Here is a 102462-nt window from a genome sequence, read left to right on the forward strand (position 1 = left end):
GGGCCAGGGAGGGGATTCTCCCCCTCTGCTCCACTCTGCTGAGACCACTCCTGGAGCTCTGTGTCCAGTTCTGGAGCCTCTGTTACAAGAAAGATCTGGAGGTGCTGGAAGGTGTCCACAAAAGGGCCATGAGGATGAGCAGAGGGCTGGAGCTGCTCTGCTCTGGAGACAGACTGAGAGAGTTGGGGTTCAGTCTGGAGAAGAGAAAGCTCTGAGGAGACCTTCTTGTGGCCTTCCAGGATCTGAAGGGGACTACAAGAAAGCTGGGGAGGAACTTTTTAGGGAGTGATAGGACTAGGGGGGAATCTAGAAGTGGGGAGATTGAGATTGGCTGTTAGGAAGAAGTTCTTCCCCATGAGGGTGATGAGAGACTGGCACAGGTTGCCCAGGGAGGTGGTGGAAACCTCATCCCTGGAGGTTTTTGCAGCCAGGCTGGATGTGGCTGTGAGCAACCTGCTGTGGTGTGAGGTGTCCCTGCCCATGGCAGGGGGGTTGGGACTGGATGATCCTTGCAGTCCCTTCAAACTCTGTCAATCCTGTGATTCTCATGCTTCCAGAGTACTGCTACACAATCTGATGTATAGAAGCTGCCAGGGATTTGTGCTGCAGCTTTAACTTTATTAGAGGATTTCTCAGATCAGACTTCAATCTGATTTAAGTACCACTACCAGTAGTTCTTAAAATGATTGTATTTCTGCTAGTGGTAGTTTAGTGTGAGGAATTACCACCAGACTCCTGGCTGTCCTCAGGTACAGCAGTCAAGGATGCACTAATAGGACCCAAAATGCTAGGGACACGAGGAGCAATCGCCACTGAACTGGACAGCTGCAATACATCAGTTGTGATAAGAATCATAGAATTATAGAATCATAGAACTGTTTGGGTTGGAAAAGACCTCTGAGATCATTCAGTCCAATCATGGAGCTAACACCACCACTGCCACTAAACTGTGTCCCTAAGTGTCCTGTCCACATGTCTCTTGAACACCTCCACTGATGAGGACTCCACTTGGGCAACCTATTCCAGTGCCTGACCTGGGTAAACCTTCTCTTTAAGCTCAGAGATGTTACTTGCAGGTTCTGGAAGTGACACATGAAGGAGGAAGTCTCTTCACAACACCTTTAATCCAGCTGAGCCCCTCTCAACTGCATTTCCAGAAGGTGCTTGTATCATTACTTCTACTTTTCCTCCTTTATCTCCCCCAACTCCCATGAGAGGGACACACCAAAAGTCTCTTCATGCCTGCTGGGGCACATTTTGTGGCAGCAATTCCATCAAGGGCAGTTTTATTCTTTGTGGTTATTGGAACAAAGAGAGAAAGCAATGCAGAGGAGATCGTTATCTGGAGCTGTTTTCTTCAGTGCTGTCACACCATTTCTGGCCCATCTTGAACAGGCACATGTCAAGCAGGCTGCCAACAGCAGCATTGTTTCAGCATTTCACCAAGCTGGGTGTTCACACCGTGGGACGTGGCTGGGAGATTTCAGAGCCTTGTTTTCAGGGCACGGCAAGGGGAAGAGTGATGGAGGTCCTGCATCTAGAGTCCTGCCCAGCATCCTGTGGGCATTTCAAAAATCAGTCAGTGAGTGCCACAGCTCTGGCCTCCACCCTTTCTCAGCACTTAGCTTGCCATGCTGGGTTATGAAATCCTGAGCTGTGTCACACACTGCCCTAGACAGTGGCTGGGCTGGTTGTGTATTTAAGATTTTAATGGGATTTGTCCTGGCTAATCTTCTATCTTGTAACTGTACAGTGGAAACCAGTCATTGCTCTTTACACAGGGAAAGTGTCCTCAGACCCATGTATTTACCCATTCATTTACAATTCTGCCTCTGAGCAGGTTTCTCAGGCATTTCTACCCTATCCCTTTATTTACCAAGGTGGGAACCAGCACAAATCACAATCCCTTCAGTGCCTCTGATTTGTAAACTCATAAGCCAGAAGCCAACCCTGCATATTTGTTTTTATTTACCATGCAAACAAAACCCCAGCCTTTGCAGTTTAGAAGGTAAAAAGACACCAATTCCAAGCCCATGGAATTTTCTCCTAGCTACTCTAGTGGAGAAGTAGATTGTCAAAGCAGATTGTTTATCACAATGGACCATAAGAAAAAAACTTATGGGCCAGCGGTGCCCAGGGGCAGGACAAGGAGCAATGGGCACAAACTGGAAGTTCCATCTGAACATGGGGAGAAACTTGTTTGGTCTGAAGGTGCTGAAGCCCTGGAGCAGGCAGTCCAAAGAGGTTGTGGAATCTCCTGCTCTAGAGAGATACCAAACCTGCCTGGACACTGTAATCCTGGGCAAGCTGATCTAGGCAAACCTGCTTTAGCAGTGGTGTTGGACTGGATGATCTCCAGAGGTCAGAGATAAAAGATAAAATAATTTAAGCTTTTTGATAAAGCAGCACTTACAGCAAAGTTGAAATATCCCACAAAGCCTAAAAGATTAAGTTGAGGTGACCATTGTACAGCTCCAACGTGGTCAAAACACTCAGCCCAAACAATTCCTAACACAGTGAATGGCTCCTTTTACTTTTTTTTCACCTGGAGGCAGTATTTTGTTATGATCTGTCCCACCTTCACTTGGTGTGGGATAAAACTGGACTGGGTTTCCTGGAAGCTGAAACTCTTCATGACAAACAACTCTCACCTTGTGTCAGCCAAATTATAGCATCAATCTTTTAGCAAACTGACTCAGTGCTTCAGATGCTGAGGTCTGGATGCTTCCTTCTCTCAACTCCTCCCTCAGAAAACTAAGTCTGTCATTTAGCAATGCTGAGTGTACAACCACTAGAACAGCTCATCAATGGCAGACAATTCTTTCTGCCATTACGAATTGCTGAGCTAAGGCTGGATGTTTGCCTAAATGATTTGCCTTAAGTCGAATGAAAATTGGGAAGTTACATGAAAAAGAAAAAAAAGTACATGATAAAAAGTGTATGAGAGTGTAATCTGGGTTATAGAGGAGGGATGAACACAGAAGGTTTCACTTCAACATGAGAAGGAAATTCTTTACAGTGAAGGTGATGGAGCACTGGAACAGGCTGCCCAGAGAGGTTGTGGAGTCTCCTTCTCTGGAGATATTCAAAACCCACCTGGATGCATTCCTGTGCAAACTACCCTTGGTGATCCTGCTTTTGGCAGGGGGGGTTGGACCTGATGATCTCTGGAGGTCTCTTCCAACATTCTGTGATTCTGTCTGGACTGACAAAAATTATCACAATGGTCTCTGGTGGCTTTAAATCTTTGAATCTAGAGATGTGTTACAAGTTGTTTGGAAGACAGAATCATAGAATTGTCAGGGTTGGAAGGGACCTCAGAGATCATCCAGTTCTAACCTCCCTGCCATGGGCAGGGACACCTCACACTAGAGCAGGTTGCCCAGAGCCATATCCAGCCTGGCTGCAAACACCTCCAGGGATGAGGCTTCCACCACCTCCCTGGGCAACCTATTCCAGTGTCTCACCAACCTCATGGGGAACAACTTCTTCCTAACATCCAATCTGAGTCTATCCATTTCCAGTTTTACTCCATTCCCCCCAGCCCTATCACTCCCTGACACCCTCAAAAGTCCCTCCCCAGCTTTCTTGGAGCCCCTTCAGATCCTGGAAGGCCACAAGAAGGTCTCCTTGGAGCCTTCTCTTCTCCAGACTGCACAACCCCAACTCTCTCAGTCTGTCTCCAGAGCAGAGCAGCTCCAGCCCTCTGCTCATCCTCATGGCCCTTCTCTGGAACCTTCCAGCACCTCCAGATCCTTCTCTAACAGGAGCTCCAGCTCATTGAAAGAGCATGGTGCTCATATGCAGATTTACTTCTGTGCAGCTCAAATGAGTTCTGCTGAGCTGCTTTCAGAGTACCCCAGCATGGCAGATTGGAGTTTCCTGCAGCCTTGAATCCAGTCCAAAACCTGTAAGAAAAGAAAGCGCTCCCCACCTGTTTGCAAGAATGATTCAGAGAGAACAAATGAGCATACAAAGGAGTTCCAAAACTACAGAATCCACACCATAAAAGCAAACTTACCTTTCCCTGCTTCCTTTCTTGTGGGAGAGAAGCAGAAAATGGAGATGGCCAATCTTCTGGATTGTGCTTGTTGCAGAAATCTAAAGAGCTCTCTGCTGCGAAGTCAGAGATGCCAGATCTTTCTGTTGCTTTCTGAGAGGCTGTAGTACTAATTTATTTGCTCCTTCTTGTAGACAAAAAATTTCCACATGTTCCACCACTCCACAATGGCCACTCTATCAAGAGACAGATAAGATAGAAGAGATCAAGTGTTTGAAAACCTAGAGACGCAAACAACAAGGCAAATCTAGAAATGAAGCAGTTGAACACCATTTTTATTATGAAAACTAGGTGGGTTACAGAAATAGAATGAGTTTGATTTCTAGGGCAAATATAAATGGTTTATAAATGATTTAGTCTTGCCTTCCTAAGCAGCAGCTCACCAAAATCTACTTCAGATCTGAAGTCTGTGTGGGATTGTCTCTGTTCACTTTATGACTAATGATGCAGACTCTGCCTTCATTCAGTTGGAATTGTTGTCAGCACTCCAAGGAGCTGCAGAGTTAGAAGGAATCTGTCAAAATTCAGTGGTGGGTACAGCAGCCACCACCAGCTTACAACATCCTGCTCCTCCTGAGGGCTGACACTCAAACTGCCATTGGTAAAGTTTGCCTGATTCTGACAAGAGAAAGGAGCAGAATAATCTTCTACTTTTCCACAACTCTGGCAATCATTTTCAGGTCAAGAGAAGACATTTCAGTCAGGAGGAAAAAGTATCAGTCAATACTAGTTCCTCTGTACAAAACATGAAGGTGAAACACCAATTTCCAGTCCCTTGCAGCAGCAGATGAAAGCAGATAAGGACTTTCATAGTTTTTCAGATCAATAAAGCTGAATGCTGGCTATAAAAGAGGTCAGGAGACAATTCCTCCACTGACATATCGACTGTTCAATACAGCACAAGTCTAGCTGCTCAAGTTTGACAGCATTCTTCTTGTATATCACACTTTGGCATTCCAAAATGATAAGGAGGCTGACAGCTGAGCTTAGCAAACCAGGCAGCCCAACTGGTCACCTCCGTGACGCACATGCAGAGAGTGTATCTGAACCCCATGCTCTGTGATAACTTACAACACAGAGCCCAGGGAAAGGAAAATTTCTCATCAGAAGTTCTCCTCTGCCCTCCCAGACCCGAGGAGGAAGGGTTACTTACATGAGCAAGGAGCACAGGCTAGCTGAAGAGGTGCTCTGCCATCTTTGTGCATGTGCAGTATTGCTCAATCCCCAAGGCTATGACTGGATCCTGCTGCACATCCAGCACCTGCTGTAGGGAGGGTGAACCCGGATTCTAGGCTGAATGAGAGCATGTTGTGAGTGTGGTGGTTGTCCACAGTCCACTCTCTCACTGTCTGGAGGATCTGGCTGTTGTGGTGTAAACGTGCCAAACAGATGTCACTGTGTGGAAATTGATTCAGTTCCTCCCTCAGCTGGAGCAGTTCTTTTCCAATGCTGCAGAGATCTGCTTAACCTGCAGTTTTCACAGTCAGGGATTTGTTTTCTTCTAAAGCCATGCTGGAGACTGCAGTGTCTCAGCTGCAGAACTATGGGGCAGTTCTGCTTGTGGAGATGACCCCACACTCTAACCATGCACACTACCAAAATAAAGCTCAGTGAAAAATCAATCCTAGGAGTGTTAGACTGGATTCCTGGATACCCTTAACTCTCCTGTGCCTCATCTAGCAGCATGTAAACCAAAGATAATACTAAGCCCAAGCGTTTCCAGGCAAACTTTCCAAAGCAATATGTGGCTGTTGATGGACTTCTCAGGTTCTGCAGCAATGGGCACCACAGAAAAGCAGTTGAGGAAGTGGATGAGTCTGTAGTCAGAGTAAGGTTTCAAGAATGAGGACACACAGTTAAAAATAATTGAGCAAATGACTGCAGAGACACTCATCTAAGTTCTGTCTAAAGATAAGTAAAAATTCTCTAAGAAACACAATACTTATGCAGTTAGAAACTACCTTATGAAACTACACTGGTGGTCTTAACACAAATACCTCCCAGTGTCCTGACCTTGCAAACTCTGCATTTAATGAAAATCAGGAGAAGCTTTACATAACATGGACTAAACTAAAAACAAAACAGTGGATTAAAACACTGTTAACACAAAGCATCACATCAATAAGCCCCAGTGAACAGCAGGGTTGGCTTCCAAGTACTTCTTCCAAAGTACTTATGCTCCTGATCCCTGCTGCTTCTACGGGGAAGGTCTTGCAGAACTGGTGGCAAATATTTGGCACTTACAAACCTTATCCAAATTTCCAAGTGAAATTAATTTGTGGTCAGTTTGTACCTGCCTGCATTTTGTTCAACATATTCCATTAGTTTAAGTCTTTCTGACGTACTATTATCCAAGCTTGGGAACAGCAGGTTGAGAGAGGAGATTCTTCCCTCTGCTAGGCTCTGGTGAGACCTCACCTGGAGTACTGTGTCCAGCTCTAGGGCTCCCAGCAAGAGAGACACATGGACCTGCTGGAGGGGGGTTCAGGGGAGAGCCACAAAGATCATCAGAGGGCTGGAGCACTTCTCACAGTATCACAGTACACTAGAGGTTGGAAGGGACCTCCAGAGATCATCAGGTCCAACCTCTCCTATAACAACAGGCTGAGGGAATTGGGAGTGTTTAGCCTGGAAACAAAAAGGCTCCAGAGAGACCTTAGAGCTGCTTTTCAGTATCTGAAGAGGACCTACCGGAAGGCTGGGGAGGGACTCTTTAGAAAGGCCTGGGGAGGATAGGATGAGAGACAATGGTTTGAAACTGGAATAGGGCAGATTTAGGGTGGACATAAAGAAGGAAGTTCTGAACAATGAGAATGGCAAAAATACTGGAATGAGTTGCCCAGGGATGTGTTTGAGGCACCATTCTTGGAGACATACAAGATCAGACTTGATGTGGCCCTGAACAGTCTGATCTAGTTGGAGGTGTCCCTGCTGACTGCAGGGGGGTTGGACAAGATGACCTTTGAGGGTGCCTTCCAACATGATGTGAACCTGTGAACCTGTGAAACTGAAGAGCTAGACATAGAAAAGGAACTTACTCAAGTTATTTTACAATAGAGATTTGACACCTACATAAAGCCCCACACAAAAAGTTCTCCCCTCAAGCACAATAGAAATGTAATTATTGAAATGAATGGCAATATTAGATTTGCAATACTGAAGAGGTCTCTGCTGACTCTTATACCAGAGTTATAACTTCAATTCATTTCTCAGACTCTTGAATCCTACATGGACTAAAGGAATTTCTTCCCTTCTCTATGCTTGTCTCCATTTCCATGCATTTGATTAGATCTTCCATGCACTTTTTGGATAAAGAGAATCTGATACATATTTAAACTAAGGATGCACTTGCATGGGGCCAGTGGAGGAAGAACCATACAGCTTGCATTAACACAGAACCTCTGATAAAATTCACTAGCAGTAATTTATCTGTCTATTATCTATATACCTGTCTATGTATCTATCTATCCATCTATATATCTCTCTACCTTCCTTTCTTTCTATCTATCTATCCATCATCTATCTATATGTCTTTCTATCATCTATCAATGTCTGTCTATCTATCATCTATATGTCTGTCTATTGATCTCTCTATCCAGCTATCTATCAGCCTATCTGCCTATCTGTCTATATGCCTATCTATTTATCTGCCTATCTATCTGCCTGCCTATCTATCTATCTCCCTATCTATCTATCTCCCTATCTATCTATCTATCTATCTATCTATCTATCTATCTATCTATCTATCTATCTGCCTATCTAGCTATCCAGCTATCTATCTCTCTATCTGTCTATCTGCCTGTCTGTCTATCTATCTATCTAGCTAGCTATCTGCCTATCTAGCTATCCAGCTATCTATCTGCCTGTCTGTTTGTCTATCTATCCAGCTATCTCTCTATCTCTCTATCTATCTATCTGTCTCTCTATCTCTCTCTCTATCTATCTATCTATCCAGATCTCTATCTATCTATCTAGCTATCTCTCTCTCTCTATCTCTCTATCTATCCCTCTATCCATCCATCTATCCAGCTATCTCTCTATCTATCTCTCTATCTATCCATCTATCTATCTATCCAGCTATCTCTCTATCTATCTCTCTATCTATCCATCTATCTATCTACCTATCCATCTATCTATCTATCTATCTATCTATCTATCCAGCTATCTCTCTATCTGTCCAGCTATCTTTCTGTCTATCTGTCCAGCTATCTCTGTCTATCTGCCTATCTGTCCATCTATTTATCTATCTGCCTATCTATCTGTCCAGCTATCTCTCTATCTGTCTATCTGCCTATCTATCTATTTGTCCAACTATCTCTGTCTATCTATCTATCTATCCATCTATCTATCATATATCTATCTAGCACCTCCACTTCTTCCACAGTCTGTTGTTTATATGGTTACAAACGAGTCTAAGTCTCACTCAGCAGAATGATGTCCACCAAAGTATTCTAACATGGAGACTCCCCTGAGGTTGTGCCTCAGCAATAGGTCCCTTTGCAGGTTTAGATTTGTGCTCCCCTCAGCACTCTCTTGCTTCCCCTTTTTCGCTGGTACCATTGGTTTCTCCAAGCCTGCACACACCTGCCAATTGCTTCTAAAGACTGATTCTGAATTTGGGGGCACTATGCAACAGAGTCCAGCTTTCAGCTGGCTTTAGTCAGTGTTGTCATGCCCATATGGCACAGCATAGCCCTGGGTAGAGATATCAATCAGCTCGGCTCCCAAACCAGCGCTGCAGTGGCAGTGCCCGAGAGCAAAGCCACTTCTCCCAGCTGCAACTCCCTACCCATGTAGTGATATTTCCTCTTACAAATTTACCTTGGCTGCTGCTGGCAGAGGGATCTCTGCAACATGCATGACTGCACAGTGCAAATATATCCTCAAGCACGTGTGTGTACATGGGTTTTTTTAGCCCATAAGACCAATTGCAAATATTGGTGTGCACAGTTGTGGTGTCTGTGTTTACAAGCTATAAAGAGGCTTAAGTGTTTTTATCCCCTTTATACACAGACATATCCTGGATGTGTTCAGACAACATGGATACCTCACTCTGGTCCCTATGCAGATACTCCTCATGGCACAGGATGAACAAGATTTTTCTTCAGAACCTTCTCTTACTCAGGGCATTGCAGTGATCTTTCAGGTCAAATTGTCTTTAAGACAATTTTGTTCTTAGAGCTGCTCTGAATATCTGCAGGGGACCTACAGGAAGGCTGGGGAGGGGCTGTTGAGAAGAGCTTGTGGTGACAGGATGAGGGACAATGGTTTGAAACTGGAGCAGGGGAGATTTAGGTTGGACATCAGCAGGAAGTTCTGTACAGTGAGGGTGGTGAGACACTGGAACAGGTTACCCAGAGAAGTGGTGGAGGCCCCATCCCTGCAAACTTCCAAGGTCAAACTTGATGGGGCCCTGAGCAGCCTGACCTAGCTGAAGATGTCTCTGAACCCTGCAGGGAAGTTGGACATGATGGCTTTTGAGGACCCCATCCAACCCGATGCATTCTGTGTGTCTGTGATTTCCTTTGTTTGTTGCAGAACTTACATCTGAGGTGACCAAATGGGGGAAATACTGAAGAGCGTGAGGACAGTATCATTGAGCTGCCAGTTAAAAGGTTTCTATCACATTATAATCATGTTTTTTTAACTCTACAATCTTAATCAGGTTGAAATGGGAGGTGACCATTGTCACCAGGTGCCAATGGGAGCCATACTCCCAACACAGCATTGCATGGAGCATCAAATACTCTGAAAACAACCCCAGATCCCAAGTTGCCTTCAACTGGCTATGTCAAGAAGATAAATTACACTGGAAGAAAAGGAAGTGAAGACTGCAGGGCAGCACAGATTGCAGGTAGATCATAGGATGTTAGGGGTTGGAAGGGACTGCTAGAGTCCAACCTGCCAGAGCAGGACCATAGAATCCAGCACAGGTCACACAGGAGCACATCCAGACAGGGCTGGAAAGTCTCCAGAGAAGGAGACTCCACAACCTCTCTGAGGAGCCTGTTCCTGTGCTTCGTGACCCTCACAATGAAGAAGTTCCTCCTCATGCTGAGGTGGAACCTCCTGTGCTGTAGTTTCTATCCATTGCCCCTTGTCCTATCACAAGGCACAAGTGAGCAGAGCCTGTCCCTGTCCCTGATTCCCAGCCCTCAGATGTTTACAGACATTTATTAGATGCCCTCTCAGTCTTCTCCTCTCCTGACTAGAAAGCCCCAGGTCTCAGCCTCTCCTCATCAGGCAGTGCTTCAGTCTCTTCAGCATCCTTGAAGCCTCTGTTGGACTCTCTCCAGCAGATCCCTGTCTCTCTTGAACTGGAGAGCCCAGAACTGGATGCAAGATTCCAGGTGGGGCCTCACTAGATGTGAAGCAAAGAAACAGTCATGCAGGCAGTCATGGTGCAGCCAGTCCTGAGAAAGGTTATTTGGTATGCAAAAATCCTAGGAATGACAGCTTGAAGTTTGGCACTGGAGCTGTGGAAAAGGTGTGAAGGAAGGCAGGGGCTAAAACAATGCTGCTCAAACTGTGAATGTTTTATTACAGGGAAAACCCTCCAGAGCAGTGCAGGGTTACTCTGGGAACTTGTGGTAGTCTCAGGTTATTGTGCTAATCCGAATACAATTGGACACTTGACCCAGCACACCACAGGCCTGCCAGTTCAGATCCTTCTCAGGGAAAGGAACTTGGTTAACGCAGCACCATGGGCAGTATTCTTGAAATGAGGTCTCTTTCCTAACTTTGCTTGGGTCTTAATACACGACTCTAAGATTTCATGTGACTGAATTTGTTCCCAAGGGAATACTGTGAAATAAGGTGAGAGATACCATACTCAACACCATGCATTTTCTAGTCATAATGGTCTAAAGAGCCTCTTAAATGACAGCCAAACAGCTTCCAGTGCCTGATTTAACTTGTTAGGCATTGCTTGAGTTCTCCTAAATGATCTTGCAAGCATTTAAGTGAACGGATAACAGAAATCAAACAAGAAATAGATCACAGAATCACACAGAATCACAGAATTGTCAGGGTTGGAAGGGACTTCAAGGATCATCTTGTTCCAACCCCCACCTCTCCCCCCCCCCCCCCCCCCCGCCATGGGCAGGGCAACTTTCCACTGGATCCTAACCATCCTAAACATTACCTGTTCTGCAGTAAAGTTCTTCAATCTCCATTGCAGCCTCTACACTTGGTACTTGCTTCTCTCCAACGTACACACACTACAAGACAGCAGAAGAATTACTCATGGTAATGAAAGAGAGTCTTGAATTGCAGGTATTGATGTGATCTGATTGCCAATCCATGAGTTTTATCTCTGTGTTTGGAACTAAAGGAATGGATCAATGGGACCAGGTTTGAGTAAGATCTAGTAAAGGACCTACTTTAGTCTTCTACTATAACTTTACTTTAGATAGACTATATTGTATCATGTTATAAAATATCTCCTGGAACTGTCTGAAATGCAGTTAATCTTCACATAATGAAGAGAACACCTATAATGTGTTAATGAACAGCCTTTCAGTAGAAAATGATCAGTTGCCTCACTTCTCCAAGGAAGATTTTAGATAAAAGACAAGGATTTGAACTGCACAGAGCAAAAATTAGGAGCGACCTGAACATTACTTCAGCTGAATGCAAAACCTAATGTCCCAGCACTGATTCTGCAGCTAAAACTCAGCCTCAGAAGTGAGCAAATGACCAGACAAAGAAAAGCCCAACAGACAGATCCTTGTTAGCTTGTAATTTAGTGCTGGCACAGAGGAAGGGCCATGGTTTCTATAATTGCAAATGTTTTGGCTCTTCCCTTAAAGTGAAGCTGGCTCCAATACAGAACTAGATGGGCTAGGCACCTTCTGCATGTCTGTATGAGTCCATCATTCTGTCTTGTAGAAATATAGGTGGAGACACTGACTTCAGTCATTACTGCACCCAAAAGTTAACCAAATTTGCTGTGACATTGGCATTCTACAGAGAGGACATATGAGAATAAGAGATGAGGCCCCCCCTGGAATATTGCATCCAGCTCTGGGCTCCCCAGCTCAAGAGGGACAGGGATCTACTTGAGAGAGTCCAACGGAGAGCTGCAAGGATGATGAAGGGACTGGAGCACTGCCTGATGAGGAAAGGCTGAGAGCCCTGGGGCTGTTTAGTCTGGAGAGGAGTTCCCTTCCTACCCCTAACATCCTGTGCCCTGTGACAGCCTCATTTTCTTCTATAAGGACTCAATCTGAGAAATCACAAGTAAGGTGAAGGAATAACATCATAACCATGGGGTATGTAACTGTGTAGGATTAAAAATAATGGACGTGAAAATGTTAACAACTCCTTTACTGAAATGCTTCATTCAGTTTAATATTGCAGCTGCAGACAGATGCTGTGAAAGAGAAGCTAAAGAAAGAAGTTCCAGGGGCTTCAAGTCAAATCACAGTCTCACAGTATATCAGAGGTTGGAAGGAACCTCAAGAGATCATCAGATCCAACCCCCCTGCCAGAGCAGCATCACTTAGGGCAGTCTGCACAGGAATGCATCCAGGTGGGTTTTGACAGTCTCCAGAGAAGGAGACTCCACAACCCCCTGGGCAGCCTGTTCCAGGGCTCTGTCACCCTCACTGTAAAGAAGTTTCTCCTCATGTTGAAGTAAAATGTTCTATGTTCTAGTTTGAACCCATTGTTCCTTGTCTTATCACTGTGAACCACCCAAAAGAGCCTGGCCCCCTCCTCCTGACACCCACCCCTCAGCTATTGACCCACATTGATCAGATCCCCTCTCAGTCTTCTCTTCTCCAGACTAAATAGCCCCAGGGCTCTCAGTCTCTCAGATTATGTCAGAATCTTTTTTCTGTTAAAAATAAGTAAGTATGCACATTAATAATTTTTGTTCCTAATATATGAATACTTCTGCCTTTGTAGGCAGCTGCACATTGATTTGATCATAAACAGTGACCCAAATCTGGACACCTTACTCCAAACCCGATTTTTGAAAAGTACTCTCCCACTGTCACCCACCTAGGTCTATTGAGTGAAAGGAGGTGAAACACAATGTGAAGAGGAATTATTTCTATGAATAATTAGTACTACTACTAAATTAAGGTATCATGGATATTTGGAAATTATTTTGACTGAGGAAAGAGATGGGGCTTCTGAATGAGGAAATGTTTCTGTACTGTGAGGGTGACTGAACACTGCAGCAGGCTGCCCAGAGAGGTTGTAGAGTCTCCTTCTCTAGTGATATTCCAAACTCACCTGGATGTGTTCCTGTGTGACCTGCCCTGGGTGATTCTGCTTTGGCAGGAGGGTTGCACTAGATGATCTCTGGAGGTCTCGTCCAACCTCTGATATTTTGTGGTTCTGACTCTGTGAAACAAATCAGCACAAGACAACAAAAGCTATCATGACAAGCTTGAATATAGAAGATTTCAGCTCAACATGAGGAGAAATGTCTTTAAAGTGAGGATGACAGAGCTCTGGAGCAGGCTGCTCAGAGAGGTTGTACAGTCTCCTCTGGAGACATTCAAAACCCACCTGGATGCATTCCTGTGCAGACTGCCCTGGGTGATCCTGCTTTGGCAGGGGGGTTGGACTTGATCTCTGAAGGTCCCTTCCAACCTCTAATGTACTGTGACACTGTGATAGTGTAATGACAAGAGGATTAATGACTGAAGTGACGTAGGAGGATTAGGATAATGTAGCTGGTCTCTTCTCCCAGGCAACCAGCAACAGAACAAGAGGACACCGTCTCAAGCCGTGCAGGGGGAAGTTTAGGCTTAATCCTAGAAAAGAGTTCTTCACAGACAAAGAGATTGCCCTTTGGAATGGGCTGCCCAGGGAGGTGGTGGGGTCAACATTCCTGGAGGTGTTTAAGAAAAGGCTGAATGAGACACTTAGTACCATGGTCTGGTTGATTAGTTAGGGTTGGGTGATGGGTTGGACTTGATCTTGGAGGTCTCTTCCAACCTGGCTGATTCTGTGTGATTCTGTGATCCATGCCATAAGAGATTGGGGACTTCCAGCCAAAAGTACAGATATAGGGAACCACTTTTGATGATGCCTTAAAGCCCAAAAGGGTTAAATTTAACTGCAAAGCAGTTTGAGCTCAGTTTGTGATGGCCACAGAAGGGGCAATCATCAGGAGTGACCAAACTGGGATCTCTGAGCAGTCACTACTTCCCTGAGCATGCAGGAAATGGTAACCTGTGTGTATTAAAACCACAGCATAGCAACTGCTGATATGAATTGACTGTTTAGTGGTAAGCAATGTAATGATTCATAAAGCATATTTTTCTTCTCCCCAACAGAATCACTTACTAAAGCTTGTGTCTTACCCACCTGAATGTGTCACACTATTTTAGAATGCCTTCCATTACGCACCACTTGCGGCTGTCAAAATTCTTCTTCTGAGATCTTCATCCTGGAACTTTGGTGATGACTTTTGAGGTGATAACTTTTTACCTTCAGTTTCCATGGGATGAATTTCTGTACATACAGGTATCTTGTAATCATCCTCTTCTCCTCATTAAATAATGCTAAGGTTAAATCTATAGACTCACACAATCAGTGAAGCTGTTAGAGTTGTAACTCACCACTGAAATCCACCAATTCTTGCCCTCAGCACTTCCAATTTCATTCAGTTGTGTTGCTTTGATTTAAATATTAATAACCAGTCGTACTTCTAAAATGTTCAGGAAGGACAGAAGCTTTTCTTGCTTCTGCTAGGGGAATAAAATAGGTGGTGTTTTTACTTTTAATGTTGAAGTTACTTCCTCAAATGTAATTGCACCAACAGAGAGATATTAGGTTTTTAGGAAAATAAATAGAAAATCTAGTTTGAAGGGATCTCAAATGGCCTTTTAGTCTGTTCCTCTGCCCCAGGGCACCATTAACCACACTGAGACCATTTCCAGGTAGGTTTTTTCTCTAACCTGTTCAACAACCATCAGTGATGGAAATTCAACAGGCAACATAGATGAGACCTTCCCCATCCTTACAAGGCGTTCACCTCACCTAAACATCATCCCCAGTTTTAAACCTAACTGTGTCTTGTCCTCTTACTGAGGCCATCCTAGCACCACTGCTCTTTGCAGAAATGCTTTGATCCTGTGTGGGATTATGGGATATGTCCTCCTACTGAAAAACTGTGGTTTTCTACACCCCAGGGTAAAGCACTACCAGAAGTTAATTCACCAAAGTAATATAGCTGTAAATAAATATGTTCACATATTCACACAACATTGTTCACCCTCTCGTTGCTCCTAAGAAAAGGAACGTTCCAAAGGACATTCTTGCAGATCAGTCTTTTTGTGTCTGTAGGAACAGCACTCACCAAGAAAATATTTTTTTTCTTTTTTTTTAATTTTGTTTTTGTTGTAGGGAGACTCAATCTGCTTTGTTATGGTGAAAACATGTTTGCTCAGAAGAGAAAGAGCTGCACTGGCATTGATCTGACCATGTGGGAAGAAGAGACCCTCAAAGAAGAGTCCATGGTACTGACTGTCCAATGCTGAAGGCCTTCACTGTATGGTCCTATGTTGTGTCTGGCCAGTGGTTAAATGCTGGCCTTAGATGGAGTTTGAGTTCTCCATTTTCACAGGCAAATGGAGCCACACAAACAGGTGCAAATTCATTAAACATCTGCCAGAGGGAGCTTCCTTGTTTGTTTGTTGGGGTTTGGGGTTTTTTTTGAGAACGTAAAGTGCCATCATTTACCATAAGCAGGAAACATTTCTAAAAGTGAAGTCATTCCTTCCAAGCTGCTGCTCAAAAGTCACTCAGAAGTCCCTTAAATAGCATTTATCCCATGATATGTAACAAATTGGGAAGACTAAGCCTCAGTAAAAATGTTTCCTGCTCAATTCTTGACGTTTCGTCAGAGACCTGTAGATAGAAGACTCCTCCTAGAGAGCAAACACCCGAAGGAAAGTCAGAGCATCTTCTGTTTACCTGAGCACCTGCAAAGGAAAACTAAAATGTCTCAAGCCCCACCTTTTCAGAACCTTGTGAAACAATCTGGGAACTGAGCCAAAAACCTCCTCTCTGACTATATAAGACTCAGGAGCAGACAGGTGTTCCCTCAGAGGCAGGTTGTTCGGTAGTTTTTACCGGACTTCCAGAAGATGGGCACAGGTGGTGGGACACGAATACCACTATGGATATCAATACTAGCAATTGCCTTCATACAGATCAAAGGTAGGAAGATTTGCTTGCTTGGCATTTTTACTGTTTTAAAGAATTTAGAACTTGCTTGGGAGTTTGAAACTTTTTTTTTTCTTCTTTTTTTTTCCCCTCTTGGCTTTGTGAAGCTCATGAACCTGATACCTTTATGCAGGGCTTTCTTTTGTGTTATAAATACTTTCCTTCCTAAGAAGAGGAAAATAACTGCCTTGAACACTTACATTGTAGTCCATGCCCTCATCCTAGTTTCTCCAGTCAAAATCTGGAACAGCTCCACTGAATTCAGTGGAACTCAGTGAGTGGAACTCACTTGGAATTCACACTTCTACCAAAATGCCTCGAGGTTTGCATTTAGCTTTTGATGTCTACTTCAAGGTGGTGCAGCATTTCTAAATGCACAACCCTAGAAGTGCAGAAATGGCTCTAGGAAGGAATCAATCAGTGGAGTCTCTGCATGCATTGCTAGAGATGATGAAACAGTATTGGCAAAAGGAGGGATTTACCTGAAAACTGTTGGACAACAGACTTTAAAAGTTCATCTCTTCCTGCACACGAGGTTGCAGAAAAGCTAAGAGCTGAGGGTTGGCTTTTGATGGGGTGAACAGAAATGGAGCTGCCTCAAGCACTCAAAGAGAGCACCTTTGTAGTCATAGATGAGTGCAAATATTTTTTTTCCTTATGCTTCACTTGTTAGTTTCCCTTGAAGTTCAAGGTGACAGCACTGTTAGTTTGAAGTGTGCTTTGTTCTCAGATATAGATCCTATTGTATTATTTTACTTTTTTCCTACTTCCAGGTAATTCCACACTAGCTTAGGTTAAGCAGTGGTAGTGTCGTAGGACAGCTGTAGCACTGCCACACCGTGCCATGGAAATGGGCATCTGCCACATACGTGGCATGAGGCAGTGCTGGAGTCATGCAGTGCACAGAGAGAGAAACAAGAAGCTCCCTGAGGCTAGGCAGTGGACAAGAACAGCCCAGAAGCAGTGAATGGCTCATAGCTTAAAAATGGGCTTCTAACCCAAGCTGGTGCAAAATGAAAGGGCTTTAGGGAGCTCTTTGCAGCTCTGATTTCATCTTTAACACCTCCAGAGCTGCTTCCACAGGCTGACATTTTTGGGGGGGTTCAGCAGAGGATGAACTTGCCTTTTGGCCAGCACAGCCTCCCCTGCAACCTGCTGTCTCACTAAGTGATGCATTACAAACCTCTCTGGCCCATGTAAGATTTTGTCTGGATTCCTGTTCTGATGTTGCAGTGGAAGGGAATGAAAAATGGTTTCTTTGCTGGAAACAAAAAAAATTTGCTTTGGGGCAAAATATATCTACTGGAGAGAGCTCCTTCTTTCTGCCTGACTTACTGCAAATAGTGCTTGAAAATGTAAAATAGAGAGCAACTTTGGCTTTCAGTAAGAGAGAGCAAAGATCAGTCCTCTAACTCTAAAATTAATTCCTCCTGTACAAAAGGGACCTATTTTTAAAGCCCACTGGCTAGACAAAAGATTTTACTGATGCTTTAAGCACAGAGTGACCATAAAAACTAAGAAAATGAAGTCCTTTATCTGGGAAGTTTAGAAGGGTATCCAGGGGTACTGTGACAATAAGAGAATCCAGATCTGCTCCAACTATCACAGGCATGCTTTGGGTGACTTCCTTGCAGTAATTTATTGGCTGAAGGAGCAGTACATGGCCACGGTGGGTGCACATAGCACAGGTCCTGATGCAAATCTGACTTCCTGCAGACAAATGTAGCCTTGCTGATCTCTGATATACTGAGTGCTGCATGTTTAAACAGACAGAAATGATGAAAGAACTCGAGAAAATGAGACATTAACATTTTCCTCCTCCCTTTCCCTTGCTGCAGTTGAAGCCCAGAATGATGAAGCACCAACAAAATCGAAGTCTATTTCTCCATCGATCCTGCAGGGACAAAAACGTAAGTAATTTTGTGCTGATCTAGCTCTAATATCTTGTCCCAAATTAAACTGATAGACAAGAAAATGAAACTGATAGACAGCAAAACGAAACTGATAGACAGCAAAACGAAACTGATAGACAATAAAATGAAACTGATAGACAATAATATCAAATTGATAGGTAATAAAATTAAGATGATAGATATTAAAATTGAAATTGAGATAATAAAATTAAATTGATAGATAATAAAATTAAGTTGATAGATAATAAATTTAAGTTGATAGATAATAAATTTAAGTTGATAGATAATAAAATTAAGTTGATAAATAATACAATTACTAGAATCTTCTTATCCCTGGCTAGAATGTACCTTAGTTTCCCTCACCTTCCTCCCCCTGCCAAAAAAAGGAAAAAGAAGGGAGAGAGAAATCCTCTGCACCATATATCCACTTCCCAGCCAATCTCTGACTGGTCTAAACAGGAGAACTTCCTCTGAGATCTTGCCTAGTGGGTCTGGCCTACTGATATGATAGAGTTATCTAATCTTTACCTTCATGAAAGGTACACAGCTTCGATCTGAAAGTGTTTTCAGAAGAGGTGTGTGTGCACACACACATATCACCAAGGTGCTTGATAGCAGGCAATAAAAGATGCCTTTTTTTACCCATTGTCAAGGTGACTGCATCACTCAGGAGAGAAGAAAAACTCTGTGCCTACCTAACTGTAACTGCCTTAAACATTAGAGTAATTAAACACTCCAAGATCATAACTGTAGAGAGCAAACACCTTAACTACTCAGGGAAAATGAGGGTGGATCAACACAAGGCTGAGTGGTGTATTAGTGATGACAGGCTGAAACAATTAATCATTAAGCCTGCCCTGCAATCTGCAATTTGTGAGGTCACTAGCAGGCAATTACAATAGTGATAAGCCCAACCTGGAAGTGTACCACAAATTAGTAACAGTGAGTGCCTTTATGGATTGGAACAGATTGGCAAGGAAGGCAGTATGTGTGCTTAGCCTTCAGATCCTTACATGAAGACTAAATGAGCTTGGCTTTCTAAAGCACTTAGAGAATGGTTTGTGTTGGAAGGGACCTCCAAAGATCATCTAGTCCAACCCTCTCTGCAGTAAGCAGAGGCATCCTCCATTAGATCAGGTTGCCCAGAGCCCTGTCAAGCCTGACCTTGAATATCTCCAGGGATGGGGCCTCAGCTATCTCCCTGGGCAACCCATTCCAGTATTCCACTACCCTCATGGTAAAGAACTTCCTCCTAATGTCCAACCTAAATCTCCTCTTCAAGAATCAAGAATCAAGAAGGTTGGAAGAGACCTCAAGGATCATCGAGTCCAACCTGTCACCCTACACCTCATGCCTATCTAAACCATGGCACCAAGTGCCACGTCCAATCCCCTCTTGAACACCTCCAGGGATGGTGACTCCACCACCTCCCTGGGCAGCCCATTCCAATGGCCAACCACTCTCTCTGTGAAAAACTTTCTCCTCACCTCCAGCCTAAACCTCCCCTGGCGCAGCTTGAGACTGTGTCCTCTTGTTCTGGTGCTGGTTGCCTGGGAGAAGAGACCAAACCCCTCCTGGCTACAACCTCCCTTCAGGTAGTTGTAGACAGCAATGAGGTCTCCCCTGAGCCTCCTCTTCTCCAGGCTAAACACCCCCAGCTCCCTCAGCCTCTCCTCATAGGGCTTGTGCTCAAGGCCTCTCCCCAGCCTCGTTGCCCTTCTCTGGACATGCTCCAGCAATTCAACATCTTTCCTAAACTGAGGGGCCCAGAACTGGACACAGTACTCAAGGTGTGGCCTAACCAGTGCTGTGTACAGGGGTACAATGACCTCCCTGCTCCTGCTGGCCACACTATGCCTGATGCAGGCCAGGATGCCATTGGCTCTCTTGGCCACCTGGGCACACTGCTGGCTCATGTTCAGCTGCTGTCAACCAGTACCCCTAGGTCCCTTTCTGCCTGGCTGCTCTCCAGCCACTCTGACCCCAGCCTGTAGCTCTGCATGGGGTTGTTGTGGCCAAAGTGCAGCACCTGGCACTTGGATTTGTTGAATGTCATCCTGTTGGACTCTGCCCATCTGTCCAGCCTGGCAAGGTCCCTCTGCAGAGCCCTTCTACCTTCTAACAGATCAACCCCTGCTCCCAGCTTGGTGTCATCTGCAAATTTACTGATGATGGACTCAATCCCCTCATCCAGATCATCAATAAAGATATTGAACAGGATGGGGCCCAGCACTGATCCCTGGGGGACACCACTAGTGACAGGCTGCCAGCTGGATGTGGCACCATTCACCACCACTCTCTGGGCTCGGCCCTCCAGCCAGTTCCTAACCCAGCACAGAGTGCTGCTGTCCAAGCCACAGGCTGACAGCTTGGCCAGGAGTTTGCTGTGGGGGACAGTGTCAAAGGCCTTGCTGAAGTCCAGGTAGACTACATCCACAGCCTTTCCCACGTCCACCAGGCTGGTCACCTGAGCATAGAAGGAGATCAGGTTGGTGAGGCAGGACCTGCCCTTCCTAAATCCATGCTGGCTGGGCCTGATTCCTTGGCCATCCTTCAGGTGCGCAGTGATCGCCCCCAAGACAATCTGCTCCATGATTTTCCCTGGCACTGAGGTCAGGCTGACAGGCCTGTAGTTCCCAGGTTCTTCTGTCCGTCCCTTCTTGTGGATGGGCATCACATTGGCCAGTTTCCAGTCTTCTGGGACCTCTCCAGTGAGCCAGGACTGGTGGAAAATGATGGAGAGAGGCTTGGCCAGCTCATCTGCCAGCTCTTTCAGCACCCTAGGATGAATCCCATCAGGTCCCATGGACTTGTGAATATCCAAGTGACTCAACAAGTCTCGAACTAATTCCACATGGATTTCAGGAGTACAACACTGCGCCTTGACCCCATCGACCAGCTCAGGAGGCCAGTTATCCTGAAGTCCTCCTGCCTTGCTGTTGAAAATGGAGGCAAAGAAGGTATTTAGAATCTCAGCCTTCTCCTCATCCTTAGTTACAATGTTACCCTCCACGTCCAATAAAGAGTGGAGGCTCCTCTTGCCCCTCTTTTTAGCATTAATATATTTATAAAAATGCTTTTTGTTGTCTTTCACAGAAGCGGCCAGTTTAATTTCTAACTGTGCTTTTGCCTCTCTAATTTTTCTTCTACATGATCTAACAACATCCTTAAACATATCACTAGTTGCCTCCCCCCCTTTCCAAAGGCGATAAACCCTCTTTATTTCCCTTAAATCCTTCAGGAACTGCTTGCTCATCCAGGCCGGTCGTCTTCCCCGCCGGCTCGTCTTACGGCATGTGGGAACTGCCAGTTCCTGTGCCTTTAGGAGCTCCTGTTTGAAGTAGGTCCAACCATCCTGGACCCCTTTCTTCTTAAGGGCTGTTACCCAGGGAACTTTCTGAATAAGTTGCCTGAACAACCTGAAGTTTGCCCTCCGAAAGTCCAAAGTGAGGGTTCTGTTACTGCTCCTCCCTATCTCCCTGCATATTGAAAACTCCACTATCTCATGGTCGCTGCACCCTAGATAGCCTCCGACCATCACATCTCCCACCAGCCCTTCTCTATTTGAGAACAGCAGATCAAGCAGAGCCTTACCCCTGGTAGGTTCACCTAAGAGCTGCATCAGGAAGTTGTCATCCATGCACTCTAGGAACCTTCTGCACTGTCTCCTCTCTGCTGAATTAAGTTCCCAGCAGATGTCTGGTAGGTTAAAGTCCCCCACAAGGACAAGGTCTGATGATCTTGAGACAGCTTCCAGCTGCTTATAGAATATCTCATCGGCCTCCTCATCCTGGTTGGGTGGTCTATAACAGACTCCCACCAGGATGTCAGTTTTGTGTGGCCTCCCTCTGATTTTAACCCATAAGCATTCAACCCTTTCTTCTGCAACCTCAAGTTCTGAGGCATCAAAGGATTCCCTAATATACAGGGCCACCCCTCCTCCTCTTCTCCCTTGCCTGTCTCTCCTAAAGAGCTTATAACCCCCCAGTGCGGTACTCCAATTGTGAGAATCGTCCCACCACATTTCTGTAATGGCAACTACATCATAGTTCTCCTGGTGAACCAAGAGTTCCAGTTCCTCTTGTTTGTTGCCCATACTGTGTGCATTGGTGTACATGCACTTCAGTTGGGCTGCTGATTTCACCAGTTTGTGTGGCCCTCCCTCCTTTCCAGGGAGACTGGTTTCCACACCCACCCCCTTCAGACCTAGTTTAAAGCCCTCCCAATGAGTCCTGCCAACCCCAGTGCCAGCACCCTCTTACCCTTTCTAGATAAATTCTTCTCTAGTTTCAAACCATTGCCCCTCATCCTGTCACTGCAGGCCTTTGGAAACAGTCCCTCTGCAGCCTTCTTGTTGCCACCTTCAGGTACTGGAAGGCTGCACCGAGGTCTCCCTGGAGCCTTCTGTCCTCCAGGATGAACACCTGCAGGTTCCTCAGCCTGTCCTCACAGCAGAGGTGCTCCAGCCCTCTGATCATTTTTGTGGCCCTCCTCTGGACCCTCTTCATCAGGTCCATGTCTTTACTGCATTGAGGGCTCCAGAATTAGATGCAGTACTCCAGGTGAGGTCTTACCAGAGAGGAGCAAAGTGGCAGAATCACCTCTCTGGATCTGCTGGCCATGGTGCTTTTGATGCAGCCCAGGATGTGATTGGCCTTCTGGGCTGCAAGCTCACACTGTCTGCTCATGTCCAGCTGCTCATCCCCCAGCACTTCCAAGTCCTCTTCTGCAGGGCTGCTTTCTGTCATCTCACCCCCCAGCCTGTATCGATAAAATATTGACATATTTGGCTTGGTGATTTTTGGTCTAAACACAGAAGTCAGTGGATGATTTTTGCATAATCTATAGTTTGGAAGTCATCAAGTTCTACAGTGTTGACACTTTCAAGGGAAAAACTGCATCAGTTTTTCAGACTCTCATGATAAGAAGGTCACACTGCAGGTTCTCTAAGCATTCTATAGGTTTCATTGTTGGATCCAAAGAGAAAACACTGGATTTGTGATTCTGTGATTTGCAAATCAAAAATACAAGGCTGGATCTTACCAGTAGAAATCATTGCATGAAAAGCATATTGTTGAAGTTTCACAGAATTTAAACTGGGGTTTAGAAAAATCTCCTTAGCATTGTTTGGCTACTAGTGAAATACACAGGAAGAACACAAAGCACTGTGTGGAAACTTCCCACTCGAGGGCAACCAGCAGTAGGAGCTACTACAGAGACCAGGCAATCTCTGCCCATCTTTTTTTAGGACTCCTAATAAGATTAAACTTGATTTTTTTTCCCTCCCTCCTAGCTTTTCCACCATCCAAAGGAGTGCAAATCATTCCACCTTTACCAAACACGCTGAAAGTCAAGGGTAAGTTAAACCAATGGCATGGCTCAGAAATCTGTGGTCTTGTTGGTCACACATGGAGCAGCCAAGGCATTAATAAATTCTGTAAGAGCCCCTAGCCTCACAGAATAAAAAAGAAATAGGAAAAATAGTCAGCTCATCAGGTAAGCTAAATGTGACTTCTGCCTGCATTTTGTTAATATGAGGCAGCTGTAAGAAAAGAGTTTTTTTAAGTTATATTTATATTTTTTAATATTTATTTCTATTTTATATATATTTTATATAAATAAATATATATAAATATATGTTTACATATATGTATATATATATAATTAGTGTATATATAAATAATGCTAGGATAAATCATGCACAATATTTCCAGGGAAACATAATGTGTGCAAAGAACTGGTGAGACACCTTATCTAGGGTCTAGGGTACAATTCTGACCAGTTGTGTTCAAGCTGCACAGGTGTAAATCTAGAAAATGGATACAGAGAAGGAGTAAGAGGATTACCAGGGAGAGAGGAGAACCTGTTGGTTAGGAAATGAAGACTGGAAAGAGAGAAATGATTTCTATACTGGATGTAGGGAGGAGCAGAGAGGTGGAACCCCTTCAAGGTGAAGTATAAACACTGTCACAAGACCAACCTGGAATACATGAGATGGGAAAACATTTTGGAAGATGCTGGTGAAAATTTTCCAGCCATTCAAAGGGTCCAGCTCTGAGTGGCCTTCCCTAGCAGGAGTACCAGCTAGTTTTAAACTGGTTTTATGGTGAAACTTTAAAATTTCATACATTTGGGAAAGGATTTATAGAACCTGTCTGTCAGCAGAAGCAGAGCATTGGAGATAGTGACCCAGGAGGTCTCTTCCAGTCTTGGGGTCTACATCCTTAGGCAAAACACATTAAGCACAAACAATAACTGAACTAACAGATTGATAAATAAATAGCTTGACAAGAAGGAAAACAGCAGATGAGCTTATTTCTGTTTGGACAGAGGCTAGTGAAAGAAATAAAAAGGGGGAAGTACCTAAAGGGAAAATACTTAAAGAAAATGACAGAAAACTCTTACTGCTTGTTCTGAACCCACAGCTGGAAACCCCTCTCACAATGGCCGTGTGTGCAGCACGTGGGGTAACTTCCACTACAAGACCTTTGATGGGGACATCTTTTACTTCCCTGGGGTCTGCAATTACATCTTTACCTCCAACTGCAAATCTCCCTACGAGGATTTCAACATCCAGATCAGGCGTACGATGGCGCAAAATGCCACAGTGATCACTCACGTCATCATGAAGGTGGAAGGAGCAGTGATTGACCTGACTCGTGGCTCTGTCCATCTTGATGGCAAACTGTGAGTTCATAACTTGAAACTCTCTGCACTGCTCTTGCTCCCACTGGGCTCCCTGAGTGAGCATCCCTTTCCCTCACCAGATCTCACATTGCTCCTAAGCATCTGGAGGGCTCAGCTCCCTCCTGAAGAGGGACCTGACAGTGAGCTCAGAGGTTATCCCTGTGTTCATTTTGTTCAGATGAGCTATACCCCAGATGCTGCCCCACTGTTATTCAACTGACTCAATAACCTGGGTCTAGTTCATTAGATTTTTACACCCTTTAAGTTTCTACTTCATATTAGTTTTACCACAGGAAATTTATAACAACTTTTGTCCCTACACTGGACAAGATGAGGTTGAGCAGTGACTGCAGCTCATACCTGAACTCATTTCAAATGAGCTAGTCTGGAAATTTCTGTCTACATAGGAATGATAGCACCAACTTTGGCATAGGGTGTGAAACCTTTCCAAAAGGCTGGATAAATATTTGGGCAGGTATCCCTCAGTGAGCTGTGTAATACAGCAGCTATGTACACCCAGCTAGTCTAAAGGTTATCTCTGGGTACACCTTTGCAAACGGCACTCATGTCACAGAAAGCCTAAAGAGCCAATCCCTTTGTTATCAAGGGCTTTAAAGTGTAAATAGCAATATCCTGAAGCATACTGCCTGCAACACACAACCTCCCAGCACTTTTTTTCAACAGTGCAACCAAAGTCTTCTGCCAACATTTTAACTGGGAAGGCAGCATTATCAGGCATAGCCCAAAGGAACAGCTGGGAAAACAAGGCTGGGCCATTTGCACAGTGAGAAACAATTGCAGAGGAAACGTTACCGACCTGTGTTGCTGTACACAGTTACTGCTCCATTTCCTCACCTATGTGTGTTGAGGCTTCTCAAAGAGAATGAGAAAGGATATCACTGTGGATGTTCTGTCCCAATCCCTGCTGAATTATGGTGGTCTTCCCCTAGGGTTCACATGCCTTACAGCCACATGGGAGTCTTCATAGAGAAAAGCAACAACTACATAAAAGTTTCTGCCAAGATAGGACTGACCTTCCTTTGGAACGAAGAGGATGCCCTTCTGGTAAGAAAACACCCAAAAGATGGCTGAAACAGAAAATAGTTTATATCTTTGCAGTCTCAATCAGCCAGGCAGGCATTAGCTACTTCTGGAATTGTGTCTATTTTTAATGCTCAGTTCTCTCTGTCTTCCAGTCTTCTCCCAGTTTCCCTTTTCTTTCCCCACCAAGCTCAGCTCAGGATCACTAGAACCCCAATTACAAGGATCAACAGATCCCTCAAGCATAGCATTCCCATCTCACAGTGAAGTACTCCTCAGATCCCAGACCTGGCACTGCACTGATGTTCACAGGCCCAGGGCTAGAATTAGTCCAAGGTTTTGTTGATGGTCACGGTGACCTTCCCAATAGTGCCTACCTAGTGATCACAGCACACAGCCTCCATAGGTCAGATTCTGAGCACATGATCAATATTGATGTAGGCTGTGTTCCTAGCACTGACATTGCTATGAACCTCAACTCTCCTTCCTCCTTTCTCTTAGGTGGAACTAGATAAGAAATATGCCAACCAAACCTGTGGCCTTTGTGGGGACTTCAATGGAATTCCACTTTACAGCGAATTTGTTTCAGGGAGTAAGTAATAAAAAGCAGTATCATAGGCTGTGGGTTGTGCTAACTGCTTTTATAACTGCTTTGTGTAATTCTCTGATGTCAGTTGTGTACAGAGTCAGAGCTTTGGCATGTACTAGGCTGCTTCCATCACTGTTTGAGCTTTTAAGATCTATGCTGCTTTCTGTTTGTCTTCAGTAGTAAAGATCTAATTCCTTGAACATCTTCTTCATCTCCTCTTGCCTCTCATATTCAAATGACATTATTTGGTAATCACTGCTCATGTCATAGTGCCACAAAAGAAAATATCTGCATGCAAAACCCTGTAAACCAGTAAATATTATTCTAACAGCTGAGCTGTTTTTCACAGAGACAAAACTGACTGCCGTGCAGTATGGGAACAAGCACAAGATGGATGGACCCACAGAGCAGTGTGCTGATCCTCTTCCTTCTCCTGTCCCAATGAACTGTTCATCTGAATTTGTAAGAACCTCTCTCAACACTTTTTCTCAGTGTAAAACACACTCTCCCTGTCTCTGGAAAAAAATTTGTTACAATTGGAACAAAAAAAAAAATCTAGCGAGGCTCTGATTCAACCACAGGCCTAGAAAGAATTTTTTTCTAAATGTAATATTTCATCATGTGGGAAAACGAATGCTAAAAAGGTGCATTCCCCCTCTGAAAGAAGCCTGGATATGTCCATGAAAGAGAAATCCACTGAAGATGTGTTTAGACAAAGACACTGCATCATTGTTGGGAAGTCACCTGGGCTGAAAGTAACTGAAGAAATGAGCAGACATGGGAGTTAATCAAAGGAATTCCATCTGTAATTGCCCTATTGCTATATATATATTTCCCTATATTTATGGCTACTCTTGGACAGGTTTCTGGACCTGATGGACGTATGGGTTGTTCCACTACATGCCTTAAATTAGCTTCACAGTTTCTAAACACTCATTTCACCCTCTCTCTTCTCCCTCCTAGGCAACCATCTGTCAGACAGTATTAACCAGCAAGGCATTCACAAGCTGCAATGCTCTCGTGAACGTTCAGGACTACATTGAAACTTGCATACAAGACCTCTGCCACTGTGACAGCTCCATGGCTGACTTCTGCATGTGCAACACCTTTGCTGAGTACTCTCGGCAGTGTGCTCATGCTGGTGGACAGCCTCTGAACTGGAGAACTTCAGAGCTGTGTTGTAAGTATCTCGGGAAGGGACTTAATCCCCATATCTAGTAAACCTCAAGTCTGTGGATACTTTCCTGAAGAGAACAGCTCTTTGAAGGTGCACATGATTACCATTAAATCAGATTTAAGCAGAGCATACTCAAGATTCTGGGAACATGGCAGTTTAGAGGGTTTTGCATTACTAAGGGTTTTAGAAAGCCTAAAATGTTGCAGCCTCCATTCGGCTCAGGATTCCCCCATCGTATCACGACAGAAAACATCCTAAACTGCAAAACCTGCTTTCTCAACATTCCAAAGGAGAAGTCAGCATTGTGTCTCTCTTTCTCCTTGCAGCCAAATCATGTCCTTTCAACATGCATTACCAGGAGTGTGGCTCACCCTGCTCAGACACGTGCAGCAACCCGGAACGCTCTGAACTTTGTGAAGATCACTGCACAGATGGCTGTGTCTGCCCTCCAGGTAAGCTTGTTTCCTGCCCTCTCCTCCTAGCCCAAACCACTGGAACACTTCCCTGTATGTTTTTAACAGCTTGCCCAGTCTATGTTATCATCACACACCATTGCTGTTATTATCATCAAAGCAATCACCATTATTTCTTCCTTGATACACACACATCATTTCCATTCAAGTTGCTTAAAAATGCCCTTCTAAACAACAGCTCTTCCTGAGGCATGCACATGATGGTGGACTTAGCAATGCTGGGTTAATGGTTGAGGTTCACAGGATCACAGAATTGTCAGGGTGGGAAGGGACCTCAATAATCAGCCAGTTCCAACCCCCCTGCCATGGGCAGGGACACCTCACACCACAGCAGGTTGCTCACAGCCACATCCACCCTGGCTGCAAAAACCTCCAGGGATGAGGCTTCCACCACCTCCCTGGACAACCTGTTACAGTGTCTCACCACCATCATGGGGAAGAATTTCTTCCTAACATCCAATCTGAATCTATCCACTTCTAGCTTGGATCCATTCCCCCCAGTCCTATCACTCCCTGACACCATAAAAAATCCCTCCCCAGCTTCCTTGTAGCCCCCTTCATAGAATCATAGAATCAAGAAGGCTGGAAGAGACCTCAAGGATCATCAAGTCCAACCTGTCACCCTACACCTCATGCCTATCTAAACCATGGCACCAAGTGCCACGTCCAATCCCCTCTTGAACACCTCCAGGGATGGTGACTCCACCACCTCCCTGGGCAGCCCATTCCAATGGCCAACCACTCTCTCTGTGAAGAACTTTCTCCTCACCTCCAGCCCAAACCTCCCCTGGTGCAGCTTGAGACTGAGTCCTCTTGTTCTGGTGCTGGCCACAATAAGGTCTCCTTGGAACCTTCTCTTCTCCAGACTGAATAACCCCAACTTTCTCAGAGGTGGCTCCAGCCCTCTGCTCATCTTCATGGCCCTTCTCTGGGCACATTCCAGTACCTCCAGATTTTTCCTGTAATAGAGGCTCCAGAACTGGACACAGTACTCCAGGTGGGGTCTCACCAGAGTGGACTAGAGGGGGAGAATCACCTCCCTCAACCTGACGGCCATGCTTCTCTTGATGTAGCCCAGGATCTGGTTGGCTTTCTGAGATGAAATCATGCTGATCTTCTTGTCCACCAGCACCCCCAAGTCCTTTTCCTCTGGGCTGCTCTCAAGCCAGTCCCTGCCCAGCCTATATTGGTGCTTGGGATTGCCCCAACCCAGATGTAGGACCTTGCATTTGGTCTTAAGGGTCTCTTCCAACCTAACTGATTCTGTGATTCTTTAATGACTGAACTGAAAATAAGATATTTTACTCCTAACAATAAAGGGAAGTAATTTATTCTCAGCAAAGTATGTAATTTTTAATCACTTTTCCCCCCACAATTATCACCCTTGCTGTTAGCAAAGCTGCACCTGATTCCCCAAATCACCAAACCCTCCCTGTCCACTGCTGCATGTCTAAACAATAAGGAGCTGAGAGCACTGGGCAGTGTGTAAAATCTGAGGTTTCAGAGACTGATATGTGAGAGCTGAATATCAGTGTAAACAATGGATGCAAACCTGTTCTCATTGTGTACTTTTACTTCTGGAGCTGAGAAGTGTTGCTGTTGTGAGTGACTGCCTGGTAGTATTTTCGCCCCTTTACAGCTCTTCTGCCCATCCTCCATGATATCTCATAAAATTCACCATCATTTGTTTGTCTGACAGCATTGACTCCTCTTAGATAATCTAAAAAAAAATATTTACTATACAAGCATGCCCCTGGGCAGTCTTACAAATGGTTCATCTACTCCACCTCATTATCTAGCAATCTTAATCTTAATTCCATTCTAATGGAGTCCATAACAGAAAGATATTTCCCTAGAGGTCTCTTTTGATCACCCTTTAGATAGGCTGCAATAGATTCAATGCCTACATAGCTGGCATCCTATTGTTCCAAAGTACTTTCTATTTATTTTCTGCGTAATGCAGAGGAAATGGAAGATGCTTCCAGGCACCTGGCAGCTCTGTGCAGAAAAGCAGGTTCTGCAGTGCACACAGTGACTAACAGGCCATTTCTTTCCTTAGGAACTGTCTTTGATGACATCAATGGTGCTGGCTGCATTCCCCGTAAGGCATGCCACTGTACCTATGAAGGGGAAACTTATGCTCCTGGAGCCTCCTTCTCATCCAAATGCAGATCATGGTAAGACTCCTTTTCTCATACTTTTTTTTTTTTTTAAGTGCATTACCTGAATATTTTGAAGACGGGGGGGAAAAAAAATCTAATTTCACCTTAAAAAGAAACAAAGAACTCTTTATGGACTGAAGTTCCTTGATTAGACATGTTTAAAGGATACTTACATCTGTTTTCTCCTCACACTTGGAAGCAAAAATTGGGGGTTAGATATATGTACTCCAGTTTGAAGATCAATCAATTAAAGAAGCCAATCAAGTTCAAATCCCAGAGGTGTTTAAAAATGTGAACTACTGTGTTGCATCCTCTGCAGGACTATGATGCTCATGTAAAACACTACTGGGATGTGACTTTTAGGGATGTGTTGCAGTAGACAGAGTGGGTGGTAACATTTGAGAGGCATCTTTGATAGGTATGCAATATATTTTTTCAGTATTGTTATACTTACTGGAGGATTATCACCTGAGTGTGTGCAAATACACCTTTCTGTGAATCCAAGAGCATCATGCATCCTATTTTCCAAGAAACACTTCAGGTGTTTCAAGCTTGAGTCATGCTGGTGGAGATGAGGAGCGATCATTCCCAGGCAGCAGAATGGCTGCCAGGTTCACCAAGACTGAATTCTGACCCCAGACTGGAATAAAGAGCAATATATATATAAAATTATATTCTGTGTTTTCAAGGCAATGTTTGTTTCCTTGACAATACTTCAAGAAGGAAATTAAGGCATCACCTGCGCTTATTGTCTCTTCTGTCATTTACACTTGCATTAGCCAAGGTTACTGAATGCCTTCTCCATTTCAGTACCTGTGCTGGAGGTGAATGGTCTTGCATCACCCGGTCATGCCCTGGAACATGCAGCGTTGAAGGAGGTTCCCACATCACCACTTTTGATGAGAAGCATTATTCCTTCTTTGGAGACTGTAGCTACGTCCTAACCAAGGTAAAAATGAGTCACAATCCTTGCTAAAAGAAAAGGTTTTGCTTATCTTGAATGCCTGCAGGGACGAGGCCTCAACCACATCCCTGGGCAACTTGTTCCAGTATCTCACCCCTCTCATTGTGCAGAACTTCCTCCTGATGTCCAACTTAAATCTCTCCTGCTCCAGTTTCAAACCACTGCCACTCATCCTATCACCACAGGCCCTTTTGAACAGTCCCTCCCTAGCCTTCCTTGCAGGTCCCTTTCAGATATCAAAATGCAGCTCTAGGGTCTCCCCAAAGCCTTCTCTTCTCCAGGCTGAACAATCTAATTCTTTCAGCCTGTCTTCACAGAAGAGGTTCTCTTCTCCAGCCCTGTAACCATCTTGGTGGCCTCCTCTGGACCTGCTCCAGCAGGTCCATATCTCTCTTGTGTTGGAGATATATATACAACATTGTTTGATTAAAGCTACAGACAATCACATCAGCTTCCTGAAACTTAGAAGGTCAACATGGATCCTGAAAGAGATTTCAGGGACCTTTCAGTTAGGGTTACAATAAACAAATATATTGCAGCACTTTAGTGTTCTTTTATCATGGTTTAAGAGTTGCACTGAGCTCTTAGGTGCCATGAAACAATCTCCCAATGCTTCCCATTGAGTTTTTAATTAAATACTGCCTGTCTGGTGTTTTAAAACCTCTTCCTTATGAGCAGTGTGTTTATTACATCTATTGGTACTGCCCTTTCTGTCACAGTTAATAGAGTTCAATGGATTATTTATTAATATTGTTTGTAACGGAATTACTATTAAACAGAATTCACACTAGAGGAGTTATTTCATTAGGAGAATTAACCTTCCAAATGATCTTTCCCAGTAAATATAGAAGATTTTAGAGTGTAAAATCAAAAAGCTAAACCATGTCTGTGCTTTATAACCTGGTTACAAAATTGATGATTTTCAAAACTAGAGTCCAGATTAGCAGGGACTGAATTCTGAGTCATATTCTGAGCTATAGCCCTCTTTAGATACAGCTGTATCTAAACCAATGACTACAGAGTTGCAGATTTCAGAACCTTGGCTGTATTGGTTGTTTATTTGTCTTGAGTGGTGTAAATACTTTTCATAAAGAATTTATATTAAATAAAATCCTCTCTAAAAAAACCTCAAACAAAATATTACTGAGAGAGGGAACCATAAAAATAGAAATGAGCTAGAATGAGGTAATTCAGAAATAGATTAGACTAAATCAACGACATTTTCAGATGAGATTCATTAGCATTGGGCCCAATCCACAATGGAAGCATAGATCAAACTTACATCTTAAACTACCTTTTGGGCACCAACACATAAAATTAGACTCTCAGAGGCTCTGGAGGTATAGAGAACCCCTACACTTGGACAGAAAAGGTTAGAAAGCCCATAATTTAAAGGTGACATTTCAAGATGGCTGTAATCCTGCATCTCAGCTGTCTTCAAATTAATCTTCATTACACCAAGAAAATGAGGACATGTTTAGAATCACAGCCTCCTGCATGCTTCATTCCAAAGGACTTGGTGACTGTCCACATACATGTAAGACCACAAGGGCAGGAAAAACAGGCAGAAACAGTGCTTTAAGAGAGTCACTTTGCTAATAACTCCTTTTGAGGGTGAATATTTTTGACACAACAATATTCTAATGTTAAAAAAAAATAGATATAAAAATCATTCTAACAAGGTATTTTGTTTCCTTCTTCTAGCTCTGTGACAGCAATGAATTCAGTGTCCTGGGAGATATCCACAAGTGTGGCCTGTCTGACACTGAGACGTGCCTCAAGAGTATAGCTGTCAGCCTGAATGGAGGACAAACTGTAAGTCCTGAATGCAGACAGCCTCATACAGCTTAATAGGAAAATAGTTTGCAAGTGAGAGAACAACCTAGAGGAAATTTGCAATTTATTTTTTTAATCTCATTTGAATATTATTCAAGAAAAAAATAAGAATAAAGTAGGTACATTGGAAGTCAAGCTCCTAGTAGTTTTCTGTCCTTTAGTTATCTTGGGGCTTGTTTGTTTTGACAGTCAACAGACCACAGTAATAAAGATTAAAGATAGTACAGCAATCAGAACATTACCACAGTCTCCTCCCCACTTTTTTTTTTTTGTATTAATCCTGGACCATACTAGATAGAAAACATATGGAAAGTGTTTTACCTTGATTTGAAGTGTTTGGTAATCATTGTCTTTTCTTGTGGACAGACCATCGTGATTCAAGCTTCTGGCAGTGTATTTGTGAATATGATCTACACACAGCTGCCATTCTCTGCAGGTAAGTTCCTCTGGAAAACTTCTGCAATGTTGCTCAGTTGGTTTTGGTTTGGGTTTTTTTGTTTTGTTTTGTTTTAATTTTAAAACGTATTGCTCAATCTAAAGCCAAATTCTATCTTTGGTATATTGCAGCTCCTATAGAACAGTCTCTAGTTTTTGAATAGGGTTTGCCTGCTCAACTCTTACAATTTCAGCACATTATGGTCTAATTTTAGCAATATCTAATTAAATGGAGGTTCAGTTCAAGCAGATAGTATCACTGCACACTTCCTGGTCCAAACACATTGCTAAAACAGGAAGGAAAAGTTCTGATATGCAACTGAACTCAAATACCATCTCAAGTTGTTTAGTTACTTGTGCTACCTCTGTCCCTTTGCTTGGTGCACATTCATCACTGGAGAGTTTCTCTCACCCCAGTTCTTGTCAGATATCACTGCACTTGAACAGAAAGCAAACCATGACAGCACAGAATAGATCCAGGCTGAGGTCCACCACTAAATCATGTAACATCCTCACCAGGCAAAGGAGGCCTTTTAACTAGCAACAGAGGGCCATTTTTTGCCCTTATTTTAAAACACCTGAAAAACAAAAGTGGAGGTGTTTTACACGTGTTTCATGCTGGATTTGAAACCCTGGATCCTTTTCATCCCACTTCTTCAGAAATTAGGATCACATCAAACACACCTGTAGCATCCCTCTGTATAATAAAGAGCTGTTCCACCTGCTCATCTCACCTTTTATGTCCTCAGCAAATGTCACCATCTTCAGACCATCATCTTTCTTCATCATTATGGAAACAACCTTTGGTCTTCAGATACAAGTTCAGCTCGTGCCTGTCATGCAAGCATACATAGACCTAGAGCCATCACATAAAGGGCAGACCTGTGGTAAGTGATCTTCTCCTGACCACTGCCTGCATCGCTACGCTTCATGCTGCAGGAGACCTTCACAGCTCCTCTGGTTCTTTTCAGGTCTCTGTGGAAACTTCAATGATGTGCAGACAGATGATTTCAAAACCACCAGTGGAGTAATAGAGGGCACTTCAGCTGCTTTTGGCAACACTTGGAAAATCCGGGCTGATTGTCCTAATGCCAAAAATACCTTTGAGGACCCCTGTACTGTCAGCATACAAAATGGTAAGCTCAGCATGCAGTAACCTCTTCTGTTCTCTTTTAAGATGGAAAGAAGGAATAAGCTGATCAACCACGAAACATTTCATAGAATCAGTCAGGGTTCGAAGGGACCACAAGGATCATCCAGTTCCAACCCCCCCCTGCCATGGGCAGGGACACCTCACACTACATCAGGCTGCCCAGAGCCTCATCCAGCCTGGCTGCAAACACCTCCAGGGATGGGACCTCAACCACCTCCCTGGACAACCCATTCCAGGCTCTCACCACTCTCATGGGGAAGAACTTCTTCCTCACGTCCAGTCTGAATCTCCCCGCTTCTCGCTTTATTCCATTCCCCCCAGTCCTATCGCTACATGATAGCCTAAAAAGTCCCTCCCCAGCTTTCTTGTAGGCCCTCTTCAGATACTGGAAGCCAAAACAGTTCCATGATTCCATTAAACTAATGGTGGACCACTTGCACACAACACACTGTATTCCTCAGTTTAATTAATACTTAATATATAGAATAACATTTTAGAGCTTCAAAAGTATTCCTCTGGATAAAGAAAGCAAGTGGGTTTTGCCAGCTTACCTAAGGTAGACTGAACCCAAGCAGCATATGAGGGATCCATTGTGGAAAAGATTGGTAGTCATATAGGAAAAAAAAAGCTGTGCCTGGCCCCACTGAAGGTTGGGCTCATTGTGGTCATTTCACTGTGGAACTAAAAACAAAACTTAAAATTCAGAGCTTCATAGCTCTCAGGCTCTATTTCAAATCTGTAGATATTGAGCACTCACATCGCAAGCCACTGTTTTCTGAGATGAAACTAGAGTACTTTTAATTCACAGTGTGAACTTTCTTCTAAGTTCAGCTAAGGATGTCCTAGTTTGTTCCATGAGGATTACCATGAGGATGGGGTTTATAAGGAGTTTATATTGCAGTGTAAATAAAGTGAAAGACTGTTTGTGGTATAGCAAATGCTGAATTGTACTGTAAAAGTAAGCTTCTGAGGTTTCCCTGGAGGAAGGATAGTTACATTGAAACATTTAGAGAATCATAGAATGATTTGAGTTGGAAGGGACCTTAAAGATGAGAATGAAGTGCAACAGAAATTCTTACCATGTGCTCAATTCACAGACCAGTATGCTCAGCACTGGTGTGGACTGCTCTCTGATCCCAAGGGACCTTTTGCTGAATGTCACTCCACAGTGAATCCAGAAGTTTATCAGAAGGTACTTGGCTCTTAACTTTTTCCCTTTTAAAAGAAAAAGACTGGAATTTCTGATAGTAACACCTGAGAGAATAACTTGCTAGCTGGGAGGAGATACATTCGTGATAGTCCTTTTCAAGCCAAGGGTTCATTTTTATCTGCACATCACTATAATTACTCTTTTGTAAGGGTATCTTTGTTTTCACCCCCAGGAGGGTAAACTTGCAGGCATATTCCTGCTGCCCATACTTATAGGTGTTAAGTTAAATGCCTAAGCTAAGAGCTTGGACTCCCCTGGCCTCCTTATCAGATCAAAGGACCAAAGCTGTCCCTCCTAAGAGATAAGGAAAGCTGTTGTCAGAATCTTAATTAACATTTTGCTTAGCTGCTCTGAACTGCTCTCAGAAGGCTTTTATATATATTCAAGGACAAGCCAAGAAATGTGTGTATGAGGCAGCAAAGACATTTAGGTAAGATGTGAACAAAAATATTCCAGGAATTGAAGGTGATGAAGCTCTGGAACAGACTGCCTGGGGACTTTAGAGGGTCTCCCTGTTATTGGAAATCTGTAAGATTATGCCCAACAATCATCTTCTGGAATGACAAATGGGATTACAGTGACCTTGCCCACAGAGCATCACATTAAATGAAATCTATTTTTCCTCTTTCCTCTGATATAGAGAGCTCAGACTCCTAAACCTAAATCTTAAAAGCTGGGAAGCATCAAATGCCTTCTCCTTGTTCTAAGTATATATGGCAGAGTGGCTACAAATGGGAAGTAGCTGGGAAATCTAACCAACACCTGGAAAGTGAAAAAGAGACAAAGAAAAAATAGAGTAAAATTTTGATCCTCTTGCCATGCAAATAATCTTTTTTTTGTAAGTGCAGAATGAAATCCTCAAATGAAAACCAGGTATTTATTTACTTCTGCATATGGACTACACTCACTTATAGCTCTGATGAACCTGACACTAAAATGTAGAGGGTGGTGGCTTGGACATGACAATGTGCTGATCATATGCCAAACTTTTTTCCCAGAACTGCATGTTTGACACCTGTAACTGTGAGAAGAGTGAGGACTGCATGTGTGCTGCCCTTTCCAGCTACTCCAGGGCCTGTGCTGCTAAAGGAGTTCTCCTCACTGGGTGGAGGACCAAAGCCTGCAGTAAGTTCTACATCCCTTTGCCTCTTGAAAAACCATCATCCAGAAAGCCTCACACTGCAGCTTGCAGGGATTCCCACAGCAAATTGTGTTCAATGGTTTTGACCTTCAAGAATTTGAGGAGGAAGAGAGTACCATAAAAGATAAACAGTAAGAAAGGAGAAATATAAAGAAGAGGCTTTGCTACATTGCTTGCTCAGAATCAGCACAAGCAGCATGGACCTCAACACCCTTGCAACAGGAATAAAATAAGTGGAGTGCTTCTCAGTGGGCTTTGACAAAAAATACAAAAACAGCAATGAAGAAAAAAAAAGATTATGCACTAAGTTATTATAGTTTTAAATTTTAATTTTAATCTCTTAACCTGGACAAAATGTTTTTATTCATGTATAGGGCAAAATTCTGCTCACGCAGTACCACAACAATAATGACAGAATCAGGGCATCAATAAAGCACAAGTGCATACACTGATGTGGTTATCATATATATTTTACACCTCAGATGCTGCATTTATACCCACATTGATTCCTTAGAGAACTACCAATGTAACTCACCTTTTCACTCCCTAGCAAAATACACCAAACTGTGTCCAAAATCCTTGGAGTACTCTTACTACATCAACTCCTGCCAGCCCACCTGCCGCTCTCTGAGCGAGCCTGATGTCACCTGCAGCATCGAGTTTGTCCCAGTTGATGGCTGCACCTGCATAAATGGAACCTACATGGATGACAGTGGGAAGTGTGTGCCTGCTTCTAGCTGTCCTTGCTACTACAAGGGAACACCTCTGTCTTCTGGAGAAGTTATCCATGATAATGGCATTGTCTGGTAAGAAATAGAATCATACAATCATAGAATTGTCTGGTAAGAAATAGAATCATACAATCATAGAATTGTCAGGGTTGGAAGGGACCTCAAGGATCATCTAGTTCCAACTCTCCTGGCATGGGCAGGGACACCTCACACCACAGCAGGTTGCCCAAAGCCACATCCAACCTGGCTGCAAAAACTTCCAGGGATGAGGCTTCCACCACCTCCCTGGGCAACCTGTGCCAGTCTCTCACCACCCTCATGGGGAACAACTTCTTCCTAACATCCAGTCTGAACTTATCCACTTCTAGTTTTGCTCCATTCCCCCCAGTCCTATCACTCCCTGACACCCTCAGAAGTCCCTCACCAGCTTTTTTTAGCCCCCTTTAGATACTGGAAGGCCAAAAGAAGGTTTCCTGGGAGCCTTCTCTTCTCCAGACTGAACAGCCCAAAAATCTCTCAGTCTGTCTTCATAGGAGAGGTGCTCCAGCCCTCTGATCATCCTTGAGATGTGTAACTAAAAGAGTGAGATTTGATATAGGCTACCATAAACTCCTACACACATTATACAATCCGTTCAAATCAGCTGCACTTCTCTCCCTAAAAAAATAACTACAAAAATCCCACAGATCCTCAAAAACTGTTTGGGATATCCATGTTTGGAAGATTCAACTTAGACTATTACAAAAGTTCAACAAACCATACTGTGATAGGTTAGCCTTGGCTAACAGCCACACTCCCACCCAGTCAGTCAGTCACTCCCCACCACACATAATTTTCTTACCCATGACTGTAAAATTCTTGTTCTGTGGTGAAAGATGCTTGATTATCCCATTACAGATTATTCCCATTATGAATGGAATAGGAACTATTCTGAAGGACAGTTTTTAACCAGGCAACTGGGCAGAGCAAACCTGGCTGTGTACTCTTGTATTTTGGTCTTCGTAGTATAAAATATCTTTGAATGGTACCAAATATTTTGATAAAGGACACATTTTCTTTGTTTTATCACACAGTGTTTTCTTAGTATTTCAAATTCATTGGAAAACAAACTGCAACTTAGCAGGGAAAAGCAAAAACATATCAATTCTCTGTTCTTTTTACAGCACCTGCTCCTATGGAAAGCTGAGCTGCACTGGAGAGAAACCTGAACCAGGTAACTTAAAATTGTCTTTCATTCTCCCTTTCTGGTTCTCCCTTTTTATATCATTCTACAAACCTGAACTGATGGCTTCTGTAATGTGCTGGGTATTCCCCAAATGTAAAGAAACACTGCCTTATCTTTCAGATAGCTGAAAGAAGTGATAACTCTTGGGTTACCCAGAGGAAAAGAATACTTGGTCACCTCACTGAATGGGAGGAGAAAACCATCCACATTTTAAATAAAATAACATTGCTACAAAAACCTTATCAAAAATACAAAGTAAATCAGGATCTCTGTTTGCTTGGGTTTCTTTTTTGCTGAAAGGAAATGTTTCATGAAGCTAACTAAATATTAATTTATCAGTATAAGCACACACACACAAAAAAAAAACAGATTAGCATGACTTTAAAAGAATATTCAGTTTCTGCTTCTGGTCAAAATCACTATAATTAAGCTAAATGTATCCCACAAAAAGGTTTTTGTTGGTTTGGGTTATTTTGGTTGGTTGGTTGTTTTTTTTCCTATCTGCATTAAGGAAACACAAAGAAATAAATACACTGGTGAGCTCACCTTCCTCATGGCTTTTCTCTCTTTCAGTCTGCACACACCCCATGGTCTATATTGACTGCGGCAATGCCACTGGAGATGTAGTAGGAGCAGGATGCCAGAAGAGCTGTCAGACTCTAGATATGGAATGTGTAAGTACAAACTCTTTATACTCAACTGAAAGCATTTTAAACTGCATCTCTTTTACAATTACCAGCTGCATCTGGACTCTTCCTTCAGGGAAGTGTTTCAATGCCTGTTCTCTGTCTGGCCTGTACAGTACAAAACCCAGTGTGTCTCTGGCTGTGTGTGTCCTCACAACAAAGTGCTGGATGGCAAAGGTGGCTGCATAGCTCCAGAAGATTGTCCATGTATTCACAATGGGAATTTCTACAATCCAGGACAATCAATCAGAGTTGGCTGCAACAATTGGTAAGAGCACATTGAAACAAAAAGATTTATTTCAAGCATCTGAAAGGGAACAGTTTAAGCTTTAGGTGAATTACAGCATTTCACTCTAGCAGTATCAAGATTTATAGGAAGGAATCCCATGTAAGATGATCCACTTAGTACCCACAAATCAAATTCTGTCTGTTTTTCACAACATCACACAGAATAGAAATTGCAAGTGGTCAGAAGAACAAGATGGTTTGGATCTTGTCATGGTCTTTCAAGTGAAGAAAGCTTTTTCCCTCACAGGAAGCCCTTACATTTCAATACAGTTGGAAATGTGAAAGGTTTAAAATGTTTTCTAATCCAAACTATTCATGATATCAGGAACTAGCACAATCTTTGGATAAATCCCAACAGCTCTTGAGCTATGCTGCATTCCTGAGAACAAGCAAAACTAATCTTTGTTTTTCATGATAGGCTTAAGAGAATTTAAAATCATATTGATGCGTATGCAGGAATATAGCTATAGCTATATCGTATGCCTGTCTATTTCTCACATTTGGAGTGCTTTCTGTCTTGGGCAGCACATGTAGAAACAGAAAATGGCACTGCTCCCAGGAACCCTGCCTGGAAACCTGCTCTGTTTATGGAGATGGGCACTACACCACCTTTGATGGCAAACGCTTTGATTTTGAAGGAGATTGTGAATATGTCCTGGTCCAGGTAACAGAGCCCTCCCCTGCTTCTTGCACTATTCAAGTACCTTGCATTTCACATAGGACCATGCAGCACAGCTAACATCCACTATCATTCCTCTGTTTCAGAACTACTGTGGTCAACAAGGTGCGAATCAGGGAACCTTCAGAGTCATCACTGAGAACATTCCATGTGGCACTACAGGAACCACTTGCTCTAAGTCTATTAAAGTTTTCCTGGGGGTAAGTATTTGCTTTAATAAGTGGTCCCTTGGGCCTAATGTGCCAGAAGGACAGAACAAGTGTCCTCCAAGACAGTGAGAATGTTACTACAATTCATTATTCACTGCTATTGATTTTGCTCTCTGCTAGAGAAAGCAAAGGAGGGAATTCTAAAGAGAAACTGCTTAACGTAAGGTTGTGGAACAGAATCATATTGGTGATAACAGAGTTACTTCAATAACAGTTCAATAACATAAAACTATACCAAATAGATGACTTTTTAAACTGGCCTCTAACTTCTTCTCTTCTTCTTTTTCTGTCCTAGAACTATGAGCTGGTACTCAGTGATGGACAGTCTGATGTCATCCAAAGGGCCCCCGGGGGAAAAATGCCGTTCCAGATCCGTTCTATGGGCATCTACATGGTGGTTGACACTACTGTTGGCCTGATACTCATGTGGGACAAGAAAACGAGCATCTTTATCAAACTTAGCCCCAGCTTTGAGGTACATTTTCAAAACCAAAAACCTGGACAAAATGATTTCTGAAACATATTCATGTTACCTCTCGAAAAAAAAAGGCAACTCAGGCTGTAATAGGAAGACTTAAAAGAGCAGCAATTGTACATTGCTACCTTTGTAGTGCTGACTTGGATTGTGTACTACACATTCTCTTTAAATTATTCAGCAATAGCTTAACATCAACTACATCAGTAGCTATTCATCCAAAGTTTTCACTGAAAAGGTATGTTCAGGATTAGGTGAAACTGGTTAGCTTAATACTAAGAAAAAAACTAATGAGTCTGCTCTGCTTCCTATCCTTACCCTTCCTAACAATAAGCTAGAGGCATCTCTTCATGAAAGGCATTTTATGAAAATGTCTGAGACTGTAACTGAAGAGGCCCAGATAAATTTAAGATTCATAGAATCATAGAATGGTCTGGGTTGGAAGGGACCTCCAAAGCTCATCCAGTGAAACCCCCTCCGCAGTTAGCAGGAACATCCTCAATTAGATCAGAGTGCCCAGAGCCCTGTCGAGCCTCACCTTGAATATCTCCAGGGAAGGGGCCTCAACCACCTCCCTGGGCAGCCTGTTCCAGTGTTCCACCACCCTCATAGTAAAGAACCTGTTCCTAACATCCAATCTAAATCTGCTCTTCTCTGGTTTGAAGCCATTGCCCTTGTCTTTTATAAACAGGTCTGCTACTTGCAGATACTAAGAAACTGTTTCTTACTGAACTCTGTCATTTCACATTTATCTCCATGCAGGGACATGTCTGTGGACTTTGTGGAAACTATGATGGCAATGGAAATAATGACTTCACTACTCGCAGTCAGTCTGTGGTAGGAAATGTGCAGGAGTTTGCCAACAGCTGGAAGGTGTCTTCTAGTTGCCCCAATGCCAATGGTACGAAGGATCCATGCACTGCCAACCCGTACAGGAAAGCCTGGGCACAAAAGCAATGCAGCATCATTACCAGTGAAGTGTTTGCAAAGTGTCACTCCCAGGTATGACAAAAACTTCAGCCTCAAATTCTCTCAAGCCAGATATTACATTATTTTTTTTTTAAGTAAGATAGTTGAAAAGACATTAAAGTACATTTTGTGTGAAATCAGACTAAGCACCAGGGAGACCATACAGAAGTATTTTCACTTTTGTTTGCTCAGCTTGTGCCTTGAGTTGATACATGCAGGAAATTGAGAATTAGGTTTTTTTAACAGAAGGCACAATATCACAGATAATTTAGTTTCTAATGGCATCATTTGTTACTAATTTAATTATCAGCCACCTCATATGCATGACTGTGTGTCAGCTTGTTGTAATGCAACCTTATTCGTTCTGCAATTCTATCTTCAACATCAAACAGTTCTTTAGCATCACAGCTTTTTAAAAAGAGCTGTATTCAGCCTTTTCCTTTTCAAAGTATTCTCAGTTTCAGATAGTTTACTCCATTTTTTAAAGACACTAAATGCCTTTCCAAAGAGGACAAGCACATGGAAACTCCAATGTTTTCTCCAACAGGTTGAACCAAATGAATACTATCAAGCATGTGTGGATGATGCTTGTGCCTGTGACACTGGAGGGGACTGTGAATGTTTCTGTACAGCAGTAGCTGCCTATGCTCAAGCCTGCAATGAGCTGGACATCTGCATTTCATGGAGAACCCCATCCATTTGTCGTGAGTTTCACCCTACTATTATTTGAAGTGGTTGAGAGGGGAAGAAACCAGCTGAAAAAAAAAAAAAAAAAAAGTAGAATGATGAAAGAAAGAAGAATAAAACTGTATTTGAAGGAGGCACTGCTATAGTCTAAAGCCAGCAAAAAAGAACCCACACAAAACAAGTTCGGTAAATCACATGAAGCAAACCTAATTCCTTCAAATGAAACCATTGATAGTAATTTTACCAGTGGTGTTCCCAGGGTTTGATTTACTTTCAGTTATGATTCACAGCTGGTGGACTATAATATCATATTATGCTCCCACCTGCCTACCTCAGACTCAGTGTAAATACGTATTAGTTCCTGCCAGCTAAAAATCAGTGATTCAATTAATTGATTTTCCATGCTTAATGTTCAACTCTGTTCTATGCTTTTCTGGTGTCAAAATGTGGTAGAGGTGTAACAACTCTATTAAACCAAAACTAAGTCAACATGCTGTTCACCACCTATGTGATTATGCTGATCACATGGGGCTTTCACCCAACAAAATTGAAAGACAGCAGAGCAAGAAGTCCTTAGCTCTTTTCCTGTCATTTCTGCACCCTCTAGCTCTCTTCTGTGATTACTACAATCCCCAAGGGGAGTGTGAATGGCACTACAAGCCGTGCGGAGCCCCTTGTATGAAGACCTGCAAAAATCCAAGTGGGAAATGCCTTCATGAGTTGAGGGGATTGGAAGGTAAGCACAGTTATGCATATCTCATTCTACCTACAAAAAGGTAAAATGCAATCTAACAAAATGTATATGACTTAATATTTACATTAGAAATTATAAGAGATTTCCTACATAGGATCTTACTCCATAGCGGATTGTGACATTGTTTGGAGAGAGGATGAGGACAAAATGCTCCAAAACTTGATGTGCAACCAAGGCAATAGCAGTAGGAGTCTAAAGTGCCGCTTACTATACAGGATAATTTGGGGAAAAAAGATAGAAGCAGAGAATAGTTAGTCCTACTCTTAGACCTGCTCTTAACATAACTCTCGTTTTCCATTGCAGGCTGCTATCCAAACTGTCCAAAAAATAAGCCCTATTTTGATGAAGAAACCATGAGTTGTGTTGACACTTGTGGTTGCTATGAAAATGGAAAGAATTACAAACCAGGAACACTGATGCCTTCGAAAGAGAACTGTCAGTCATGGTATGATTAGTAAAGGTTTTAAAACTTTGAGTTCAAAGCCACGGAGCATAATTTATCATGCGTTAAGGTTTTTGTTTGCCAACAGTAGGCAAATAACATCTGATTGTCATTCATTCCCCAAAATATTTTGCTACATAGAGATGAACCTTTTACTTATTCTTTATTTATTAAAGTACTTTTACTAGTTTTATAATTCTTAAATTAAGTAAAACTAAACACGAATAATAATGGTTACTGGACTATCTGGAGAAATTTTATTAAGGTATGCCTAAAATCATGGTGTGAAATTATTTAGAAGCTAGTAGGCAACTACTCTTCACTTTTTGAGCTTGTTTCTGTTGCTGCACTGGTGCTTGCATATTTGTAACAGTCAGCAAGTATTCCCACACATTCTGCAAGAATTGATGACACACTGGGACAAGTGCTTCTAAACCTTCTGCCCAGAGAGGTTGTGGAGTTTCCTTCTGTGGAAGCATTCCAAACCCACCTGGACACATTCCTGTGTGACCTACTCTAGGTGATCCTGCCCTGGCAGGGGGTTTGGACTAGATGATCTTTGGAGGTCCTTTCCAACCCCTAATATTCTGTGATTCTGTGAAACAGCACAAAGATAACAGAACCAGTTGTCAAGCAGTTAACACCTATGTTATCATGCCTTTAAGGCAGCTACACTTGAATATTGTAAGCAGCACATCCAGAATGGCAGAGAGGGTCAATAGAACAAAAGTAAAGCAATAAAATAATGTCATGAGCCAACATATTCACTGTTATTATCTCCTTTTTTTCTCTTCTCCAGTGAATGCACAATTCATGGCAAAAGATGCAGCTATGATGTTTACGGTACGTTGGCAAAGTGATATTTTTTATCTGAATAGGATGCACTTGAAGAAGCCTGCTCTGTGTGTCAGCTGCCAAGGAGTAACACTCTCTTTTGACTTACAGAATGTGTCTGCATTTATGAGGGAAAGAAATATGGCTATAAAGATGTGGTCTACAATACTACAGACGGCATAGGAGGTTGTATTGTGGCAGTTTGTAGTGCCAATGGAACACTTGAAAGGATTGTCTATGACTGTCCAGTCTCAACAACACCCACAACAACCTTCCACTTCAGCACTACAACAGCTCCCACTACTTCCACAGGTACATCCTTTACACATGCTAAGAGTATATTTCATGCATTACTAAGTAAAATATAGCTAACAAAATCCCCATGCTCAGACTCACAACATAAATGAATTAATAGAACCTCAAAATAAGTAACTCATTTCTTATGAGCATTTGGGTTTAGTTGGTATTTGGGAACTAAAATAATATATGAAAATAAACACAGAAAATAAAAACTCTGCTGAAACAACAAAGTGGAAGCTGCTACACCCTGGTTTGATATTATTATTTTACTTATCTTCATAGTGAACTATAAAAAAGCAGCATTTGATTTATTATCTGTAATTATAACTATTTCTATACATGGAATAACCTTTATAAAAATAATAAGTCACTACTTTCTTTATTTCTCTACAGAATTTAACATTTCTGGTCAGGTTCATGGTATTTATAATTACACCACTAAGTAAATTGCTCAGGTTGAGATACTGAACAGAGTTCCTGGTCAGCTTTCTTCAGGCTGATAATCTCTAATTACTACAGGCAAATGCTTAATAAGAACTCAGAATTAATTTTACAACTGCAGGCTTTGAAATCAAAGAAACCATCAGCACTGCGGTAATCCATTAGCCATTTTCCAGCCATTTCCCAATTAAAATTGACCTGCAAAAGCTTATGGACTGCTCTCCAACCAAGAAATGCTTTCTAAAGGCTAGAGCTAAAATAGGAAGTGTAGAGATGGTGATAATGCTACATTGGTGTTGTAGTTTAACGAGCAGGCAACTTGCTCTATTGCTCCCAAAGGGGCAAAACACAAAGGTTTGGATAGTACTGGAAAGTTTAAATGGAAAGGCTACTTGCAAACTACAGTGCTACAGTTCTGTAGTGGTGAGCATAGCAAAGCATATAAAACACACAAAATCCATAGTCTGGGCTTAACACAGAAGTTCATGAAGCCAAAGTTTCACACAAACCTCCTTCTATGCCAGGTCAACAAAACCCAGGCTCCCATGTTCCTCCCCACCAAGGCCTCCCTGCCTTCTATACTGCTGGATTCATGATGCAGCACAAAATTCAGCTTGGCAAATCTAAACCCCAGTTAGGCAGCCCCAAGCCTAATTGGCAGCATCACCAAGGCCTACAACCAGGCCTCACTCCTCGCAAGGGATAAGGGCCTGGATGTTTTCCCAGGAGGAGATAGGAGAGGTAAAAAGGAAGAAAATAAATTTGCATCCAGATTTATAGGGATGCAGGATGTATGGGAAGAAATATCAAGATTACACTTTCTGGTACACCTCCTGTAACTTTGTGGTCTCTGAAAGGCACCTATAGCCTTAAATGGCCACAATCGGACATCCTGTACTTGAAATGGAGGAGCAAAGACAATGTAACACAGTACATGAGGAGTCAACTCATTTGGAAGCAAAAAGTGATCTTGATGCACAGACTTGGGTTTTGACATTGCAGAGAGGCCAGTAAATATTGAAGCAAGACACAAGCCAAACAATGACACTGAATGAAATGCAAAAAAAAAAAAAGTGAGATCCCCTCCCCCCCCAATTTTGTGTAAATGATGACTGAAGATTTTACAGCACTTTGTAAAGGATATTTAGCACACTTTTGGGAAGTGACAGTTCAAAGCACATCAGGACATTAAATTCCCAAGTGATGGATTTTCTGTTCTAATTCATATTCAATTTTAAGTACATTACACTGATGCATGACAGGCTCACAATGAAAGCAAAGGAACTCAGGAATAATTTCAGCTAATTTAATATCACTTAAACGTTTTGGAATATCTACAGGAATTTATCCCAGGTTTTGTCATCTCTTTTTCAGTGTCCCCGACTACATCAGTGTGTGTTCATGAAGTCTGCGAGTGGTCACAATGGTATGATGGGAGTGTGCAAACCCCTGGCTATGACGGTGGAGATTTTGAAACCTTTGATGATTTGAGAGCTAAAGGTTATGAAGTCTGCAAAGCTCCTCGGGCTGTTGAATGTAGGGCAGAGAAATTCCCTGACATACCACTGAAGGACCTAGGCCAAAAAGTAGAATGCAGCACAAAATCCGGGCTTATATGTTACAACAAAGACCAAATCTCAACAATGTGCGATAACTATGAAATAAGAATCCTATGCTGTGTTTTCGTACCATGCTCTTCCACAACACCAACTAAGAGCACGAGTACTGAAGAAACTACAACTACTGCAACTACAACTACTGCAACTACAACAACCACTCTCACCTCTACCGCAACAATACCACTTTGTACCAAAGAAGAATGTTACTGGTCAAGGTGGTATGATGTCAGCTATCCTGGCTCTGGATATAATGATGGAGATTTTGAAACAATTCATAATATTGAAAAGAAGGGATACAAAGTTTGTGCAAACAGAAAAGCTGTGGAATGCAGAGCAGTAAGGTTCCCAAACACGCCATATCCACTCCTGGAACAAAACATAACATGCAACACAGAAGTAGGTTTGAAATGCTACAACAAAAACCAACTACCACCCATCTGCTATAACTATGAGGTGAGATTTAAATGCTGTGAAAAAACAGTAATACCATGTGAGACAACAACGTATTCAACAACTCCCACGACAACATCTACAGAAATAACAACACCATATATACACACAAAACATGAATCGCCAACAATATCGACGACTACACCACAAACACAACCAATTCAAATGAGAACAACCACACCTCAAACAACAACATACAGCACCACGACCACCACCCAGTACTCAACCCCCTGTGAGACCAAAATATGCAGCTGGACTGAATGGTTGGACGTCGACTTCCCTTCACCGGGACCCAACCAGGGAGACTTTGAAACCTACCAGCACATCCGGGCTGCTGGCAAGAAAATCTGTCAACATCCACAGGAGATCGAGTGCCGTGCTGAGGACTACCCTGAGCTGCCCATCACACAGGTCGGACAGGTCGTGCAGTGCGATGTCAACTTTGGACTGGTGTGCAAGAACCAGGACCAGACTGGCAAATTTAAAATGTGCCTCAACTACAAGATCCGCGTCCTCTGCTGCAGCCCCAACCCCAACTGCCCAGCACCACTGCCCTACAGCACCACCAGCCCCACCACTACCACCACACGCAGAACACCAACCTCCACCTCCATAACCACCTCCACGCAGTCCACTTCCTCGGAAACCACATCGCAGACCTACACCACCACCACAAGCCCCACGCCACCACCAACCCCTTACATCCCCAGCTCAACCTCCACCACCACCCAGGTCTCTACGCCCTGTCAGCCCAACATTTGCAGCTGGACCGAATGGTTGGACGTCGACTTCCCCTCACCGGGACCCAACCAGGGAGACTTTGAAACCTACCAGCACATCCGGGCTGCTGGCAAGAAAATCTGTCAACATCCACAGGAGATCGAGTGCCGTGCTGAGGACTACCCTGAGCTGCCCATCACACAGGTCGGACAGGTCGTGCAGTGCGATGTCAACTTTGGACTGGTGTGCAAGAACCAGGACCAGACTGGCAAATTTAAAATGTGCCTCAACTACAAGATCCGCGTCCTCTGCTGCAGCCCCAACCCCAACTGCCCAGCACCACTGCCCTACAGCACCACCAGCCCCACCACTACCACCACACGCAGAACACCAACCTCCACCTCCATAACCACCTCCACGCAGTCCACTTCCTCGGAAACCACATCGCAGACCTACACCACCACCACAAGCCCCACGCCACCACCAACCCCTTACATCCCCAGCTCAACCTCCACCACCACCCAGGTCTCTACTCCCTGTCAGCCCAACATATGCAGCTGGACCGAATGGTTGGACGTCGACTTCCCCTCACCGGGACCCAACCAGGGAGACTTTGAAACCTACCAGCACATCCGGGCTGCTGGCAAGAAAATCTGTCAACATCCACAGGAGATCGAGTGCCGTGCTGAGGACTACCCTGAGCTGCCCATCACACAGGTCGGACAGGTCGTGCAGTGCGATGTCAACTTTGGACTGGTGTGCAAGAACCAGGACCAGACTGGCAAATTTAAAATGTGCCTCAACTACAAGATCCGCGTCCTCTGCTGCAGCCCCAACCCCAACTGCCCAGCACCACTGCCCTACAGCACCACCAGCCCCACCACTACCACCACACGCAGAACACCAACCTCCACCTCCATAACCACCTCCACGCAGTCCACTTCCTCGGAAACCACATCGCAGACCTACACCACCACCACAAGCCCCACGCCACCACCAACCCCTTACATCCCCAGCTCAACCTCCACCACCACCCAGGTCTCTACGCCCTGTCAGCCCAACATATGCAGCTGGACCGAATGGTTGGACGTCGACTTCCCCTCACCGGGACCCAACCAGGGAGACTTTGAAACCTACCAGCACATCCGGGCTGCTGGCAAGAAAATCTGTCAACATCCACAGGAGATCGAGTGCCGTGCTGAGGACTACCCTGAGCTGCCCATCACACAGGTCGGACAGGTCGTGCAGTGCGATGTCAACTTTGGACTGGTGTGCAAGAACCAGGACCAGACTGGCAAATTTAAAATGTGCCTCAACTACAAGATCCGCGTCCTCTGCTGCAGCCCCAACCCCAACTGCCCAGCACCACTGCCCTACAGCACCACCAGCCCCACCACTACCACCACACGCAGAACACCAACCTCCACCTCCATAACCACCTCCACGCAGTCCACTTCCTCGGAAACCACATCGCAGACCTACACCACCACCACAAGCCCCACGCCACCACCAACCCCTTACATCCCCAGCTCAACCTCCACCACCACCCAGGTCTCTACGCCCTGTCAGCCCAACATATGCAGCTGGACCGAATGGTTGGACGTCGACTTCCCCTCACCGGGACCCAACCAGGGAGACTTTGAAACCTACCAGCACATCCGGGCTGCTGGCAAGAAAATCTGTCAACATCCACAGGAGATCGAGTGCCGTGCTGAAGACTACCCTGAGCTGCCCATCACACAGGTCGGACAGGTCGTGCAGTGCGATGTCAACTTTGGACTGGTGTGCAAGAACCAGGACCAGACTGGCAAATTTAAAATGTGCCTCAACTACAAGATCCGCGTCCTCTGCTGCAGCCCCAACCCCAACTGCCCAGCACCACTGCCCTACAGCACCACCAGCCCCACCACTACCACCACACGCAGAACACCAACCTCCACCTCCATAACCACCTCCACGCAGTCCACTTCCTCGGAAACCACATCGCAGACCTACACCACCACCACAAGCCCCACGCCACCACCAACCCCTTACATCCCCAGCTCAACCTCCACCACCACCCAGGTCTCTACGCCCTGTCAGCCCAACATATGCAGCTGGACCGAATGGTTGGACGTCGACTTCCCCTCACCGGGACCCAACCAGGGAGACTTTGAAACCTACCAGCACATCCGGGCTGCTGGCAAGAAAATCTGTCAACATCCACAGGAGATCGAGTGCCGTGCTGAGGACTACCCTGAGCTGCCCATCACACAGGTCGGACAGGTCGTGCAGTGCGATGTCAACTTTGGACTGGTGTGCAAGAACCAGGACCAGACTGGCAAATTTAAAATGTGCCTCAACTACAAGATCCGCGTCCTCTGCTGCAGCCCCAACCCCAACTGCCCAGCACCACTGCCCTACAGCACCACCAGCCCCACCACTACCACCACACGCAGAACACCAACCTCCACCTCCATAACCACCTCCACGCAATCCACTTCCTCGGAAACCACATCGCAGACCTACACCACCACCACAAGCCCCACGCCACCACCAACCCCTTACATCCCCAGCTCAACCTCCACCACCACCCAGGTCTCTACGCCCTGTCAGCCCAACATATGCAGCTGGACCGAATGGTTGGACGTCGACTTCCCCTCACCGGGACCCAACCAGGGAGACTTTGAAACCTACCAGCACATCCGGGCTGCTGGCAAGAAAATCTGTCAACATCCACAGGAGATCGAGTGCCGTGCTGAGGACTACCCTGAGCTGCCCATCACACAGGTCGGACAGGTCGTGCAGTGCGATGTCAACTTTGGACTGGTGTGCAAGAACCAGGACCAGACTGGCAAATTTAAAATGTGCCTCAACTACAAGATCCGCGTCCTCTGCTGCAGCCCCAACCCCAACTGCCCAGCACCACTGCCCTACAGCACCACCAGCCCCACCACTACCACCACACGCAGAACACCAACCTCCACCTCCATAACCACCTCCACGCAGTCCACTTCCTCGGAAACCACATCGCAGACCTACACCACCACCACAAGCCCCACGCCACCACCAACCCCTTACATCCCCAGCTCAACCTCCACCACCACCCAGGTCTCTACGCCCTGTCAGCCCAACATATGCAGCTGGACCGAATGGTTGGACGTCGACTTCCCCTCACCGGGACCCAACCAGGGAGACTTTGAAACCTACCAGCACATCCGGGCTGCTGGCAAGAAAATCTGTCAACATCCACAGGAGATCGAGTGCCGTGCTGAGGACTACCCTGAGCTGCCCATCACACAGGTCGGACAGGTCGTGCAGTGCGATGTCAACTTTGGACTGGTGTGCAAGAACCAGGACCAGACTGGCAAATTTAAAATGTGCCTCAACTACAAGATCCGCGTCCTCTGCTGCAGCCCCAACCCCAACTGCCCAGCACCACTGCCCTACAGCACCACCAGCCCCACCACTACCACCACACGCAGAACACCAACCTCCACCTCCATAACCACCTCCACGCAATCCACTTCCTCGGAAACCACATCGCAGACCTACACCACCACCACAAGCCCCACGCCACCACCAACCCCTTACGTCCCCAGCTCAACCTCCACCACCACCCAGGTCTCTACGCCCTGTCAGCCCAACATATGCAGCTGGACCGAATGGTTGGACGTCGACTTCCCCTCACCGGGACCCAACCAGGGAGACTTTGAAACCTACCAGCACATCCGGGCTGCTGGCAAGAAAATCTGTCAACATCCACAGGAGATCGAGTGCCGTGCTGAGGACTACCCTGAGCTGCCCATCACACAGGTCGGACAGGTCGTGCAGTGCGATGTCAACTTTGGACTGGTGTGCAAGAACCAGGACCAGACTGGCAAATTTAAAATGTGCCTCAACTACAAGATCCGCGTCCTCTGCTGCAGCCCCAACCCCAACTGCCCAGCACCACTGCCCTACAGCACCACCAGCCCCACCACTACCACCACACGCAGAACACCAACCTCCACCTCCACAACCACCTCCACGCAATCCACTTCCTCGGAAACCACATCGCAGACCTACACCACCACCACAAGCCCCACGCCACCACCAACCCCTTACGTCCCCAGCTCAACCTCCACCACCACCCAGGTCTCTACTCCCTGTCAGCCCAACATATGCATCTGGACCGAATGGTTGGACGTCGACTTCCCCTCACCGGGACCCAACCAGGGAGACTTTGAAACCTACCAGCACATCCGGGCTGCTGGCAAGAAAATCTGTCAACATCCACAGGAGATCGAGTGCCGTGCTGAGGACTACCCTGAGCTGCCCATCACACAGGTCGGACAGGTCGTGCAGTGCGATGTCAACTTTGGACTGGTGTGCAAGAACCAGGACCAGACTGGCAAATTTAAAATGTGCCTCAACTACAAGATCCGCGTCCTCTGCTGCAGCCCCAACCCCAACTGCCCAGCACCACTGCCCTACAGCACCACCAGCCCCACCACTACCACCACACGCAGAACACCAACCTCCACCTCCACAACCACCTCCACGCAATCCACTTCCTCGGAAACCACATCGCAGACCTACACCACCACCACAAGCCCCACGCCACCACCAACCCCTTACGTCCCCAGCTCAACCTCCACCACCACCCAGGTCTCTACTCCCTGTCAGCCCAACATATGCAGCTGGACCGAATGGTTGGACGTCGACTTCCCCTCACCGGGACCCAACCAGGGAGACTTTGAAACCTACCAGCACATCCGGGCTGCTGGCAAGAAAATCTGTCAACATCCACAGGAGATCGAGTGCCGTGCTGAGGACTACCCTGAGCTGCCCATCACACAGGTCGGACAGGTCGTGCAGTGCGATGTCAACTTTGGACTGGTGTGCAAGAACCAGGACCAGACTGGCAAATTTAAAATGTGCCTCAACTACAAGATCCGCGTCCTCTGCTGCAGCCCCAACCCCAACTGCCCAGCACCACTGCCCTACAGCACCACCAGCCCCACCACTACCACCACACGCAGAACACCAACCTCCACCTCCATAACCACCTCCACGCAGTCCACTTCCTCGGAAACCACATCGCAGACCTACACCACCACCACAAGCCCCACGCCACCACCAACCCCTTACATCCCCAGCTCAACCTCCACCACCACCCAGGTCTCTACTCCCTGTCAGCCCAACATATGCAGCTGGACCGAATGGTTGGACGTCGACTTCCCCTCACCGGGACCCAACCAGGGAGACTTTGAAACCTACCAGCACATCCGGGCTGCTGGCAAGCAAATCTGTCAACATCCACAGGAGATCGAGTGCCGTGCTGAGGACTACCCTGAGCTGCCCATCACACAGGTCGGACAGGTCGTGCAGTGCGATGTCAACTTTGGACTGGTGTGCAAGAACCAGGACCAGACTGGCAAATTTAAAATGTGCCTCAACTACAAGATCCGCGTCCTCTGCTGCAGCCCCAACCCCAACTGCCCAGCACCACTGCCCTACAGCACCACCAGCCCCACCACTACCACCACACGCAGAACACCAACCTCCACCTCCATAACCACCTCCACGCAATCCACTTCCTCGGAAACCACATCGCAGACCTACACCACCACCACAAGCCCCACGCCACCACCAACCCCTTACATCCCCAGCTCAACCTCCACCACCACCCAGGTCTCTACTCCCTGTCAGCCCAACATATGCAGCTGGACCGAATGGTTGGACGTCGACTTCCCCTCACCGGGACCCAACCAGGGAGACTTTGAAACCTACCAGCACATCCGGGCTGCTGGCAAGAAAATCTGTCAACATCCACAGGAGATCGAGTGCCGTGCTGAGGACTACCCTGAGCTGCCCATCACACAGGTCGGACAGGTCGTGCAGTGCGATGTCAACTTTGGACTGGTGTGCAAGAACCAGGACCAGACTGGCAAATTTAAAATGTGCCTCAACTACAAGATCCGCGTCCTCTGCTGCAGCCCCAACCCCAACTGCCCAGCACCACTGCCCTACAGCACCACCAGCCCCACCACTACCACCACACGCAGAACACCAACCTCCACCTCCACAACCACCTCCACGCAGTCCACTTCCTCGGAAACCACATCGCAGACCTACACCACCACCACAAGCCCCACGCCACCACCAACCCCTTACGTCCCCAGCTCAACCTCCACCACCACCCAGGTCTCTACTCCCTGTCAGCCCAACATATGCAGCTGGACCGAATGGTTGGACGTCGACTTCCCCTCACCGGGACCCAACCAGGGAGACTTTGAAACCTACCAGCACATCCGGGCTGCTGGCAAGAAAATCTGTCAACATCCACAGGAGATCGAGTGCCGTGCTGAGGACTACCCTGAGCTGCCCATCACACAGGTCGGACAGGTCGTGCAGTGCGATGTCAACTTTGGACTGGTGTGCAAGAACCAGGACCAGACTGGCAAATTTAAAATGTGCCTCAACTACAAGATCCGCGTCCTCTGCTGCAGCCCCAACCCCAACTGCCCAGCACCACTGCCCTACAGCACCACCAGCCCCACCACTACCACCACACGCAGAACACCAACCTCCACAACCACCTCCACGCAGTCCACTTCCTCGGAAACCACATCGCAGACCTACACCACCACCACAAGCCCCACGCCACCACCAACCCCTTACATCCCCAGCTCAACCTCCACCACCACCCAGGTCTCTACTCCCTGTCAGCCCAACATATGCAGCTGGACCGAATGGTTGGACGTCGACTTCCCCTCACCGGGACCCAACCAGGGAGACTTTGAAACCTACCAGCACATCCGGGCTGCTGGCAAGAAAATCTGTCAACATCCACAGGAGATCGAGTGCCGTGCTGAGGACTACCCTGAGCTGCCCATCACACAGGTCGGACAGGTCGTGCAGTGCGATGTCAACTTTGGACTGGTGTGCAAGAACCAGGACCAGACTGGCAAATTTAAAATGTGCCTCAACTACAAGATCCGCGTCCTCTGCTGCAGCCCCAACCCCAACTGCCCAGCACCACTGCCCTACAGCACCACCAGCCCCACCACTACCACCACACGCAGAACACCAACCTCCACAACCACCTCCACGCAATCCACTTCCTCGGAAACCACATCGCAGACCTACACCACCACCATTATCCCCACGCCACCATTTAGCCCCTACAGCCCTAGCACGACCTCCACCACCATTCCGGTCTCTACTCCCTGTCAGCCCAACATATGCAGCTGGACCGAATGGTTGGACGTCGACTTCCCCTCACCAGGACCCAACCAGGGAGACTTTGAAACCTACCAGCACATCCGGGCTGCTGGCAAGAAAATCTGTCAACATCCACAGGAGATCGAGTGCCGTGCTGAGGACTACCCTGAGCTGCCCATCACACAGGTCGGACAGGTCGTGCAGTGCGATGTCAACTTTGGACTGGTGTGCAAGAACCAGGACCAGACTGGCAAATTTAAAATGTGCCTCAACTACAAGATCCGCGTCCTCTGCTGCAGCCCCAACCCCAACTGCCCAGCACCACTGCCCTACAGCACCACCAGCCCCACCACTACCACCACACGCAGAACACCAACCTCCACAACCACCTCCACGCAATCCACTTCCTCGGAAACCACATCGCAGACCTACACCACCACCACAAGCCCCACGCCACCACCAACCCCTTACATCCCCAGCTCAACCTCCACCACCACCCAGGTCTCTACTCCCTGTCAGCCCAACATATGCAGCTGGACCGAATGGTTGGACGTCGACTTCCCCTCACCGGGACCCAACCAGGGAGACTTTGAAACCTACCAGCACATCCGGGCTGCTGGCAAGAAAATCTGTCAACATCCACAGGAGATCGAGTGCCGTGCTGAGGACTACCCTGAGCTGCCCATCACACAGGTCGGACAGGTCGTGCAGTGCGATGTCAACTTTGGACTGGTGTGCAAGAACCAGGACCAGACTGGCAAATTTAAAATGTGCCTCAACTACAAGATCCGCGTCCTCTGCTGCAGCCCCAACCCCAACTGCCCAGCACCACTGCCCTACAGCACCACCAGCCCCACCACTACCACCACACGCAGAACACCAACCTCCACAACCACCTCCACGCAGTCCACTTCCTCGGAAACCACATCGCAGACCTACACCACCACCACAAGCCCCACGCCACCACCAACCCCTTACATCCCCAGCTCAACCTCCACCACCACCCAGGTCTCTACTCCCTGTCAGCCCAACATATGCAGCTGGACCGAATGGTTGGACGTCGACTTCCCCTCACCAGGACCCAACCAGGGAGACTTTGAAACCTACCAGCACATCCGGGCTGCTGGCAAGAAAATCTGTCAACATCCACAGGAGATCGAGTGCCGTGCTGAGGACTACCCTGAGCTGCCCATCACACAGGTCGGACAGGTCGTGCAGTGCGATGTCAACTTTGGACTGGTGTGCAAGAACCAGGACCAGACTGGCAAATTTAAAATGTGCCTCAACTACAAGATCCGCGTCCTCTGCTGCAGCCCCAACCCCAACTGCCCAGCACCACTGCCCTACAGCACCACCAGCCCCACCACTACCACCACACGCAGAACACCAACCTCCACAACCACCTCCACGCAATCCACTTCCTCGGAAACCACATCGCAGACCTACACCACCACCATTATCCCCACGCCACCATTTAGCCCCTACAGCCCTAGCACGACCTCCACCACCATTCCGGTCTCTACTCCCTGTCAGCCCAACATATGCAGCTGGACCGAATGGTTGGACGTCGACTTCCCCTCACCAGGACCCAACCAGGGAGACTTTGAAACCTACCAGCACATCCGGGCTGCTGGCAAGAAAATCTGTCAACATCCACAGGAGATCGAGTGCCGTGCTGAGGACTACCCTGAGCTGCCCATCACACAGGTCGGACAGGTCGTGCAGTGCGATGTCAACTTTGGACTGGTGTGCAAGAACCAGGACCAGACTGGCAAATTTAAAATGTGCCTCAACTACAAGATCCGCGTCCTCTGCTGCAGCCCCAACCCCAACTGCCCAGCACCACTGCCCTACAGCACCACCAGCCCCACCACTACCACCACACGCAGAACACCAACCTCCACAACCACCTCCACGCAATCCACTTCCTCGGAAACCACATCGCAGACCTACACCACCACCACAAGCCCCACGCCACCACCAACCCCTTACATCCCCAGCTCAACCTCCACCACCACCCAGGTCTCTACTCCCTGTCAGCCCAACATATGCAGCTGGACCGAATGGTTGGACGTCGACTTCCCCTCACCGGGACCCAACCAGGGAGACTTTGAAACCTACCAGCACATCCGGGCTGCTGGCAAGAAAATCTGTCAACATCCACAGGAGATCGAGTGCCGTGCTGAGGACTACCCTGAGCTGCCCATCACACAGGTCGGACAGGTCGTGCAGTGCGATGTCAACTTTGGACTGGTGTGCAAGAACCAGGACCAGACTGGCAAATTTAAAATGTGCCTCAACTACAAGATCCGCGTCCTCTGCTGCAGCCCCAACCCCAACTGCCCAGCACCACTGCCCTACAGCACCACCAGCCCCACCACTACCACCACACGCAGAACACCAACCTCCACAACCACCTCCACGCAGTCCACTTCCTCGGAAACCACATCGCAGACCTACACCACCACCACAAGCCCCACGCCACCACCAACCCCTTACATCCCCAGCTCAACCTCCACCACCACCCAGTTCTCTACGCCCTGTCAGCCCAACATATGCAGCTGGACCGAATGGTTGGACGTCGACTTCCCCTCACCAGGACCCAACCAGGGAGACTTTGAAACCTACCAGCACATCCAGGCTGCTGGCAAGAAAATCTGTCAACATCCACAGGAAATTGAGTGTCAAGCGGAGAACTTCCAAAATATTCCTATTGAAAATCTTGGACAGGTTGTGCAGTGCGACGTTCAGTTTGGGCTGGTGTGTAAGAACAAAGAGCAGACTGGGAAAGTTAAAATGTGCCTCAACTACCAGATCCGTGTCCTCTGCTGCAGCCCCAACCCCAATTGCCCAGCCACCACACCCTACAGCACCACTGTCCCCAGCACCTTTACTACCACCTCTCAGTCAACACCATGTTTCTGTAAAGTTGGAGATTCTATCTTTTCACCTGGTTAGTTTACCTCTTTTTATCCATTTCCATTTCTTGTATTGAATGGTTTGTGTTTATTTTTCCTGTTCCTCAGTTGTAAATGTCCATGTTTTACTTGCGGTATTTCCATCACCTTTTTGAATTTTTGGTCCTGTTCTCCAGTCTTTCCTCCTTGTATCTTACTGTCCATTTTTACCTCCAGGTGATTTGATTTACAACAGAATGGATAGTGATGGGTGTCGATTTTATGCCATCTGTAGTCCAACCTGCACAATCGAACGGCATATTAGGGACTGCAATGCTACTACTCCTGTTACCACTACTTCTACTGAAACAACAACAGTTACTCCCGCTACTACCTCTCCAAGTGTTTTCCACGGTTGTGTTTCTGCTACTTATCCTCCACTACAGGTATATAATTTCTGTGTTATCTAATGGTTGTTTAAATGGCATCATTGGTAGGTTGGTACTAGAAATGAAGAGTTTCCACTCTTTAAACCTTGTATGTGCAGTTTGGCAGAAAATGACTTGCTCCTTATGGGTAATTGTCTTTGTTTGAATAGTGATTGTATTTAAAAATATACAGAATTAGTATTTAAAAATATACAGAAAAATACACAATACATGAATCCTTAACACCTAATACATATTCCAAAAAAATACAGGATGCATGAAAAACTCCCACCAATAAGATTAAACCAAATGCCCCAGCACTTCTTTTCTCCCACACACACACCACCCTACCTCCTAACGTTGCCTCTCTTCCATTAGGTCCAAACGGGCCAAAATTGCACAGGACATGTGCCTCTGCAGGTCATAAACAGAACTCCTCCCCGACATTACCAGATAAGGACTCCCCCAAGAGAGCCAAAAGGAGGGAAAAAAAGAGTCAAAAACTAACTGCAGCCAATTTTATAGGGATGCAGGGATTCTAGGAATGAAACAACATAATTTCCTGTGTCCACTCACTGGACTGGACTCTCTGGACCTCCTGGAGGTCTGTAACTTTATGGTTTTTAAAGGCACCCATGTCAAACCAGGACAGTAATAGACATAACATAAAATTCATATGTATGTTCTGAATTTCTTTTCATACCGACAAAGCAAGCTATAATAATGTTTTCTAACTCATTCAATGCTAGTCGCTTCCTGATGCACTGTGTCACCTCCTGATGCACTGCATTGCATAAATAACCAACCTTCTTACTGCAATAATAGAGGAAGTTCTCTTGATCATTTTATTACTTCACTAAACAGAAGACATTAATGGAGGGTGTACCTTGCAATCTTGTGTGCCAGCAAGTTTTGTTCCTTTTGCAGCCTGGACAACACTACAAATTATCCAACTGTACAGAACTCCTTTGTAAGGGAAACAACAATGTGGAAATAATTCCAACACACTGCCCACCTGTGAAGGAAATTACCTGTGCCAACAAGTACCCAGCCATTCTGGTACCTGATGAAAACGGCTGTTGTTACCACTATGAGTGCCAATGTAAGCACCAGTAGATGAAGGAATAACTTTCTTTCATGGAATAACCTTTTCTGAAGAAAGCAAAACTTTGTTCAGATCACACTAGCCTTATGTTTTCACAGACTTGCTCTGTAAATGGTTGTTGTTCAGTGCCTAAATTCTTTCTTCTACCTTCATTTTCTTTCTACATTTTCTTCCCCCCCCCCCCCCCCCCACCAGACTAATTAATGCTAATGTAATTATTTCCTCTCTGCCAGGTGTGTGTAGTGGATGGGGTGATCCTCATTACATTACTTTTGACGGAACCTACTATACTTTCCTTGAAAACTGCACTTACGTCCTGGTGAAACAGATTGTGCCTAAATACGACAACTTCCGCGTCTACATCGACAATTACTACTGTGACTCAAAGGATGGACTTTCCTGCCCCAAATCCATTATTATTTTCTACAAATCAGCCAAAGTGGTGCTGACACGTGAACTTGTGAATGGCAAGATGACCAACGTGGTAAAATAGACATTATTTATATTGAAAAAATAAAAGAAATAGGGTCCCTAGACCTCACTGATTCACATTCGAAGTACAGTCAGTTAGAATATCATTGGAGGTGGTGAGGGTAGAGGGTACCAGTAGGAAAAAATAAAATATTATAATTATAGAGTCATTTAGGCTGGAAAAGACCTTCAAGAGCAAGTCCAACCGCTAATACTACTCTGCCAAGTCCACCATTTAAACCATGTCCCAAAGTGCCATTTCTACACAGCTTATAAACACCTGCAGGCGTGGTGACTCCAGCACCTCCCTGGACAGCCTGTTGCAATGCTTGATAACCCTTTACTTAATTTTTAATTCATTTAAGTCACTGACTCCATTTTTACTTAAAAAAAATAATTGAAAGAAGAAATAAATACAAATGGGAACATTGTGGAAAACTACCTAAATCTTCAGTTACACAGAGAAGGGCTGAGGTGATGTCCCCCCTTGCCATCTCACAGCTGTGCTGCTCCCTCCTTCCCACCAGTTTCTAAGAACAAAATATCAGGAACAGCTCAGCAGATGTGAATATATAATGTGCACATGTGTGTATATAGAAATAACACTGGGAAATGAGCTGAGGGAGCTGTTAGAGAAGACAGGACGCTCACACTGGTGCCTGACTCACCTTTCATGGTGCCAGTCCCTTACACAAACACGTTATGAAGAATCACAAGTGAAAACCATGAACGCAATTCTTCTCTCATGGTGAAGATGGCTCCTTGGTCCTCATCAACTGAATAATTAGGGATGACTTCCCCTGCACAGGGAATTTCAAGCAACAAATATAACCATGATGTAATTCCTCCTCCAGCTCCTTCCTGAGAAGCAACTTATAGCTGCAGAAAATAGGTGACATTACTGAAAACAATCAGGCAGTAGCAGTGCTTATTCTGAAGTTGGCTTTATCTTTTTTTTTTTAATCCTGTGTACAGATGTACTTCAACAACAAGGTAGTCAAGCCAGGCTTCAAAAAGGATGGCATTGCTTTCTCCATGCTTGGCATCAACATGATTGTGGAAATCAAAGAGATTGGTGCAACCATCACCTTCAGCGGCCTGATTTTCTCTGTGAAACTCCCCTTCAGCAAATTTGGCAACAACACTGAAGGACAGTGTGGTAAGACTGATGCACCAATGGAGAAGGGACTCCTTCCCCATCTTGTTGTGGTCATTCTCACCCACTCTGGCTATGCAGTCTCCTAACTGACAGAAATATGTAAACAGAACCCAAATGGAAATGAAAAGAGTTCTGCTCTTCAACTTCTGTAGCAGCAAAAGCTCAATATTTCAGGGTGTTTTTTTTGTTTGTTTGTTTCTTTGTGGGGTTTTTTGGAGTTTGGGGCTGGAGTTTGGAGTTTGCTTGGTTTTCCCTTAAGCTAAATTAAAGTTCACACAGCTGCCTCTGAAGGAAAGCACCTTCTGCATTTCATGAGCACGATCATGTAGTGTGCACCTCTGGAAGGGCTTACAAGACTTCCACACCTTGTCTCTTCCAGGAACGTGTACAAATGATGAATCAGATGAATGCCGCTTGCCGAACGGTAAGATCATTTCTTCCTGTCCTCAAATGGCTCATCACTGGATTGTTGATGACAACAAGACGTGTCATGGAGTACCAGTACCACCAGTTATAACCACACCTCCACCAAAGCCTCAATGTGAAACACCTCCTCTCTGCAAGCTTATCTGGAGCGAGTAAGGAATAACGGAATTAATACACTCTTTCTAGACAAAACTGTCTCAGTATCTTACAAGAAGAGTAAGAACTAAAGCCCTAGCATGTAATAATAGCTGAAAATGGCAGCTTAAGGACAAGATATATATAGTAAAAGGCCTTTGCAAAAGAAATTACTCTTCTTTAATGACTTGTTAGCCAAAGATAACTGAGCAATAAGAAATGAAATCAGAAAATCAGGGATAGAGCAAGCATTAAAATCCATACTCCCTGGGTTGAAAGCACACAGATTTATGTTGTCCTAGAGATTGGAGCAGATGATTTCTGAGGTCTCTTCCAACCTAAGCCCTTCTATGACCTTTCTCCCTCCATTCCAGGGTATGCTCAGTCAGCCTCAGTTACAGTGTTAAGATTGAATTTGAAGTGTGTCTTCACTATCATAAAGAACCAGCCAGGTTAACAGAGCAGATAGAAACATCTCCACCAAAAAGCATCCTTCTTTCTTTGTACATTTGATGTACAGGGAGCATCAAAAGCACAAAGCCTTGTTTCCTGCAGTAGTTCCTATCCTTGCGTGAGCACTGACAAAAGCTTTTCTTTCAGCTGGGTCACTTTTAAAGGCCCTCTTGCATGTGCTTGCCATAGTGTCTAATAAGTTATGAGCTACTTTTTTGTGTAATTTTTCTCTCTCTTGGCTACTTTTACCATCACTTTTCCTCAGTCTGCCTTTTCAATGAAATTTGTGCTGTCAGATTGATGAAAAGTCGTGTCCAGAAGCAGAAAGACTGTCACCATTAGCCTCTTTAGCAAAATAAAAAATGGAGCTTCAAATTCCTTAGCCACTCCTTTCCTGCATCTATCTCCCAGATTTTTTGGCCATTCTTAGGGTTTTATCTCTCAATACATTCCTTCCTGTCAGGGAGTAGTGTGCCTGTAACTGGGAAGCACAGCCTGACAGGAAGAGATTTTCTCTAATGACTGGTTGACATCAAAGGAATTTGTCTTCTTCTCTGTCTGCAGGATTTTTGCAGCATGCCACGGAGTGATACCACCAGAACCATTTTTCAAGGGCTGTGTTTTTGACGGATGTCGCATAGATGAAGAATCCATGCAATGTTCCAGCTTGGAGATATATGCTACAGAGTGTGCTGCTAGAGGTGTCTGCATTGACTGGAGAGATAAAACCAACAATATCTGCCGTAAGTATCACAGGACTCAATGCTGTCTGCGACAGATGGTAGCAATTAGTGATTAATTCAGTAATTGAGTGGTAAGGATTTTGTTAGAGCAACATTCTTACTCAGAAGCTGGAGATAAAGATGACAAAGTTGTAGTCACTTCTGCTGCAAAAATGCACCTACTGTCAGTTTCTAATCTTTTTTCTTCTTTCTCCATCAGCATACAACTGCCCAGCACACATGGTTTACAGGCCATGTGGGTCCATTAATCCTGCTACCTGTGACCAGAGGTATGGAAAGGCAAAGAAACCACCCACTCCAAAACAACTGCTTATATTTTTCTGTCTACTGTCACATAGCTCCTTTCTTTAGAAACTGGAGTTACTTAATAATGAAATGTCTTGAGAATTTGGCTAGTTTATTTAAGACCTATAAATACCAATCAGCTCTATGAAAATGCACTTCCTGTTGCACTTCAGAAAATGTAACTCACTTTGTCTTCCTTCTATCTGACATGGCAAGCTGACATGAGCCACTCTCTCCTGCTTCACTGCATACTTGTTGTACTCAAACACATATTTTCCTCCCACTCTAGCCTTGTTGAGCTTCCTGGCTATGGAGTGACTGAAGGATGTTTCTGTCCTGAAGGAAAGACACTCATGAGTATAAACAACCTCACCTGTGTCTCTGAATGCTGTAAGTAATCTTTAGCTACTTTAGGGGAAATAAAGATCAGGATTGATAGGCAGGAGGCTTGTGTTCTCCTGACATCTTCTGCATGGCCAGATCTTGGGCCAAACCAATCTCTTTAGCCTCCTAATTGAACAATAATCAGTATTACCCTTTCTCTATCTGCCTTCCTTACGTGAGACCTACCAAGACAGCAGAATTCTACATTTCAGAAGAACTAGTCTGCAGATCCATTTTCTTGATATTTTTACCTTCACAATATTTGTATTTGAAACTGCACAAATCTACTTCTCAATCTCAGTTTTCAGTGGGGTAAATCTCCATTTGTGTGTTTTTTCTTTCCAGTCTGCAGAGGATCAAATGGAGAATCCAGATCAGTGAGTATCACAATTAATGTCGTTTATTTAGCACAGACAAGCCAAGCAAGACAAAGCTTTGCTTAGGCTGAGGGAGATTTTGTGGGGTTGGTTTGTGGAGGTTTTTTTGCTGTTATTGTTGTTATTTGGGGTTTTTTTAATATTTGCTTCTTTTTAATCTTAAAATAATGATGACTGCCAGAGCAGAAACCCTCATTCCTCCCTTAGAAACGTAACAGAAAGTGATGGGATGTTCTTTCATTAACCATCACCCAACATACTGAAATAAAAGAGAAAGGGGAAAAAAAAAGGAAGAAGAGGGAAAATAAAGAGATAGGTAGCAGTAGTAGTGGAACTTCAGCATATGTGCTACTTCTATTTCCACAAATTTAGATGCTTGGGGGTACGGTTTAGGGGTGAACTTCCTAGAGCAGGGTTAATAGTTGGACTTGATGATTCCAACCTGAATGATTCTGTGAAATTTGGCCCTGCAAAAATTATGGGGGATGGAGTGACAGATGGATAACAAAGTTTACCTGTTGCTGGTAATACTGATAGTCTGCATTCATAGTTCCTCATCTACCAACAAACCGTAGATATTTCTCCTTGGAAGCTAATATGGAAATGAGTATTTTATACCATAGTGTCTTATTCAAAAATACACACAAAGCTCAATCAATTCTCCTTTAGATCTCTTATACCCCCCATACCAACACTACTAATAAATAGTGATAGGTGTTTGAACACCCTCAGAACCTTTAGTAACCTCCAGCATCTTCCCCTAAGTAGCTTCACAGAATCACAGAGTGGTCTGGGTTGGAAGGGATCTCCAAAGGTCTTCCAGTGCAACCCTCTCTGCAGTCAGCAGGGACATCCTCCACTAGATCAGGTTGCCCAGAGCCCTCTTAAGCCTAACCCTGAATATCTCCAGGGAAGGGGCTTCAACCACCTCCCTGGGCAACTTTTTGCAGTGTTCCACTACCCTTATGGTAAAGAACCTGTTCCTGAAATCCAATCAGTTTGAGGGTTTCTTATAAAATCTAAAAATACTAGAAATATGAAAAAAAGTTGACATAATCAGACACATAATCTGGTCTGAATAAGTAAACCAGAAACACACAGAATGACTTTTTCTTGAATTAATATATACCTCTCTCTATATAAAATGTTTTTAATTCCTTATTTTTCTTCTTTTCTTTTCTTTTTAAAATATAGCCAGGAGAAAAATGGACAGCAGATTGCCAGGAATGTGTCTGTGACAAATACACCCTTAAAGTCCACTGTAGGAAACACAAATGTCATCCAACAGAGCAAGTGTTTTGTGATGAACCAGGCTACATGCCTGTTCAAGTACAGATACCGGAAGATCCATGCTGCACCAGGACTGAGTGTTGTAAGTACTGTCTCAGTTCTTTCTCATGGGGAAAAGACTACACTCATTTGTGGAAACTATAGAAATAATAGCTCATTTTTCAAAATAATTTGCATTGATTTCATATTCCTTATGTCCCACTTCTTATGGCCTTTTTGCAGAGCATTATTAAATGCCAGAAAACAGCAGATTTAGAAATGAAACTATTTGATATAGACAAATGTAATTTAACACCTAAAACCTTTAATGCTGATACCATCTGGAAAACTAACTTAAAATTATTCAAAGCAATTTTCTGTTTCAAAGACCAGTATACCAAGACTATATATATATTAATATTATCTTAATTTTTAAAAGTCTTGAGCACTAAAAAATCACTCAAGAAATTTCCTGAACCTCTGAGAGTGGTCAGATTTCCCATTACAGCACGAATTTCTCTACTGAAGTCTCTCTTGCCAGCCATCACCACTCTGTTCTTCTCAGATGATGCTTTGGTTCTGCAAAGCTTATGGAAAAGCCAATTCACTTGAAAAATAGTTGTGCAAATATCCTGTGTTAGTCACTAAACCAATTTGTGTAAAACTCACCATATTTTCCCCATGGGAAAGCTATTTGATTTGCTTTTTGGGCCCAGGCTCAGAGAGGATAAAGTGAGAGCTACATCCTGTGTAATTCATTGTGGTAGGTTGAAATTACCCACCCCCCACCCCCATCTAATTTGGTGAAAACTACCCCCAAAATAAATTGCCAGACCAGCTCAGCTTCAGATGGAAGCAAATGAAGCTCTGTTTACAAGCAAATTAAAATCTAGAAATCTGAAATGCAATGACTATGTACAAAATATACAATATATGTACAATATATATATATATATATATATATATATATAAACAACACAGAAACCCCCCTGGATTGATCCAGGGGGCCATTTCACTTCCTCCCCAACTCCCTCCCTCCTTCCTGCTACCTCACACAGTAGTCAAAACAGAGATACCCCAGCAAGGCCACAGGAGAGAGAGAAAGAAGTTGCAATCAGAAGCAACAGAAGAAGAAAAGAGAGCAAGATTTATGCCTCTGCTCTATATCCCCCATTAGCAAGCCACTGAATTATGTAGACCTTATCATTATTTCTCTTTTGTATCTAGTGGTAATAATTATAGAATCATAGACTCATCGAATTGTTGGGTTGGAAGGGACCCCAAGGCTCATCCAGTTCCAACCCCCCTGCCATGGGCAGGGATACCTCACGCTAGATCAGGTTGCTCACAGCCACATCCAGCCTGGCCTTAAAAATCTCCAGGAATGAGGCTTCTACCACCTCCCTGGGCAACCTGTTCCAGTGTCTCACCACCCTCATGGTGTAAAACTTCTTCCTAACATCCAATCAGTCCTTGCAGTCAGGAACTAGGCTAAAGCTCCCCCTTCAAAGTGTAACATTCATGAAAACCAAGATTATTTTCATTTCAAAATCCTGAGCTCAATGTTTGCTGTATTCTCTCACATTAAACAGATTGCAACACCAGCCTCTGCCCTGAGCCCACCCCACAGTGCTTAGATGGACAGGAAGTAGTCACCATAATGCAGCCTGGGAAATGCTGTCCTGCCTTTGAGTGCAGTAAGTACTGAGCACCTTCTTAATCAGATGTTAGTCACAGCTGCATCTTCCTAAGTGTATGAGCACAATACCTTCAAAAGGGAAAGATGCAAGTTTTAGCTCTCTTATCATATGAAGCCATGAGGTTATGTCACATGCTCCTTAAAGCTTACACCTCTGACACCACCTTTCTTCCTTCTTCACAGGACATGGCTGTGTACTCAATGAAACCTACTACGCGGTAAGTACACCGAGTAACTTGCTATTAAAATACACCTTCAGTAAGCTCACAATGAAGTTCTTTTGAGAATCCTATCATGGACCATATTCTGCAGAAAGCCTGAGATAAAACAGGGTCTTCTCAGAGATGCCAAATGATAGGACAAGGGGCAATGGCTGCAAGCTGAACATTAGGAAAAGGTTTTTCACTGGTAGGGTGACAAAACACTGGAATGGGCTGCCCAGAGAGGTTGTGGAGTCTCCTTCTCTGGAGACATTCAAAACCCCCCTGGATGTGTTCCTGTGTGACCTACCCTAGGTGATCCTGCCCTGGCAGGGAGGTTGGACTAGACGATCTTTCAAGGTCCAACCCCTAGTGTTCTGTGATTCCCTGATTCTGTGATTACTGATCTTTCAATCAAGGTCAGCAGATCAACACCCTCCCTACAAGCAAAAGCATTTTCAGCTCTCCTTTCTGCACAAGGCAGAGTTTAATTCCAAAATGGATACTATCAACAACAGAAACCCTGTTGTAGATAAACCAACCAAAATTGTATTTAAGGACAGTTTACCCCACACAGAGTTCAGCTTCACATTGTCTGTGATGTACACACACAGAGTAACTTGCTTTTACTGATGAATAACAAGGTGTTTCCTGACTTCCCCTAGCCTGGAGCTGTTGTTCCATCAGGCCCCTGTGAAGAATGTGTCTGCTCTGAATCCTCTTACTCCAACCCTCACCGTCCTACTGTCAAGTGTGAGCCTGTTGTCTGTGACACGTACTGCCCAGAGGTGAGAGTTATTTTGCTGTCAGTCCTTCCTACCCCACTCAGCTCAAATGTCTACCATTAGATCAGTGGTCCTGTGCTCCATAAGGTCCTGGTCTCAAAGCCATTTCTTCTCTGTTTCTTTGACAACAGGGCTATAAGTATACAAAGGAACCTGGACAGTGCTGTGGCACGTGCAAGGCAGCAGCCTGTATCTTGACCCTGGGAGGCAACATCACACGTGTGCTCCAGGTAACTATCCCTGCTTTGCTTCATTTTGGGTGGACTCTGCTCATCTTTGCACTCTTTCCTCTCCTTATTCAGGCAGGGAATGGACTGTTTGACACAGCTTGAACAGTACCTTCATCCATGAAACTCCAGTTCTAACAAAGACTTCTGGAAGCAACTGTGATACTGAACCATAACTTTCAGAAACCAAGCTAGGAAAATACCTAAGTGAAAGCACTGGGCTTGTATTTGCCTTCAGCTCTGAAAATACAGCACCCATTTTCCTTGAAGGATAATTTTATCTGTGGAAACAGTTTCCTGCTCCAAACAGCTGATCTCAAGTTAGCTGAGGGCGTTAGGAGACGACGAGTCAGCAGAGCCAATAGGAATCCTGCCATGTATCCAAATGGACATACCATAAATTCTTATGGCAAAACCATCAAAACACAAATTAATCTTTCCAAAAAAGTCCACATCTTATCCTGTTGACACAGAAAGCATGTCCAAATAGAAATACAGCCTCTTCACTGGGTTGATGAAGACAACACACAGCATTATGACAATCAGCTGAAATTCACAGAAATGGTTTGGAATAACCAAACTGCAGTAGGCAGCAATGAACAGAAACTGGGCTTGCTTTTGATTTTTTTTTTTTTTGTTTCTTTTTTTTTATGTAAGAGGATTTTTGTTCACTTTAATTTTAACTGCTTTCAGGTTGGAGAATTCTGGAACGCACCTGGTAACAACTGTACAAGTTACACATGTGAAAAATATGAAGACCAGTACATTAAAGTTGTCTTACAGAAGACCTGTCCTCCCTTTAACCCTGATGAGTGTGATGCAGTAAGTACTCTTGAACCAGCTCTCCTCCAAAAATGCTGCAGTGGCTAACACCACTGCTAGAAGGATTATGACATCCAAGGAAAAACACCTAGCAGAAGCATCATATAGGAAGTAGCTCTCATTTTATCCTCTCTGGTCCACATCAATTTTCATTTCAGAAAAGCAAATCAGAATGCAAATTGGTGATATCTCAATCCTCATTGAGGACTGGGCATTAGAGGAAAGGGTACAGCATAACCTTTTGGATTCCTAAACATGTCAGATGACCCAGGAGCAAGGAAAATACTGGATTTTTATCCCTAAATTATTTATGATTATAAATTCTTTTTTAGAATTGACTTACTGAGAGAAAAGATGAAGGAGAATAAGCTTCATCAGTTCACAACTCAACTTAATACAGCTCAGGGTAGATTAGAACCATCCCCACACATCTCAGGGGACTTCTCTGAAGTAGTTATGTGCCCTTAACATTTAGCCCTGCATAAAATTAGATTCCATGTCAATAGAGCAAACTTTCTGGTGCCAGAGAAATTTAAGCAGCAGGGGAAGTCTCTGCTTTCATGTGCAGACATGAAACCTGAGTTATCTTTTTCTGTTTTCTCCACTCAAGGATGACATCAAGGTGTCTGATGATGGCTGCTGTCAAGTGTGCAGACCAAATCTCAGGAGTAAGTAATGATAACTTTGTGAAGAGCATGTGATGATAATATGTTGCCTTACTAGGTACATTAGTCCATCTGACATGGCAGATGCATAGATAGAAGAGGTGAACAGACCAGCTTTGGGATCACCACCTCACACTGGGGTGGGAAAGGAAGCAGGTGGGAAAAAGAAAGACACAGAACATTCATAGCAGGCAATTCAAGGCCTTGGAAAACATGGATATGGTGAACTTTCCCATCTTCTACTGTTAAATGTTAGCCCTTTTATGGGAGGGAGAGGACTATGACTATTCCACAACTCCCTTAGATACATTCTCTTTAAGGAATAAAGTGAAGGCAGTGCTGGGAGTGGGATGAGCGTTGAACAGTTACCACAGGGCTGCTCTTTATTTCTGCACCCTGCACTGAGATTGCATAAGCAAAAGGCATATCTTCATTCTTGATGAACACAAGCAGCAAAAATCATCATTTGCCCTTAGCAATGTAAAGGGAAATGCACTGTGACCTAATTTCCCATTTAAGCTCCATCCATCTCAGTTTTCCACTACAGTCTATCATGCAGAGAGCGCAATTTCTATGCACACATATTTTAACCCCTTTTGCCTTGTCTGTGACACCCTCAGGCTGTATGAAGCGCAATAGTACTGATGTCATCAGACACCGTGGCTGTGTGTCTCCTGCACCTGTTGAGATCACATACTGCGAAGGCAGCTGTGATGCTTATGCACGGTAAGTGGCATAACAACCGTAGAACCATTAAGGTTGGGAAAGACCTCCAAGACCATCAAGTTCAGCCTTCTACCCAATACTTCCATGACCACTAGACCATGTCCTAAAGCGCAATATCTATTCATTCTTGGAACACCTTCAGGGATGGTGACTCCATCACCTCCCTTTTCCAATGCCTGACCACTCTTGCAGTTAAGAAATTCTTCCTAATATCCAATTCTAAACCTCCCTTGGCACAGCTTGAGACCATACTCTCTTGTCCTGTTCTTAGTCATTTGAGAGAAGAGGCCAGCACCGGCCTCACTACAATCTCGTTTCAGGTAGCAATAAGAGCAATAGGGTCTTCTGTCAGCCTCCTCTTCAAGCTAAACAATCCCAGCTCCCTCAACCTCTCCTTCTAAGTCCTGCTCTCCAAACTTCTCACCAGCTTTGTTGCAGTTCTCTGTACCCACTCCAGCACCTCAATGTCTTTCTTATACTGCAGTGCCCCAACTGTGCTCTCATGTCTTCTGCACTTTACAGTTGTTACACAAAGCAAATTGCAAATGATTTGTAGCATGTCCAACACCCACCCAGCCATCAGCTGCTTCCATTGTGCTAGCCAGAGTCTTTAACAACCACACTGATGTGCTTGCTTAATTACCTCAAGGACTCACAATGTTTTAATAGCCTGTTCAGGGTCATGGTGAAGAGCCCCAAATTTTGATTTTTGCCCATGTAAAAGTGAAGGGTTTGTGGGTTTTTTTCTCTTTTTTTTTTTTTTCCCTCCTTCTTATTTCATTTTGACCTGGCTTAATATGTCATCTGGACTAATTAATTTACTTTTTCTGTGACTTAATGAAGAGCTAGACCCATCCATTTTTACAATGAGGAGCAGCTTACTTCTAACGCATCACAATAGTCTAAGAATTGATAATATTGAGCAATAGTCCCACGTGCAAGCATGTGACTTCTGGTTGTATTTAGTAATGTGGTTGGGGGCAGTGCTCTTTTTGATGTCACTTCTGAACCCCTCTCTTCTGTTGCTTTTGCAACCAGGTATTCTCTGGAGGCAAACACGATGGACCATAAATGCTCGTGTTGTCAGGAAATCAAGACCAGACAAAGAAAGGTGACTCTGACATGCAGTGATGGAACCTTCCTTGATTACTCATACACCTACGTGGAGAAATGCAGCTGTGTGACTGCTGACTGCATTCTCCAAGGCACCACCCAACAGCAAACAAAGCAGATCTCTCAGGAGCAAGTGAAAGGCTGAAAGCAGCACTTGAGAGAAGTCGCCAAGGGAGGATTGAACAGAAAACTTTAAATTAAAAAGAAAAACAAACAAACAAACAAAAAACACAACAAAACTTTGAAAAAGAAAAAAAAAGTGTCAAAAGCAGCTCAAATTTTTGGTGACCAGATGATATCTTCTGCATACAAACTCAATGTCTCTGTCTACATCATTTCAAGTTCTCATTATCAATCTGCTGTACTTTTCTGCTTCTTTTTCTCTTTGCAATAAGGAAATCTTAGGCTACAGAAAGCCATACCTTCTAAAACTGTAAACTTCTACACCTGAAACAATTTTTTGATGAGCTTGTTTCCTTTTTCTCACAAGAAAACAAAATGGAATAAATCTTATCACGAGAAGCTGCTGTGCACTACTCTTTGTTTACATAACACCAACAACATAGTAACTGTATGAAAACATGGATATTTTTTTTTTTTGTGGTTAACTGTTTACAGAAGAAGTATATATATATTTTTTTTTGCCAATGGGGCATATGAAGGATTTTTGTAAACATAATAATAATAATAGTAATAATAGTAATAATAATATATGTAAATTCTTTCCTAAGAAGCTTTTCGAAGTTGAACCATTGCTATTTATTTTGGAAAATTGATTTGTTGGGTCATTTCTTTCAGAATGAATGTCATCCCATTTCTTAGTCTTAGTTATGGTATCTGGGTGTGGTTATTTCCTCCTATTTTATTTTGGAATATTGTTTTATTTTTTTTGTTCCTCATGGAAAAAAAAAAACCAAACAAAACCAAACCAACCAACACCTAATGATGATTAATAAATTTGAAGCATTTTACAGCATGTCTCCTTTGACTTTTCACTGAATCCCTTCCACATAGAGTTGCTGGTCCCATAAAAAATTTTGGCTTCCCCTTCTACTACAGTCATTTCTCAACAGTTTTAGGTCAACAATCAATCTGGACTGTGGTACCTAACCCCTGTAGAGCTTCAATACTGTTTTGAGCAAAAGGCACTCAAAAACAAATACTGAAAGAGTTCCAATCCATCAAGTGCTCAGAAGCCATCAGTTAGTGAGCTTCCAGCAAGCAAGTAGATTCAGAGTTCATAGATCCATAGAATGGTTTGGGTTGGAAGGAATCTTAAAGATCATCACCATGGGCAGGGACACCTTCCACCAGCCCAGGTTGCTAAGGCCTCGTCCATCCTGGTCTTGAACACCTCTAGGGAGGGGACATCCACAGCCTCCCTGGGCAACCTGTTCCAGTGCCTCACCACCCTCACTGTCAAGAATTTCTTCCTAATCTGCAGTCTAAATCTCCCCTCTTCAAGCTTCAATCCCCTTCATGCTATCACAACAAGCCCTTGTAAAAAGTCCCTTCCTGGATTTCTTGGAGGCCTCCTTCAGATACTGGAAGGCTGCTCTTGGCTGAAAGCCTTCCTTTCTCCAGCCTGAACAGCCCCAACTCTCCCAGCCTGTCCCCATAGGGGAGGTGCCCCAGCCCTCTGATCCTCAAGACCCTTTCCAACAGCTCCATGTCCTTGTGCTGGGAGCCCCAGAACTGGAGGCAGTGCTGCAAGTATGGTTTCAGGAGAGCAGAGGGGCTGCTGCTCTCCCTGTTTTGGATGCAGTCCAGCAACCATTGCTGTCTCCTGGAGAGTTTGTCACCAACTGACACCCCCAAATCCTCCTCCAGGCTGCTTTTAAGCCACCCCTTGCCCAGTCTGGTTTTGTGCTTGGGATTGCCCTGACCCAGGTGTAGATCTTTTTACATACTTAGTAGCCCTGAAAGTTTCTTACACACAGCAATAACAACTCATATCCTCCCCTACTTTCACTGAGCATCACTAGTAACATCACACATCCTGTTGGCTCAAATCCCTACCTCCTCCCAGCTTCTTGTTTACAAATTATTTCACCCCCTGTTTTTTCCAGTGCTTAAACTCTTCTGCTTCCCAATGAGGCTGCAGGTGGCACACTGCTCTGCTCCCTCCTTTCCACCTAACTCACCAGGCTGCCCCGGCAGCACTACTAGTGAAGCAGTCCTTCAGTAGCTGAAGTATATCTCTGAGGAGGAAAGACTGGGAAGCCTGGGGAAGAGCAGTGCCCAGTGACAGCACAAGTGGCAATGGGCACAAACCAGACCACAGGATGTTATTAGAATCATTAAGGTTGGAAAAGACCTCCAAGATCATTACGTCCAACTGTCAACCCAACACCACCATGGTCACTATACTATATCTCAGAGTGCTGTGTTTTTTTTCAACACCTTCAGGGATGGTGAGTCCAGCACCTCCCTGGGCATCCTGTTCTCAGTCTTTCGGTAAATACATTTTTCCTGCTGTCCAATCTAAACCTCTCCCAGTGCAACTTGAGGCCATTTCCTCTTCTCCTATCACTACATACTTGGGAGAAGACAGCAAACCCCACCTCGTTACAACCTCCTTTCAGGGAGTTGGAGAGAGTGAGAAGGTCTCCCTTCAACCTCCTTTTCTCCAGGCTGAACAACCCTAGGTCCCTCAGCTGCTCCTCACAAGACTTGTGCTCTAGACCCTTCACCAGCTTTTTTACTAGACTAGATGGTCTCCAGAGGTGCCAGCATGGATTGCTGGGATTCTTTTCTTGAATTCATGGCTGTTCTGACAAGTGACAAGTTCTCTCTTCCCAGGCAAGCTGGGAAATCAATCTTCTCTGTGCAGGTCCCACAGAGCTATACTCATATAGGTCATCAATGTACATTGCACCAAGGCTGACACCAGAGGGCTCTAGGCTCACAGTTTACAAGCCTGTGTGAAAAGGTTTCCTCTGGAAACGGTTCCTTCCAAGGCACTTGGAAGTGAGCCAGATAATAACAACTGCTTTACTTTCAAGCCACCTTGAATACTGAGTTCAGTTATGGGACTCTTACTGTAAGAAAGACATTGGCGTGGTGGAGCAGATTTAGAGAAGGGCAACAAAGCTGGTGAGGGCTCTGTGGAACAGGGCTGGTGAAGAGCAGCTCAGAAAATTGGGGTTCTTTTAGTCTAGAGAAGAGGAGGTGCCAGGGATACCTCATTGCTCTCTATGACTTCCTGAAGGGAGGTTGGATTGAGATGGGTATTGATCTTTTATCCCTAGTAACAAGTGACAGGATGAGAGGAAATGGCCACAGGTTGCACCAGGGGAGGTTTAGGTTGGACATTAGACAAAACTTCTTCACTGAGAGGGTTCTCAAAGAGGCTCACTAGGGAGGTAGTTGCGTCCCTGTTCCTGGAGGTGTTTCAAGAATGCAGACGTGGTGCTGAGGGGCATGGTTGAGCACCAGACATAGCAGAGTTAGAAAATGGTTGGACTTGATGACCTTAAAGATTCTTTCCAATTGAAATGATTCTGTGATTTTTAAGATAAACTTCGCTCTTAACGTCCTCTTGAGTCCACAGGCATCCATTTCAGACAACATACCAAGACTTGATTACACACCACTTAATTAGTTTGTCCTTACCTGATCATCTTTGGAACACAAATACACTGCAGCAGAAAAATCACTCACTTAGGACAGACTTTATTCCAGCTGTACAAAAACCATTCAAAGGAGTTGGGTCTCATTTCAGTAGTGGCTGTCATCAGTCCTGCCTTGAACATTCATAGACTCACTTACCACTCAGCCCTCCTGTTGTGTAGCCTAACTACTACACCACCAGCTTCTTTCTTCCCCTTTTCCACACAGCACTTTAAACCACTGCAGTGTAAATACTGAATCACTAACAAGCACTTTTGAAGTATGCTTTGTAATTACCAGGAACATATAACATAAAACCTGAAATTACAATGTCTATTCAGATTTACCACCTAGGAGTTCAATTAATTCATTTGACTGCTGTAGTACAACTGCCAGCTTTTAAGTCACATCATGCTCTGAAAAGGAGCTATGGAAAGGTTTAGGATTGTTTGTGGCATAAGCCAGGAGCAGGGCTGATAAAAGACTACTCAAGAATGTAAACCATACCTGATAATAGCAAAAATCAACTCAAATGAAGGAGCCTTCTTTCTCTCCAGGAGGTTTTGTTCTACCATTGCAAAAAAGAAAAGGGAAAGGGGAAAGGGGAAAGGGGGAAAGGGGAAAAAGGAAAAAAGAAAAAAGAAAAAAAGAAAAAAGAAAAAAGAAAAAAGAAAAAAGAAAAAAGAAAAAAGAAAAAAGAAAAAAGAAAAAAGAAAAAAGAAAAAAGAAAAAAGAAAAAAGAAAAAAGAAAAAAGAAACACTCTGTTGCAACCCACCAAATTGAAAGAGAATTTTGTATTAGAACAGGGGACTAATTCTGTTTGAACATCATTAATGTAACAATAAACCAATTATCAATGCACAGAAAGCACATTTTTGCAAATGATGTAGTGCTGCTCATGATTGTCACATTTTATTTTGCTCCTTACTGTCTCCAAAATGATCTTCTTTCTTGAGTCTCAGATTTCTTTCAGCATTCATTATAATTCCTATTTATAATGACTATTTATTAGTTAATTCCTAAGACAATAATTATAATTTGCTTATAAGGAACCAGCAAATGCTTGCATTGTTACAATAACTGTTATTATTAATAATTATTCACATTGTTAGAAGCTTTTAAATAGACAGAAACTTACCATGTCTGTGTCCTGAAGGGACAAGCCCCAAAACACACCCTAACCCAGACAATGGGCTAAGCACCTGTGAATGTGCTAACCTGGACATTTCTTGGAGTCCAGATACTCCAGAAAAATGTGCCTGAGTCTGGTAGCCCATCCTGAAATTAAAATTGGTTCTGCACTTGCACCAGACTAACCACAAGAATACCCCCATGGCTGCCACTGGTTATCACGGACTTCAAAGGAATAGATGCCAGAAATATTTAAGGGGATTCTAATTCCAAAGCGTATTTGGAGCTGGCCTAAAATTTGGACAATATCAGATGTGGACTCTGCAGCTGTTACTTCACTCAGCCCCAAGCCAGACAAAACCTCTCATTCCCCTGTAGGTGATCCCTATGAAAGTTTGGGGTTAAAACTGAGCTTTATGGCACTGCTCAGTGTCACTGCTACTGGGGCACACCACTGCCAGCTGCAGCACAGGCACAATACAAGAGCTGGCAGGCAAAATGTGGCAGTAGGAGATGTACAATCTGCAGAGGAGCCATAATAAACATCACCAAGGAATGACTTCCTGCTACAGCAGAACAAACTTTCTTATTCACCTTAACTGGTGGCTGCTCTGCATTATGGAGAATGAGATTATTCTACTCATTGCAGTTCTATCACTTGCTCTGCTATCAATGCCTTCATGCTTTAGGACCTCATTCTAATGGAAATTCAGGCCCAATATTCAGAAAGTTGCTGTTTTACAGGAAATGAGTATCATAATTGCACTAAATTAGTGTTGACTGAAGATAATGCCAAACAATACTGAATCACACACCTCAGGGCAAGGTGCAGTCACACAGCGTGTCTAAGAGAGCTACCACAGTCCACTTGATCTAACAGAACCACAGAATGGTCTGGCTTGGAAGGGACCTCCAAAGATCATCCAGTCCAATCCCCTCAGCAGGGACATCCTCCATTAGATCAGCTTGCCCAGAGCCCTGTTGAGCCTCTCCTTGAATATCTCCAGGGAAGGGGCCCCAACCACCTCCCTGGGCAATCCATTCCAGTGTTCTACCACCCTCACAGTAAAGAACTTGTTCCTAATATCCAATCTAAATCTGCTCTGCTCTAGTTTGAAGCCATTGCCCCTCATCCTGTCACTGCAGGCTTTTGTAAACAGTCTGTCTGCATCCTTCTTGTAACCCCCTTCAGGTACTGGAAGGCTGCTATTTGGTCTCTCCAGAGCCTCCTCTTCTCCAGGCAGAGCAACCCCAGCTCCCTCAGCCTGAGACATGTTAAATGTAAAAAAAGACAGATAAAGAAAAGCCTTTACCCTTAGCAAAGAATCTATGGGATCAATGCAATCCATCTCTCAATAATCCTAAACAGGATTTTAATGATCAGTATTTCAATAGTCTTTCGATCTCAGTTGAGATTGATCTGAAAGGTCTTTTCCAACATTATTGATTCTATGATTCTGTGACTTCATCTGAAGTAATTGTACAATGTAAGCAATCCTCAGATCTCCAACATAATCTGGGCTTTCATAAAAGAAAAACCAAAACAAAACACAAACAAAAACCAAACAACAAAACAAACAAAAAAAGAAAAAACCCACATTGTTAGCCTTTTGAAATGTGTATTATGTTGCTATAGATCCTGTGTGTATTTATACATATGTGTGTAAAAAACAGCAAAGGTGTATGTAGGACAAACTCATCAACAATCCTACCTCCCCATTTAACTTCTATCTTCAGTCTGAAATGGTCAGCACCAGAGGCTTCACACACAGCCTGTTAATTCAGAACAATTACCAACCCCAAGTAACAGGCACCTGCAGTTCTGTTCCAAGCTAGCAAGGTTTAAGGTCATCTAGTCCAACCCCCTGCCGTCAACAGGGACATCTGCAACTACAGCAGGTTGCTCAGAGCCCCTGTGTCGGTATGAGCTGAAGTTCCCCCCCACCGACAATAACCAGGCTAGCCCAGTCTGGAAGCAAATGAAGGCTGTATTTACAAGCAGATGAAATGCAATGAATATGTACAAATATACCTTTACAAATATATACAATCAACAGAAAAGCACAACCGATCTCCCTTTGCTTCCCCCCAAGGGGACCCTCCCAAAGGGGCCTCCCTCTCCCAGGAGCTTCCGCCCCAGACCCCCCTGGACAGAGAAGCAGAGTTTAGTTAGAGCAGAAAGTTGTTAACTTAGCTGCCAAGGTCAGTGTGTTATCTTCAGCCAGAAGAGAAGAAGAAACAGCAGCCAGACAGCCCAGCAACTGCCCCCACTGCCGAACGCAGAATGTGCAGAGTGCCTACTTTGTTTTGGGTAATAGTTCTTAAACATTTCTATCTATCCAATGGAAGTGTTTAGAGCAATCAGTATTTTGCTTTCTTACACCCAATAGTGACTTATTTACATTCTTTCACTTTCTCTGTTCTGAACTTTGCAAGGAAAAATTAAAAAGACAGTTTCAAACCACCACAGCCCCAAATAACCTGACCTGCAATAGTTCCAGCAGTGGGCAGCTACCACCTATCTGGACAACCTGGGCCAGGGTCTCATCACCCTCAGTGTGAAACTTTCCTTCCCTCTCTCCAGTCTAAATCTCCCCTCACTTAGTTTAAAACCATCACCCCTTGTCCTGTCACAAAAGGCCCTACTGAACTTTCTATCCCCTTCTTTCCTAAAGGTCCTTCCTAAGTACTGAATGGCCACAATAAGGTCTCCCTTAAGCCTTCTGTCACCTTCTTTCTTAAAGGTCCTTGTTAAGTACAATAAGACCAGAAGAAGGTCTCCCTAGAGCCTTCTCTTCTTCAGGTTGAACAACCCTAACTCTCTCAGCCTGGCCTCACAGGACCACTTCTTTAGGAGAAAGACAGTGAGGGGTTTATCTGTAGCACATTTCTACCTCCTTGGGAAACCTATTCTGAGAGGAATTGGCAAATTTACTGCATTTCTGCTCCTGGGAGACCAACTGAACTGTGCCTGAGAGGCCTGGGACTATTTTTTCCTGTTTTGTTTTAATAATTTCTGGGTTCATTTTGGTTTGTTGTTTTGTTGTTGTTTTTTTTTTTTTCTTTGGTTGGTTGGGTTTTGCCCGTTTGTTTGTTTTTCCCTGACAGGAATTTAGGTTGAAACAACCTCATCCCAACAGGCCCCGCAAACATTGGAATGGGCTTCCCAGGGAGGTGGTGGACTCACCATCCCTGGAATTGTTTAATAAAAGACTAGATGAGGCACTTAGTGCCATGGTTGAGTTGATTAGATGGTGCTGGATGATAGGTTGGACTTGATGATCTTAGAGTTCTTTTCCAACCTGGTTAATTCTGTGATTCTGTGATTTTGTATTCCTCTCCAGAAGGTAAGCTCTGGCTCTGCTGAGAACTCGATGTGCCATACCCATCAACTCAAGCATCCTGACTGCAAAAGCAGTGCCTGTCAAGATTCACAGATTGCTTTGGGTTGGAAGGGACCTTCAAAGGTCATCTTTTCTAACCCCCCTACAGTGGGCAGGGACACCTCCAGCTTGATCAGGTTGCCCAGGGACACATTAAGTCTGAAGATCAAACAGCTGACTTACAAGGAAACAGCAGAATGTATGCAAGGACAGTTTGTTTGCCACCTTAGTAAAAGAGGAATTCTATCCTTATATTTCTTTAGGCTATGTCTGTCTTGTTATTTATTCTTTGCTTCATTCTTAATATCCATTGTATCATGCAGCTTAAGGCATATTTGTACAGATGATTATGTTGCATTTCTTCTGTTACATGATACTGACTACTGACTGCTTCACTGTTTACTGACTTGTATGTTCCCTTCAAGCTTCAACACATGGATTTTAAGCACAGTATCAGCATATGACTTAAGCATAACACAAGGGGTGGATTCTCCCACTCTGCTCTGGTGAGACCTCGCCTCCAGCACTGCATCCAGTTCTGGGGCCCCCAGCAAAAGAAGGACCTGGAGCTGCTGGAGAGGATCTAGAAGAGACCACAAAGATGATCAGAGGGCTGGAGAACCTCCCCTGTGGGGACAGGCTGGTAGAGTTGGGAGAAGAGAAGGCTACAGTGAGACTTTAGAGCAGCCTTCCGGTACCTGAAGGGGCTACAGGAGAGCTGAGGAGGGACTTTTGACAAAGGTTTGTAGTGATAGGACAAGGGGCAATGGATTGAAGCTAGCAGAGGGGAGATTTAGACTGGAGATTAGGAAGAAATTCTTGACAGTGAGGGTGGGGAGACACTGGAATAGGTTGCCCAGGGAGGTTGTGGCTGCCCCCTCCCTGGAGGTGTTCAAGGCCAGGCTGGATGAGGCCCTGAGCTGGTGGAAGGTGTCTCTGTCCATGGCAGGGGGGTTGGAACTGGATGATCTTTAAGTTCCCTTCCAACCCAAACCATTCTATGATTTTATGTTTTTAAATAATAATAATAAGCTTTTATCTTTTAAATCCAATCCATAAAGTTTCACTTTGCTGAAGAAACAGTGCTGCCAGTCTCCAGGAAATAAAGCCAGCTGCTTTCAGAAGCGCAGGGAAAGTTTGTCTGCTGTGCATTTGATTTATCCACCCAGGAGCAGTTGCATAGAAGGTCATTGGTCTGTTTGGTCAGACTTCAACGTTTTCTGTACAGTACAATAGCAAATTGAGTGGTTTGCTTGAGGCAACAGGTTGTGTTCTTCCTTTCTTTCTTACCACAAGTTGCGTGTCATCTAGGATGTGACTCAGGTATTTCAGCTGTGTTGGGCAATCTGCATTGATCTATATGAACTCTCATGTTTCTGTGGTTAGTGCACAAGGAGCCCCAAGGGGAAAGGATCTACCAGGAAAGTGCAGAGTGGTTATCTCTTCTTGTTTGCTGTTTCAACAATTCCCCCCCCCCCCCCCTTCTTTTCAGTAATCAATCTGGGGCTACTTCTACCATTACTTCTCAAAAGTCTCTCCAGCCTTCTCGCCCTCAAATGAAGGTCACAGGTAATATAAGATGTGTCAGTACAGATAATGTTTTATTGGCTCAGTTGGCATAACTGGAGAAATTAGGCAAGATCTTTGGCACAGAAGCATGCCAGTCAGCTTCAAAAAAAAGGTGACTAAATATTTTGCCATCAGAGAGTCATTTTAGCTAAGTCTGCCTAAGAAGGTAGTGAAATCCAGCCAAATCCTGCTCTCCAGCCCCTTCAGCTGAAGCCAGGACAACTACATGTGCAGAGTCAGGACAGAATTTGGCCATCAGTCAGCTTCAGAAAAATCATTGAATGGCTTGGGTTGGAAGGGACCCCAGAGATCACCTACGGGGCTGGCCCCCTGCCATGGGCAGGGATGCCTCTCAACTGCACTCAGCTGCTCATCCAACCTGACCTTGAACATCCCCAAGGAGGAGGCATCCACCGCTTCCCAGGGCAACCTATTCCAGTGTCTCACATCCCTCTTACTGAAGAGCTTCATTCTAAGATCCGACCCAAACCTACACTCCCTCAGCTTCAAACCAATTCCCCTTGTCCTGTCTCTGGACACCCTCAGGAAAAGTCCCTCTGCAGCCTTCCTGTAGGATCCCTTCAGGCGTTGGAAGGCAGCTCTAAGGTCCCCTCCAGAGTCTTCTCTTCTGCAGGCTGAACAACCCCAGCTCCCTCAGCTTATCCTCATACCAGAGATGTTACAGCCCCTGGATCATCTTTGTGGCCCTCCTCTGGACTCACTCCAACAACTCTGTGTCCTTATGACGGGGACACCAGAACTGGGTGCAGTATCAAGGTGGGATCAAGAACAGAATCAAGGGGAAGAAGAATCACCTCTGTGAACCTGCTGGCCACGTTCCTCTTGATGCAGGCTAGGATACAATCTATTTATAGAATATATAAATAAATATTTGCATCTTTGACACTTAAGAAAACCCTGCATTATTTTAGCCATACGTTTAAAGGCTTGTTCTCTCCATGGACTTCTATCCCCCTACAGACTCCAAACAATTAATACTACTACTGCAATAAATATATATATATGTTGCTAGATGTTAAAAGGTCTTGTAGGACTCACTCCCACTAGCTGTATTGGTGGAATGTTGTTCTTTCACTCCAAGTAGAGTATACTCTGGTGTTACATGTCTCTGCCTACAAGACACATCTGCAACCAACTAGGCAAATCCTAAACAAGCAGTCAGTATTTTACCTGTGAACTCACAGAATCACAGAATGTTAGGGGCTGGAAGGCACCTCGAAAGATCATCCAGACCAACCCCCCTGCCAGAGCAGGATCACCTAGAGCAGGTCACACAGGAACACATCCAGGCAGGTTTTGAATATCCCCAGAGAGGGAGACTCCACAACCCCCCTGGGCAGCCTGTTCCAGGGCTCTGTCACCTTGACAGTGAAACATTTTTTCCTCCTGTTTCCATGGGATTTCCTATGCCTCAACTTCCACCATTGCCTCTTGTGCTGGCATTGGGCATCACCCAGCAGAGCCTGGCTCCATCCTCTTGGCTCTCACCCTGCACATCTTTATCAATGAATGAGGTCACCCTTCAGGCTCCTCTTCTCCAACCTACAGAGCCCTCAGCTCTGTCAAGGCTCTCATAAGGGAGATGTTCCACTCCCCTAATCATTTTTGTGGCTCTACAATGGACTTTCAAGCAGTTCCCTGAGGTCCTTCTGGACACAATACTCCAGATGTGGCCTCACCAGGGCAGAGTAGAGGGGAGGAGAACCTCTCTCTACCTACTAACCACACTACTGCACCCCAGGCTGCCCTTGGCCTTCTTGGCCACAAGAGTACATTGCTGGCTCATGGTCAACCTTCCATCCCCTAGGACCCCCAGGTCCTTTTCCCCTTCATTGCTCTCCAACAGGTCACTTTGGAACTTATACTGATACTGATCCTGCTCCTCCCACCAACTCATCCCACCAAGATTCCTGGGTCTGGAGGGGTTGTTCCCAGCACGAAATATTGGTCCCTCTGCTATTATTATTGGTGTGTTTGGGGAGGTGGTTGCTCGTTTTACTGAACCTGGTTTCACAGTAAGCTGTTTCAGGGCCTTCCACTTCTATCCATGTGTGTGACTTCATTAGCTGCTGGTAGTGGACAAAGTCCTCCTTCTATCTGGAAAAACTGCTTTGCCTCTGAGTTCTGCAAAGGTTGAGAGTAGCTGTCATTTTATCCCTGATAATTAATCTCCTATTCATTTTGACAAAAGCATAGATATTTAACAGGCGTCACACAAACTGAATCCATACAGAGCAAACAGTCAGACAGAGGCTGCCATTGTGGGTGACCTTCAGCCTTGTGCCTAAAAATGTCCTTGAGGCGTGGACTTGGCTTTACCACATTACAACCCACACGCTGACAGAGCAGAGCCTTGTAACCTACCAGCAACATGGTGCTGGTAGGTAAAGTGAACCCTCATGGAAAATGTAATCACTGATGAAAAAAATCAATATAAGTGATCAAGACGCTATTGGGAAGCTAAAGGAACACAGGACAAGGATTGGGAGTTTGGTTGAAAGTCATGCAACAGCAGGAGTAACATTCCTGCATAGGAAGGAATGACTAACAAGAAAGCATGATCCTACTCTGTCTGCTCTCTCTCTTCCTGTTTTTCCTTCTTTTTCCCCACTCCATTGCTGGTTTTTATCTACTTTCCTCCTTGCACTTTATTAAGAACATTTCCATTCTGGGGCCGTGGGCTACTGGTTCCTAGTCACCAATTCATCATCATTCTTGAGAACTGATGAAAATTTAAACTCACCTATAGCTGTGTTGGAAGAACTGGGATCACTTATTCCTGTGAAGTAGGATTCCACTTAATACCCAATTATTCATTCAGAAAAGCAGCTTAAGATCTGTATCCAGAATAAGTTCAATGCTTGCTTGGCATTAGTGTTACCCTAACAGCTAAGGATCCCACTCATCTGGACCTGGATTTTCATGTGCTAGGCACTGTAATATACTACAGTCTTGAATCAAGTCCTTTAAATATGCATATATGTCCTTTGTCAAACTAGATTAGAGTTTCAGTTTGCTCACATCCCTCTGCATTGTCCTATTATTATTCATCTAGATATTTATTAAGCCATGGTGGTGCTCATAGTAGAATGGCATAGAATTACTCTCTACTGTGCTGTACAAACATGAAACGTGAGAATTCTGAAGAGATAAAAGGAAATATAAAGACGAGGAAGAGAGGAGGGAGAGAACACTAACAAGCATCTAAAATTACCGTTGCTACTTATGAATCTTCCAGGAAACAGACAACTGCTTAAAAGTGGCATTTTGCTGGTTATTTCTCTCACAGCGTGGCCCCGGCCCTGCTAGTTTTAGGAGAGCAGCCACACCGTTCATGGAGTCATCAAGCTGAGAGGAGGGATCAAAGCTGACCAAGGACAGAAACTTTTCTTAGACTCCAGCAAGCACTGCCATGGAGAGGAGGCTGAGACACAAGGATGTCCGCACACCACCTCCAAGACAAATAAAATTCAGAAGCATGACGTCCTTTCCATGGCTTGCCCAGAACAGTACAGAAAAGAATTCTTTATACCAAGTAGTTTAACTCTTTCAGACACAAAAGCCAGCCAGTATCTATAGCTGTGTTCAATTGAGTTGACCCCCAGGATCTGGAGGTACAGCTGCATTATCCCATTCATTTTCTCACTTGCTACCTCAAACACATTCTTGGCTTCCTCACTCATCCATACATACTCACTTCCCTCTGACAACTCTCTGCATTCTATCTCCCCACCTATTCTTTCTAGCTATTCTCCTTTGTGATCCACAAGTCCCACTTTTTCCTCTCTCCTTTCTCCCAGTGTTCCACTTTCCATCTCCCTTTGGCTTCTGTAAGAGGAAGCTGTTACACTCATAGTTCTGTAGCAGCAACAGCAAAGGACAAAGAGGACAAAGAAGAGGAAGAGGAAGCTCATTTGCTGGCAAGAGCTGAAATGCAAGAGAAAGTCCTGATGACATTGAAACTGGTCAATCTTCCACCTGTTTTAACATCTACTGACTACAACCATGAGCCATATGCCCTTTGAAGTTAAAAAAAAAACAAACAAACACAATAAAACCCCAAAACAACAAAAGCCAACAGCAACAAAGCTACTGAACCCAAAGGCATCACATTAGGATCCCCTGAGCTGCGTATTTTGTGGAGTATGGGGAGGATACTCCTCAGGATTATCACTCAGCTCTTCCCTTGACATTCCATATTGTCCACTGCCACGGGTAGGTGCTGGGTTGGATGGACATTTCCTCTCATCTATTGTGATCATCCTTACCCTGAGTGAACAGAGTGGAAGCAGTTCTTGTCTGGGTCAAACCACCACCACCTTAATGTACTCTTCTTGTTTTACGTTAGCCTTGCGGAAAAAAAAGAAAGAAACCTCCAACATATTAGCAGAGCAAACAGGTGCTGATCAAAAAGGTTTGATTCTCTTTCCCAGGATCTAGTTTACTTTTCTACTGAATTACAGAATGGTTAAGAGTTTGATTTGGCATCCATCAAATGCTTTACCACACAATAGATAAATGCAGCAACCAGGGATGGCATCAACGGTTGCATGAACAACTCGGATTCCAGTAAATTCCAGTGAACAGTAGTTTACTTTTCAAGTGTAGCTGTCCAGACATTTAAACACAGAAACAAGACCCCTCTCAAATTCCCTTATGCCTCAACATGTTGGTTTGTTAAATGATGTATCAAGCTATTTGTTCTGTTGCCACATTCTGAACGGCTGGATCATTCAAAGTGAAATGACCTGCAGATCAGAGGATCTCTTCCTTCACCTCTACTCTGCCTTAGGGAAGCCACATCTGGAGTACTGCGTCCAGTTCTGGGCTCCCCACTTTGAGAGAGACAAGGAACTACTGGAGAGAGTCCAGTGGAGGCTACAAAGATGCTGAGGGGCCTGCAACACCTCTGTGAGGAGGAAAGACTGAGAGACGTGGGGCAGTTTATTCTGGAGAAGAGCAGCCTGAGAGGGCATCTGCTCAATACCTAAAGGGCAGGGAGGAAGAGGATGGGGCCAGACTCTTTCCAGTGGTGCCCAGTGACAAGAAAAGGGGCAGTGGGCACAAACTGAAACCCAGGAAATTCCACCTAAACATGAGGGGAAGCTTCTTTGGTGTGAGGGTGCTGGAGCTCTGGAGCAGGTTGCCCAGAGAGATTGTGGAGTCTCCTTCTCTGGAGAGATTTCCAAACCCACCTGGACACTGCAATCCTGGGCAACCTGCTATGGGTGCTCCTGCTTTAGCAAGGGGTTACATTAAATGACCTTCTATTCTTCTGTGAAGAATAGAGGATATCTACAGTTAATTGGTAAGAAGACAAATAGCAACTTGTTTAGGTCTTTCTTGTGTGTCCAGCAGGGCTAGGGATGTTCTTCTCTGCCTCTACTCTGCCCTAGTGAGACCACACCTGGAATATTGTGTCTGGTTTTGGGCTCCCCAGTTCAAGAGAGACAGAGACCTGCTGGAGAGAGTCCAAGGGAGAGCCACAAGGATGATTAGGAGACTTGAGCACCTCTCCTAGGAAAAGAGACTGAGAGCCCTGGGGATGTTTAGTCTTGAGAAGAGAAGGCTGAGGGGGATCTGATCAATGTCTATCAATATCTGAGGGGTAGATGTCAAGTGGAGGAGGCCAATCTCTTTTCAGTGGTGCACAGTAATAAGACAAGGAACAATGGATACAAACTTGAACATAGAAGATTTCAGCTCAACATAAGGAGAAACTTCTTTACAGTGAGGGTGACAGAGCTCTGGAGCAGGCTGCCCAGAGAGGTTTGTGGAGTCTCCTTCTCTGGAGAGATTCCAAACCCACCTAGACACTGAAATCCTGGGCAACCCGCTATGGGTGCTCCTGCTTTAGCAGGGGCTTGGACTAAATGATCTCCAGAGGTCCCTTCCAACCTCTAATGTACTGTGATATGGATCTCTGGATCACAGTAACAAAAATATCCAAAGACAGTTCTTTTCCCAAGATGTTCTTCACAAAATCAGGTCGGATAACTTTCCTGCCTGTAAGCCCACAGGAGCAACTGTCCCACATTTACATTCAAGGGTCACTGAATCAAAAAGATCTAAGGAAAAGAATAGAATAGAATAGAATCAAGAAGGTTGGAAGAGACCTCAAGGATCATCGAGTCCAACCTGTCACCCTACACTTCATGCCTATCTAAACCATGGCACCAAGTGCCACGTCCAATCCCCTCTTGAACACCTCCAGGGATGGTGACTCCACCACCTCCCTGGGCAGCACATTCCAATGGCCAACCACTCTCTCTGTGAAGAACTTTCTCCTCACCTCCAGCCTAAACCTCCCCTGGCGCAGCTTGAGACTGTGTCCTCTTGTTCTGCTGCTGGTTGCCTGGGAGAAGAGACCAAACCCCTCCTGGCTACAACCTCCCTTCAGGTAGTTGTAGACAGCAATGAGGTCTTTTAAAGAAGTTATGATACATATCTGGCTAAATTGAATACCTAAATATACTTACATTACTTTCTCTTTATGAGCAAACATTAGCTAGAATAATGACTAATTGCCAGATACGCCCAGAAGAACAACCACAAGAGTCCCCTGCCGTTCTTTCTGTTCTCCTCTCCTTGGTTTCAAAATACAACACACCAAAGGTTCTGCTCCCTTCAGAACTTTCATATGGTTTGGATCCACAAATACCCTAGCAAATAATTCTAGAGCCAGATGGCTTCTCGAGTACAGTTAATATCTCTGCCGTAGAGAGTGAGGTCATTCAGTTCTTTCATGAGTGGTCAAACTGGAAATTCTTTCCCAAAGTCCTCCTTGTCATTGATCTTGACATATACAGGGTGTTGCTTCTCTTATGAGCAAAGCAGCCCGAAATGAAAAACCCACTGGGTTGTCCTGGGTGGTTCAGACCACCTCAGTCTTCACAATGAAGCCTAGAGAAGAGAAAACTCTGGGGGGACCTTACAGGTGCCTACTAGCTCCTGAAGGGATCCTGTAGGAAGGCTGCAGAGGGACTTTCATGAGGGTGTCTAGAGACAGGACAAGGGGAATGGTTTTAAGCTGAGGGAGAGTAGGTTTAGACTGAAGCTTAGGAAGAAGTTCTTCAGTATGAGGGTGGTGAAACTGTGGAATAGGTTGCCTGGGGTGGTTGGGGATGCCTCCTCCCTAGGGGTATTTAAGGCCAGGCTGGATGAGGCCTTGAGCAGCTCAGTCTAGTTGAGAAGTGTCCCTGCCCATGGCAGGGAGATTGGAGCAGATGATCCCTGAGGTCCCTTCCAACCTCAACCATTCTATGATTCTATAAATGAAGGTGTCTGATGTTAATTCAATAATAAGTTTTTACATACAAGTGTCCCAAAAGGCTCCCTCACAGCTGACATGATTGTGTTCAACCTGAATACAATGGAAAAACTCCTTAGCAACTAGTAAGAGAGGAGAAAAGAAGTCAGTTCATCTCTCCAGTGTATAAAACATGCCTAGAAAGCCCTTGAGCAGGCCAAGTCTGTGACTTGAAACTTTGTTATCATCATTTCATGGAACCAAAGTTAGGTCTGCTGTGGCACTGGGCTGTGAACCATAAAGGAGAGACACAAAGCACTGCACATGCCTCCATGTATGGAAGGGCATGGCAGAGCAGATGTTTGGCTTCATCTGAGCATTGCTCAATACAGGCAAAACAGGAGGTGAAACACTGCTTCCACAAAGTGGAACAAGGGAGGACTCAGATTAGAACAACCTTAAAGGTTGCTCTGAGTGCCAAGATATAACAAAGACCTTTCACGTAGCAGAGCCCAATCCTACTCTCTGCACACCAAAAGAAAAAGGGCTACCACTTTTAATTAGTAATTTTCAGTAATTAGGTGTTTTCTCTTGTGTTTTTTTTTTAGCTCCGGTACCAACCAGTATCAGGTTCCTCTTACAGCACTACATAAATGTAACATTTGTTAGTGACTTCTTGAGATATTTATAACATAAATACAATAAAATTATTTCAGGCAGGCAGCAGATAAAAGGGAAATCATACACACAGAGGGATTTCTGCAAGGAAATCATAAAGCTGGAAAGAAATCCAAGGAATCCTGACTCTCAGCAGGCTGCCATAGCCACATCTGCAAGAGACCAGAGTCCCACAGATGGCTGTTAATGAACCACACTGCTATTTAATTCTAAATTAGACCCAATTTAGTTTGATATCTTTTCTAATAACATTTCTTGCAATATACATCAAGGTTCTTGCCACAAATTGTGCCCTCCCCCTCTGTTCACACTCAGACAAACACCCAGCTTTTGTTTTCCTGAGCACTTTGAATGACTTGCAAGAGGTTTGAAACTCAGTTCAACTGCTTCACCTACCCCACCACAGATGGGTTGGGAGAGCTTGGCAGGTTGTATAAAACACTTCATCTAGGTACATGAATTTGAATATTATGCTTTCCAGAGGCCATGAGCTACAGTATCTCAGGATAATATGGCACTGGGATGCTCTAAGAAACATGTAATGGTTAGATCTGTATCCTCCTCTTTTTCATTATGATGGGAAATCTAAAACACTTTTATATGCAACACTATTTAATAAGCTACTTTGACATTTACTCATGACTTAGATGCTATCAAAAGAACAGAGTTAACAGGTTTGTGGAGGGGCTTGAGCTAAGGTAAATTGCAGCTGGGTATTATCAGAGCTGGAAGAGTTGGCTTTATGGAACACTACTGTACTTCTCCAATTTTCTTCTTGACATTTCCTTTTCTTTTATACCCATATTATACCTCTCTCCACTGGCCCTTTTCAGAAGGGTAAGACATGCTTCTGCAGCCAGAAACAGTGACTGAAAAGAGAGTACACAGCAAGCATATGTCCAAGGGTTTTATTGCTGTGAGAGGTCAGAAAGCATAAGACGCCCACGTGGAACAACAGGAGGGGAAACATCAGAGTACAAGGAATGGCGCTGCATGGGTTGAGTTGAAAAGGATGTTGGAAGGACATTTGTTAGGACATTCAGGTGAGTACAAACAGCTTGGAGGTGCAGAGGAGGTTGTTTGCTGTCTGGAGGTAGCAGTGGGATTGCAGAGTTTGGCACAGAAGTGAGGCCTGCAGCTGAGGTGCACAGAAGTATGTCAGCAAAATAAAAATAGAGTGGTGGAGAAAATCCGCAGTGTGTAGCCCTTCACACCATTGCCTGCTTTTGCTGCCAGAGAGCAAAAAAAGCTCAGCAATGAGAGGGCAACAAGATTTTTATTCCCAGAGATTGGTTTGTATACTGAAGTCCATCCTTTCTACATAGGATTCACACAGTTCATGCCTTAACCCCATAAATGTGAAGAGATGCTATGTGTAGTGACATGAGTGTCATAAAGAGCCTGTGATGGGTAGGTATTCAGATCATGACCTACAGGATCTCAGACCACCTCTTCAGCATTATATAACCTCCAGTCCTCACTGAGCCACTTTAATACTACACTCTGCACTTAATCTGATTCTCAAGATTCTTATCTGTAAGCAGGGTACTTGAGTACCTTTGGCTGTGGCATACAAGAATGTAAATGAGATCAGAATCTTGCTTGTTATGTTTAGAAAGCTGCAAGGAGAGCTTTTATGGTTCATTGTACTTCTACTGATCAGTCAGCACCATTTTTGGAAGTTTGGATGAAATAAAATTGCTGAAGTTGTGGAGGCTGCCTTCTTCTTTACAGGTGTATGCCCCAGGAATGAGAGGAAATAAACATGGTTAATTTCAAATTCTCTTCACAGAATCACAGGATCACAGAATCAACCAGGTTGGAAGAGACCTCCAAGATTATCAAGTCCAAATGATCACCCAACCCAAACAAATCAACCAGACCATGGCACTGGTTGCCTCATGCAGGCTCTTCCTAAACACCTTCAGGGACATCAACCCCACCACCTCCCTGGGCAGCCCATTCCAAGGCCGATCTCTCTGTGAAGAACTTCTTTCTAGGATTAAGCCTAAACTTCCCCCTGCACAGCCTGAGACTGTTTCCTCTTGTTCTGTAGCAGGGTGCCTGGGAGAAGAGACCAAGCCCCACCTGTCTACAACCTCCCTTCAGGTAATTGTAGATGGCAGTAAGGTCTCCCCTGAACCTCCTCGTCTCCAGGCTAAGCACCTCCAGATCCTTCAGCCTCTCCTCATAGGGCTGTGCTCCAGACCCCTCCCCAGTTTTGCTAGAATTGAAGAAACAAACCTGCTAGGAGCTATCAGGATCATCTCTTCCAGCAGTTACAATGTATTACTTATAGTGAACTAGCAAAGCAGCATGCCCCCAAAGGTTAGGATGTGCAAATAATAAGTAGGTTGGGGGACTTGCAGCCTCTCCCAGAGCAAAGTCTGTCTGCATGAGATCCATCAGTGCTCTGCTTTGACCGGCCCTTAAAGACCATATGCACCACAGCAATGAATTTACACCAAGTGCAAGTTGCTTTGCAAGATTTTTCTGTTGGTAAGGAACAATACTGAAAATTCAATCTCAGCAGGAAATGGATAACAGTAATTACTACAGCTCTAGTACTCTGAAACCTTTTGCTAGAACTATAAGCAGTCAAACAGTGCAGTCAGGAAAATCAAGATTCTTACTGTGAACTGTGTCCTATCCATCACAGAATCACAGAAACATTCAGGTTGGAAAAGACCCTCAGGATCACCAAATCCAAGCAACAATCCTACTCTACAAGGCTCACCCCTAAACCATATCCCCAAGCACCACATCCAAACGACCTCTAAACACATTCAGGGTTAGCGACTCAATCACCTCTCTGGGCAGCCTAGTGAGGCTGCACCTTGAGTACTGGGTTCAGTTTTGGGCCCCTCACTCCAAGAAGGACATTGAGGGACTGGATCATGTTCAGAGAAGGGCAACCAAGCTGGGGAAGGGTCTGGAGAACAAGGCTGGTAAGGAGCAGCTGAGGGACCTGGGTTTGTTTAGCCTCAAGAAGAGAAGGCTGAGGGGAGACCTCGTTGCTCTCTGCAGCTCCCTGAAAGGAAGTTGGAGCCAGATGGGGATTGGTCTCTTCTCCTTATTATCAAGTGATAGAAGGAGAGGAACTGGCCTGAAATTGTGCCAGGGCAGTGTTAGGTTGGAGATGAGGAAAAATGTCTTTGCTGCAAGAGTGGTCAGGGATTGGAAAAGGCTGCCCACGGAGGAGATGAAGTCACCATCCCTGGAGATGTTCAAGAAATGTGTGGCCAGGGCAGTTGGGACATGGCTTAATGGCAGTAGTGGTGTTAGGCTGAAGATTGTACTTAATGATCTTAAAAGTCTCTTCCAACTGAAACAAATCTATGATTAGTTTTCTGTTTGCTCAGGATGGATCTCAGGTAGCTTCGGTTAGTCTGAAGAATAGAGCAGGCAAGGAGACAGGGGATGACTCCTTAGGCAGAAGTTCAGCTAAACCTCTAAAGTCAGTCAGCACTGCAAAAAGGAGTTAAACTTAGAGCTTCCTTAGACCTACCCATAAGGGCCTGAACTTAGTCTGTCAGGTGTTGAGGATGTGTGCAGCACTAATGAGCACACTCAAATCTGAACAGCCTGTTGTGGAACAGATGCAGAAATGACTCATCAAGTATCACTGCAAAAGCCACACAATACAAGGAAAAATACATCCAAATGTGTTCAACAGCAGGTCCTGAAGTAGGCAAAGAAATGCAAATGGAAGTCAAATGCTCTGGGGAAAAAAGGATGATTAAAATGAAGGGTTACATGCAATCACTGGGACAGGAGAAATAATTATGCCGAGCTCACAGAGAAAAAAAACAAAGGAAAACTAAACTATATCCTGCTCTCTCACCAAGGACTCCAAAGGCCAGATTGGGCTCATTTTATTACTATCCCACAGAACAAGCAATTTATGAGATGAAGAGAGGACGAACAGGCAAGGCCAGAGCACAATAACATATAGGACAGTGAATGCCAAACAGGTAACAAGGCATCAGGGGTACTATCAGTCCAGAAAGATGCACTCGGAACTCAGCAAAGAGGAAAACAAAACTGAAATGCAGACAGACAAACTGAAGGAGAGCTATAAGCACCATCCTAACACTGTGAGAATCAACCAAATGCTGAAAGGGAAACATCTAAAGCACCACAAGAAGCTTGAGCAGCAGGTCAAGGGAGGTGATTCTCCACCTCTACTCTGCTCTTGTGAGACCTGGAGTACTGTATCCAGTTCTGGGGCCCCCAGCACAAGAAACACATTGGACTGCTGGAGCAGGTCTCGAGGAAGACACAAAGATGATCAGAGCACTGAAGAACCTCCCATATGGGGACAGGCTGGGAGAGTTGGGGCTGTTCAGCCTAGAGAAAAGAAGGCTCCAGGGAGACCTTAGAGCAGGCTTTTAGTAGCTGAAGGAGGCCTACATAACCTTGCATAACCAGTTTGAAAGTTACTGTGATGAACTAAAAAGTGATAACTACAGTATGCAACACAGACCTCATCTGCTGTCTGCAGTTTTGTTTTCCATGGAGAAACCTCTTGGAGCTTTCTCAAGAGGGGTGACACGTTACACCGAACAGAAAACAGACTGCATCACCACTTCCAGGGAAAGAGCCAGGGAAGGAACCTATGGCCAGAGTGTATCCACCATTTCCCTCCACAGTGGCAGTGTACATACTTAGGATGAAGTTAAAAAGGTGTAGAGTATGAATCGCAGAGTAGGACTGGAAAGCAAAACTCTGGTGAATCACCTGTAGACTGATGGAAGGAAAGAATGATTGAGGCTCTTGGAGAAAAGTGAGGAAAACATGAGCAGGACAAGACAAGAACAACTAAACCTGGTGGAAAGGGTGTGCCGGATCCTCTGCTTAAGTTAATGCCAACTTGGTTTAGCTTAAATGCAGACTGTCATTACTTCGCACTACTTTCCACACCATAATAAATATTATCTTATCTCCAACTATTTATTCATTTTCCCAGTTCATGTGGCAAGCAAGGACTTCACAGATCTGAGGCACAGAGCACTTTTACCTGGGTCCCAACTATCTCTGCCTTATCATGCTTGGGAGGAGGTCAAAGCTCTCCACACCGGTGGAGTTATAATTTGAACAGAGAAGGCAAGATGAATTCTGATTTAATTAATAGTCCTAATACTACCACCTCCTACCTTCTGAATGATTATCTTTGCCACCCTCATATTATATGATCTACTTTCAGGTTGCACAGAATATGTTCTATCCACATTTTATCTGGCACTTGAAATTTGACTTTCATTGGTATAATCCATATCTCAACTTTTGTCCCTGCTTCTATTCAAGAAACCAAGAAGAAAAGGTAAAATTGGAGAGATGATATCCATTGTCAGAAATATGGGCAAAATACTGCATATCTTTGGCTTACTGTTACAAGAGGTACTTTTAGTGACCAATTCATTGGCAGAAATTTTTTGATACAGGATGAAAATAAGAGTCAGAAGAATATTGGTCAGGGAGACCCTTGGTCGTTGCAATTGGCTTCCAATAATCTACTATAAAATGAGCTGGTTTCTGTCAGCTCTGCAAATCTATCCTAAATTCATTCCCATGTAAGTTGATGCTGAGATGTCAAGATAAGCTTCTGGGTTTCCCACAGCATGAAAACAGAGAAAAATAGACAAAAATGTAGGAAAGAAACAAGACTGCTTTCAACATCTCCCCAGATCATAGTATCATTCAGGTTGGAAAAGAAGTCTATCATGAAGTCCAAGCATCAAGCCAATACCACCGAGCCTACTAAATTATGTCCTGTAGTACCATGTCTACAGGTTTTTCAAATACCTCCAGGGATAGTGACTCCACCACCCTAGGCAGCCTCTTCCAATGCCTGACCACTCTTCCCATAAAGAAATTTTTCCTACTATCCAACCTAGACCTCCCCTGGTACAGCTTGAATTCGTTTCCTCTTGTCCTGTTGCTTGTAACTCAAGAGAAGAGACTGACCCCCACCTTGCTCTAATCTCCTTTTAGGGAGCTGTAGAGAGCATTTAAATCTTACCTCAGCTTCCTTTTCTCTAGACTAAACATCTGAGCAACACCTTGTGAAGAATACCTTCAACTGCAACTGGGACAACCTTCATAACAGCTATATAGCACTGTGCACTGACAAAGGCTTAGTGGAGTGGCTTAGTCAGGTTGGACATACATTGTTTTGGCCACAAAGAGCTGTAGTGAATGAAAACTAAAAACTACCTTAGAAGCAGAAAAAAGTGTTTGATATCAGCATTCTGCTTAGACACATCTCCAGCATAGAAGACAAGGCAAAGGGACAACTAGCCTTGAATTCAATGGCACAGCCAGTCACCCCTCCTCACCATCACCAGATGGGCATGAACAGCACTAACTGCCCCCTTGGAAAACTCCTTCCTTATCAGTAGTCCCTGCTCTAGTATAGTCAAAGAGAAACAAGAAACTATCTTCAAATGATTTAAAGAGACCTGCTGAAGAAAGTCAATGGAGACCTACAAGGGCAACTGGGGGACTTGAACATCTCTCCTATGAAGAGAGACTGAGAGACCTGGGGCTTTTTAGCCTGGAGAAGTCTGAGAGGGGACTTGAACATCTCTCCTGTGAAAGACAAAGACCTCAAGCCATTTAGCCTAGAGAAGGCTGAGAGGGGACCTTATCACTGTCTGTAAATATCTGAGGGGTGGGTGTCAAGATGAAGGTGCCAGGCTCTTTCTGGTAGTGTCCAGTGATAGGACAAGGAACAATGGGTACAAGCTGGAACACAGGAAGTTCCACCTCCACATTTCTTTATGGTGAGGGTGCTGGAGCCCTGGAACAGGCTGTCCAGATGTTGTAGAGTCTCCTTCTCTGGAGACATTCAAAACCCACCTAGATGTGTTCCTGTGTGACCTGCCTTAGGTGACCCTGCTTTGGCATGGGGATTGGACCGGAGGATCTCTAGAGGTCCCTTCCAATCCCTAACATTCTGTGATTCTGTAAATTAACACAAGAAGATCCTGATATTTACAGGCTCACAGGATGTTAGGGGTTGGAATGGACCTCTGAAGATCATCTCGTCCAACCCTCCTGCCAAAGCAGGATCATAGAATCCAGCACAGGTCACACAGGAATGCATCCAGATGGGTCTGGAAAGTCTCCAGAGAAGGAGACTCCACAACCTCTCTGGGGAGCCTGTTCCAGTGCTTTGTGACCCTCTCAGTGAAGAAGTTCCTCCTCATGTTGAGGTGGAACCTCCTGTGCTGTAGTGTAGATATCCCAATAGCCCCCTTGTACAGAGGAGGGGGTGGTGGAGAAGGGAAGCAAGCTCTTCTTCTCTTGCTAAAGGTAGCTGCAGATTAGTTGTTGACAGCCCAGTTCTCTGGGTGATTGGTCTGACTCTTAATTGAGCCCAGTGTATATTTATTTAATACAGCTAACTGGTCACGTAAACAAGCTATCATTTGCTTTCTCTATGTACAAATGAATTTATATTCATTATTGGTACTGGCACAGAATAAAACAACATTCAATGGGCAGGAAATCCAGTCTTATCTTTTCTCCTGGTCTGCTGAAGCATGAAGATATAGATCTAGGGTGGGTACACAGCTTACTCCTGATGATGAAGATGTAGCTTCATTAAACATCCTGGATATTTTGACAGGGAACATGCATCATGCTATATCAAAACAAGATGTTGACTGAAGGACTCCAATCTTGCTCTAGTAAGCTACCACTGATTTCAGTCCAAAAATCAAATCCAGATAATGCTCCATAAAAGAACATGGTTTTTTTTTCCTTTATTTTATAATAAGGATCAGATATATCATTGCCTGTCTCTCTAACTCATAGTCCTCAAATCTCCAAGGATGTGCAAAGAATTGCACTGCAGTGGTACTGAAACAGTGTGATCATGGCTGCAGGCCACAGTCATAGAAGGCATTAGATTGGAGAAGATCCTCAAAGGTCATCTTGTCCAATCCTGCTGAACAGTCCACCCATCAAATCCATACCTCACCGGCTTAGAGAGAGGAATGTTGTGGGGGATTGTGTCAAAGGCTTTACAGAAGTCCAGACAGATGACATCTGCTGGTTTTCCCTTGTCCAGTAATGTAGTCGCTGATGTCATCCATCCAGCACTGTTTTTTTCTCCTACAAATCTGGTGTAAGGATGTCCTAATGTCTGAAATTGCTCTTGGTGTTTTCTATGAGAGGGCAAGGTCAGATTACACAAGAAATTCAGGAGCAGGTCCCAAGGTCTAAGCCCATCTCTAGTAAATGTAGGGTACAGCCTAGGTGAAGCTGGATTGATGTTCCTCAGATAGGTACCTGATGCTCATCTGTGCCACACAGAAAGGTTTCCATGGCACACACTCAGGGCAGGACCCTTCAAGGTTATCAGTGTATTCTTTTTTACAAGACCAACCGGCCCAGGAGGCATGGAGCAAGGTTCCAATGCTGCATCCCCACATACAAAATACCCCACAGCTCCTCAGACTTCAGAACTCAGTGAGGAACTTTTGCCAAGGATCTACTTGGCATCAGTTACAGTATTGAAAAACTTAGGACAGTTGCTTGTATGTCACAGAATAACACAATATTAGAGGTTGGAAGGGACATCCAGAGATTTGAGTCCCACCCCTCTGCCAGAGCAGAATCACACAGGGCAATCTGCACAGAAATGCATCCAGGTGGGTTTTGAAAGTCTCCAGTGAAGGAGACTCCACAACCTCTCTGGGAAGCCTGTTCCAGAGCTCTGTCACCCTCACTGTAAAGAAGTTTCTCCTCATGTTGAGCTGAAACCTTCTATGTTTAAGCTTGTACCTGTTGTTCCTTGTCTTATTACTGCATTCCACCAAAAAAGAGATTGGCCTCCTCCATTTGACCCTCACCCCTCAGCTATTGATAGACATTGATCAGATCCCTCTCAGCCTTCTCTTCTCCAGACTAAACAGCCCCAGGGCTCTCAGTCTCTCTTCATAGGGGAGATGCTCAAGTCCCCTAAGCATCCTCACAGCTTTCCATTGGCCTCTCTCCAGCAGTTCCCTGTCTCTCTTGACTTGTCATTTACAGAACTGTAAAAACAAAAAAAACACCAAATTCAATTCAGTTTGTTCCAGGACCTGCTATTTGTGGAGGAGGGGTTGTGTTTTATTTGCAGCCATGTTATGTTTCTTTACTAGCCTGAACCTTTACAAAACACACATACTTGTGTCTACCCCTCCCAAAACGCAAACACCATTAGCCAGGTTCTGAGGAAGGAAGAGCATCTTCTGTTTACCTGCTCATTTGCTAAAACCCCCCGAAACCCCACCTTTCCAGACTCTCTGGATCAATCTGGGACCCAAGCCAAAGTCATCTACTATATAAGAGTGAGAGAACAGACGTGAACTCGTCTTCCTGACCAACTCTCAAATCCAACATCCTTGTGCCGGACTCCACTCAAGATGGGGTTTGGCAGGGGGGTGTGGGGACCTGAATGGGCTTTCCTCTTAGCAGTTTGCTGCATCCACCAAATGGGTAAGAAGTTCTCTTTTTTTCTTTTCTGTTTTTTTTAACTGGGAAAGAAAAATTGCTCTGCTTAGATCTTGTAATACATTTGAAACAACTCTACTCGGTTTCTTATTTCACTGCACAGATGGTTGCATTTAACCAAGATTTCTTTATGCCTTCTCTTAAAATTTCCATTAAATGTTTAATGGAACTGAATGGATTTAACTTCATAGTGCCTCAAACTAATGCATATAACCTCATTGGAAGGTAGCCTTGAAGATTAAATCAAAAAGAACCATTAGTTCCTCTCTTAAAATGTCAGGTTTTCCCGTACTGCTTATACCTGACAAAAGCATTTTGATCCTGTTGCATTTTTATCAGGATCAATTGTGATTGTTAAGGATTTTATGGAATTTAAACCACTACATTTTGCACTGGTCGATATTTTCCAGTATCTTGCCATCTACTAGGAGCTAATAGCAGATTCCCCAAGATTTCTTGCATTTTCTTTTGCAAAAGAGACTAGGAAGGAGTATTCACCTGGCAATAATTTTCAGTATGGATAATACACTGTGCAAAATAATTATATAAATTACTGATATTGAGCATGAGCAGGACTAGGAGATTCATCTGAAACATGCATTTTGTGGGAGTTTGTTTTTCTCCTGTCAATATTAGACCCTTCAGGGCTGGTATTGGCAGGTTATATTATACTGTATTATATTATATCATACTATATTAACATGAGCAGCCCTATTGAGCCAATAGGACAACTCGAACTGAAACTAGAATCATAGAATTGTTTCTGTTGCAAGAGACCTCTAAGATCACTGAGTCCAACCATCAACCTAACCATGGCCATTAAACCATGTCCCCAAGTGCCATGGTCACAGGTTTCTTGAACACCTCCAGCGATGGGGAGTTCACAACCTCTATGGGCAGCCTATGCCAATCCCTGACCACTCTTGCAGCAAAGAAATTTTTCCTAATCTCCAACCTAAACCTCTCTTGGCACAATTTGAGGCCACTTCTTCTTGTTCTATCACCTGATACTAGGCAGAATAGACCAACTCCCACCATACTGCAACCTCCTTTCAGGTAGTTGTAGACAGAACTACTTTCATGTTTACAAGCTTGCTAAGTCTGTCCCATTCATGCACAGCAACTACTACCCTGCCAGCTAACACTTTTAAATCTTCAGCTTGCCTGTGTAAATTTGTCTTGCATATCATTTTCAAAACCCTGACAAGTGCAAATATAATTTGAAGCTACTTTATAGTTTGTGAAAGAAACACTAAAATGCCAGCAAGGAATACGACACTCACTCAGAGTAGATGCTTACACTTAGAGTTACACAACACCAGTCAAAAACACCTCCAGCCACTCACTGAAAATTATTTGGACTTTGCAATCTGGTAAATTGCTTTGAAAAAGGAGGGGTGGTGAGGCAGTGTTCATCAAAGTCTTCTTTATCCAAATCACCCTCAGTTGAAAGTGTTTTCAGATGACCTGAGTGACTAAAGATTACTGGCACAGACAATCTGTGGCAGGCTTGATATTTTGGGTCAAATACTAACTGCTAGAAGCTGATTGTAATGATAACTGCATGTGTGGGTTGGCAGCTGGGTAGAGACTTAGCAAGGTGCACCCAGAAATATGCTTAATCATCAAGTCAGCTCACAAATTATCAAACAGTAAATCATCGACTTCTCTTACAAGTGTGAGACACTGGTTCCTACCATGGCCAACAATGTGGCATTGTGCAATGGCCAAAATAAACCAAGGCAGCTCGAATTTCCTTAGGAATGATGTATTTGCTAAGTAAACAAAAGTCCCTGCTGTTTCCTTGAGAAAAATTAACAGACCAAAATAGCCATCTATAGGATTTTACTCTGTTACAAAGGCTCCCGTGCTAGAATAAACAAAGTTTCTACGATTTCTATGCTTGTTGAGGTTCCTATAGATGTGTTGAGTGAGAACAAATTCTGGCCTGCTATTTAGAGGCATTTGGCTCACCTGGTCAGTATCAATCAGAATGATATGAATGCATTTACCCAATGATATCATCTGTGAGACTGAAAGGCCAGCGGGAAATGGAAAATGGTTAACCTCTGTCCTACGTTGCTTCTTTGTAGATCACTAGTAGTCACTCAAACTTAATGAGAAAGTAATTAAAGCCTGAGATCTGAAACAAAATTAAGACACTGCAGCAACTTCTACACATAATGAGCCTCCCAAGCCAGCAGTCTTTTGGGGACCTCCTTGGGAGCTGGGGCTTGAATCATGGAACGGCTTAGGTTGGAAGGGAGCTCAGAGATCATCTGCTCCAACGTTCCTGCCATGGGCAGGGATACCTCTCAAGGCCTCATCCAACCTGGCCTTGAACACCCCCAGGGAGGAGGCATCCACAGCCTCCCTGGGCAGCCTATTCCCACTACCCGTGTACTGAAGAACATCTTCCTAAGATCCAGTCTAACCCTGTTCTCCCTCAGCTTCAAACTATTCCTCCTTGTCCTGTCTCTACATACCCTTATGGAAAGTCCCTTTCCAGCCTTTCTGTAGGATCTTTTCAGGTATTGGAAGGCAGCTCTAAGGTCCCTACAAAGTCTTCTCTTCTCCAGGCTGAACAACCCCAGCTCCCTCAGCCTATCCTCATACCAGATATGTTCCAGCCCCATCTTTGTGGCCCTCTGGACTCCAACAGCTTTTCAGGCAAGCATCCATCAGCTCAATCTGCTTGGGGGGCACAGCAAAAAGCTACTTTAGGAAAATAATAATAAAACAAAGGCTCCTAATCTGGTTACTTTTTAAGGCAAAGGTAGTTGTTCAGCTTTCATGGAAGTGTCTGGGCTGAGGTTCTTCAGTGGAGGAAGTGCTCAGCAAGAAACGTAAGCACTGAAAATGACTTCAGAGCTTTATGGCACATCCCTGACTTCAGAATTTGTGTCTTCCAGCAACATGAGCCAGATGTTGTAGCTCCAGTTCTGAGTCAGTGAACTCTTCCCACAACTCACTGTACAAGGAAAAAGGGGGCTTAATTTAAGACTAAGTTACATGTAGGCAGCTTCTCTTTGAGTGAGAAGTTCTCTAGACACCTAGAGTGCTCATTCCTGACATAATCCTGACCATGATTAGTCATTTCATCCCCTAAACCCTTTGAGGATTTTGACTTGGCAGGTTATAGGTACATGTTAGTCAACATGTTCCAAGCATGGTTTCACATGCTGATAGGATCCATGCCTCCACAAAATGAAGTTGTA

General features: G+C 44.5%; 1 protein-coding gene across 1 annotated transcript; it reads left to right on the plus strand.

Annotated features, from left to right (window-relative positions):
* The first annotated feature begins 16170 nt into the window (after positions 1-16170).
* Positions 16171-72241, plus strand: MUC5AC (mucin 5AC, oligomeric mucus/gel-forming). The gene is made up of 55 exons (XM_054390736.1): positions 16171-16243; positions 18088-18159; positions 23456-23518; positions 24588-24849; positions 25800-25914; positions 26392-26482; positions 26829-26941; positions 27443-27659; positions 27983-28108; positions 30189-30306; positions 31102-31240; positions 32960-33070; positions 33458-33527; positions 34276-34413; positions 34498-34662; positions 35777-35871; positions 36888-37014; positions 37581-37836; positions 38925-38974; positions 39560-39660; positions 39789-39940; positions 40486-40624; positions 40726-40839; positions 41144-41323; positions 42086-42325; positions 42840-42996; positions 43587-43715; positions 44037-44178; positions 44975-45018; positions 45121-45345; positions 47143-47669; positions 48183-48329; positions 48450-49868; positions 49989-50381; positions 50502-51013; positions 51620-53459; positions 53580-53972; positions 54120-55505; positions 55647-56012; positions 56154-56519; positions 56634-57026; positions 57168-57533; positions 57675-58040; positions 59980-60154; positions 60391-60641; positions 61604-61787; positions 62167-62365; positions 63366-63544; positions 63744-63813; positions 64559-64590; positions 67742-67776; positions 69464-69592; positions 70203-70260; positions 70878-70983; positions 72022-72241. Exons 1-55 carry the CDS (start codon positions 16171-16173, stop codon positions 72239-72241), a joined length of 14136 nt encoding a protein of 4711 aa, XP_054246711.1.
* Positions 72242-102462: the final 30221 nt, after the last annotated feature.

Source organism: Indicator indicator, chromosome 21 (genome assembly GCF_027791375.1).
Source record: "Indicator indicator isolate 239-I01 chromosome 21, UM_Iind_1.1, whole genome shotgun sequence".
Classification (NCBI taxonomy): Eukaryota; Metazoa; Chordata; class Aves; order Piciformes; family Indicatoridae; genus Indicator; species Indicator indicator.

Excerpts from the sequence above, each read along its gene's own strand:
- MUC5AC (XM_054390736.1), top strand. The coding sequence starts at position 16,171 with ATGGGCACAGGTGGTGGGACACGAATACCACTATGGATATCAATACTA. Across the intron at positions 37,837-38,924 it reads CATGATAATGGCATTGTCTG|CACCTGCTCCTATGGAAAGC; the intron begins GTAAGAAATAGA and ends TTCTTTTTACAG. Across the intron at positions 60,155-60,390 it reads TTACCACTATGAGTGCCAAT|GTGTGTGTAGTGGATGGGGT; the intron begins GTAAGCACCAGT and ends CCTCTCTGCCAG.